Raw genomic sequence first — 144,179 nt, forward strand, 5'->3', positions numbered from 1 at the left:
TGAGGCTGCACCTCTCAGAACACCATAATGTTTCCCAGTGCTTAAAAACTCAGATGTTCTCCCAGGTATTATCTGGGTGAGCAGCAGCTGTCCCATGCCAAAATTGCACCAAGAACTGTATTAAGAAAACTATCTGTAGGGATGATTGCATGTGCCTTTGTCCCCAACTCGGTTTAGGTTTAAATACATATTTTTTTGAAACTTAGATATAATTTGCATTAATGTGCTGACAGCTTAGCAGGTGCCTGGAGGAACAGGGAGGAAGAAGGAAGAATGGCTCAGAAACAAAGTACTACTCAGCCAGCTCTAGGAAGCTGCTGAGACAATGACACATCTGTTGGCTTCTGTATCACTAGTTAATGTTTGGGTTTTTTTCTTTTACAACCTTATGTTCAAAATCAGGGAGCACAGCTTCATATAGAGGGAGTTATGTTCCACCCAGGTGAGGGTGAGAGCCAGCGTTCAACTGAGGACTCTGGCAAAACCAAATCTACCCGGGTGTCCCAGCAGGGTAAGGTGAGTACAGGAGTAAGATGGACATGGCTTTTAACTATAGTATCCAGCATCTGTTTCTACAGAATATTTTGCTTCAGCTGGTAAATTAGCATATCTTAAGAAGTATTTTTGATCAGTGTGTGGCTTTGGTCACCAGGGAAGAAATGCAAATACCTGAATACAGTGAATCTACAAGTTCCCTTGCATGCTGAGGGGTGTGCAGCTGTGGATCAGGGCTTTTCTTTGACAAGCCAGTGCTTGCTTTGGGTAATGCTTGTCACTATTGTCTTGGAATGAGGCACTCTGCCTTGTTCAGTGTCTGCCTTCTCTGTGCCTTCTGGTACCATAACACAGCTCATCCGTTTGTCACTCAGTTTGCTCAGGCAGAAATATTTTGGCTAATGAGATATTTTCCTCACTGAGGAAAGCAAATTAAGCAAGGTATAGACCCAAGAATTTTGACTGTCAACTGCTGGCATTTTTAGAATATTAAAACAGTCCCTAATACCTACTATCGTCCAACTACCAGAACTTATTCCTAATGGCTTACTGGATCTATTTTTTCTGCCCACAATATATCTGAAAAACATCAAATATATAATAATTTAGGTTATAATTAGTTGCACTAAATTCTAACCATCAAAACTATACGTTTAACTCCTTTAAATTGTCTAAAAGTCTTTATGACCAGCATAATTGGCAATTCTAGACCAGGGGTTTCCAAATAGCTAAAATCAGGTGATATGGATTGTCTTATCCCTCCCCTGCATTGTTTATCTAAGTCATTTCAGCCTTTATAAGATGCCATATAGGACTATTTATACATGATAGGTTGCCCTATATTCCAAAGTAGTTCATCATCCTTTTAAGGAGCATGAAATTGGAAAAGTGTTCAGTGTAATTTTCACCTTCTAATAATTTTTGGGGATTGCATTAGAAATTAAATTTAATTTCTCTACACAAATGGTCTTTCTTTCTTATTTCAGAATAGCTAGTTTCTTTCATAACCATGGGGAAAATATGACCAAAACCAGGTTCACCAGGCATGTAACAGATGTTGCACACTGTTTTCTGTCTTGCTGTCTGTGTGGAGGGATCCTTGTGCACAAACCTGTCTGCAAAGCTTATAGCATTGTTTGGTGCCTTCCTGATGACACAACTGTGTGAAGGAAGCTGTGCCATGCCTGGCACATGATGCCATGTGCCCTGGCATCAAGTGGACCCCTCTGAAGCCATGTGAAAAAATATGTATTGTGTACATCAAGTACACTGGGCTGCAGATTCGACAGACATTTCTGCATACAAAGTCTTCTGGAATTGCAGTTTTCACTGCCCAGGTCCTCAGAACACACCAGAGAGGTCGGCAACTTTTGTAGCAGTTCATGGGTACTGAGGCCAATATTGCAGTTGATCTAAATATGAAAATATATCACCTTCTTCATAATAGCCTTTCTCTCTACCATCAGCTTAAGTATGTCTGGTCTTTTCTTTGTTGTGCTCGAGTTATTTCTTGTTCCAGTACCATATAGAGGTTTGCAAATAGCCACAGGGCAAGTTCCATTATAAATTTTAATTCAAATATTTGCTTGTGTAGAAATATGAGATACCAAATAATAGAAGCAAGTAGTAATTTCATACATTAATATTCTGAAATATATTTTCAAAGTACCTTTTTTGTATGTCTAGTAATAATAGCACTGGCTCATTAAATGGAGAAAATGCTAAATTCATATGCTACTTAGTATTCAAAACAAGGTTTACAACCTATTACCATTAGAAGGTATCTTTTCAAATTATACCCCAAAAAAAGCATTTTAATATTAATTTTCATTATTAATTATTTCCATGAAGAAAAGTCCTTGGCAAAGATAAATTCCTTGCCAATTGAAATGACTGTGCTGTAGTTGATTCACTAACTCTTTCCATAGATTAACTAAATTAATCATTCTCCCTATAGCAATACTTCATATTTATTTTATCAAAAACTTTAATCCAGTTTTCATTATATATAAACCTGTGGGTACTGTCCTGTGGGAAAATAAGCTATTCCTACCACAAGGGCTGCATATTTTAAAAGGAATAAATTTGAGAAAGTATCCTGTTGGTTAATTTAACTACCTTATTTCAGTCTTAAACTTTTCTGTTAAAAGCCATGGCTTAAACTAACTGAAATTAAAGGAAAATTTTGAACAGCCAAGAATACCCAGGTCTATGATGAATTTTATTATTTAAAAACTATATTAATTTCTGAAGAATTGAGAATTTATTGTTTTTCAAAGACATGATGATAATATGGAGCTAGGTAGAACAAATATAAACACCCTTTTTCTTCATTTTTAAAAATTTATCTTGTCAGCTTAAGTGCTTTTTTATGTTGGAAATGGTTTGTTGTAGAAATCCCTCAGACAAGAGCAGAAATTGGCAACTGCTGAATGTAAGTTAAACATATACCACAAAATTTGTGTTCCTGCAATTGCTTGTGTCTGTACACTTGGAACAAGTTTGTGATGCTCTATTAGTTCAGTGCTGGGAAGTATGAAGTGGTTTTGAAATTTAATAAACAGAGAAATAGGTTTTAAAGTCATGAAGAAAAAAGTTACAAAGATTTTCTCATAGCAAGATTGGAACTTCTTTTAAATTCCCCATGTGATGTTACATTAGCGTCTCTTGAGAAAACAACCTTTCAAAATCAGCCTTGAAAACATTGTTATGGTTGTCATATCCCAAGGTAAACAACAGGTTTGTTGGTGGTATCATCTTGGAGTGCAGGTTTTACCTGTTTGTTCAGCTAGAACTCCCAGTCCTTGCATTATTTAGAGAATTCTTCCAAATGAAGAAAACTCCTATAATGATCTTATGTTTGCAAGGAAGTGGATAGACCATGAGAAATGGGAGCCAAGGCTACCAAACTAGCTTGCAGTGAATTGACTGGCAAGGAGAGAAATAATAACACGAAAGCCAAGAGAATCCCAAATAAGTAAATTTCTTGTCTTTCCTTTTTAATCTCATGTAGGTGAAATTATTGTAATTTTTATTTGCAGCAGGAAATCTCAAATTAGAAATACATAGACAGGTACGTGAGTTATGGAAGATAAATATTACTTCTTTAAGAAATGCCTTAAATACTAAAGGGAGAAACAGATACTTCCTGGACAAGTAAATGGTTCATAAATACTTTATCATGCATTAAAGCAAAAAATATAGGAAAATAACATGGAAGGGTGTTTCTTAACTTTGTGTCAGAAGAGAACAAAATTCCTTCTGTAGGAAAAATATGGCATTCTCTTATCCCACTGGAGTACTCTAATTGATTTCAGGGAGTGAGACACCAGAGATGTTCTGTCCCACGGCAACCAGTGTTTTATAACAACAATTTGGGAAACTCAGGTTTCTCACTCCCAGAGTCTCCATTTGTTAAAATACCTTCCCAGAACATGCAAATTCTTTACAAACAAAAGTATTTCCCAAATGTTACATACCTGATAAAAAAAAAAAAAAAAACACAAACAAATAAAAAAGCCTTTCTCTTAAGAAAAAAATCCAAAAATCTATTTTTTCCAAAAAAATTGTATCTAGCTGTACCCTACATCTCAACCAATGATCTTTTTTTGCTTGTGGGAAATGGTAAGTAACATCAAAAACCATCAGAAATCTAAGTAAAGGCAATAACTTTACTCACCTTGTCCATGCTCTGAAGGTTAAGATTTATCACCTGCTTGCTTACCCTCCAGTTCAGGGAAGCCAGACACTTGCAAAACCTCAGATCATAAGATAAACTGAAATGATCTGTATCTCCTACACAAGTAGTTGGCAGATTACAACCAACTTTTCTTCTACCATGAAGAAACTTCTCCTTGGACCTCAGCCACTGCCTTTGAGCAGTTGCCTCATAAGCCATAAAATCTAACCAAGTGAAAAGGTGGCCACACATTTCAAACTAAGCATCTCATGTGAAAAATGGACCTCTGAGCAAGTATGTGATGAGTGATAATGTGCTGTGATTCAATATTAACCATGCTGCAAAGATCTGTGTGAATTCTGCTCTCAAAGGGCAGAAACGTTCTTTTAGAAAATCAGATTTTCAGAGCTGGCAGACATAATATTTTAAGTCATGTCGTCTGCCCTCTACTGACATTCTACTCAAACCAATATGTGGCCTTTCACGTAAAGTCGCCATTCCATATGTATTTTAGATTTTAACAACTGTGTGATTTGCTTTGACAAGATGACAGATGGCTTTGCCATTAGGTAAGGTAGGACAGTGACCTTCTCAAAAACACACAAAAACAAGCTCAGAAGAGAATACATTAACCAGCCTCTAACCCACAAGCAAATGAAATGTACTTAGAGAATAATTCTTTGCTGAAACCTTTGGAAGAGCAGCTGCCACAGGGCTCCATATTTTTTATGTTCAGAGAAAGATAGAAGAGACCGTCAGAGCTCACTGGAGAGCAGGCAGCCCCTCAGTTAGATATCACAGTTGTTGCTAACATTAATTATTGCAAAACATCCTATTGAAAGTGTCATCCTACTGTTGCAGGTAGTTCAATGGCTATTTTCAAGATATGTACTATCTCAAGCCAGTATGTTACACTAAAGATTGTCCTGCAAGTCCCAGACCCCACAGTGGGCCAGCAATTTTCCTGCTCTCTGCTGGGGCTTTTTTGTCTCTAACTTCATTCAAAGTAAAAATCATGAATATCATGATTTGGTTTCATAAGGGAATACTCTATGGAAAATATTGGAATGGTGGTTGAAAATGAAGAAAGCAGCTTCCCACAGAACTTCCCAGAAATAAAGTGCAGGCAATAAGAAGAAAAAAATGCCACAGTTTCTTCCCCTAGAAGTTTGCAAGATCTCTAAGAAAATCTGAAAAGGGACAAGAGGAAAAGAAGGAGAAGAATGAGGGACATTATAATAAAATCAAACATATGCTCAGCACAAGTGAAGTGTGCATAGTGCTGTCTAGTCTGTGAAGATTTCTTCACTTTCTTGCTAACAACTGGTGTTGTGAAGGACACACCAATAATCAATGCAGCCAGCTGCCTTGCACTAAAGGAGCTGAATACAATTCACCTGGCTTGATAAAATTATCAGTGAATTGCACCAAATTTCATCATTGCCCTTTTTGACTTGTCATTTACTCTTACCATTAAATACCAGTTCAGCACTGCTACAGTCAGTGGCTTGGTCAGGTCAGCCACCTGAACCTATCATTCCAATGATAAAGCATCTTCTAGGCACAGAAGAAAGGGCTTGCTTTTGTCCTGTTCTTATTTCAAGCACATAACCAAGACCTCGATAACCAGACTCATTAGGAACCTACTTGCCCACCTTGGAAAATTTCCACCAGATTTTAATAAAAATATGTGCTGCAGTTGAGATTTTTATGTTTTATATTTTAAAGTACAGAGTGATGGGTGTTTCTCTTTTCCTTTTAAAGGATGCATTTCAGTTTATTATCATAAAACAGAGGTTGTTGAACATATTTGAGCAATTTTAAAAGCACAGTACAACATTTTGTTGCTAAAAGTGTTCTGGCAGACGTGAAGAAATGTGGGTGGTGATGTTGGGAAGAAAACAGTTAGGTTCAAATAGCACAAATCATGAATATGGGGTTTATAAAAATATATATTTAATCCAAGTGAGTTTTAATTAAATTTCCAAATAATAGCATTCTCCAGGGTAATTGCATTACTATAATGTACTTTACAGTACTTTCATATGAAGTGTTTCAAGATCACTTTCAGCCATCTTAACTTTCTACTTCCAGCAAAATTTTCAGAGTTAAGGCCTGCTAGGGGAGAATAATACTACCTGAAAGGAGGGTGGAGTGAGAAAGGGTCAGTCCTTACTCTTAAGGAACAGGAAACAGGACAAGATTAAACATCATCAAGTTGCACCAGGGGAGGATTGCATTGGATATTAAAAAAAAAATTTCATGCAAAATGTCATCAAGTACTGGAACAGGGTGCCCAGGGAAGTGGTGGAGTCACTGCCCTTGGAGGTATTTAAAAGAAATGTAGATGTGGCACTTAAGAACATGTTTTTGTGGTGGACTTGGCAATTCTGGGTTGAGTGTTGGACTTGATCTTAGAGGTGTTTACCAACCCAAACATTTCCATGATTCTAGGTATAAAGTACAGGAGTGCCCAGCTCCCTGTGTTGTTCTATCAGTCTTGCAAATAGTGCTCCACTCAGAAAATTCTCAAATATCTGAGAATTTTCCTGAGCAAATTAAAACTGACAAATGTGCTTCCATCTCCTAAGTGCAGAAATGCAATGTATTTCTTGGAATCTCACGTCCTCACTCTCTATAGCATCCTAAATATTCACATGGACATTTCAAAGCCATATAAACATTTAACAAAAATACTGGTATTTTAACAAAAGCTGAATGGAATATTTTGTTCCAGTCCCCTCTGTATAACCATGACACTTAAACATTTTAAATAATTTCTGTGCTTCTGAAGATAAAGATCAGAGATTACAGGACAATGAAGTCTGACCTTCTGTATCTCAAAAGACATTACATTTCACCCAGATAACCACAAACCAAATAGAAGAACATTTAGCCACTTAAACACTATACTCTGATTTCTTTGAGCCTTTGCAGACGTACAGATATTCATACAACTCAGCAGTTCTCTTCTGGGGAGTTTGCTCTCACTGCCAGATCTTGTCACAGCTGTTCTTTATTCCTAATTCAGTTCTGTCTGACTGATGCTTCCTACCCCTGGTTATCATGTGCCTTTCAGCAACCAGCTAAAGTGACCACTAACATTCAGCTGCTCTCCCTCAGTGATATTGTTGAGTATGATAAAAAAAGTCTTCTTCAAGGGGTGGATTGCACTTGTGGGTCTTCTCCAGAATGCATCCAGACTTACATTGCTAATATCCTCAATACGTCTGACCAGTACACTCATCTATCCACAAAAAAAATCCCAACAGCTTGCTGTGAAACTAAAAATATCTGCTGAAGAGTTTATTTTCCTCTCTTGATCATTAAGAGAAACCGGAGTCATTTGAGGAGATGTCTAATGTCAAAAGCAAATGTCTCTGAAACATTCACCCCCCACCCCTCACCCCGTTAAAATGCGCAGAGAAGTCCCTGACTTCTGCATGTTAAAAAGCAGCAGAATTGTGTTGGGTTCAGATACTTTATCATGTTACTTCATTTTGTATTATGGTCATTTTTTAATTGAACTAAAGTTTCCAATAAGATATGTTGGCATAGATTTTCCCATGCCACTTGTTTTCCTGTGAAATTCTATAAATTCTTGGTTTACTTATTTCACTTTCAGGTTGCTCCAGAAATACTGTATTGCTAGATAGTTTTATCTGGCAATAACTGAAGGATTATTACATATTTGTACTGGAAAGCCAATAAATATAGTGCATGGAAATGCAGGTACAAATATTTTTAGGCAGAAAGCCAGACTTTGAAATATACTTTCCATGACAATATTAAGAGGAGCAACTTAAGTTTTAGACCATTTTGTATCAGGCTATTTTGCAAACAAAACAAGGCAACTCTACTGTGACAATCTCTTGAGTCCATGTTAGGTCTGTTTTGCACTTTGAAAGGAAAGTAATGTGTTTTTTTTAAAATTAAAATATAGCCTTGACAGTACAGTTTTGCTTGAGGATGTGAATTTGACAGCAAATCCCCTGGCTGTGAGAAGCTTTACTTGTAGTAAGTCACCTCCTGACAACCTCTAAATCACAGGTTGAAATGAATATGAATAAATTATATTTAATGCCTTTGTCCTAAAGTTGGATGCATTTTGCCTTTTATTCCTTCAGTTTCCCTTCTTTGTTTTGGTTCCTTTCTCTTTTGTCCTCTTCCACTTTTCTTAAGTCTTTTACTTTGTTTCCTTGCAGAAAAACCTGCAGTTCTTAGAATAGAAAGGTAGAGGATTTTTTTTTCCATTTTACCATTTAAATACTTCTTTGTTTCCAAAAATATTTAAGATGTGACCAAGAACTTGGACTAGTTAGTTTCTAACTTATTTTAATTCAGCTCTGCTTACTCCCATCTGTCTTTTCTGCTCCTTTTAATCACACTCTTTTTTTAAGCTTCTGTCACAATCATGTCTGCTACCTATTCCTTTTCTTGAATAAGTCTTTACTTTTGTTATTGTTTGCTATCTCTTCTTTTCTACTGCATATTTTAATTTATTCTCCTTTTTCAGGCTTTTTTTTTTTTCCCCTCAAAGGTTGTGTTCTCTGCCTCAACTGTACTGGCAAGACATCAGTCATGGCCTCAAGGGCTTGTCTCCAAAATCCTCTGGGGCAGAATACTTCCTGGCTGAAAGATGGGTTAGGAAGTCTCCAAACCCTGTTCACTTGAACCCACTCAGAAGAATCAGTGAGAATGATATCAAGGGACAAAGGACAAGGGTCAAGGGACTGTTGCTCGGGCACTGGGAGACTGAAAAGCACATATCACCCCAGTGTCTCTTTCCTTCTCAACATCCCCTCTGGTCTCCAAAACTGCTACTCAGTTTTCTGTAGTGCCGACAGAGAATTATTTACTGCTCTGTATCCTAACTCCTGAAGAATACTGCATTATTCCTCAATCTTAGCAATTTAGCAAGTTTAGAATTTTGAATGTGTATCAAAAATTTCATGCCAATGGCTCTGTTGTATTTTCTCAACCTTAGCTTTTAATTAAGAGAGAGTAGTAGCCTAATTTAGCTGACTGGTAGGCTGAGCAGGTAGGAAAGATTGGAATTGCAAGATTGCAATTGCAAGGTTGTTTCTCAGTATTCTTAAATTCACATGTCAAGGTTTTAATCAGTTCTGTTGAGGATTTTTCCAGATACGGTGATTCCACTTCATTCAAATGAATTTACAGTTAAAAAATTATTGTCATTTTTAAGCTTTCTAATACAATACCACTTAGCTGAGAAGTATCTCTTGATTTGAAAGAGATTCCAACATTAATCTAAAGCAACAGAAATTAAAATATTGAAACAATTCTTATTAAATCTCAAAAATGTCTACAGTAGCAGATGAAACCTTGCTCTTTTGATGAGTTTTTTATATATGGTACTTCCGGTGCCAATTCTGTTGTTATAACTATACAGCTACTTTTGTATCCACTTGATTCCACACCATAACAATCCTTATTAATTTGCTTTCCATGCTTGTCATCCTCATAATCATTTACCTTACCTTTATCCTGGTTTATTGCACAAAAGTAATTTAATACCTCAATAATGGAATAAATTATATACTACAACTCCAGTTTTAAATACCTATTTCATTAACACTTTATAATTTTATTTTCTGCATAAGATCTTCCATATAACTTCCTGTGCCTCCAATAAATCATTTTACAACTTGATTCAGTATTTGACGATTATATTAAATTTATTCCATGGCTCACATGTGGAATCGTATTAAATATGCCTCAGATAGGTGTTTCAGATTTCATTTACTTAGCTATTAAAAGCCCACAGATGAACATATATGAAAAATTTGCCTTCTAAAATTGATTTATTAATATTTTGTGTCTATAACTATAACAATCTGCCACAAATTGAAAGGGCACAGATGAGTAGGTAGCATTCCTATTCCTCACACACAGCTTTTACTACTAACTACTTAAAACAGAGAAGGGCTTTCACAATGACAGAATACCTCATATATTTAATCACATACTCTTTTTCAAGATTTTTCTAATTGCATTCATATTCTGTATGGGGATTATTAGTATATTTCCTTTTCCATTTTTTTTTCTTAGATAACAGCCAAAATCTCTGAAGCCATTCAGACTCCTGCCTGAAAAGTTTAGCCTTTCCTTCCTGACCTGTGCTGTTTACCTGCCTTAGGTTTGCTGTCTCCAGGGGCAGTAATGCACTAAAGGCCAGACACATGCATAGGCACCCACAAACGATGTAGGCATCTGAACCCCAGCACAACCACCCACAGAAACTCTGGAGACTGCTTTGGTACCCACAGCAGCTGGGCTGGGCTGAGGTGGTGCAGCTGCCTGGGAAATGTCACATCAGCCCAGCTGGGATCACTGCTTCTCATCAGTGGAGCAAGAGGGACAATGGCTCCTGGTGATGAGTAAAACTGTTCAGATGGAAGCATGCAGGCTTAGGGTCAAAAACCCAAAAACCTTCCCAAAAACCCAAAAACACCTCTTTCTGCTCCCACTGGCTTCTAGGCCTCCTCTAGTTTTCCCCTGCCTCCCTCTCACCAACCCCAGTAATCTTGCCTGTGGCCAGGCTTCAGAAGAAGAAGAATCTCTTATTCCTGGCAGGTGTTTCCTAGCAGAAGGTGGTGTGGAAGCAGTGACCTTTCAAGATGTACAGCTGGAGGAATGTCTGTCTCTGGACATACTGTGTCACCAAATCCCATTATCCCTTCCAACAGAGCTCAGTCTTCTACCCCAGCTTGGCACATCTCCATAGTACTAACATGTCTTCCTAGGATCTGGACAAACCTACAGGACAGAGGGAAGCAATCACATGATCACAGAACCACAGAATGGTTTGGGTAGAAAAGGGCCTTTAAAGATCCTCTAGTCTAACGCCCCTGCTGTGGGCAGGGAACCTTCCACTGGATGAAGTTGCTCAGAGCCCCATTCAACCTGGCATTGAACACTTCCAGGGATGGAGTATTCACAAATACTCTGGGCAATCTGTTACAGTGTCTGACCACCTTCATTGTAAAACAAAATTCTTCCATATATCCAATTAAACTCTTTGAGTTTAAAACTATTGTCCCTTGTTCTATCACTGCAGGATTTGGTAAAAAGTCTGTCTTATAAACATCTTTCTGTAGTGAAAAGCCACAAGTGATCTTAAATGCTTCTGAGATTACCAGAATAGGAAAAAACTGTTCTCACATATTTAGGCACCAAGACAAGATCTATCTGCCCAGTGTAGATTTTTTCCACACAGACATCTCCATATAGACATTGTTATCCATTCATAGCCAATGAAGAAAAATTGGACTTTCTAAAAAACACAGCATCACCAAAACACAGAATATCAAAGCCAGAAGATATATTCAAGATCATCTAGTCCAACCACGAACCTGGCACCTCTGTAATCAACCCTCAATCATACCTCAAGTGCCACATCCAGACACCTCTTGAACACATCCAGAGACAGGAATCAACCATTTCCCTGGGTAACTTATTCTAATGCCTAACCATTCTTTCATTGAAAACAAAAAATTCTAACCTCTGATCTGAGACTGGCACAACTTAAGACCATTTCCTCTTGAACTTGAGACATGGCACAAGAGACTGACCCGACCCTCACCACACCCTCTTTCAGGTAGTTGTAAAGAGCAGCAAAAGTTCCCCTGAGCCTCCTTTTCTCCAGGTTAAACACCCCCAGCTCCCTCAGCTGCTTCTCACAGGACTTGTGCTCCAGACCCTTCCCCAGCTCTGCTGCCCTTCTCTGGACTCACTCCAGCCCTTCAATGTCCTTCCTGAATAGAGGGACCCAGCACAGGGCACAGCACTCAAGGTGCAGCCTCACCAGTGTTGAGTACAGAGGGACAATCCCTGCCCTGGTCCTGCTGGCCACACTGTTCCTGATACAGACCACGATGTTTTTGGCCTTCTGGTCACCCGAGCACATGCTGTACTGAAGTCTAAATAGACAACATTCACAGATTTTCCCTCATCTACTCACAGCTGAGTTCATAAGGCAAAATATTTTATTAAATAGGTAAACATGGTCACTGTAGTTTTCTTCCCAGCACTGTGAAGGTTAAGTAGCTTCAAGTGAATGTATATACTCTGTCCTAGAAGTTGATCAAACATGTTACAGGAGAATGTGTTACTAGGAGAAAATTTAGTTTTGCAGTATGAAATTCCAAGTAAGAATTGGCATCTATTAATCTAACCCACAGTCTAAAGTAAACTAATCAATTTTTCATATACATCAGAGAAGACATGGAAGAAACTGAAAGTGACTCACTGAAATAGAGGTATTCACTTCTTTGAAAAGACAGTAAGATGAGCTTCTGAACAAATGTACAGTGAGTTGAAAGAAAGGACACAGGCTATGTTCTAGGCATAAAGATATGATTGTCTAAACGGCATTTTTCCATTGCAAAGTTTCTACTGGTCTTAAAAAAAAATATAGCACTTTATTCTCAAAAGACATGTGAAAATTGGGAGGAAATAAGAGCTGAGAAATAGCTACTGCCCTGTGTTTGAAGGGTATTTTAGCTCATCAAATGTAACCTTTGAGAGAAAGGTAAAGACACCTTTTATGCTTATTAAGGAAAAAGCTTACATGACATTTCCCAAATCTCCTACTTATCCAGCTGTCCAGTCAGCAGCAGCAGCAAGTGCCCAGGACCAGCAGAGAGCCAGGATGGCTGCTGTGTCTTGTCTCCCAGAATGTCACATTTTCAGGTCTCATCACAACTGTTTCTTTTTCCTATTTTTTTTATATCCATTTGACAGAGCTGGAATAGATTCATTTTCTATCAGGAAAGAAAGGCCATATCTAGGTATTTTTTGTGTTTCATCATAGATTTAAAGGCATGGTGAATAGATTAATAGGTGGAAGAAAATATGAGGTCTTTTCCTGAAGAATGAAAAGTCTCAAGGGCTGGGCCAGCAAGGTGCTTCTGGGAAGAGTATGGAAAAGGAAGAAAGAGGGGGCTGCTCTGAGTCTCTCTCCCCCTTTTGTAGACCTGTTTGTCACCCTTTAGGCCACTGCAGTGAAGCACATCTTTCCTCAAGCCATGTAAGGAAAGTCTGAGGTTGAAGTTCCTGAAATGAAGGTTGGTCATTGCAGTTCCTCTGCCTCTGTCCCTATTTTCAAATGGTTGTTGAGTGTTATTTTTGATCACAAGACCACGCAGAGAACAAGAGCCTCCATAGTTCTGGAAAAGAGATATTTTATGGGTGCATTCATATGGAAATAAATGATAATTTAAAAAATATTATTAGTCTTAGCCAGTAAATCCCACAACTTGCACAATCCAGAATTAGAAATTATGGTTCTTCGCAAGCTTTTATCTTGTTATCATTATTTCTCATTTATTACTTAACAAACTGGACTTGACATGCTTCCTCTTACCATTTATAATGCCAACTTCCATGTACCCTTATATTTGTTTCAAAATCATCTACTGAGGTTTTCTTTACCTGGTTTTCCTCTTCTTATCAAGTTTCCTCATGAAAACTTTATCCCATTGCCTGTTTTCTCTAATTTAAATGTTCCTATTCATTTGAGACTGCTATCTCTAGAGCACTATGACAGTGTTTGCACACTATTAGTGGCCACATTTTTGGTTTTCTTTCCCATTTTATAAATACAGTCCTGATTCAGAAGTCAGGACTTCTGCTCCTTCAGTTGTAAAAATTATCAGCTTAAATACAAAAAGCACTTATCTTCCAGTGCTGATGGCAGCAGCTGAATGCCAGCAATTCTGAGTACAGCTATGAATATATATTGCTGTTGTCCTCTACTAGTGAAAGCAGGAGCACTTGGCTCTGTGAACGAATATTTCCCAAACAGTGCTATATTCTGTATACCCAGTAATGCTATATTATTTGCATACCACTCTTTTCATTAGAATGAGAACATGCCACTTTTCTATAGCTCTGCAATAAACCATTTGTACACTACTAGAAATTATTACCTTACGGTACAAAAAATATTTCATTATAGGGGAGTTGATGATTTATTAAATGGGAGGTACTCCACCTGAAAAGCAGGTGTTAGTACAGACTCCTCAACATCCCTGGGATATTGTTTCATATACACTTGAAAAGACCAACAGTAATAATAGGCAACAGAGGCAGAGATATGAAGCAGAGGAGAAAGGTGACTTATCTATATCTACAAGTATTAAATACTAATTTACATTTAATATATATTCCATATTCTGACAAAGTGAGATAGCATGGTTTAGAAACACATCTTCTAGATACAATTTATGCTGTAAATAAAAGAAGCTTAAAAATTTATGCATCACATAAAATAATCAACAGCACTCGCTCATTTACACCAACAGAAAATTTGTCCTTCATCATTCAGGTATAACATTTCCGAGTATGCCATCTCTTTTATGTGATTTCCAAGTGTCTATTGAAGTTTGGAGGTCAGAGAATAGTTTAATAACTCATTTATAGTTACCTCAAGATACTTTCTTCTGACCTTTAGGTAACTGACGAGTATTTTAAGAAGCACATGGGTTTTGAGCCATTCCCATGGCATTTATTCAGGAAATAATTACTCCTGATGTTCAGCATTTCTGCATTTCAGACTGCCAGCACTTCAGCTATCATCATTACTCCAGCTCACTGCTCAGACAGAGTTGGATGAGGTCTGGGCCATCCATTGCTCTTGACTGGTTAAGTTTATGAATTCTCGTGATCATAGGCTTTAACTTTTTTCAGCAATGTCCTCAATTTCCCAGTATCTGTTCTTTAACTTCAGGCTTGCTGATCTACCTCGGTGACAAATGTGTCCATTAGAACAGATTCATTTTATTTTCTCAGTCTCACTCCACATGTTTAAAAAGGTCTTAGAGATTTAGGAACTAATAGAGCTAGGCAAATACAGCAAGAAATGTCTGTGAATTATTGGTTCAATATTTTTTAATGATTTCTCTTAATCTGCGTCCAGCAATAGTCCAATGTGTGGGTTTCACAAGTTGGTAGAGCTAAAGAATCAGCAATTTTTAAATAAGTACTGGAGTCTAACATCAAGACTCACTTTCCATAAAATACTTACACCAGAAATCAGATTTTAGGAGCTCTGAGAATTTAATAGGGAATTGGAGTACTCCTGTTGGTGTGAATAAGCTAAGAAAGCATTGCAGCTGTATTTTAGTGAGGTGGAAGTCGCCACTATTGAGATAAGAATAATTGCCTAAAATTCAATAATGTATGCTGAGCTAATGGCCTGCACTGGCCTTACAAATGCTACTTTCACTCTGCAATTGCCTGTGGCAGAGTTTATTTCTTTTCCTGCCAGCTCCCAGGAACAGCAGGCTCAGACATATCAGAAGATGCAGTGCTGACTGGTGCCATGCGCTCTGCATGCCTGGCAGTGGCCAGCATGGTGGCACTCCACTTCTCCAAGCTTCCTGCAAAAGATTCCTTATGGGCTGGGATCACGGGACCGTGGGACTTGTAGAAATGAATGGTAATGGTGAATAGGTCCCTCCTGCACCCTTCAGAGATGGCAGGACCATGCTGGCTCCACAAGGCAGTTGACCACACAAACCTCTTTCTCATTTCCGTTTCTGCTTAAGCCACTTCAAGCAGTGCTAAAGAATGCACTTTTTTTTAATAGCAAACATCTAACTAGTCTTAAAATCTGCAAGCTACACAAAAGCCACGTAGCAGCTTGAGAAGTCCATCAGTTTACTGCAAAAAATTATTTACCTATTGACAAATAAGAAATAGCCATGCGTCAGTAAGCCCTGCAGTTATCTGATCTGCAAGGACATGTTGCTTAAAGATTTCATAATTAGTTCATTATCTGTGAATGGGCTATGGGCTATTTTCCAATTAATCTACTCATTTTATTCAGGGACTACATACTAACAATAATAGATCAAAAGAAAATTTATTCTTCTTGCTTCAAGAACTTTTGTATTGTGCTGGTAATTTCCTCTGCTCTAGAGTGATTTATTTCTCTCCTCTTTCTTTGCTTCTGCCCTGGCCTGAAATATCTGTTTGGTTAGGGAATCTGAGGATTCAAGTTTCCCCATTGGAAGTGCAATACTGAAAGGACTTTTCTTCTCCAAACCAGAAACATTGTCTGAGGCTAAAGATAGATTAAAGGAAATCTGAGGAGTCAAGCTCAAATTCTAAGAGCAGTGAAATAAAGCACCTCTTTATTGGCAACCTTGATCAATATTAGAAGGGAAGAGAAATCAGCATTCTTTGCTTTTGCCAACAGTTTTTTCATGAGTAGCATCTCTTTTCTTCTTGACAAGGTGGCATATCAGATGTAAATTCAAACCTCAAGAAAATATTCACTTTAACAATCAACTTAACCATCAATTTAACCTGTCACTGTCCAGATGAAATATAAGCAACGGAATAACTGATTTCCAGTTAAATATTTTTTTTTAAAGTCTAGGGAATTAAATAACGTCAGCTTTTAAAAATTAACAAATTTAAACAGGAAGAATTCTGCACTAATGACCATGCTAATTCCCAGCATATTAGTATCACCATCATTTCTTCTACTTATGACTAGACATCCAGTGTTTCATCATGGTTTAAACACATTTCTTCTAGTCAGTCTCAATCAGCTAAAGGAATAAGTCACAGCACTTTGACATGAACACTTTCCTGGGGCTTCACCTTTAAAAAAATGGTTCTTGAATTATTCTGACACTAAGTAGTGACAAACAAAGAAAGTGAAATACATGATAGTGGAATACTATTTTTATGCAGTTTGGAAAACTTCTTTGGAACACCTATTATTTTTTCATTTTTTTGCCCCCTTAGCCATTAGATGGGGAATGTGCCCTGTGCTAGAAACGCAGGAGGTTTTTAGCTACACTTACACGGCATAGAAAAATTATTTTCATACTAAAAACTGGATATTCAAACTTTGGAGAATTTAGCTATATCCGGATGAAACACCAAAGAATTAAAATATACAATTAAATATAACATCTTGCATTTGCTGTGTGTTGCCTGAATGGATTAGGGGAGCTTTTTCCTTCAACCTTTCTCCTTATCCATACATATAGGCAAAGAAGTTTTGCTCAGGAAGATCTGTGGCAGAATGTAAGACCATAGGCATTCATGTGAGCAGGAATATTTGCTGGTTTTGACTAATTGGCATTCGTTACTCATTTCAGCTAGATGCACAAAATAAGAGCCGAGTACCACATGGTTCTCTGTGTAAGTGCCAAAGTCTGAGATGTAGGTCTGCACAAAGTCACTGCCAAATCTGTCCATTCCCAGAGTTGCCATCAATGGGTTGATTTCTCAGTTTATCGGCAGAGCTCCCATATATATAAACAGTAGTCACATTAAACCATATTTGATTTTTTTCTAAAAATAAACAGCTTTTTGTTTGCTTGATTTGACAAATAGAATGGGATCCACCTGAGAGTAAGACATGTAAATTTATGCATCTATGTACAGGGACTCAAGTATGACCATGTGAGACCCTACTAAAGTTTGTGGACACAAGCTATCAACCAGATATTGAAATTGTAAAGTTATTTAGTTGACTAGTTGCTACAGTAAGATTCAATATCCTAAACAGAGGTGTCCAGTGTATTTTTAGATGCTGTGAATTATCTTTCATGTCTTCAGTTCCTGCCACAAAAGAATGAAGGTTTGTTGTGCATGCCCTATCTGCCTGTCCTGGGCAGATCTCCTGGGCATCACAAGCACCACAGGAAGCCTCTGCTCAGGAAACTGAGTTCCACCCCAAGCACTTGCTCCTAGGATGAGGTGAGCTGCTCTACAGGTATGAATGACAGCATCGACTGTCACAGGAGCCTAAACTCCTGGCTGATGCCAAGTAGGCTGATGCCTTTTTGTAGAAACTGCAGTTCAGATATCTTGGTTTTGAACTGAATCCCAACCACAAGCTTCCCTTTCTTCTGATACAAGACATGTAATTCCAAGAAAGTCTAGGAAAATACAAAGCTGTATCCCCAGAAATGCCAAAAAGAAGGAAAAGGCTATATTTTCTATGTTATTTTTTGATTTACAGCATTACAGATTTGTTTGCTGCTGCTGCTTCTTTTGAGGATTGGACTACATATTTCCCATTTGCAGATGTGATGTATAGGGAGTACTCTCTGTCTTTTCAACCAGCAGTTCCAATCATTGTAAATCAAGCCTGTAAATCCATAATCATCTAGGGTGCCTCTAAAACTGTAGACAATAATATCATTTTCATGTGCTTTTATACTGCTTGTCAATCTGAACTTAGTTTATGCCAAGAAGAGCAACTTTAATAAGAAACACCTGAGCTAAGATTTCACAAGATGAAACATCCAGGAATTTTAAGGTATTCACATGCTACAGCTCACTCCTACCTGGTGCTGTGTGCCATTGCTCTTTTGCAGGATCAGAATAGCTGTTTGTGTGGCTTGTGAGTCAGGAAATTACCCAGCTCAAAAATAAGCCAGAAATTAAAGAAATGCATTAAAGGAAAGACAGGTTCTTTCAAATCAAAATCAATAGATCTAGTTTGCAGTGTAGCCACAGGAAGCAGAGTTGGAAAGCGAATATATAGGGATGAGGGCAGGGAGAGGGTGTGGGGGAGAGATGAGAGATGGAAGAATAGGGCAAGAATATTTCTAAAGAGTTTTGCAACACAGTGCTTTGTCCTGAGAAACTGCAGTCTGAAATAACCTCATTTCTAAATATGCTGTAGCCTGGTGGTTGGTACATGCACCTGACAGCTAAGACACACTCATTCAACTCCACTCTGCAATTTCCATCAGTGAAAGTTCTGCCCTCTCCTCCTTTAATGGAGTGAAATTAGATTGGGAACCTACTGCATTTACAGAGATTTCTGTCTCTCAGTCGTCTCAAGGATTGCTGGACTTACTGAGTTCCTCTGCTGAGGAAGTAAATTCCCTTCCTTCTCTGCAGGAGATAAAAAGCCAAAACTTGCTCAGCTTGGTTTTAAAATCTTCGGGGAAGGTTGGGCTGGGCAAGCCCCTGGCTTCTGTCAGCCATGCCTTGACATGTGGGCAAGCCACATGCCTTGCCAGAGGTTGAGTCAGCTCTGGTACACATGTGATGGTGTGAGGTGATGGAGGAGCACCCTGCCTTACACAAAGTCTCTCCTGTGTCTGGGACTGCAGCCAGGCTGCATCACTGCATGCACAGAGAAACTGCTGGGGCCAGACTGCCAGTCATCGAACTAGCTGGGTATGCAGTCAAATCCTGCTTTCTCAGTCTGGAGAATACCTCCAGGTAGTCATAAAGGAATAAAAAAAAAACTCGTATGTATACCCAGCTTTTGAGTTTGCTTGATGTTGGTGTGACCTAAAGGGTCACTGCTGGGTGATGTGGTCACACCTCAAGCTGCAGTTCTTTGTTTACCTATGTTCTCTTCTGTTAATTTGATGCTGTTACCTGAGATAAATTTGACATTTCCGGAAGAAAAGCAGATTTGCCTCTAAAATCATCATCTGTTCCTAATTTCCTTGTCAATTAGAGAACAGCTCCCAGGCTCAAAGGGGAACAATAGTCTCCCTCTGAGGTGATGTCTTTATGACATGTTACACTGTTCAACTGCTTGCTTTGCTGTCATGGTGTGCATTTTATCTTGCCATGAGCTGGAAACCTTAATTACAATCTTGTGTCTTCCATTGTTTGAGACAAATGACTGAGTGACTTATAAAGACAATTAGATTTGAATCTGCTCTAACTAATCTCTTTTCAAGTGTGATATCCTATTAGACACACCAGACCTTTTTCTGAAGGGAATAAGGGAGGATGGGGAGGGGAGAGCTGCCTTTGAAATTCTGCTTAAGGGACTAAAAACCTGAGTAAGCAATTGTCATTGCTGAGTCTTCTTTGGTTGTCACTAGCTACATTTCTATTCCTGCTGCACTTAAATACATCCAGTTGAAACCAGATCTACAAGGATCATAGAAAGTGGACAAGAACAATAACTCCAAGGCACTGTTTAGTGAAAAATGCATTTCTAAGTTTCTTTGCAGGAGCCAGAAGTCAAATTCTGTGGTGGTGTGCTCTGATTGTTCTTGTATTTGGGGAGAGGGGAGAGATGAGAGTGTCAGAGTGCCGAGATTCCCATTCACTTTGAGCTTGTTTTATTGTCTTTAGGCTATCATGTCTTATTGATGCTGAGTAACATTAACATACATATCACATCTCCTTTACTCTGAAGAGATCATTAACCAGCCCATTACACCAAAATGGTATAATACCTTTAAAAACAGAAGAACACTTCTTACTTTTTTTCCTGAGTCATTTCTTCAAATTCATGTTCTTCTTTCTTAACTCACACCTTAGCGCTGGATTTCTTGACTCTTTTGATTTTCTTTGTGGACAATTCTTCTCCAGGTTGACTGGATAAAGGATAAAGCATAATAGGTTTACACCGGAAATTCAGAAGATGAGGCAAGAAAAGCACAAGAGGTCCACCACTGGAACAGATCATGGGGGGAGATTATGAGGTATTCTTTAGAAGTATTTGGGCAAATTTCTATTAGATCTGGTTTTGATGGAATATTTTCTGTTAGGCAATGTCAGAGGACAACTGGGGAGATATCCCAGGCAGGCAGAACTAAACCTTGGCCTGCTCCAGCATCATAACCAATGCAGTAAATAATTGCTAGACTCTTCCTCCTCCCAGTGATGCTGGGGAAGCTCTCATGTCCCATCAGGAGAAGCCTCCCCTTTCTGTAAACTACTGTGTAGGGCTCTGCTCTCCACCAAGTGTGCTTGAAAAATATTAGTCAGATAGATTTAGCTGCTGAAATTTGAAATACTTCTCCCTCTTCCGCCCAAAAATGAAAGATACCTAATGAAATATGAAAATAAGTAAAAATCAATTTTCTATACACTGATACTCAGTTACTGTTGCATTAAGTTATTGCTTTCCATTTTTAATTATTTATATTAATTAAATATGATAATTAGCCTTCCTTATGTTGTCTATTCTGATGTCTATTTGGATATTTGTCTATGTCAAAAAATGCCACATCTGGTTATCCTAGTGTTATTAAATCACAATAACGAGATCTGAAAGACTGACAGCCTACCTCTTTCAATGAACCATTCCAAGATGGTGGTACATACAATTTTCCTAAAGTTTGAAAAATAATTCCACCTCAGATTAGAACTTATTTTAGTTCCCATGTGTTAGCTATAAGGACTGCACACAGCAAAGAACCAAAGATTTTCTCATATGTGTCTCTAGAATAAACATTTTTCAAAAATACCTTGTATGAATTTTATATATCATAATGAATCTTATAGACCATAAACCAATATTTTAAGTGCTTTTCTGAGTCTCACAAAAAAACAACCCAGATCTTAGACTATCTTTACAAACTAGATCTATATTTATAGGGCCCATAGTATGTGTTTGCCATACTCAAATACAGTAACAGTAACACATTTTAATTTTTTTACTTATATGTATAAACCTTGCAATATGTAAATGTTTTTTGACTTCAAGAAGCATCTTTGCAAATTTAAATTGATTGAAATCTTAGATTGGTTCTGAATATAACCTAATGTAACATAGCATAACATAACACAGTGTCTGGAAATTTGTAACTTACATAAAACTTACTTTATGAACTTTAATGTACCAATGACAAGGTTTAATAGAGCCAATTTTCATTTCTAGTTGAGCAACCAAAAATGCACTTTAAACTTAGAAAAATAACCATTCACTTTATACTACTCTGATCCCATTTTTTTACAAATCCTTTTACAGAGGCAGGTGAACATCTTCAGAATGAGGACCCTTGGGAGTTTTAAAACAACTTCATGAAAGACTTTTGCTTGCAACAAAACGTGTTTAAGTTTCAAGGCTGGATCTCTTGTTCTGCCAAATGTTCCTGGAATTTAGAAAGACATTTCAAGCACAGAAAACAGAAGGGTGTTCTCCTAAACATAGGATTTGATTAATTTCAGAGAACAAGGGATTTATGTTCCCTTTCTATCGGGAACTACTTGAAGGCATCTCACATACCTAGTGATGCTTTGCATCACTTGGAGATGAAACTAAAACTATTTGCCAACAAAGTATGTTGGGTTGACTTTGGTTGGCCACCAGGTCACCTACAAGCCACTTTATCACCTTCCCCTCTCAGCTGGACAGGGAAAAATAAGATAAAAATCTTCTGGGTCAATGTAAAGTTTAATAACAGAAATCAAAGGCCTCACACAGAAGCAAAGGAAAACAAAAGGATTTACTCTGTACCTCAAATCAGCAAGTGATATCCAGGCAGTTCCTAGGATACAATGCCCCAGCACACAGAGCAGGTGCACTAGAAGACAAATCTTGTAACACCAAGTGTGCCACTCCTCCTCCTTTCTCAGCTTTTATTGCAAAGAGGACCTCACATGGAATGGGATATTGCATCCACTGGTTCAGCTGCCTCGGCTGTGTCCTGTCCCAACCTGTCACACTCTGCCGCCCACTGTCCTGTGGATGGCATTGGAGATGCAGCCTTGATGCCATATGAACACTGTTCAGCAGTGACCAAATGCTGCCATCCAATTGATTCAGCCACAAAAGCAAAGCACAGCTAGGAAGGCTTCTGTGAGAAACAATAGCTCCACCCCAGACAGACCCAATATGCATATTCAAAATACTCACAGGAATTCCCACTTCAAAAATGGCTGGAATTTCATCTGTGACTAGAGCATGACTACTGAAACATTTCCTTAGTACCCCAAACATAGCAAGCATCTACTCCAAACTAGGAACTTAGTGTTTCATTCATTCTTTTCCTGTTGTTGGAGTTTGACCTATTATTTCAATAAATCCTTAGTTATAATTTTGTCTTTTTCCTCTTCACTTACAGTCAGAGAAAACTGCAACCTGGGGATATCTAGAAGGGATTATACATACCCATGATTACCTTCCTCTCTATAGCAGCAATTGGAAATTCCCAAAATGAACAGCTAATCTTATGTAGAAATAATGTTTCCTTATCTCTGGGAATTGGCTTAGCTCAAGTTCTATAAGGGTGATGAAATGAAATAAAAAATGCCCCAGGAACACAGGACATCTTTAAGCATCTTTAAAGTACATCATAAGAATGTGAAGTAAAAAAAGCCTTGGAGAAACTTTAGAAGATTACTTGGGATCGTTGATTATTTACTGAAATATAAAATACAGCCTGGTATAAATTTATCTCTTCTCAAAAAAAAATTCCAGGGCTGGAGAGGTATGACCAGACTTTTTTGATTTAAGGGTCTTTAACACTCAGAGAATGGAATTGCTATAAATCAGTTTCTTATCTTCAGTGACTTTTTAGCTGATCTGAGACCTATATCTTCCTTTGCTGCCACTTCCATGTTTCTTCCCAGAAACATGAGTTGCACATAAACTGTGACCTATAAAGTTTTTCTATTCAATAAAAGCAGCAAAACATACTTTTTGTAGCCTATTTTCTTTGTGTAGACTTAAATGAAATCAGGTTTAGGCATCTGAACTGCATAAACACAGTGAATAGATGGTGATTTAGTGTGCATTTACTTAGAACCCAAACTCATTAACTCCACAAAACTAATTTGTCAACCCCCAAAAGGATATACATGCCATGAGGCAAAATCGGGGCTGCTGGATCTAAGCTTGCCAATTCTTCCATCCAGAAATGACCAAAGCACTTCCTTCTCAGCAATTGTGAGCATTCAACTTCCCAAAAGTATACAGAAATGCAAGTTACGAGATGCTATGTTGGCATCTCTAACAAACTCTGCTCCTAACATGACATTTCAGCAGCAACCGAAGAGATAGACAGAAGAATTGCAATTTTACATTAATTTATTCTGAGTAAGGAGTCTGAAAAACTTCACAGGGCTTTAATTTCCAAGTTTTTTTCTGAAAAACTTTCCTTCTTTGTGCAAACTAGCTGATTGAAAACATCAGGTGATATTATAAATAGTGCTGTTAAATAGATCATAATTTCTCCAAGCTGAAGCACACCAGCTTGGCATTACATGAAAATAAGTTGAGTGTAATTTTAACCAAACCAAACTAAACCAGAATCCTCAGAAATCAACAAAACAAAAACAAAACCAAAACAAAACAAAACAAAAAAATACCACCTTTAGACTGAAACTAGATCCCCAAATGCAAGCCTTGACAATTTTCTTTCCCATTATGTCAAGTCACAGCACAGGCCAGCTGGTAGTTCCTCAGTTTAAAAGCATCTCCCATGGGAAGCAGGGTCTGCCCAGGATGGACCATTCCCATTATACCATCTGGGAGTCTGACTCAAAGTTCATCAAAGGAAGGGGCTGCCCTTGGCCACACTACCTCCGAGCTGTCACCCAAACTTCCAGGAGAGAGGGACACTCTTGGGGCCCTGATGCTGTGCTTCATATACACCATCAGGCAGTGCCAGGGAGAGACTGCACACAGTCAGGCAGAAGGTCTTTCCACCCAAAACACAGAAGCCAAAACAGAACTTCTGCTGCTCAACTCTTTTCTCTTTCTTCACTGTTTTATTGCATAGGTACTCATCTGTTAAGCTAACTGCTGTATTCCATCTATGCTTTGTCTTGACAACTGTCACCTCCATGAACAGTATCCATACTTCATGAGTGGAGAGATTTTACAACATTTTATTTTCTGTCTTTGGTCCTGCTTCTGAAAAGAACCTTTCACAGGCCCGGGGTTGTAATTTCTCTTGTGAGGACAAGCAACAAGAAAAATTGAGTAGTGAGTTTATCATACAAGACACAAATGCAGCCACAATCAGTGCAAGACAACTTTCCAGGTCAAAGCAAAGTGCTCCATGTTAAGGATGGTGGGTAGCCTTTTCTGAAATGCCCATGGAAGGGTGTCTATAAACGAGCAGTAGGGAAAGGAACCATAGCAGGGTTTGGAATTGGCAGCAACCCCTTCACACCAGCTTCTCACGTGCAAGTTTCACTCCATGCTCAGAATGCTGTGAAGTGGCCTAGGACTCAGAATGCTGCTCTCATCAATCTTGAGATGGTGAAGCATAAGATAATTTTGTCAACATGTGAGCAAGGACAATACTGTGATCAGAGAACAGCAAGTATTAAGCAAAGAATTGAATTTTGACACCATCAAAGCAGCGTCAGTCACAGGGCAACTGCTCAGTCAGTCTGATTCAATTGCAAATGTCCTGGCATACAGCAGGATGCTAAATGCAGAGAACCGTGAGCCATTCAGTTCTTTGTAAATGGTCCATTTGCTGCAATAAAGAAATGAGGATCAATAGGGAAGTGCCTTCCCTATTTATTTATTTCATTTTTCATAAGGGCAATTCATACGGTACCATTAGGGTGCATATCCAACCAACCCTAGAATCATATCAGTTTCTTAGAATGCCCTCCATTTTTTGCATTGCTTTTAACAAGTCTTCTTCTCTTGTACTACATATAACTGAAAAACCCTCACAAGAGAATTTCTTCCTTCTCAATTTCTTTCTTCTGAAGCACAAATAACTGTAACAATAAACCAGATTTCTTGCTTCTGTAACTTCATTGATTTAGAAGTGTTCAGATGCAGATAATCTGGGATAATAACTTCCTTCAAGTGTGAGCAGATAAAACCACTAAACCAAAAGCTGCCATAATAGCAGCAGAATAACCATCACAATACATAGGACTAAAACTGTTCTTATTTATACCAACAGAGTGATCCACCTTGAATCATTAGGTGAGCTGCTGTTTGGAAACCAGCCACGGATTTTTTGATAACGTGGTACTTTTTGAGCTAACCTAAACAAGATGATGCTCAGTGGAACTCCTTAATTAAAACTAACAGAAGGCATACCAGAGAAAGGTCATGATCTCCACCTCAGATGTGTTTATGTTGGGTGTGGGGTTGTTTTTATTTGGGCTCTAGAAACCAGTGGAGTAAGTAGCAGGAGTGAAAGGTAATATATGTTTTATATTTTACCAAATTCTTCTTTGGATACATCCTCTCCAGTTGCATTCAGGAATTTATCAAAAAACAGATTGCATGATCAGCCTCACCACAAGTCATGCCACCTTGTGTTTAAGTTGGATTTGGCCTATGATTTTGTTGGTGTTGCCTTTGGATTCTGCTTACTTTTTTTTAACTACTTACTACTTACTTCTGCTTACTTTGGTATGCTCAGAAACCCGATTTATGTTGTCCTTACTAAACAGATGCACAACAATCCAGGCTCAGGAGCAATTTTTGATGTGCTTCACTTTGCCGGTGATGGCTCAGTGTGAAGACACAGGCTGCTCCCGGAGAAGTTGTCAAAATTTCTTTGGCTAACATAGAGACCTGGGCGATAAGACTTTAATTCACGTTGTTTGTTCTGATGAAAAATCATTACTTCTGGGCAATTTTTTGGGCAAATTTGAAGGCACTTTGTATACGGCTATGCACAACTACCATTGTTCACATTTTTGTACTGGTGTTGCAAATATTTTAATTAAAATTTTGTATGGGAAAACTGTCTCATGAAAACATCTTTTTGTGGGGTTAATTTTGCTCTACCACAAACCCACTGACTAAAGTATGTTTATGCCAAAAATGTTTATGTGCATTTTTCTGCTCTAAATTAAATACAGATGAAAATTGCAATGAATCACTGAAAAATGGCTGTATAATTTGTAATTGTAATTAAGTGAAAAGTGTATTAACCTCCAAAAAAACCATTTGGATGGGTCTAAGTGTGCTGCCATGGCTTAGCTTATTGCATTCTTGTGACCATGACTGATACTAAGGACCACATTTTAGTGACGTTGTAATGATTCATCATTGAGCATATTCTGATGACTCGATATTCTGGCAAAGTGGACTTACAGAAATATGTTATCTGGGGGAAAAGCCTTCAATAAATCTGAATAAAACTGCAAAATTTTCAGAAAGATAGATGACTGTCATAATTTTTATATGTGTTGCACAATGTAATTGCTTTTTCATTGGTGTTGCAAGTTTAAATCTGTGAAAATAGGATTCAATTTCACATGGGGAATCAAAGCTTAGGGAGTGAAATGCCCTGTACCCAAATATGCAAACTGAATCATATTCTGTGTCTGCTGACAGGGATTTCAAAGAGGCATGCCCGTGTCTTTTCTCAAAGCTCCATGTGCCTTGTACTCATCCACTACAGCCAGAAGGCTGAGGGGCAACTTGGAAATGAGAAAAAGAGAAAAGAGAAGCAGAATTGTTCACCTAGGCAGGAGGAGCGTGATCAGAGCCCTCTAGGGAGATCTAATACTCAGTGGCACTGAGACAAGGATGTCATAAGACTTAGTCCCTGCCATGCTGCTTGTGGGCATCTGGGTTGATCAGCCACTGCTCTGTCCCCCACCTGCACTCACGGGGGTTTCGCTGGCCAAGAGTGCAAACTACAAACCAGCTAGGATGCAGGGAGCCTAATTTTGGGAATAGTCTGTACTCCAAGAGAGTGAATGGGAAAAGAGACATCATATCTCATCATCCTCAGCTTTGGACAGATGTGTGCAGTAATTAAACGCACTGTTAGACACATTACCCAAAGTTCCTCGGAGATTAAATGAAGAAGTAAAGGTGCACAACTACAGTGGTAGAGAAAATTGTCATCTAACTATCTGTGCTAAAATAATCATAATATCATAGAATTGCTTAGGTTGGAAAATACATTTAAGATCCCTGAGTCTAATCGTTAACCCATCACTACCAAGTCTGCCATTAAACCACATCCCTCCATGGTACTGGGACTTCACCACTTCCCTAGACAGCCTGTTCCAATGCCTGACAATGCTTCCTGTGAAGAAACTTTTCTCAATGTCCAACCTAAATCTCCTCTAGCACAACTTGAGGTCATTTCCTCTTGTCCTGTCTCTTATTACCTGTGAGAAGAGACCAACCCAACCTCACCACACCCTCTTTCAGATAGTTGTAAAAAGCAACAAGAGTCCCTCGAGCATCCTTTTCTGCAGGCTATGCACCACCAGTGCCCTCAGCCACTCCTCATTAGACTGTTTCCCAGCTTCGCCAGCCTTGTTGCCCTTGTCTGAACACACTCCAGGACCTCAAAGTCCTTTTCAAAATGAGGGGCCCAAAATTGAACTCAGCATTCAAGGTGCACCCTCAGTGCTGAATACAGGGAGAAAGTGTGGTACAACATAGGAACCATGCAGTAGGCATTGATGTAGCTTCACAGAGCAATGGACCACATTAAATGGATTGTCAAATGAAATGGAGCACATTACATACAATTAATATTACTGCTGCTTATTCTACACATGCATTCAATGGTACAGACAATGCCTTACACATGCTGCAACAAATGCACACCCCAAAGCTCACTATGTTATCTCTCCACAGTCACATCTACACTTTGCTCTCTTCTCCTTGCTGTTGAAAAGGTGCTGAGAACATCCAACCTCTCAGGCTTCAGCTGCCAGGGCTCAGGGACAGCACCCCACCAGCACAGCCAGGAGGAACCTCTCCACCCCCACCCCCATCCTCATAAGACACAGGGAGCCAACAGGGTTGCTGTGGCTGCAGCCCCCACTGCTTCCAGTGCACATCCATGTGTTGGACCTCCCAGTGCCACCATGGCAGGCTGTCCTGGGGAACAACGGGGCCTGGGATGACCCCATTACTGACTTTGTCCAGTCCTCCTCACATTCTCAGCCCCCACAAGGCAGCCAGGGCCCTGACGGCTGTATTACAATAGCCTGTGAAATTTCCTCTGATATTTTTCTACTACTATACTACAGAAGAAAAGAAAAGAAAAGAAAAGAAAAGAAAAGAAAAGAAAAGAAAAGAAAAGAAAAGAAAAGAAAAGAAAAGAAAAGAAAAGAAAAGAAAAGAAAAGAAAAGAAAAGAAAAGAAAAGAAAAGAAAAGAAAAGAAAAGAAAAGAAAAGAAAAGAAAAGAAAAGAAAAGAAAAGAAAAGAAAAGAAAAGAAAAGAAAAGAAAAGAAAAGAGAAAAGAAAAGAGAAAAGAAAAGAAAAGAAAAGAAAAGAAAAGAAAAGAAAAGAAAAGAAAAGAAAAGAAAAGAAAAGAAAAGAAAAGAAAAGAAAAGACTGAGAATGTTACTATCAAACTGCATTAACTTCAGTTGAAATGGTTGTAAATCTTGCTATCTTTTAACTCCATATAGTAGGCATAACATTAAATAAAATTAATATGGTTACTGCTTGTCCTATTCATATATTCAATAATGCAAACCTGCACTTTATTTGAAGCTATGTATAAATTTAATATACATACTATTATAACAAGGTCACTTTGGAGTAATCTATTTGATTGATTCCAGGGAGGCGGCATGCAGAGGGAAAAAAGTAATCTTGTATGGAAAACACACAATATCAACCTGAAAACAGCCTGTTTTCAAGTCAGAGTATATAAATGGAAACTATTATAATTGTACTTACACCACACAGCCAAGCATTGTTTCAGCTTTGCCAGTTGTTTTCCATAATAAATTAAATTCTCTTTAGGGCTGGCCTTCTTGCTGTGTTTGTCACTCCACTATCAGAGTACTTTACACGCAAAAAGTCATCTCTTGCTTTTTGTCTTCAGATGAATTCTTGTACCAGCTCCTCCACTTTGTGCTCTCAAAACAATAAGCTATCAATCAGGATGAAAACATCTTATGAAAAGAAGAAAGGACAAAGTAATATTCTCTAGAACATTTCTCCTCAGCAAATATTGCAAACAAACACTGTGAGGCAACAGACAGCAAAGAAAGAGAAATTTCCACTATAGCATGAGTGTGAGCAAGAGATCCAAGCAGGAAGCACAGGCTCCTTTGCTCTGAGCCCTGTGCCATGCCAATATTTAGCTGGTTCTGATGATCAGTATTTAGGCCAGACAGAACAGGTTGATATTTAAATATTAGTATGCTTGTGTTACAACCTTTGTATATTTTAAATCTGAAATGGCCATGAAATTTTAGCAGAATCCAAGGCATCAATATATCTTCTGCCTAGGAAGCAGAGGCTGCTGGATGCTGGCTCAAACTCAGAAGCAGTGGAGCATCTCCTCAGCCAACTACCTTATTTCAAAAACATTCCAAGGGAAAATTACAGCATGCCATAAACTGCACCAGCAGATATTTGATCCAACTATGAAGAAAAATACATGCTCAATGTCCGGACTTCTAATTTGGTTAACTGTCAGCTAGCAGATGTTAGTGTAAGTGTTGAGACTCTTTCTGCCTCTTTACTCTTTAATTTATCCCATAAGAGAACTGTGAGGCCAGCAGTAGTTCCTCAGGACCCTGATGAGATCTGTAAGGTGGACAGTGAGATAACAGTGGGTGAGGACTGGGAAAACTGAACGAGGATTTGCTCCCTTCATTGTTTATCACTTATGTTGTACAGTGTGCTCATATATTCTGTCTTAGCACCGGAAGGGGAAGCAAAATTTCTTAAATTATCAGAAAATCCTTTTTCATCACTGATCAAAAAATGCAGTCATATTTTCTACAGAAAAGGAGTACAATGGGATCTGAGAGTACCATAGGATGAAACAGAAAAGACAGACTTGGTGTTTGCATTCTCTGTTATGCGAGTACAACAAGCTGCTCTGTGTAGGTAAATTTTCTGAAGAGATCATGCACAAAAGCACATGCATCAGGTCTGGACTGCAGGTGGCAGATCATCTTGGGCTACTTTCAGGCTTGCACCTAGATCTACATTTTATAACCGCAAGTTGTCATATTGGATACCTCTATGAGGAGCTCTCATAGCTTTCCTCAGTCCTTGTTTCCTGGCTCAACACCTTCCACAAATTAGAGAAAACTGACCTTTTTTCTTTGTTGCTTGCATAAAGTAGAAGATATCATGTGTGTTCATGTTCCATCCACCTTGTCTCTTTTCTTCATTACTAAATTGTACCTTACATTCAAAATCCCGGATTGTTTAGGGCTCAGCTCTCCATCAGCTTTTGCCATGATATTGATCTTCCTGTACTATCTGTAATGTATGGAGGTTCTGCAGATGAATGATGCTACTAGAAGTCTCTTCTTATATTGTTGGCATCAACATTTTTTAAATTTATGCCTTTTGGTTTCACATGTCACTGCTTTGTTAATAGCAATTCTCCATCCGTAACAATATTTTCCTGAAGAGCCCTTCTAGTGTGGACATCTTTAACTGCTTTAAAAAGCTTTTTAGACTCTTCAGGAAAGTCCTAAAGCACTCAAAATAATCTCCCTTCTCCTTTTAAAAAGCATTTGTGGTGGACTAATATATTGCTTCAGACATGCTAATTACATCTGATAACAGTTGAGTATTGCCTTACAGGACAGGTGCAACAAACTCAACAGCAGCACTCTACTTTTTATGTTCCACCATGTTAATAAAAGCAATAAATCAATGACCTGTTCCAAACCTTGACTTGTCCCAGAATAGGGGAATGTTAACAAAATTTAGTACATCCAGCTTAGAATTTCTCCCAGTTGGATAGGTCCCTGTTCACTCTGGAAAGGTCTGAATTCTCCTTTCAGCATAAAGGCAATCTTCCAAAATGCTGAGCATGCAATGGATCTAAAAAGTACAATTTTTTGGGAGACTGTATTAACTAAGAATCAGGTACACTATTCAGATTAATGACAGGGGAAACAAGAGTCCTGAGATGAATGATACAAGGAACAGAGTGTTCCAGACGATGATTTTGCAGACATAATAGGAAAAAAGAAAACTTCAATTAAGAAAGCCAGGAAAGACTGTTTTCTCTTTTGTGGTATAAACATGCAGAAAATTTCAGTCTCCAGAGAAAAAAAAAAAGTAATCTGAAAGGACTTTAAAACATTGACATCTCATAGTCTTGAGACTGAAGGCAAAACTAAGGCTAGCTTTAAAAAGTCGAAGGCCTAAATGACAGGAATTGGAGCTATACCTCCTTTAAGAGTATTGTGCAATTAAAGTCACTGATGATACATAACCCTATCAGGTTCTCTGTAAGGTATGTACACCATAGTCTGCAGGTATTGAACAGATATTTCTCATCTGAAGTTTTGGTATCATTCCCTAATTGCTGTAGCATATACAGACATTAATTTGATAATGCTAAAGGCAATCAGAAATACCTACTAGTAATATCCAAACATCACTAAAAACTGAAATTGCCAATATATGGCCCACCTAGATTTTTAGTGTAAAATCTGGTGAGTATGCTGGATGACAAGGGAATAACCCATAAAAGGGCTGCAGGCATTAATCTAGCATGGGCTGCCATGGAAAGCAATGAGAGTAAGCGAGGATTCAATTTCAATTGAACAAGGATCTGAACACCTCTTACAGTCAACAGAGGAGTGATATTCCAGTTCTCTGATCAGAGTCATTTTCATTTCAATGGACTCTCTGCAAGGAACTTATTTATGCAGAATTTAAGGAAATGAAGTAGATTCTTTGCTAAGGTCTACAGAGGTGTAATGTGCCACATCACAGAAAAACCTTTGGTTGGCTCTGTTAAACTTTTCCGCTAACTGATCATGGTATCCCTAATTACTTGTTCTGACATCATGGTACCTGGCTCCTACACATCTTCAACTCTGAAGAGGAGCTTTGAAGCAGGCCAGCTCACAGCATCAAATGGCAACATTTGAGATAAGGTCATTCAGTGACTGTGAGGTCTTGAATGAATGTACATGACTTACAGGTATAGCAGACATTGCCAGTTGCAATACCTGAATTTCAGTTCCTGTTATCATAGCACAACAATACTTTAGAGTATTTATGATGCCTCTTTATTGTTTTTTGTTGTTTGGGTGCTAAAACTGTGCAACACACATATCAAGAAAAAACACGGATTTTTCTTAGAGAACCTGATATGACTGTATTGTAAATTTTCTTCATCGTTCGCACAGAGAAGTTCCTACAATGTGTTTCCCTTGATTTTTATTAAAATGACCTCTTCTTTGTGGCATCCTTTAACCTGGAGGAAATCTGTCTAAGCATTTATTAAGGAATCTTTCTGTCTGTCATGCCTTGCGCAAAGTTATTCTGTAAACAATTTGTTTTGATGGATGTGTACTGAGTATGGAGAAGCTTAACAGGAAATGGGTTGGACAACTCTTACCAAGTGAGTAAATGTAAGCAAAGTATAAAACAGACTTTTTGGTCTGGAAGACCATACAAAATTCTAATAATATTAATCACTTAATTTGTTCAGAACCTGAATATATGAGTTTAAAGGAATTTAGAGAAAGAAAACTCCCCTGGTTTACTATGACAGTAATATCTACTGTAGCAATTACCAGCTACAGTCCTCGCTATTTTGAAATGAGAGGTAACTGAAATTTTTACTTTTCCATTTGCTTTTTTAAAGGGTCCCTAAAATACAGAGGTAAAACCTGTCATCTTTGGTGTTATTATGCAGCTTGGAGAAGTAAATCAGATGTTTTATTAAACCTTAGCCAACACAAGTATACCATTGCTGAGGAATTCTGTGAATACATATATTAAAATTTCTATAAATTGTGTGACATTTTAAGAACATTCTGGCAAGATTTTTAAAGAGAGTTTATTGAGATGGTCTGGAAATTAACTGTGACCTGTTTCTTGAAGACAAACAAGTAAAGCATGTACAACAGAGGTAAAGAAAACATGGTAAAAATCAAAAGCCTGACTTTCAGTTTTGAGTTTTATTTGTAGTTTCATTGTTAGAAAAACTTAGGCACAGCACTTGTTTCTGTCAGCCACCTAAAAAACTGCCAATCTAATGCTGGTGGTAATCAGTGTAAGATATTACTTTTAGCTATCATTTTGGAGATAATCAGAAGACTTGGACTCAAAAGTTATTTAAGTAAAGCTAAACCAAAGACTCCTTAAATAGAGGGTAAAAGGAAAGGGAGAAAGGAAAAGAGGATAGGAAAGTCTGATTTATAGAGAAGAAAAAAAAAAAAGCAGCAGATTAGGTGAGCTGTAGAACTTCCAACTTTCAAAAAGCATCTGGCAGCCAGACCAACCTGACACTGATCCTGGTGTCATCTGCTCACTCCCTTTAGGACTGTCAGGCCATGACATCTCTGAGAGTCAGAATGATAATGGCACAGTGGTATTAATATAGTGGGCCCTAGAGTCCCAGGCACATCTGTGAAACTCATTTGTCCTAGCTTCATATCTTACTTGTATCCAAATCAAATTGTGATCATTCAGAATAGCCATCTGCTCATTATTTTGTCCACTAATTGACCCTCGTTTTAAGTTGGCCAAAAAAGTTCATGAGTTTCTGTGTTCACATCCCCTACTTACAACTGCAACTCTGCATTGCCATTCTCCTGACAAATGCAAAAGTGTTTGATTTATTAGATTAATTCAATTTTTCTGCCTTTGGTAACTTTTTATAAACATTTCTCTGTGAAGGGATCAACTGCATTTCTGTTACTGGAACAACTCCTCTGAGCTGTGTTCTAAATATCTCTCCACTTTGCTGTACTTGGTATGCAGAAGTGAACTGACTGGGACACAGTTCCAGGATGTTTGTGTCTGGGAAGCTGAGGAGTAATTAGACACATTCTTCTGAACAGCTTATGCTACACCTCCATCTTACCTTTTCCTTGTGACTATCATCATGACAACTGAGATTTACTTTCCAAGACACAGCCCTACTTGGGATGGGAGGTTTTTTATCACCCTAACTGGGAAAGTGACTTTACTGGTTAGCAGGACAATTCATGAGCATTTCCACATTGGCCCTGTCTCTTTCCCCCAAAGAGACAGGATTAGTGCAAAACTTTTCTCCAAACTGATTTGTAGGTTTTGGCACATAGCAATAAAATCAACTTGGTGAAGATGACTTGTAAACTGCAGTAACCAAGAGTCTTAATGTATTGTATCCCTTGTCAGTGCATTGCTGTTTTAAAACTCTTGATTTGTCATACGCATTCCAGCTAATAATATACAGATTCATATTAGCTACCTTAGAAATATATGTGGCAATTTGACACATTTGTAATAATGGCTTCCACTGCACAAAAATTCTCCCTACCTAGGAGGTAGAAACAGAGACATTCAGATAACCACAGACAAAAGTTGACCATTTTTTAGAGATGACAACTGTAGTGCATCCAGACAAATAAAGACAATCCTGGAGACTGAGCATGAGATGAGCCAAAAAGGGCAAAGACTTACTCTGCACCAAAGCTCAGTCCAATCTGCTTTCTGGAATGGTTCAGGCAGTTGGCCAGTTATCCCAGGCATGATGGGGGTAGTGTTGTGCAACAATGATATATGGGTCCACCCAGCCAAGTACCATGCTCATAGGAGACCTTGCAGGGCCTGAGAGTTTATCTTCAGGTAGTTTCTCTAGAAACAACAACAGTACAGTAACTTTACCTTGGTCTTTCTGCTTTAGTTAAGTTCAGAATAGGTGAAGCCAATTTGTTTCAGTCAACCCACAACCAATCCCAGCAGATAGGTAGCACTGTTCCCTCAATACCAAATTACTTTCCTCCCTCTAGACTACTTACCAGTTTCCTTCCATACTCCTTCTAGTGTTTGTCTAAATATAAATATCCCAGTTTCCATTATAGAATTTCTGGAATCATAGGATATGCTGGGTTGAAAGGGACCCATCAAGGTCATCAAGCACTTCTTGACCTCAGACAGGCTTGGTTCTCTGATCAATTCCCTGGGGAGCCTGTTGCAGTTCCAAGGAGAGAGATTCTGTACTTGATTATGCTTCTTCTATTCTTGCTCGTGCACCCAGTCTGTCTCTAAAAAGCATGAGAATTTTGCAGATTATCATATCATTATCATATCACTGAAAAATGCCCCTGATTTCCTACTGAGCTGCTACTGTTGCTTGCCCTGAGCATTTGATCTCTACATGCCCAAGTATGGGCTTGAACTCAATGACATGAATGTTGTAACAAATTATAAAGGACAATGACAGTGTTTTTAATGCATAAAGGGCATTTTGGCAGGAAAACTTAGTGCTGTGCATTGTTATATGAGCTTTGGGCCTTCAGGAATACTCAGTGATTTGGAGATCATGAGGAAAGAGACAAACAATGCAGCAGCCAGAAAGCTGGCTCAATGTTTCTTATTGAGGGTGCTTCTGAAACAATGGCAGTTCACAGAGGACATCAGTGATATGGAGGAAAGGGGAAGAAGGGTGGGGTGAAAGAAGAGAGAGAGGAAAGAAGGGAGAAAGGGGAGGGAAGAAAGGAAGAAGAAATATCAATCTTTTCAGTGCTTGGTCTTGCTTCTCTTGGACTGAGACTTTTGTGATTGTCTTAAGAAGTAACAGGGGAAAAACATTTTGTACATTCATCTGCAGGTAATAATATCCCTCTCATTAAAAACAAAAAACAGTAAAAATTAGTCCAGATATCTTTAAGGTGCCAGTATTTGGGCTGTTTTCCTGTGCTTCCTCAAGCACTGCCTATCTCTTCGCTCCTGCCTGTAGCAGAGAGCAGTGTGTAGGCTGCAGAGCCCTTAATTCACACTGGGACCCATAATCACAGACCTCTTTCACTTCAAGATCCTCCATGCCCAGTCCCAGGTGTCCCAGGTCTCTAGAGCATGTAACCACAGTCTTACTTTGGGTTCGTGCTCTTGTTTGGTGGCCTAGAGGGGCTGATGCCATGCCCAACAAAGCAGCTAAGCATTGAAAGGTGGGTCACTAATCAGAGCACCGCAGTCAAGAAGGACTTACAAGGTGGCAATTTCACAGCAGGTCACAGCTTCTTGTTCTGCTCATCATTGTCTACGTGGTTCAATGCTCCATCACCTGCCCTGTATATGCCTACTCTCAGGAGGATGGGTTACGTAGCTTCATTTTGGCATCAAGACATACTTGCCATTTTGCTGGCTTTTTCTAAATAAATTAATGTGCTCCTTTTCTTTCTATTCAGCTTTTTCCTCTTATTAGGGCTATTGTATGGTAGGCAAAGGTAAAGACTTGAGCTAGTGTGCCCCAGAAGTCCAGCTTCAGCAGTCTCAGCTATAATATTTGGACTGTCTTCAGACTCATCCAGTGAATTAACGCTCCAACTTGTCTCCCTTCAAACACACTTTAGCTACCAGATTTTTCCAGCTGTATGTAAGGTCACTGTAATTTATTTATTTCAGTCTCTGAATACTGCAGTACACTTTTTTTTGTTTATGTCACACTACTGCTCTCTGCTGCCCAAGTCTATTGCAGATCCACAGATCCATTTTACAACACCTAAACATGAGACAGATCATAGAGTGACTCAGGGTAACTGGCTCCTCAGAAGCAGGGGGGCTGTCAATGAGATGTTTGTCTCACCATGATTAATTGCTATGAAATGCCGACAGAGATTTAAAATCATGATTAATTACCAGAAAATGCACAGTGACCTTAAAGACTAAGTTCTAGTACTTGCTAAGTTTACCCAAGAGTTCCTGTACATCCTGCATCTGGGACACTTGTGCAACATGCAATCAGTTGATAAGACTCCCACAGAACATATGGTGAATTGTCAGCAAAAGGCTCGATAAAAATAGTTTGTAGTAAGCTCTGTGTCAATATGTGTAGATAGTCAATGTCTGACAGTCTATTTAATAGTCTAGTCTATAGTCTATTTAATAGTCTATTTCTTTAACAGCTGTTTTCTTTTACCTAGAAGGTACTAATTTTTTTGCAATTATGTTGTTGGTGCTTTTTTCATTTGGCCTGCTCAAAGACTTAACAGTTACCACAAGATTAATGTTCCTTCTGAGTAAAAAAAATGCTAGATCCTATCTGTATAATGCATTTATTTTCTATTTTATTCAGCACGGAGACTGAGGAGATTAATAAGTTTCAGTATTTTACATTAAGCATATTAAAGATCCAGATGGTAATCGGTTTTAAATCATCTTCTGAAATCCCACATTAAAAGAAAAGCTAAGAGCAACTTACTCAATTTCCTGGGAACTTTCCCAAATACTTTTATCATTCACATAAAATCCAGAAACCAGATCACACTGTATCATGTGGCAGGGAAGAGGTTGGTCAATCCACCCAGACATCTGCCACATTTGGCTCTTGCTGGATTCATGACAGCCTCCTCCCAACTTGCAGGGTGCTCATAAGAACACTCACACATCACCAGGTAGAAACAATCTGGTATTGTGCTGGGAAAGAGATAGGTGAGGAAGAAGATGTAGCAGTCAGGCTGCCTGCACAAAGTAACCAGAGAGCACCACAGACTGTGCTAACCCCTTCAGCTGATAAAACCCCATCAAGAGCACAGTCTCTTTGAATGAGGAAAATGTATTATACTAATCACTTCAATCCCTCTTCAGTTTTCCATGCAAAACTTCACCACATTTTGAATATATGCCAGTCCAGTGCAGTGAATTAAGTAATTTTAAAAAATTTTTTTCTGTAACATTGAAAATTATTTGTGAATTTTGTCACTGGGCTTTGTGCGAGTGAATCCCTTTCTCCATTTCCACATTTCCTTCTGCTAATTACGATACATTTAACAAGGCTTTACAGTGCTGCTGTCCAGCATGTTGCAGTCAAAATCACAGGGAAAAATGAGTGCTCTGAGAAGTATCCCTGAGAAGGACCCCTTCTCAAGATAATTTTCCCAACTTTACACCAATTTATATAAAACCAAGAACTGCAGAGATCTCTGGGTACACACACACTAGGTCTAGGTTCTAGCACCGAGTAATGGTATCCTTTCATAGCACATACATTATGTACAGGGATTTCATCCTACACCAGAGGTTTGGTAGATACAGCAACTGTTTTCTTGTAGCAGACCTGTAAGAGAAAGATCTAACAATTAGACCTGCTAAAGCTGTAAAAAAATCCCTCTTTCCCTTGACTCCTCAGAGCTTTTCACTTCCTACAGTTTACAAACCTGGCTGAAGACAAGCTACTGAGAGAACACTGTGAGCATCAAATCTTTATTCCTTTGGGATTTCTTTAAAGAAGAAAAGAATTTAAAGAGTTTAATGAATTTTAATGAAGACTAAAATAGAGTATTATTCAAGTGTGAAAAATTTGACCTGGGAACATCCCACCCTCCACTGTTCAGACATTTTCACCTATATAATGTTTTCATTTCAGGAACAGCCATCAAAAAGGTTCCATCCTAAGCCTAGGGATGAAATAACTCACCAGAGGGGTAGCTGTAAACAATGTTGTATATCTAAGAAGTGAGTCAAAGACCAGGTACCCTCTCTCAATAAACTAACTACAAGATGACAACACAGAGCTGAGCTAGGAGTAGAGAATTAGATAGAATATTGGAATATTCTAAGACACAGAGAAAAATCTGAAAATAATTACAATCTATAATTGCAAAGAAGTGATGCACTGGCACATTAACTGGGTAGAAATTAGATGTGCTTCTGAGAACTTGCTCCAGACTGTGCCAGCCTGTAAAAACTCAGTCTTAGTCATAGTAGCTGGAAAACTGGCCTTACTTCTTCACACCTAGTACAAGCCAGATGTTTAAGTTGCAAATGTCCCTTTAACAAATTCAAGCTGTGACAAAATTAAAACCAACACATTGGCATAATGAAGTGCAACTATGAGGAACAGCTTTTTAATGGGAGAGCACAGATGTTCTGCTATGGTTGAAATTGAAAAGTGCCATTGTTTGGCCATCATTTCAAATCACGATACTCTAAAGGAGAGTTTTCAGGACATACACACTTGAGGAGCACAAAGCTAAGGTAGAGATAAATTGTTATAACTTCTCTGCTCTGTCTGAGTGAAAAGAGAATGGCTTTCATGTGCAAGAAAAACAAAAAGTGGAAAACCATAGTTGGCATTTAAGGGAGACCAGGAGTGAAAGGCAAAGAGCATGGACAGCAGCAGCCTTCCATCAGCTGATGGGAACAAAAAAGAAGAAAATATTTCTTTTTTTCCCCAAAGTTGGCACTACCACAATGGGTAGGAAGACAGTGCCATTTCCCTGGAGCCTACAGCCTGGATGTGCACTAGCACTGGAACAGGAGGAAGAGGAAAATGAATACATACACCGAATGCTAGTTCTACTCGGCAGAGGCACCCAAGTCAGCTATGCTATGCAATTGCACAGATCCCCTCCTTTGCCACACCCCCACAGGGATCTTGAACAACACTTAAGATTCTGCCATAAGGGACCAAAGCCTGCCTTCCTGACAGTCATGTCACCAGCAACCACTTACTGTGAGCGCTCCCACTACTTTTAATTGTCCTGAACTTCAGAGGAGTTAGGTAAGGATGATAGATTGGACCTCCCAGGTATGGTAGTGATAGAAGTAATACCTTATATTTTATACTGATTTCAGATCAGCTGTATATGGTAAATACTCTCTCTCCCTTGGAGAAATAATCACAGAATCATAGAATGTGAAGGGATTGGAAGGGATTAAAGATCATCTCTTCCCAAACTCCACTGCAATGGGCAGGGGCACCTCCCACTAGACCAGGTTATTTAAACCTGACCTTGAACATTACCAGTGTTGGGGCACCCTCCACTTCTCAGGGCAACCTGTCCCAGTGTCTCACCACTCTAACAGTGAAAAATTTCTTAATATCTAACCAAATTTCCCCTCTTTTATTTTGTACTGATTACTCCTTGTCCTATCACTGCAGATCCTGACAAGGAGTCCCTCTCTGGCTTCCCTGCAGGCCCCCTCCAGACACTGGAAGGTTGCTATGAAGTTTCCACACAATCTTCTCCAGGGGAACAATCCCTACTTTCACAACCTCTCTTCATAGGGGAGGTGCCCCACTCATCTGTTTCATGACCTTCCTCTGGACTGGCTCCAACCGTTTTGTGTCTTTTTTTATGTCGGGGGAACCAGAACTGGACACAGTAAAATCAGTTACATAGCAGATGATTGTGTCCAGAGTTGCAAACAGCCCAATAGGCTCCCCAAATCTGTTTCACCTGCATTTGCTCACACTAATTGTCCAACAGAAACAGGGCATTCCAATTAATGAGCAGTAAATATGTTTTTTCCATATACTTCATCACTATAGAAAAAAAATGGGTTAGAAAAATCTGAAGAGTCATGATAAGATGATAAGACAACTACAGTGAAAAGAAATCCAGATATATTCTGATTGTATAAAAACTGTCAGATTTATCCCCTGGCAAATCATAAGAAAAGAATTGCCAATCAAAAGCCACTTTCTTCTCCAGATAGCAGGGAAAAGGGGGATAATGTGGAGAACTGATAAGAATTTTCACTGGTCAGGAAAAATACAGAAAGCAGAAAAGCCCATTTAATTCATATTCTTCAGGATAATGCAGGTCTCTTCTATACCTTTCTTTTGCTTATCTCTTTCTGATCTCTTTTTCCCTTCTTTACACAGCTGTCAATTTGAGAGTGAAAGAGTCAAGATGCTCTTCAAAAAATTTGATCCCACAGAAGATATACAAAATAGTCAAAAAGCCTTAGCTAAATAAGCTGTGTCTCCCACTCTTCCTATGCATACTTTCACCACTAGATACTGTGGAAAAGATATGCTTTTGGAGGCAGAGGTATCTGCACCATTCAGGAAAACTCAAAGCCTGGCTTAAAATACAGTCACAGATTTTTTTGTTGGTTTTTAAAGTTGGCTCATAAAGCTGTGTTTTATAACATGCATTAAGTGAAGCAGAAAACAAATCATTGGTTCTTGTGGAAAAAAGAATGTTATCATTTGCCTATAACAGAATTTCACTTTTAAAATATTTTTCTGTGACTAACAGAAATCTCTTTCCATCTCAGATGTAATTCATATATTCACATTGCTGGGAAAGCCATTCTCCTGGCTGTAGAATAGTCAGGAGCTGTGTGAAAAGTAACTTTATGAGATTCATTAGCAGAGAGCAGGGACTGGGCAGAATACCAGCTAATATTGCTTGGGTTTTGGAGTGTGCATACACCATTGCATGTGTCCAGACAAATTGTTCTTAGAAACAAGTAGATGTAACACAATAAATAACACCATTATGTTCTGTCCTAAACTATCTACACCTGAACAGTCTGAGAAGTACAGACAGAAGGAACAGAGCTGACTATCTTCTGCCATTAAAGTAAACATACCACCATCCTCAATACTCAATACTTCCAAAATTTCGGCTTGGTTAACTGCAGTGGGGTTGCCTAAGCTACTCCACTGCACAGGACTTTGCATTTCTATTAACATTCCTCTGGCAGGCAGAGATCTTGTTAAGGTTCGTTAATCTTTAATTATGTTTTTAAAACCCTGTAGCTGCAGTAAATACCAGTAGTTTATAGTCAGCTGTGAAAAGTAATACTAACCTCCAATCTGCATACACCAGTCTGCTCCTGTATATTAAGCACCTAGCACTGTTCACCTTCTCTACCATTTTGCCTTGCACACAATTTACATCATCTGAATACTGTAAATTGGTATTTATACACAGGACTCACACCCTGCCTATGCACACAAAATCAGGGCTAGAGGTTAATAAACTAAGGAATAGTAAAGATTAGAATAAGAAATGGAGGCAAATGAGAAGGAAAACAGACAATATGATATTGAGGAGCCCTGGGGAACTAAGGGAAAAGAGATGATGCTTCAGCCGATTTCCTTTGTATAACCCATACTCTTTTATAACTCAAATGGGTGAATAAGAGAGTATTTTTCCTTCCAGCTATCCTGCTAACTGTAAGTCTGAAAATATGGTAAATATCCTCTCCAAAATGCCTTCCTTGTTTCTCATCCCCTATTGTGTACAGAAACTAGTTACACTCATTTCAAAATACTTCTTGGCCATGTCCTTTACCCTCCTCAGATATGGGAGCAGAGACTTAATTACTGTTTAACTTCCAAGCTGGTTTTGTCACTTGATTTAAATATAATTCTCAAAAAGCTTATTCACTGCAAGATCCAAATTTACCAGACGTTATCACTGTCTTTGAGCCTTAATGCCCTCAGCTGCCTTTGTCTTCTGAAGTGGCTTAGGATAAGGTCCTGAAAAGCAATCACCAAGATGTCATGCCTAAATACTCTTTCAATTAGGGCTTGATCCCACAGGTAGTTATGTGTTGAAGTGTGGGAACCAAGGGCTGGCACTGAATACTTAGTGTTTGTTTAGTGCCTGAGCAGTGTAGCTCGATAACAGAGTAAGCAAAGAAAAGAGAGGAGGGAAAAAAGCATCTGGCAATATAGCCAAATTTGTGCAGCTCATGCTGAGTCCTGCAGAGGAGGGGCATGTGGGCATTCTCAGCACGAGCTGCTCAGAATGAGACAGTCATGACACTGAACTCAAGTGAGGAATTTCACATGCTGCCTGTGTGACAGAACCAGCAGATCACTCAAACGTGACCCCATCAGACATTAATCCAGAGCAATGACACAGTAAAGACCAGAAAAAAATTGAGGGGCCATTTTTTTTTCCTAATATTCAGCCTTCTGCTGCACCCTATTCATGCACAAGGCAGCTTTTATTCTGCTCCAGGAGATCACAGCCTGAGCTGAGCTGCAGCAACAAAGTCTCCCCAGCAGCCCTGCAAGCAGCTCAGTTCTGCTCCCCCAGCAGTCAAGATCCTGTGTTGCTTCCTCACAGATTAACCTGGGAGGGTGAAACAAATACAAATACCATCAGAAAAAAATAGTTTTTATCCTCTTTGGTTATTTTTACTCTCATTTTACCTTCATTTTCTATGTCTGTTTAGCCTGCAGGTTTATGGAGGAGCATTTGCTGAAACAGCAAATTCTTGTGCAAGCTATAGACTAAGAACTTGTAGAAATTATTTAATACATAAGGAATAAATTAAAAGGAATCAGATAATTAGCAAACAGAAAACAGAACCAAATCACATTTGTCATCAGCTTTCCCTAGCAGTTCTGACCTTGCAATAGCTGGTGGCTGCTCCACACACATTGACTGAATCTCCCAGTAGTTACAGAGACCTCCCCACAGTCACTGTGATGTCCCTTGGGAGCTCTTTCACTGCCATCAGACCCCATTAGTTACCACAGACAGTCAGTGCAGGCCAGCTGCCCGACAAGGAGCAGTAGTGACAGTGGGACCAGCAGGGATTCAGTGGCAAGGTCCAACCCTATAAGATCATCAGAACCTCCATAAGGCATCAGACCCAAGCTGGGGTAGCAGCAAGGCTAGCCCCAACCCTATGGCCACCACATCAGTTAACAAACATGGGTTGAAAGCTCTCCATTTTGCAGATTTCTCACAAACTCATTGAGAAATACAGGTAAAATTCATTTGTGCTACTTAGCTCAGCTGGAGATTCAGTGAGCATGATCTTGATATTCTCATATAGACTATGGGAGCTACTAATTCCCCTACTTGTAGTCACATGACAAAAGCTGCCTTTGGTCAGATTAACCTCAATATTGAATAAAGAAAGCTTGTCTGTGATCCTTGTCTGAAAGTCAGCCTACAGTTAACCTCTTTTGGTGTCCCTAATAAAGTTGAATATAGCTATACCAATTTATACCTCTGGAAAGGGAGTTCAATTTCCCTTCACACTCCAACACCTCCCCTAAGAGTTAATTAATAATATGGTTCAACATCCTCTTTTTAAGCTGCATAATTACTCTTTTTTCCACACCTCATATCTCTTCTGCTTTCAGAGACAACTATTGTCTCTCAGAGCTGCCCTCGGTGGAACTCACACTATGCCTTCAGATGCCCTCTCTGTCAGCTGCCAAACTGCCCTTCTCTGCCTCTGAAATTTTCTCCAGGGGATTTAATTTGCAAAACACAACAAGAGAGGGAAAACTGCCATTGTGGTGCCAGCAGGAGAGAGAGACTTTGGTACCTGAAGATATCCAGGTACCCTGAAGATGTCCAGAGAGGGTATCCATGGACTTGACACACATCTTCAAACATCAGGTATGGAAAACAAAAAATATATGAATTTCAACTGGAATTTTTTTTCTCTTTGGGGGATTGTTCTAATCTATTCAAACTACTACTGGTGCCAGCAAGGACAGAGACCAGTAGGCATCTCCTGGTGGTCATCTTTATCCTGCATTGACTCCTAGCGCTTTCACCCTGTATGTATGTTGTACTACGTGAAAGCAACAATTCTCCTCCAAATGAGGTTAGATCTTCACTCCAACTGCCCTGGGAATCCATTTAGCCCACTGCAAATAGAATGGAAAATGAAAATAACATCTCCTGAGAAGATGGAGAACAGCAGTCAAAAAATACTTATTAGTCTGGTGGCTGTCAGTGTCATCTAGAAGGCCCTAAGACAGACTTTCACCTAAGCTTCTCATGAAAGGAAATTGGAGAAAGAACCATCAACTTTCAGAAAGCTCTCATTTGGGTGACCCACTCTGGCAAGAGTTTCAGGTTGCAAAACAGAGTAAGATGCAAATATTTCCCAACCACTGCACCCAGGGCTTTTTGTTGGCTGACCAAGGAGACCCTCAATTCTGCATGCTCATATCTGTTTTCAGATACCTTGCTTTGTCATGTGTTATGGCAAGGTGCCCAGGCACCCCACATGACAAAGAGAAGGCATCCCAATGGATGTCAGCACATCTAAAAGTCAGGAATTGCCCTGCCCTACACAGTACACCCTGGGGAAATTACATACCACAGAACATCATGCCCAGTGTATAAACTGGGGGAGTTTATATGCTTTGAGGAGCCAATTGCTGCTCAGGGACAGGCTGTGCATTAGTCAGCCGGTGGTGAGCAATTGTTTTGTGTACCACTTCCCTTTCTTGGGTTTTATCTCCTCTGTATTTTTGTCTTTACTTTCTTTATTATTAATTAATGTTATATTTGACATTATTTCAGCTATTAAACTGAAATAATCTTATTTCAAACTAAATAAACTTATCTCAACCCATAGGTTTTACTCTTTTTCCAATTCTCCTTCCCCTCCCACTTGGGGGGAGAGGCAGAGAGGAGTGTCTGTGTGGTACTTGGCTGCTGGCTGTTACTAAACCATGACAGAAGTCAGCATGCCTGCTGTGCCCTGGCACACAGCCTCAAAATGCTGGCACTCAGGAGCTGCTAGTGAGTTGTGGGTCTGCCTTTGTTTGCCTGAGCAGCACATATACACTGGAGCTGCACAAATACACTGCATTAGCCTGCACCTCACTGTGTGCTGATAAATATCAGGAAGAATTATTAAGTTCATATTGGCTCTGTGTAGAGCTATCAAGACTCTCAATATGCAAATGTATCTTGTTTATCATGTGATAGATACTGTGTAATGCAGCACCTAAATTACACTGAGTTTGCAATACCATCTGGTTTAATCTTTCATTACATTAGAGGATCACTGCATTGTATTTGACCTGAAAATTGGTGCAGGAATAAAGCAGGGCCATGGATTCCATTTGAAGTGGTAAGAAGCTCTGCTCACTCACATGAGGCAAGCAAGTTTCAGACAAAATTATCTTTTCTCCTCTTCAGATCTGGAAAACAGCAATTACCAAGTAGGCCACAGCAAAAATCTACCCATAGGTCTACCTGGAAGTAGAGTCAGATGACACTGCCACAGGAGCAGCCATTGAAATTTTCTCATGTGACAGAAAAAGACTGACATACGGTGGAAGGAAAGCCAGTGAGTGTTCAGAGGAACAGTCCATAAATATTGAGTTACTTTTGGTTTGATAGGATCTTAAGACAGAGTAAAGAAAATATTTACATTAACTTTTAGCAAACTCCAAGTCTTCCCGTTGATGCCAAACTGATTTTTGCTTTTAAATATTCTTCACAGATACTTGTAGATCTCTAGATTATTAGTATAATATGCCAATATTATATGGTATAATTATATAGATTTGTAGCTAGCATTTTACCCACTCTGTTAGACAGAAAGACAAACCAAATTCCTAAAGGCCCCTATCCCATGTTGTTTCCTCTGGGAACTAAGGACCAGCCACTCTCCCAATACACTTTCTCATAAACAGCTAGCAAAAGGGAGGCTCTGGAAAAGGGTTGAATGAGGGGAGGAAATTAGCTCATCACCTGTGCTTCTAGTTGGGAATTCTTGGCTATTATGCTAGTTTGCTAAACTTATAAAACTGTTCAGCCTATATCACGTGAGCATTTTTCCATACTCACCCCTTGTGGCCTACAATTAAAGAAAAGATTTAATGTTACTGCCTCCATTAATACTGACTTGAAAGTGTGTTGTTTTACATTCAGATCTTTAATGCACCACCATGACTTCAAAGAAATGATGGCATAATGTTTTTATTTTATTGGTGAAAAATGAAAAGACCGTTTCTCCTCATTGTCTACTTTTGACTCCAACAGTCAAAGCACTTTCTTGAGTGTAAACTCCTCTTGCAGACCAGTTCTCTGGCTGTCTGATTAAACTACAGAATAATAATTCATCATTGTCTGTCCATTCCCACTTTACTGACTGTCTAATTAAAATTATGGCCAAAGATAATTGCTTTCTTCTATTATTACTCTGAAATGTTAATATAATCTAGCTCACCAGTCTCTGTGTCTACCACTAGAGACAATAAATAAATTAGATACAGAAAAATGATGCTTAAATAATATTATGATTGAGTCATAAAACTATAATAGCACAGAGATTCCAGTTAAGGCCAGAGTATTGCCAAAGACATTTGCTGTACATATGGGTGGTTGTTTCTCAGAGTCCCAGAAAAGGCCATGCTATTCACCCTGGGTGCTTCATTATCAACACATTACTGGTCTTATATAATCAAGTGGAACAGAAGAACATTTTAGAATGGTCATTATTTTTAATGTCAGTACTTACTGACAGTCCTTATCCTGCAGCATCTGAAATATGTGGATCAGAAGATGTTGACCAATGTTGGTTCCTCAGTGGAATCTTCTTGCCTTAATTATCTTATTAGTTTATAAATTGATTGAAAATGTTTTTTGTTGTGGTCTTTTTCTAATGGCCTTTTGATAAAGGTAGATGCACCATATTAATGCTCTCAGAAGACAGAAGTAGCGATCAAAAATAAAATTGCCGCAAATGAGCTATTTCTGTAAAGAACAATCAAGTCAATATAAACATTGGATATTTTAATTTTAAATATCCAGAATAATTTTTCTCTTCCTTGTTGGTTTTTAGATACCATCACCACCAGCCCATACTCCACATGTCACTATTTCCTACCTTCAGCACTTTTCCTTCTGTGGTATCTGTTCATTCTGGTCCCTAATCAGTCCTAAGCACATGTGTGAGTACATACACACATGGGCACACACAATGCCACTTTGACTGTAAGTGCATTTGGGGCTGGTCAGATGCATCTCATTTAGCCTCAAAAGCTCCATTGTGCAGATCAGCAGGCCCAGTTGAACAGTCAAGTTCAAAAGTATTCATGCACTTTCTATTTTCCCCTAATCTGAAATTTATCCCTATGTTTTTTTAATGATATTTGCATTAGCTTCCTGATTTCAGCAGGCCTTTTCAGTGGAAAAAATGTAGAAAAGAAGGGCAACAAACACATTGGCCTTGCCAGAGATACATGAAAATTTTCCATCCTTGCAGACTGAACTGCAGAACATTGTCACAACCAATATTATTATCACCTGAATCCCTCACCTCCTTCCAGCCCTGATCCATGTTCTGGCGCTTGCTGCAAATTTCCATAACATCAAAAAAACTTCAGTCTTTGCTTCACATCTCATCCAAGCTGCTCCCACAAGAAGAATTTTTATTTTGGTAAGACCTCTTGAGATATCAGAATAAAACTTGAGAAGTTTTAGGTCTATAAGTTACTTGAGGTGATTTCCAGATATCTTTATGGCTTACTCTCAACACCCTGTAGTTAAATTCATACCATCTATGAGAAACTTGGTTTTAAAAAATAAAGGCAATGAAGAGTAATGGCATATTTACAGGAGATTTTAATACCTTGGTGTGAAGGTAATTTGCTGACGCAGGCTAACAAAGACCTTGGAACACAAAGCCATGCTGCTGTTTTCCCTTCCCAACCAGGGGTACTGTGGATGCAGCTGGCACTGAAACAGCCCTCATGCAATGCTGTCTGTCACAATCATTCCCACTGGTTTTCTGTCACATGGGGAGCATGATGAACTTCAAAAGTAATTTTGTTTCCTGAGAGACCTGGGTGTCCCATGCTTGTCTCTTGACTCCTTGTCCCTCATATGGCCACAGCAAGTTGTAGGCTCAGCCAACTCAAAATCATTTGACAGAAAAAATTTCAGGGGGTACTTAGACAGCATCAAGACACCAGTGAAAATGTAGGAAGCAGCAATTGTAATCTGTCTTTTACAATACAGACTGTTTTTCCCTAAGTAGGGCTATATTTAGCTTGCATAGGGGAAAGCACAGACCTCTTGGGGAATTTGTACCATATTTCTGTTTCATCCCAGCATTACCAGCCTCTAAATCTAAAGGCTTTTGGAAAAGGTTTCTGACTTTTTAAAAAAGGAAAGTCCCCTTAAGACTTACCTGACCTTTTTCCTCTCACACGGTATACATGTACCTTCCAGTGACTCCAGCTCATTTCCCACTGCTGGAATCATCCATGTGGACATACCACTTAGCCCATCTGCTCCTTAAATTAAGTCTGTGCTGCTTCATGAATGCACAAACTATAATAATCCTTAATTAGTATAGATTATAGATAGGTATTCCTGATACTACATATAGCCTAAAGTATATACACTATTTTATGCTCCCTGTAAGAACTAAGTTTCTGATGTGTTCGTTGCTAAAAACCTTCACAGGCAAAAAAAAAAAAAAAAAAAAAAAGAGCAAAACAAAAATACAGAAAAAAGAGCTGAGATAAAGCAATTGGTGTGAGAATTCAGATTCAAGTTTCCAACTCCCTGACCAAGACCTCCAGTAATAGTAACTGAAGACTAAAAAAAGATAGATCACATAGAAATTAATCTGTCTTCTTCCGCAATTGGAGAGGAAACCATTGCCTTAGTCTCAAAAAAAAAAAAAAAAAAAAAAAAAGCTCTACCGTTACAGCAGTTTGTAGTCTAAGGCTTGATTTTCATAGTAGACCAGATGCTAGCTAAGAGAGGATTATTATGTGATTTCATGTATATAGTATTTATCATGGAAGAGACTCTTACAATGTCTTTATTAAATCTTTACCATGATAGTATACAAAACAGTGAGTCATTCAAATGGTAATTGAGACACAAAGAAAGCAACTCTTGCAACACATAGAAAGTTTATCAGATTAAAACCTTTGAACTACAACCCAAACCAGTTCTTTCACTTCCTCCCTGATTTGCATGAATACCTGATTAAGACAACCTTTGAAACTGCCTTGAAAAATCATGAGAGACATGAAACCTCATGTTGAAATGGGATTTTAGTTTTTAGTTTTTTCAATTCTTATCTGCAGTTTGTTTGTTTATATTTTAAGTTTCTTTATTGCATAGGGCAGGTTATCCTTATTAGCCACAGACAGTAGAAGGTCTTGATGGAAGATGCATATATAGACAGCTAGGGTAGGTGGGATTATATTTCTTCTCAAACACTTTTCCTCAAATCTAGGATAAAGCATTCTACCATGACACCAGAGTAAAATCTGAAGCTTATACAAACAAATGCTGGACAGTTTGCAGAAAAGCAAATTCTGCTCCAAGTCAGTGGAATTCCTTCTAGCTTTAGCCTGTAAAATACTGCTACTTTGAGGTTATAGCACCTACTTTGTGTATTACTAAAAAAAAAAAAAAATCTGTAAGATTCCATTATCAAAAGCAGGACCATAAATGTGCAGAAAAGTAAATTTCAAGAAGCACAAATACTGCAGTTTGTCTTTTGAATTCTAGAGGAGCTGGCTGATGAGAGTGGGAGAAAAACAACCAATTTAACTTGACTCCTTGAGTATTCTTGCAACTGTTTTTTTATTCCTTCCTGTAAAAAAATCAGTTTTCTCCAAAATTAGAAATATTAAGACAAAATGCTCCAAGTCAAGCTTTCAGAATTTCCTAAGCATTCTGTTGTCTTTATTCAACACTGGTCAAAATGGAGTGCAGAACTACCTTCTACTGCAGGGCATAGCCACACTATAGTTTAGATTGCATTGGATTAGGTTGAGTTATAAGCTTCATTGACAGGTGGATGTGCTTCAGATTTACTGAATATTTGTTTTCATTCTTTTTATTTACTTTGATTTTTTATTCTTTTATTCAAAATCACAAAAGTAACAACATTTTCTCTAACAGCGGCAATTAATATCAACATCTGAATATTGAATGAATTAGCTGGGAAAGACTAAATTAATTTGTTCTTGTCACGGTCTGAGTTTTTTTCATTTGTCAAAAGTATTACCTGTATTCCTTTGGGGAATGGGGGGGGGGGGGGAACTGCTGGACACATCTCCTTCATGCAGAATTGAGTACACGTTGCTATTTTGCTTGCAGGAGGAGATAGCAGTCCAAAACAAAGCTACACAAGGCTGCTCAGAAATTGAGCTGCATGAGATGGGTCCTCTTATAGAGAGCAATGTGTGCATCTGCAAAGAGACAGCAACTGGAAAGCTTACAAAAAACAAAACAATACACCAAATAATAAGAAAAGGAAATTGTGTCCTCAAAGAAGAGAAGAATTTTGATACAGTGTTGCTTCTACAGAAGCTTGAAACTGTGAATGAATAAATTATTTCTTAAATTATTCTTATTTTATTTCTTCCCTCTTCAGGTGAGATGTAGTGAGTACTTTTTCTCAAGAAAGAGGGATGAGGAATTCCTCTTTCCAGGTAGAGCTGCCCACAGACCCTGGACGCTGGCTACCTGCAGGAGTCACAGGGAGCACCAATGCAACAGAAGATGAAAAACACTTATGTTCCTAGCAGGGCAATCCAAAGCAATGCATTTCACAACCAGCCAGCAAACGAGGATATAGATTGGCACTTGTGAGCCCTCTTGCTGGAAGTGCTTATATGGATCTCAAGAGAAGCAGAGAATGTTCCATTCAGTTCACTCACAGGTTGGAAGCCAATAGCATATCCCAGCTGCAGCCTCTCTGCCAGGCCTAAGCATAGATTCCAGGCAGATCAACAGAACTAAATTTACAATGGAACTGTTTGGAATAACAAATTAAAAGAAATCAGGATATGTTCAAAATTATATTCCATGTACGTAAAGGGAGGTCATGTGTTGCATATGTTATTTTTTGCAGAAAGTCATTCTATCCCAGCTCTAAATTAATCATGTTTCATCAGAATGGTTTTGCATATCAATAAAGCTGGATTGCTTAGGAATTCAGGTATTTCATAAGATTTTCATAAGAAAGTGCAAATTTTTAGCATCTAGGTTTCCACATCAGAATAAAATCTTCTTATTCTGTTTCATAAGGAAAGATTAAATTTATAATTGCAAGTTGCAATCACTGTGCTGAAAAGAATATCAAGCTTAAAGCCTACCTGCCCTGTAATATTGCAGGAAGGATTTCTTAGCCTGGAGCTGAAGTGATTGATCTGTTGTTTAAATGCCAGGGAGAGCTTTTAGGACTGGAGAGAGAACAATAATGCAGGGTGGTGTTTCTTTGAAATGGGGCTGCTCAACAGAGGTAATTCAAAATGCCTATCTTTTTGCCACTTTAGTTACCTCTCACTCTAAATTTTTATATTCCTGCTACAGTACAGCCTGAGAGGAAAATTTAAAAAAAGAAAGCATAAAGTTCCCATTTCATCCCTTAAAGTGTTTTTAGGGAATGCTCATAACCTTTTTACTGCTTGGGGTTTGCTTTCCTGCATTAATGCAAACATGAAACTGTAAGATCACAAATGAACAGCACCAGATGGAACATGTTAGTCAGATGTAACAAAACACCCTGATGCAAAGGTAGACCACATAGAAAAAGTAGACGAATTACTTGACTTGCTGTATCAATTGTCAAAAATATTGAGCTGTCCCAGCTCCCTTTCCTGAAAATACAAATGGAGTAGATTTTAGTCCTAAATAAGCTGTCTTAAACACCCCACTCTCCTTTGCAAGTTTCATTCCCAGCAGGTTTTTGGAGCATAGTGAGCTCAGACCAGGCACTTTCATATTTCATTCTGCTTTACTTTTTATTGAGGAGCTGTTTTTCCTCCCAAAAGAGAGTTATATAGTGAAGTGAGGAAAATGTTGGGTGCCTTTGGCCTCCTAAAGCCTGTTAATGATGTCCAAACATCCCTAGCTTTTGTAGTCCTGATCTAAAACAATAGGTCCCATAAGAGGGGCGCATGAGTTATAAGTTGAGACATGGGAGAATGGTGAGAATGCTGGCTGTGTGTATCCTGCACAGCATACAAAGGATGGACATTGAAGCTATTGGAGAGGCTGTCAGACAGAGTATGGGATGGTATGGGCATGGACACTGGGAACAACTAGGAGAGAGAGGCAGATAGCAAGGCTCAGAGGCCAGAAGAAAGCAAAGGTAAAGGGGGTTAGAGCAGGGAAGCCTGCAGGAGAAGGAGCAGAGAGCAGGAACCCCGACATATTAGCTCAGTTTAAATGAAGTCTTCCTATGGAGCAAGACTTTAAATGTAGAGTGCAGCTAAGAGATACTGCAGATGGGGGAAGAGCACCAGCTGGACAATCCCATGGAGGAAATCTCAGTTAATGTAACACCATCACAAATTTGCTGTCATCCTTTTTATCTATCAGTCAGATTAAAGTTTTCCATCCAATAACGAAAATATTGGTGGTGAAGGCATTTGACTTGTATTTACAAGGGAATACAATTATTTGACTCATCACCAGAGTATTAGTGTAATCTTCCTAGACCTCTGGTAAGCACTGAAATTCTACTTCTGTGGTGGAGCACTTCATCTGGAAGTTTTCCCTTCTTGCTTCCAAGAAAGTCCTGAGGAAAAACTTGCACATGTATGGCGTCCACTCTGCCAGGGTATAAGCAGAGCACCAGTAACACAAGGTTTCCAGTTAGAATATGGGTTTTCCTGGCCAGAGGACTGGGAACTGTGCATCACTTCTGTAGTGGCAGGCAGGCCAAAGAACACGTGCATGTTCTCTTTAGAGTCACAAATTACAAAGAGCAAACTCCTCTCCAAAAGCAGCCTACAGTGTTCAGTGAGAAACAGGGAAATGTCTTACACACTAGTGAGAACATGGAAGAGCCAGGGGAGGGGAATGGGGAGTCCCCAGAGAAGGAAAATACAGAGGATCACAGGGTAGACTGGGGTATCATGGCATGAATGAGAAATAACAGAGAAAAATACAGCAATTTTACAGGAAGACATTACAAGAGGAATTGGATCAAGGAGGACCTTCACTGGCATCAGTGATCTAGAAGTGTGATGGTAAAGGCTGCTGAAGACATGGCAGCATTGAAAGCATAGTGGTGACAGCAGTCTACATGGTGGGAACAAGAAGAGAGGTGGAAAAACAGGGGTAAAGAGAATCTGGTGGGAGAGCACAGGGAACTGAAGGCAGAAGAAAAGCAGGAGGAAGAGACTCTGTGATCCATTTTCATTTGAAACTCAAGCTCCTCTTTGCTTGACTTAATCAGTAAGATGTAAGCACTGGTCTCAACTAAAAATGAGCAATGCTGCTCGTTGCAGTGACATTCCTCACACTAACTACAGAGGGTGTTTCCAAACTAGCAAGCTCTGTCAAAAGAGAAGCTGTTTGTTTATGCCTGCAGCATCATCTGCTTTTGCAAAACAACAAAAAAGAAATGCCTAATTAATTATATTTGTTAGCTATTCCATGGAAAAGGGATAGAGTAGAGGAGAAATAGTACTTACCTTGAATGACCACCTTCTGTTTAGCTCAGCAAGAGGAACTTGTTTTAGTTTAACCAGGCCAGTCTTTAGTTGACAAAATGAATTAAATGTGCATCTCAGTAGCTGTTGCTCTGTTGCTCTGTAGCTCCACTAAACAAGGATATCAATTTAGACTCCAGGTACAACTCTAGACTCAATCCTCTATGGAACAATGGCACGGGGAAAGATGGTCTAGCCTGAAACCAACTTGCAAAATACATCTCTCACAAAGAGGAAGGAGTTCACCAAAAATTGCACTAAAAGTTAACTACATAAGAAATATAACACAAACAATCCAGAATATAAGCATTTAGAATTTAAAGAAAGCCTTGTTTCTAGTGTTATCTAATAATAAATTAATACACAAATGTCACTAGAAAATTAAAAATGAAGGATTAATCTGAAATCTTAGTTAAATCTGACCAGAATTTGAATATGGTGTCAAAACTATCCAAAAGCTGCTGAACAAGCATTTTATAATGCATATTGGTTTGATCAGTCCAAAACTAAAATTAATAGTATGATTATTTTAGTAGCACATTTTTGTCTAACAATTTCAAGCAAAATTTTGTGGCCATTATATTTACTGAAAAGCAATATAAATTGGTTTATTTAATGATCAGAGACAAGAAGAAGTTCCCTGTGGAGCAGGCATATCTAAATTAATGCTTCCCTGTGCAGCATCACTCCATGATAAACGTTTTCACTGAGGCTGGGACTGCAGAAACAAGAAGGCAGAGGTAGTTTAGCACTCATTACAGAAATGGTACTCAGCTGAAACAATACTCAACAGTTGCAAGCCTATAAAGTTTAGTTAAAATATTGTAAAAGAAAGTGTAACATTCCACATAGATAAAAATGTTTGGATGTTTATTAACAGCCCAAACAGATTTCTTAGATATGCATTCAGTTTATAAAACCTCAAGTGAAGTACTCAGCCCTTCGTGCCTCCAATACAGGGTCCTGGCAATGCAGTGACTCGGAATTAGTTCTCCAGTGCCCTCTACTGGGAATAAAACCAATATCCTGAATCATGTTTTGCCGGTGGGCACTTTACTGAAATTGTGTAAAATGTGTCATTTTCTTATGTAACAGTTTAACAAAAAACCTAAAGATATTTGCTTTATCGTCAATAAATTCATAATCAAGACATGGCCTTGGAATAGTTTAGGTTTTTCTTAGTGAAAATTGAAAACATTTTTTTACTTTTTCTTTGCACTTCTTTTTCTTCTTCCTTCTTCTCTCCTTTTCATTTTTTTTCTTTTTTGTTGCTTCTCTTTTCTGTTTAATTGCTGTAGAAATAATACACAGTTTCAACTCTAACAGAGAAGAAGATACTTAACAGATTGAGTCTTCATTCGTTCTTCTAATTCTTAAAACCAAAGGTGAATATTTATTGGTTCTGCTAGAGATAGAGATAATACTAACACCAATACTAATACTAATACTAATACCAATACCAATACCAATACCAATACCAATACCAATACCAATACCAATACTAATACTAATACTAATACTAATACTAATACTAATACTAATACTAATGCTAATGCTAATACTAATACTAATACTAATACTAAGGAGGACGAGGAGGAGGAGGAGGAGGAGGAGGAGGAGGAGGAGGACAGGTGGTTACTAACAGATGATTTAAAGTGTCTCCTGACAAGACAAACAATTCACTCTTCAGTGTAAAACAACATACGAAGGTAGGGTTTTGAAGGCAATTTCAACTTCTTCCTTAGTCTCAAAGCACAAATAAAATAGAGGAGATTCACTATGAGTTGTTGATCTTCTGTCTAAAATTTATTTTTAAAGGCTAAACCATTTTACAAAGGTCAACAAGTACTTTATATTACTTAGCAGACTTAAAGCTTAGATGATCTAGTCAATTTGTTATTGCCTAAATAGAATGAGTTTGGAGCCAACACAGAGGTGCAGTGAAGGGAAACTCTACCTCCAGCACTTGGTCTCACCTTCCTGGCAGTCTGGCCTAGCACAGTTTGGGTGCTTTTCATTCAAAATTGTCTTCTTAGTCATGGCTTCAGATTTTAGATGGTATTTTTCATTTCTTGGCCAGCTTCCTGGCTCCAGTGCCATTATTCCCAGGTACAAAGCAAAGTGGTGCCATGATAACAATCAAAACATGAATTATTAAAGAAAATTAACTGGACTGGACATGAAAAAAGATCAAAAACCACTAATGTGAATGCTATTAGGCACCAGTGGAACTAATATAATTACCTTTGTAATAATTCCAGAGAAATTGAGGCCAGCTTCTGCTTTGTTTGTTTGAGAAAATCAGTATTATTAATGAGAATCCAGAAACATTTTGCAAAACATTTTCTACTGAATAATAGAATTTCACAACTGCGTAGAGATGGAAAATTAATTACAGAACAATCCTTGGCTGTCAAAAACGTGGAAGTACTAATAGCCCAAGAAAGTGTGACATGCCAGCTTACTCAGATTCAGCAAACCTGATATATTTTCAAGGCCTCAATGGATAAAGCTGGAAAAACTTTTCCAAGCCAGCAACTGCCAGCAACAAACCTTCTGGAGCTGACAGTTTGGCTGCCTGTTGGCACTCTGCAAGACAAAGATGCAAAATACTAATGATGAATATTTGCATTTATTCTTTGTACTTTGCCAGTTTTCTGTCTTCCCTTAAATGCTCCTGAAATAAACCCCCAACTACCCCCCAAAATAAAATACTAAGAAAAAAAAAATAGAGAGAGAAAAGAAAACTCTGACTAGAGTTCAGTGGAACCCTTTCTGTTTCCCTGTAGTCCCTACAGCTTTCACAGACACCAGCTGTTTTCCGACCTCAGTGTGGACTTACCCACTGGGATATGATCCCAGTAACTTACACTTGTTTGTGTAGGTTACTGGAGTCCAGCACCCCCAGCATGGAGTGTACACAGATGGTTATGTACATCCTGCTCTCTTTTTATTTGCCTGCCCTCAGAGGCCATCTGCTGTTAATTTTAATCCCTCAGCTCCTGCCCAAGGCCAGGGGACACCTTAGAACCTGTGGGTTCTCTGGCTGCTCTTTGGGGACACAAGCAGAACTGAATCCCAAAATGGATAGCTTCTAATAACCCACCTTTGTCCATCAATGAACATTTTGCAGTTCCTAATAATTTGTTACCAGATAAAGAAACTGCTGGGCAGATCATGAGCTCCACCTTCACTGCAAGAGAACTGGTGTAAGTAGCTAATTTTGGGACAGTAGCTGCCAACACAAACCACAAGCAGAAGAGCATTGACTTGCAGTCCTCAGTGCCAACCAGAGGAATGTGGGGTTAAAACACAGCCTGTCCTATTTCTCACAGGTGAGACAAACTGGGTCTTCTAGGGCTTGTTGTATCAAAAAACTCAACAAAAAAAATGGTGCAAAATATTAATCCTCTGTTCTGAATTTCTAAAAAGAAGATACTGGTGGTGGGATGGTGAGGATCTCATAGCAGGTGTCTCAGAGTGGCAAACAATCAGCTTATAAAGGACTGCCATGCTTGTAGGGCACTGGCACATCAGGACTTGCAGGGGATGGATGGGCTGCCTCCAGGTGAGGCAGTAGGCAAAATACAGAGGTCATCTGTCAGTCTTGCTGAAATGGGATGAAAAAATTGAGATAAGCATTGGCAATGCACACATCCAACCACAGCATCATCCCTGCAGGGATGTACCATTCTCTTCCAAGGAAATGCCACACAAGAAACACCAGAAGTGTAAGACCAAAAGTCTCTGTTTCCCACAGCTCTACAAGGCAAAAACCTCACTTCTGCTCACCTCCAAGAGCAAACAAGTTCTTGCCCCCAGAGATTTCCCGCCTTCCTTTAGAGCTTTGAGCATCCATCCTTTGCAGAAACCAACATGACCTACAAGTAACAGCTCCTTTCCTGAGCTAAGGCCAGGCAGAGTATTTATAAGGATTTCCCACAACACAAAGAGCCACATCCAGAGGGAGAGTTATGTCCACAGCAGAGCATGAACTGTACAATGGTAAGAGAGAGGACACTGAATACAGAGATTGAAGCAGCTCTGGTTACAGTTTTCCCAGCTTAGACCAGACTCTTTAATATTTCAATGTGATTTTTTAAATGTATGAATAAATACTGCTTTAGTAAAAGAAGTAATATGTCTGTAACCATAGATTTTTTGTTTGTTTGTACAGCTTCTCTCATGCAATATTCATAAACCTGTTCCTATTTATTTTCTGATAATTTCACTAGTACATTGAAAGAGTGCCTGGCAAGTCATAAAATATAATTGCTGTTTTCACAGCACATTGTGCACTTGCTAAAGAAACTTTTAACTTCAATGAATGCTACTCATTGTTTTGTAACAAATTGCAATACGCTGGCAGCACACTGGGAAACCAAATGTCAGCCTCCAAAGTATCAGTCTTCTATTTAAAGGTCACATCTTAGCTTAATGGGATAACTGGAATGTCTGCTATGATTTCATAACCCTAAAACCACTCTACTTTGCTCCTGCAAATGTTCCCTTCTGATAGTCCCTTTCCAGTAATACAAACATAGAGACAAATGGTGCTGCTGGGTAAGGAGAGAGCGTCATTGATTTCAAGAAATCAACTGCTTTTTTCTGGTTTTGTCATTTTAGAAAGAAAACGATACTACAATATAAGGAAGAATACCTTATTAGTGATGGTTTGGGACACAATATTTCATTAGTGTAGTGTGGTGTAGTGTCTTGTAATGAACTGTGGTGGCTACAGCATAGGTAGCTATTTTTATAGGTATAAAATCCATATCGGTATAAGGTAAATTATTCCGATTATGTCCTGAAAGTTTTTCACAGCTTTCAGTACTTTAAAAATACAGCAGACACAATTCAGTTTAAAGGACAGCTGAGCCTTTGCTGAGTATGAAAAAGAAATTGTCATAATTTGGTTTTCTTCTGTTTGAAGACACAGAGTTTGTCTCATCCTGCCCATTTCTGTCCAATCAATATAGTCAATATGTTTTGAAATATGATCTGCTATTTGACTACTTACTTATTGTTTGGGGGGGGTTTAATTCACAGTTGTGGTAGCATGCCATTTAATCTGGCTTTTCAACAGAATTGATAATGTTTTGATAAAAATATTTCTCATTTGCATATAACATTTAAAACCTGTATAACTGAATCTCAGTCCCATGCAAGTAAATCACCAACAGTTTTATTACTAACTTAATGGCAATAGAACACAGCCTCAGGTAATATCTGCTTAGTACAGACTTCATCCATTGCCTCTGTACATGGAATTTCTAAAAGTTTTATGAACTGGGCCATAGAATAGGTCTGCCACAGAGCCCAGAGCCAACCCCAGAAGATTTTACTTCATAGTAGCACTGTCAAAAATATATAAAATCACAAGACGAAGTATATATTTAGCTGCACTGGAGTCCGGCAAGCTGCTACAGTGTTGTAGTTTTACCTGTCAAAACCACCACTAGTTTATGTTATGGTAGATTTTGGCTTCACTTCTGTATTCCATTTATGGTCTCAGGCAAAGATGTGGGTGTTGGCTCTATTGTCCTCTGGCAACTCTAAAAAGAAGCACTTTCCAGTGGACAATTATGTATTGACCGCAGAAGCCAGGCCAAGGCAAGGGAAGATGTATTGAAGATAGGTGGATCAACAGGTGGAACAAGTTCAGATCAATCTTTGTCAAAAACTGGGACATATCTTCATAACATTATGGAAATAAAAGAGGTTTTCCATTCTCTGTGTGTATGTACCACACAGCAGTTAGGTGCCAATATTTGATACAGAAATTCTTGCTAAAGACAGAATAACCAGTGCAGTCTGGAAGATAATCAATCCCAAAAAGTCCCCCAGGTCATCTTCAGACAACTAAGTTCTAATGCTTGCATAGAGATTCAGCTAACAGCTAAATTGCTTTTCCCTAAATCAATATTTCCTGTACCTGGGTTTTAATTCTCTTTTTCAGAAGTAATGTGATTTAATTGTAATTTAAATACCTTTTCAAAATTCAACAAAATACATAGGAAGCCTCTTAGCTCCAAGGAACATTCACAGAAACTCCAGTGTCCCAAGGCCTCTCTGACTGTATACATCCTCATACTCAACATCAACCATGATAAATAATATTTTTGATAGCCCTCCCTCTAGTGCCATACCAAACAGAGGAACTCCAGTTCTGGTACTGGAGCCACTACTACTCGCAGGAACTGAAACTAACAACTTCTGAGAGTGGACAGATAACTTTTTAGACTCCCCCCACTTCTCTTCCTGACTTCTCAAACAGAGCTCTAGATTAATTACTAGCAACACTAGTCCAGTGCAGCACTGAATGGGATGAAGAGCAGATCCATTAGTGCATTGCAGAAACACTTCCAAGTTTTCAGTTTGTTAGTGATGATGTGAGCTGGAAAGAAAATCAATCTCTAAGTAAACCTACAGATGAGTACAGTCAGCAATTTGTTTCTCTGTAGTGCTTTTGTAATGAGAGAGAGATTTGTAGGAACAAATTATTTTTAAACTGGACAAGAAATTAACAGATGGAGCAGATTAAACGGATCATTCACCAAGGGGCAACTGGGTGAAAACAATACATACCTTACCTCTGACCTGGTCATAAGCATGCAAAGCACACCACCTAAGAAGGTCTTAATACCTTTAACCTTGCAGCTTTAATGCAGGTGTTTCTGGGTGAAGACCAGGTTCAAGCAATACCCCTTGAGTTTATCTTTCAACGCTTCAGCCAGAGAAAGTACTCTTTTTCTTCTTGTAATGGCATCTTAAGAAACCACTGTTGGAAAACAACTTAATCATGAAAGACAACACAACAACCCATAAGGTTTGCTTGATTTCAGCAGCTGAGATTAGTGATATGTGTTCACTCTTTGAACTGGCTGCAACATGAATGGCAACGGGAGAAGTGGGAGAAACACTGTCGCATCACCTTGAAGAAGGTCCAGTTACTCAATTTATCCACGTGGGTGGGTGGCCCAGCTAACCAGGGAAAGGCAGGGCAGGGCGTGGGGAGAAACACTGTTCAGAGACAGCATCAGTCATACAGATGGGACTGTAACTCAGCCTGGGGAGATTAGTGAAGAAGCATGAATGATAAACGCTTCTTTTTTAGGATTCTCCTAGAGATTCATTTCTTCTTTGTGAGTGATTGTTTTCCTCCTTGATTCTCAGGTTATCTTAATAAGCATATGAAAAACTTTTATTCAGTAATAAAAGGAAATAAGACTTGAAGCTTCATATCATAAATCATATCTGACATTCAAAATATGCTGATGTATCAGGCTTGTTTTGCAGCAGCTTTTGGAAGAAAGTGTGTCCTATGGACCATGAAAACTCTGTTTACAGGCTCTTGGAGCTCATCTCAACAAAATATTTGAGGCTCTGTGGTGGCTCTCACAGACCTTATGGCCTTTTCTACACCTTATCCACTTCCTTCTCTTCTGCTGCTCTATCCACACCCCTGCCTTGTGACAGGCAAAGGAAGTGAATTCATTCTTCGGTCTTGCTTATTTGGCCACAAGTGTCAGTATCACAGACAGATTAAGCGTATTTGACCTATCCGCTATGCAAATTAAATACTGAAGAATTTGAATTTAATTACAACAATAATTCAAATTGTATAGAATTTGAACTCCTTTTTAATTAAGCCTAGGCCAGAGCTACAACCTAGTTCCCCCTACAGGCTAATGGAAAGAGAGTTACTCTAATCTATGCATGTTACAGCCCAGCCCACCCTATCCTCCCCTTTTGCAAGACAGTCATTCAAAAATAACTACATAATCTGACAAATATAACATAAGTAGGTATGGTCTGTACCAAAGCCCACTTTTGTTGTCCAGATGAGCCTCAGAAAATCCCAGAGAAAAATAAAATACCGCAGTAGCTGTTGTTTTAAATCCAGTCACACCACAACATCAACAGTATTTCCAGATAATCACTTCCTTTGGTGCAAGTTCCAACAGCAAAAATGAAATTTTAAAGAACTAGAAATATAGTTGTTATGATTCATCTACATGAATATTACTTGCTTGTTAAGAACGAAATACCCACATCTAAAGCTACTGTTTATACAAGGGCTGTGAGAACATTTCCAGCTGAGAAAGATCTCTCACAACCTCCACCTGCCCAAGACATTTCAAACCTCAGAAAACCCATACAGAATACATTGTTATATGCAATAATGTCAATATGGCATAGCAGGTGTTTGGGCTATTCCACCCACAACCCCTGTACTTCCCTGACCGCTTTGGTACCTTGAGGCATTCCTCCATCAACTTCTACTCATGACACTACACAGGCAGCATTTCTATCATCCATGATTAGGCATATGACCACACAAAATGATCAGTGGCAAGACAGGTTAACTGTGGGAGTTTTATAAGGCTGCAATTTCTGATAAATCCAATTACTCAGATGGAGCTGTCATCATTATAACCAAGTTCTGGAGTTCTTACATGATTTCCTGCCAGCGGTTAGTGGTAGGGGAGAGCTTAAACCTGCTAGCAGATATTTAGAAGGAGAAGAAGATGCCAATGAAAAGTTATACATGTCATCTTTCTTTAAATGAAAGCCCAGTTACCTGTGGAAGATATATTTTTCTTTATTTTTTCCTCCAAGAATTAATGTTTGATGGATAATCAAAAATTTGTTCTTTCAAGGACAAAATAAAAAATTATCATTAGCATTTCAGTTATATGAAAAGGTCCAATTGCAGTGAGCTGTGGTTTAGGGAGCCCATTTCTTCTGTGATAACCCAATAATGATGTTATACTCATGAACCAACAAAGAGAGGAAAATCTTGAGGTTGCAAGCACCAGGTCCAAGATCAGTCCAGCACCCACAATTGGTCCTGAAAGAGACAATGGGAAGGTTGAAAAATATTAATTAATCAATCTTTCACACAGCAAAACACAGGTCTTAGGATGTCCAGGAAAGCACTCATCTTCTGCAGAGGGACTGGAGTGCACACAGACTTGTTCACCTCCCATTTTCCCCCCTGTACTACAGCCCAGTCCAGTCATTTTGAACAGTTTAAAGTCTGGTAATTCCTGTTTTGGTCCAGGTAAAATCAATCTGAACTGGAACTTGTTACCAATGTTCTTTCAAAGAACTGCTTTGCATTAAGCAACAAAAATTGTCTTTTCGATCCATTTCTCTGGTAGTATGGTCTTACCAAGCCTATAAAATATAACTATTGTGATGCTACAACAACAATATCTTAATGTTCTGCACAGATGCTTCTGCCAATGGCCAAAATTCAGGAATTATTTCCTTGCTGGTAGTGAGAGATGCAAAAATAACACACAGAAAATATAGTTTCAGATATCTTAAACTATCCAAAGTGTACAACTGTACATATTTCTTCTGAGATTCCAACTGGAGGTATTTTAATCAGATAAATATGCATATGCCCTCATCCTTTTTTAGTAACTTTCTGGGAATATCCAGAGCTAGAAAAACCTTTGTTTTAATTCATCTTTTGAGATGAAGCTCCAAATAAACACTAATCAAGGAGAGGAAAAGGAGAACACACTTTGTCGGTCAGGGGTCTCCAAAGGAATGATCAAGACTGGTTGTGCCAACTCAGATTCATATTTGGGAAGTAACATCAAGTTCATCAGGCAGTCAACTATAATTTTAAGGTCTATGCCCACCGAAGCCCACCAGAGAGACTCCAAGTGCAAGAGAACACAAGCACCAATGGGAGAGAAAATAGGCTAATTTTTCTGGGGAAATTATTATCATACATAGGCCTCTTTAGTGAAATGAATATGTATGCAAAATATATTGTGTGTGTGTGTGTATGTATATATATAGGAGATTTTCTATATCCACATGCATTAAATTCTGGTGGAAATATCCCCTCACGTATCCAGCACTGTAATAAATAATACCTGCTTTCTAATATGAAAATGATAATGTTAGAGAGTTTACTTTCTTGCTATTTTCAGCAAGACTATGAACATAGAATATTAAACACCAAAATTCCCTGTGATGCTGCTTACTCAAAAAAAATAGAGGGTTGAAATTTACTTATTTTAGAAGAAGAATTGCATGGGGTTTTGTTTTTTAATAAATATCTGAAATTATTACCTTCCACAGGCCCTATAAATATTTTTCTTTATGGATTTGTGGTAGGAATTTAAAATGCATCCTGTATTGCAGGAGCCAGAAAAATGACTATGAAGCCATAGACAAGAGTAACTCTTCAGCAGCAAAGCCAGCGTCCACAATGACTTTGAGAATCCATAGGATTTCATGCTCTTTCCATTAGGTCATACTTGCATCACATTAATGATACCGATTAAAGTCAAGGAAAATGTAGTCTTTTCCTGGCTTGTTAATACATTGTGGTGGTAAGTTGCATTTTAATAGATGTGCTTTCAGACATCTGAGTTGCAGACCACATCCTGAGAACAATGCCAGCCTCCTCTCACCACAGACTCAGGATGAACAGGACTGAACTCTTAATGTTGAGGTATTTTAAGATAAAAAAATTTAACAGGGAATATAGTTAGATGAAGTTGCGATTTCGCAAAACTGGCCCTCCACTTCTCATGACAAAATTGGGACACAGCAACAGAGTGACAGAGGAGGGCCAGGTTGGAGGAGAGGGCTCAGTGCATTTTGTGGTAAGAAAAGTTGAGGGCAGAGATGTCTCTTCTCTCATCAGCTGGAAAATCTCACCTAGAGTACAGACTCCTTTTGCCTCCTTAGTCCTCATGTCTCCTTCAAGAGCAAGCCTTGTTCTCCAAGGCACCAGCCCTGGTAAAATCAGAGACAGGATCCTAGCTTTCCTTCACTATCACAATTTTAGCTGTGCTTACAGACTGTTACCACAGATGGCTGCCTCTCTGCCTACACTGAAATTGGTCCCACTATTTTTGTTTACTGTGTATATTGGAACTAGCAAATATCAGAGTGGTAATGGGTGGCCAGGGAATAAGAGGGAAAATAACAATATACCTTATTGTTAGCATGAATCACAGGTAAAAATAGTTCAGCATGTAGTTATCTGTGTTTATAAAAAGAAAATCCAGCCCCAAAGGTAGGCACCTGTGTGTGAGTATAAGCCAGGTTTGGCATCTAGTCAGTTTTTCTAATCAGCAATTAATTTCTCTGAAGTAACCACAATGAACTAAAAATGTTATAAGACAGCAGTGAGGGACTGGCACAGATTTTCTGAAGTAGCTCTGTATGCTCCATTCCTGGAAGTGTCCAAGACCGGGATGAATGGGGCTTTGAGCAACCTGGTCTAGCAGAATGAGTCCTTGGCAGGGAGGTTGGAACAAGATTATCTTTAAGGTCCCTTCCAACCCAAACCATTCTGTGATTCTGTGATCTTGAGTCAGCTGGACAAAACCAGTCAGGGAACATCCACCAGAAAGCCTGAGACACAGAAGCAAGAATGTAAACAGGCCTCCATGCTGACAGTGCCCAAGTAACAGCTGGCAGATCTTATTCCCTTCTGATGAGAGAAAAGTCATAAACATGAAACAGCCAATGCATGAAAAGTTGCATAAAAAGTTAAATTCATCAGTCAGCCACAATCCAAAATCCCAGGATACAAAATGGCACTGTTAGCATATAAAAACTGCAGAACAAAACCATGAGTTCTGTCCACCTCTTGCTGAAACAAGTTCTGTGTGAAGCCAGCCAAGCCCAAGAGTTTTCTGGCACTTTCAAATAGGTCAGATCTCCTGGCTACTGCTTCTGGGATCAGTTTTAGGGGCACCTGAACTTTGAACACCAGCTGGGCTGACACTTCTAGCCAGCCATTTGTTGTAGAGACAGTGCCAAGTCAGTTGGCTGTATGGTTTGCATCTCAATTACTCAAGTACTCTCTGTTTTGCTGTTGTTCACCCCAGTTTTCAGACCAAAAGCCTGTCACATAGGTCATATTCAGTCACCTCCCATTCTCTTATGCCATGAGACTTGCCAGTAAATTCTGTTTGTTAAATAAAGCTGAGTGACATTTCTGAAAACCTTTCTTAATGGACCAGACTCATCATCATAACCTCAGCAGCTGCATGTACAAAGCTCTGAGGGATTTGGGAGCAGTGATCAGCCACTCATTCTCTTCTGCAGAAATCCCTGCAGCCTTATCATTCCCAGAATGTCAATATCCCTTCTGCTACTGCATTAAGCAACACAGTCTTTGGTGTTTGCTCACTCTCACTTCAGACAAAAGGCAAAATTGTCTCCTTAATGCAATAATTAGCTGTGCTTGTAGGGCACATGATGGACCTTATAGGAGGATGGAAGAGGGTAGCAAAGGACATGTCACCTCCACAGATGCCATAATGCTAAAGGAACTGTGAAACCACCTTCTGTCTTTAATGTTCACACAATCTTTCAGATCAGCTTAAGTCCAAGCTTCAAAGTAGCATTTTAAAGATGAGACCCAAGATTTTAACCAAGATTCAGTACATGGAAGAAGACACTGTGAAGACATAGGACCTCCCCACTAGTCTTGCATTAAGCCAGCATGTTTGTTAAATCACTTGAATCTGGAATCTGCAGGAATAATAAAAATAAAAAAAATTAAAAGAAGTTTATTTTGGTCAATAGGAACGTTCTTCTGCTGTCAAGTTCAAATTTAGTTCCTCAAATGGGACAGATACCAGTATAATTTTGACTGAGATTAGACAATGAGAATATATATCTGAGACACTCTCTAGCCTTCCTGAAACTCTTCCAGTTTCACCCTAGTAAATAATTAATGCATGTTTTTCTCAATTTGATAACTCTGTGCTATAGCCATTTATGTTCCTCCAGGACCTGAATCTGCAGCCATAAGATGCACACCAGCATGAGGCACTCAAGACTATTGTCACCAAACTGAGAGCTATCCCACAGCCCTGATTGCTGAAATTCCTGGGAGTTTCAGCACTGCATTTAATGGGAAGCATTTTAAATATTGTAACACAGAAAACTTGTACCAGAACCAATACAAGTGGGTCACTGGCAAACCTCAATAAAAAAAAAAACACAAGTGAAATCAATAAACAATCATTACAAGAAGGAAAAAACACAGCCTCAGTCATTAAGAAAAATAGATAAAATTATGAGAACTTTTTCGTTTATATATTTTTTAATTAATCAGTTATTATATGAAGGCCAAGAAGGAAATAGCATGCTGGCTAAACTACTTTATCATTGATTTTTGAATAGGCTCTGGTTATGGCCTTCTTCCTCTTTGAATCATATATTGAAGTAACTTATGTGTCAAGTATGAGGACTTATCAGTCCAAGCTCAGAATTATGCCTGACTTAGCATTTAAATCATATTTTTTCTGGTTTTTAGATGCTTGATTTTACTCTGCACTTCACTTTAGACAGATGATACTGAATTTTCCTAGAGTGGCACCGAAAGGAGTAAAAGATGACATTGCACAGATACATCTCTTTATTACAACGTTTCTGAAATATATCAAAACATTAAGCACATGATTGAATAGAATACCACTGGGAAATGAACTATATAGCCCTGCTGACTTATGTTTGACTGTACTTAATACTTCAGGGCTGACTCTGCCAGAGACAACTGTCTGCACAAAGCTGCGTCGGCTTCTGCCTCTACAGAACTGAGGCAGCCTCAGGTCAGGGCTGCAAAGCAGAAAGATGTCTTTCCCCACTGTCTCTCCTCAAGGCATTTGGTCTTCCACCGTCCATCAAAGCCAACTGATGGCAATTTGGAGGCACTTTCTGGCGCCAAATACCTACTTCATCCTAGCTGAGGAGAAAAGTAATCGAATGAGCAGAATACCAGAGTGGAGGGAAGAATGAAGGTATGGATGTCAAAAGGTTAAGAGTTACTATGGTTTCTTGTGAAAAGAGCTCCCAGCAAGCTCCCGAACAATTTGGAAGTTTTAAAGACTCTTCAGAAGTAAAAGAGAAGCTTAGCTGAAGTTATGGGTGATTCTCACCAGGAAGTTTTGATGTGCATATGTCATAGATGTGGAAAAAAAATGTGGGATGATCAGACCTGAGTTAAAAACTGCAAGAGTTCATTCCATGAGCTTCAAAGGATGGAAGAATCAATCAGAAAATCTTCTGTTAATTCTTTCTGACTCTCAGGTCTTTTATCCTCCCTTCTTTGATAGGATGAGAGGCTGTGAATGTTACATTATTTGTGATCTCCAACCTTATGATTCAAACTGAAGCCTGTGAGAAAGAGTTTGTTCATCCCATACAGACATAGCTGTCACCACCTACCACCTGACTCAGCAGGTGAAACCACTTTGTTTCCAGCTTAGTCAGCTTCTGATTTTAGCTAATGTTTGCCGTTAGAAGAATTAACACCTAGCAAGGTTTGCTTGCCACTATTTGCTAAGTGCACAACTCACCTGCTTGTCTAGAATATTCACCACATTTTACTAAAGCTATGAAAAAGCTCCTGTTTTGTTAGGGATGTACAGGTCACAGCTGGGGTTCACAGACAGCATTACTCATTTCAGGACATTGGATAACAAGGCAGGGAGCTGCCATCTAAAAGGACCTGAAAGTACCTCTGAAATAAATGTACCAAATAATACTTCTGCATATTTACTGCAGCTATGTACATACAAGAGAATTCAGCTGTGTTTCCAGCCAGTATCTTGTGCTCCATCTTTTAAACAGAAAACCTCCCTTTCCACCTATGAGCACTTCTTTATTCCAAGGGGGGGGGGGGGGGGGGGGGGGGGAATCAGAGTCGATTATTTTGAATGATTCACTTTAATAAATCTGACATATTTTGCCATTAACCGCTTTGCAAACAATCCTGTCTTGTCAGTTATTCTTGAGAACAAGAGGAGAAATTTAATACATAAATGAATGCCATAATAGGCAGTTAATCTCTGTTTGACATGTGCCAGGCTACATTTCACATTATACTTTTGCTACTCCCCAGGCAAATCTCTTTAGAGATTCAAGCACAACTCTGGACAAATAACATCCATCTTAAACCAGCCAGCATTCTTCTTCCTCTGCAGCTATGACTATTTTGACATGAATATATTCAGACATGGAGAAGACATTACTTGGCAAGTACCCTTTCATTGAAATGCTTGGTAAAGAAACACTTTGCATGAGGAACCACTTCAAAATTTAAGAGATGTTCAGAGTATATTTTCCCTATGCTTCTAGTGTGGGCCATCTTTACTTGCTATCATATTTGCTTGTGCATTTTCATCTCTGTTTTTGTGTAATAACATAGGAAAGGGTGTCAGGTGTATTTTCAGTCTGGCCCATTACAGATTAATAGGCTACAAGTGCTGTCAAATGACAAGGGAGCAAATATGTGCAGTGTCTGAGGAGAATGCTGCACTCTCTAAACTCCTACACTCTTATCCAGATGAAGGGAATTAATCCCTATAGAAACATAGTTAGGATGCCCAAAACTCTTACATGTGGGGCTGTCTTTGCCAAGACTTCTCAGTGCATCCTGGTTTTGAAACACTACAGAAAACACACCTTGACCTCAAGAATGTAAGAGATTACTTAGCTTTTCCAGTACATTATTTTCTAGGCTCAATATCAACCTCCTAAAATTTTGGATGTTTAATTTAGGGTGCTATAAAAAACGTGCTGAACTGAATATTATCAGCCACTTACCAGCCTGAGTAATGTCAAATGACCTTTATTATGTTCTATTGCCCTCTATGTTCAGGCACTATGTTCTTTTATAGCCCTTCTATTACTCTATAAAGTAAAGGAAGACAACGTGTTTGCAGAACTTTTCCCAGAACACAAGAGTCAGGTGCATCTAATACAGTCCTACATTTTTTATCAACTGATTTTATAAAGTATAAGCAATTCTCCACTTTCTCCACTTTCTAAGTGATTTGACATTTTCAATTTCACTCAGATGCACATGGACTTTGATAAGCATTATGGTTTAAGAATAGTTTCCCACATTTCAGCAGCACTTTCCCTTGGGCATGAATGCAGCATAATTACAATAATTACACTGTAGCTAAAAGGTAAGCAGCATTAATACCTGATATAGCATTACTGCCGCCTGTTTTTGGACAGCTACTTAGCCACTGTTCTGTTTGACAACTATAGAGTGTAATTAGGTGTTACTATTAAATATTTCTTTTGGAAAGTGCCACTACAAAAATCAATTTTTTAAATTTTAGAAACACTAAAACACACCAAAAAAAAGTCTTGATGAGCTGAATGCTGTATTGCAATCAAAAGCAAATATGCACACTAACTGAATGAATATACAGGGATTGAACCTGGAAGAGACACCATGTCTTCATCATTTTCCAAGTGGATGTAGTGGGATGAAGAAAAGAGGAAATGAAGAAGAAAGCAGCATGCTCTTCAGGGCTGAACTCAGGGCTGAGGGCATAAAAGACAGGCTCTAATTCAAACCTTCTCACTAAATCCTCATGCATCTTTGGAGAAAGTGTAACCTCACTGCTGCAACTTCACAAGTTCTGGAGTGGAAATAATAGTTTCTCTTTCAGGAGGGTTTTAGGAGGAAGAGCTGGCTAATCCTGTACCTGTGCTAACATCCACTTTTCCCAGTTTCAGTCCCAAATGGCAATTTGGGAATCATCTGAGACAGGACTACCTGAAGGATCTACCCATAGCTTTGAGAACCAGCTTATGTGCATGAGCTTTTTCCCAGGGCCAAGCTTGGTCTGCCTCCCTTCCCCATGAGGGAAGTGGAGACCAGCTGTGAGCTGTGCCTCAAGGCACCGTGCTATCCTTCCTCTTAGCCTGAGCACAGCACCCTAGAGACAGAGCTCCTCTGCATTCAGCATTTGGTAATGGGCAACATGAACAGAAACAGAGGACACATTTCAGATGCAATGCAAACCCACCGGTAAAGGTCAGAAAAAGAGGTCTGAATATGGTTATTGTGAGTTTCCCTGATCTCTCACCCCTTGCCTCGGGGCTATTTGCAGTTTTTTCTTCACCATCTGGTACTAACTGCGGTGTCCACTGGCTTCCACAATCACAAGCTCTCACTGATTCTGAGCCTAGATGGTGACTGTGACAGAATGTTGGACTAAGTACCCTGGTCTGATCCAGAAAGAGAATTCTCGTGATCCATCCTAGAATTAAAATGATAGCACTAGCTAAATTCTAAAGTGAAAACACTGGATTGCCAGCTTGTTTACAATCACCTTTAAACTGGACCCCAAGAACTACACTACCTTGAACAAAGATTGCCAGTCTCATGTTTATTTGATTGGAAAGCCCTCTCCAAGAATTCGAGACAATAAACTTTGGGTCTTGGAAATCAAATGATTATGTGACAGCACCCCCTCTTATTGTATATCCTAACTGAATTTAACATCACACTGCATCTCTGTGAAGAAAGACAATGATAAATTTTATTTTGCTGCAGAATCCTCAGAAATACCTTTGCTAGATCACAACTAGATTACTCTCTTGACAGCAATGATAAATGGTTGTCATTTCCATGTGTTAAAGAACTTTTAAAGTAATAAACTACTGATTCTGGTGCTCCAGTAAATAAGTGCACATATTGTTAGTCCTCTGTCAAAGCTAACAAAACAGCCACACTGTGATTGCCTTTACCAGAGGCAAAGCCAAGTGGGAAACACATCTGCATTGTACACACCTATCCTAGGAAATTTAAAGTTGTATGATTTCTGGCTGCTTGAACACTGAGAACAACTTGTATGGAATGGCTTGTTAATATGCTTTAAAATTCTCTTTCCCTTATAAACAAGGTAGTATCACTTAAATTGTATTGGGAATGGCTTAGGCTAACTCCCAAGTGACATCTGGGCATGGTTCAGGACACTGATACTAGTCCCAGCCCAAACACATTCAAAAGACCATTACAATGATTTTAGAGCATGGACAATCACAAAAACATAGAAATATTGCTTAAAGATGGCTTAATTCAACTTCCTCCTTGAAACTGGACCATCACCCTCACTTGTTCAGGCCTGTCATTCCTTTGTCAAGCCACATCTTGAGATCTAAGGTAGAGGTCTGACAGCCCCTATGAGCTGCTTCACTATGCTTCCAGTGAAGTCTTTTTTCTTACAATTTTCCCTGAACCTCTGAACCCCAATCTACAGCTACTAACCTATGCTGCACTGCAGGGAACTACTGTGAACAGTTTTTTGGCAACTGAACACAATTTCACTTACCAATCTATTTACTTTAAGAGATGAGCAGAAGCTCTGGGCCTGGGCTCCAGAAGATGGATGAAGAGATGGAGTCATGGCAGAAATAAATTCAGTGTGGTTTCATGGCAGTTAGGCAGTGTCAGAGCACTAACCCTGCCAGGAGCAATATCAATGTCCACAGGAAGACACAAGTCAGGATGTGCAGGATTGCCAGGTTTAGGGTGTAGACAGCGCTCACAGCTCTTCCATCAGCCACAGGCCATGGCATTAACCCTCCTAGTTCAGGGATTTTTTTTCATTCACGTGAGCTATTGCAGCAAATTGACATTATGAAGAGAAGAGAGGTCAGAGCATGCAGCTGTGGGTACCCAGCCCTGCACCATGTGCCAGCACTGCTGAGAGCAAGGAATATATCACAGTGCTGTCTGGCATGGAGCCTGCTGCTGCAGAAGTTGTGCTGAGCTTTGAGACATGGGTCTCAAAGTTCCTGGTCTTCACACTCCACATTTGGGCTTGAAGCCATTGCAGACTGTGCATCTTCACACTAAGGACTCTCACATGTGCATGCATCCCTCCCCTATGCTGGCCAGGGAGTTCTCATAGCCTGCAGGGACCAGGTATGGCACCACTTCTCATCTCTGCAGCTATGACAAGCAAACCCAAAACACTTCAAACTGCACTCATCCCCTCTGAGCCCATTCAGGAACCGGGCATGATCTCCAACAAGATTTGGACACTTTAGAATAGAGAAACAGAAATCAGGGGGCTGGGAGGTAGGGGGTATGTGAATCTCATAGAAAATAAGGGGTCAGCAAGTCAGTGTTTTTAGGAACAGTGGTGTTGCTGATGTTTTCTGTGAGATGTTTCCACTACAAGATACCAGTTGTTACTGCTAGGCCATTAGGTAAATATATGTATGTACACACTCATGTACTGTATGAATGCCTTTCAATTTTGTGTAAATATTTCTAAGATTGTATGAGTCTGGATTTTTTTTAAAAAAAGCAATGCTTAACCTCATATCAATTTAAATTCCTTTAAAATATTCCTTATATCTGCACTTTGACAGCAGTGCTCTTGCCAAAAACATCAGTCTTTTACACATCCGTCAGTTGGGCATCAGAAATAATGCCACATGATCTGCAGAATTAAACACAATGGTACATTTCATTTTGACAATACTTTCAAAGCACTCAAATATTTCAGATTCACTGGACACACAAAAGTTATCTTTGACAAATACAGAGGGTATGTTCACAGTGATTTTTCCCAGCCCTTTGGGAACATAAGGAAGAAACAGCCATTAGCTGCTAGCCTGAAATCATTTATCCCATTCTGCCTGGCCACATGAATGGGCTGTATGATTTCAATACACTGCTAGTATGAATGAAGTGAACCTCAAATCTTGGACTAATCGTATTCACCCACAGAAAACTGAGCTCAGATGAAAACTACTCACAGCCATACTTTCATCTAAAGCTATTCATTTGGTTTCCTATCCTCTTATTCCTGGGAAATCTGTCTGTCAAATTTCAGTTGCTGCTCAGTTACATCTTCAGCAGGAGAACAGCAGCACAAAACAGGAGCTGTCATTTGTCTTTCATTTCTAGACTGTTTAACAGATGTGTGATTACAGGAGAACAAGTGGGTGAATTCCTGTTTCCTTTCCCTGGAGGATGCAGATCTTTATATAGGCTGTCACAGCTCCTCCTGCTGGCTTTCCTCCAACCCTGTAAATGCACCTCCCTTGTCTCCAGAATAAGGCTGCCCAGGGATATCCTGTGTGAGCATATGTCTCCTGCAGCCACAAAGCACAGGGGGAAGAATTCCCATTTTCTTCTCCTGACTCAGATTCTAGGTATCTTGCACAGGGCTTCCAGGATTGCACAAATTTTGATTATGAGGGGGGGTCTGTAAGCTTTGATTAAGCCTATTTTAAAAACACCTGTGAGTGATACAAATCTGAGCCAAGGGAAGACAGAAGCCAAATGAACAGAAAAACTCCTTCTTCCTTCATAAACTCTCATAGGGAGGAGCAGTTCAAGTGTCCATGAAGTTGTCCCACAAGGAAGACAGAGAAAACCAGGTTTTGGAGACTGGTCCAGCTCATCTGAAATCCAGATAGAGCTTGCCTGGCTCCTGGCCCTGCTCCTCAGCTCACTTTCTTCTTCCAGTTGCACGGTGCAAGCCAACAAGCAACTTAAATCAGGATAGCTGCAGATAGCAGACCGTGTCTCCCTTCAACACATGCACACATGGCTGTCACTGACTAACAAACCAACCTGTCCCACAGCAAGGAGCAGCACTGTGACCCTACTTTTGGGACAGTTCTGTTGTGAATGTGGTTTGGGAGGCTGACAGAATCACCATCAAAAACATTGGTAAAAAGCAGATTTTAATATAAATTAGTGAAAGTGCAACATAACAGTTCAATGGCAAGGTTCACTCTATTATTTACCACATGGATGAAGCACACAAAGGTAAATCAATTCAAAATTATTTGCACGGAGACTGGGAAGGGTGCAAATGATACGGATGAAAAAGCACAAGGGTACAAAAGGGTTTAGCAAGGACTTAATTATTGACTACTTTGACATTTATAAAGTGATTCAATAGGCTTTATTATAATTAAAACAGCAACTTAATTATAGATCCAAGGTAACTTCTGTGCCATAATCAATTCACCCACATGCACACAGAAGTGTGTACATCTATGTCTATGCATGCAAACGTGCCCGCTGCTGTACCTGTCCTGAGCCCAGTCAGCCCTGGGAGCAGCTTACGAGAACCCTTTGGGATGCTCCATCTGGGTCTAAGTCACTGCACACTAATGGCATCTGCCTGGTTTGAACTAACCAAGCACAGTTACACCTGTGCAAAAACAGTATGAAATCATTTCTGCAGGAATTATTTGAATTTGGGCCTGAAAGGCAACAGGACTGCCCTGCCAAGCAAAAACTTATGAAGAATGACTCTTTCCTTTTTGTACACACATAAATATGTATATTTAGTAGCTAGTGTAGGTAGTCTCAAGTAGAATGCAATTATTTTTTAATTCCTGGAGAAATTCCTTTCTGAGAAATATGAAGAAAACTTGGACCACGAAAAAACAAGGAAAATGAGCTCTCCATATTCCTTCACCAATAAATTACAGGGCAATACTGCCCATTCCCTTTATTATCTGTCTGTGGATCTGTAATTGCATTCCTTTTTGTCTAGTCCCTTTTTGAAGCTGCTGACACCTTCTGCCTCCATTCATTTCCAAGGCCATGAGTTCCAGGTAATACCCACTACACAGACATAATTTCTCTTGCATCCTCTAAAATAGTTTCTCACCAGTTTCAGTAACTTCCCTAAGTTTTTGTATTTAAGGAAAATAATAGTCCTGCAGTCACCTTAACCGCATCTCCACGATTTTGTAAGTTCTACCAAAGCAGTCCCAAGGTAGACTGCAGCTCGTTCATCCCCCTTACTCAGTTTAGTAATCTTCCCTGTACTGCCCCAGATCAAACAGCTAAGATTCGTAAATGAAGACTGTCTTCTTGTTCTGTGTTTTCACCATGTTTGTGGTCCTTTAGGCTAGTATGTTTGACTCTGCAAATTAGATGAAGTAAGAGATGTGGCTCAGCAGACAGGTGGTAGCTCAGCAGGCTTCCATAAAAAGCCAGTCCGAATGGCTCTGGCTCCAAATCTGTCCAGGTTTTGAAAGCTAGTCAGTGACAGAGAAAAAAAAATTAGCCTCTTGCTATGCTTTACATAGTATCCATTTCTACCAGAACCACAAACCTGTATTTTTGGGCTTTAAAATGTTCTTCTTTTCAGCAGAATCTAAGATCAACTGAGTAAATATTCATAGCTGATGCCTTTAGAATTTGTTGCCAGGAAGAAAAATTCAAGAAGAAACTTAAAAGTGTATCAAAAACTGATTTAGGGGTTTATATGCATATTGCAGTTACATCAAGACAGATATGGCTAGTTGTCCTAGTTTGAAAGGCAGATACTTGCTAAGAAAGGCAGAAGCCTCCCTTAGAACCGAAAAGTGTGATCCCTTGTCCCTACAAATTATTATAATTTTGAAATTAAGGGAGCTCTCAGGAAAAGATATGGGGATAGGAGTAACAGTTCTTTACTAGTATATCTAACAAGACAAACTAGAACAACAACAGCTATGAAATTACCCACAAACAGAACAGTAACTCAGTCCCAGTGTTTTTTGGCTGCAGGCACCTTTTCCCTGAGCTGCAGTTCCCGGTGCTGGGGGCGGGCAGGTCCTGCAGAGCCGCAGGAGGGCTGGGGGTGATGGCAGAGCTGTCCCAGGGGGAGAGAGAGATGGGGAGAGAGCTCTCCGCTCATGGTATGGGTCCCGGTGATCAGTAGAGTGCTGGATGATGGCAGGTTACAGCGAGAAGGCAGCCGGGCAGGGTCTGACAGCAGTGAGGATGGTTTCCTGACTCTGGGATGGCAGGGATGGGACAGAGGCAGCGATCGTCCTTCTCGTCCGAACTCCACAGGGGAAATGGGCCGAGCCAGAGCCTTCCGTCTGCTCTTCTGGATGTTTGGATATCGAGGGGTTTCCCTCTTCTCTCTCCTCCCCCTTGTCACCAGGGTCCAGTCAACAGGTATCTTAGGATGACAATGGGGAAAATTCCAGAGGGAAAAGGGAAAGGACCAACCCCCAACACTGGTATCACCTCCACCCCCTTAATTGGCATCCCCACCAGTCCTTTATTAAAAAACTGCATACCTTCTTTCACAGGTCTCTCTCCCTGATGCAACTCTGACTCCTTTTCTTATAGGCAACCTCACAGAGTCCTGATTCCTTGTCTTACAGGCAGTTCCAAATAGCTCTGACTCCTCCTTTAATTCTGTGTGACTGGCTAACCCCAAGCTGTCCCTTTCCCAGCCACAAAACCCTGACTCTCCCTCACACAGTATCTTCTCACCACAGCTATCCCTTACCCACAGCCAGCAGCATCTCATGCTTTAACTCCAACTGCTAGTACCTATATAGTGGACACTTAACCCACTCCTTTATATGCCCCAAACTGGTTGGCCAGACACAAAGGTTTTCACTCCTTGGTAATCAGTACAGCTGCAAGTCATTGGGGAAGATTCCTTCCTGCACTATCCTTTCAGCCCATACACCTATGCACAGATGCATGCATATACAAATTGAAGAGGGTGCAAAACTTTGAAAATTGGGATTGTAAAGATGTGGTTTATCTTGGCAGAGATATTTGTGTTTACTGGTCTTAAAGGACACACTTTGCTGAAAGTCACTGTGGTAATAGGAAACCTAAGAGCAACAAAGGATGAGCCTTACATGAAAATAAAATTGTTTTCAAGCAAGGGAAAGAATTAAGCTAACATTTCCTGTACAAAACTTTAACGGTGTTGAGCTTTTTTTCCTAAGATTGCACCATAATTGGAGAACTAGTCCCTAAGACCCACAATATACACTTCCATCTAATTTTTTGAGAAATAAGTTAGTCACGTTGGCTTTTCACTAGAGAGGGCTTCTCGAGTGATACATTAATTATTGACTACATGTAGGCATTGATCATTGCTCCCCATCCTAATCAATATTGCTATTGAATTGAGGTTTAAAAAAATTGTTAGTTTGTGACTTGTGTTTCATAAGCAAATGCACTGACACATACTTCAGGATTCACATTTTGCACTCCATGGCAGAAGGCCAGGTATAAGTAAATTAATCAGGTTATTAACTTGGCCTGCACTATGAATTACAGCTCTTCACATGAAGAGCAGAACACCTGAACTTGCCCTTCTGATCTGCACAACAGCTAGAGAACTGGCACAGGAACGTAGTGGCACAGGCACATTTTCCAAGAGCTTTGTAAGTCAGCCAGCACAGCAGCACAGAGCACGTGCCTGAATCCGGTCAAGTCAAAATACTTTATCAGAAACCCATCAGTAAAGGCCTTTTGACATTCTTCCCTCAGAAAAAAACTGTGTCCTATCACTGATCTCTCCAATCTATAAGAAAAAGCATAACTGAGCATTAATATTATCATATCAATAACAAAATTATTTTTGATGAAAGTTGAAGTTGATGGGGGACATCTGAGGCAATTATGCATTGTCAAAACATAATGAATATATTTGAAAAGCAGAGCTGAAAATAAGCTGCTTGAAAGAAACCTGCCAAAAGAGTCAAAGGTTTCACATTAATTAATATGGCATTCAGCACATTACATGGCACATTTGGCATTCCAGCAGCAAGGCCACTACATGGACTCACCCAGCCTGTTGCCCTGGTCCTGGTAATAATTCCTGATTAAAAGCCAGAAGAAGTCAGATTCTGATGCTGAGAGTGACTATTCTGCCATCAGGAGAGAAAATGCAGCAAGTGGTCTGAAAATTAGAGCAAAATGGTAAAACATCACTCATTTATCAGGTGGAGAAAATATAAAATGGAGATCTGGGAAGTGCAGAGCATTTCATCTTGGCACTTTGTCACTGACCAGCACTCAAGGGGACTTAGCTTTAGGGTCTTCTACATCCCCTCTCCTTCTTCCTTGCTGAAGGGAGAGTGCTTGAGGAAGTCACTGCACAGCAGGTGCTCAGGGCACAACTCACCACCTCCTTTGCCAGTGGACATGAAAGTTACAATTTGGTCCACACTGTGGAAGTATTTATTTGCAAAGAGGGGCAAGAGCTAAAACTGGGGTCCAGCAGCAGCTCATGGAGTCTACAGACACTGAAGTGAAAGAGAAAAGCTGTGACACATAACAGAACTTAACTACAGAATATTTCTGCTTATTTTTGCTTTTCTTTCTCTGTGAAAGTTCAGAAATACTTCCCACTCTATGCTAGTTGAAATCAAGAACCTTGAAACTCTGATTTACTGTGGGGCCAAAACACAATGACAACTTTTAATTAATTTGAAACTGAAGTAGGTGAGGCTCTAGCTTTAAATAGGCTGTCACATACAAGCAAATATATATGATTTACTGTGTATTGTTTTTATGATATAGTGCAAGAGTTGCACGCAGCATTTTGATATATTAAATGAATTGTTTCTGCCTTATAATTTCATGCTGTAAAATGAAATATGTGTATATATAAATAAATATATGTATGCATATACTTTTAAGCACATAGACTCCAGTGTTGACAGTATAGAAGCAATAACCTGATTTCAAACCTCTTTAAAACAGCTGTCAACTTTGGCTGGTTTTTAAAAAAATCAGGCGGGATGCTGAAAAAATAAGAAGCAAATTGATAAAAAATTGAAATCTATATTGGAGGAAAGCAAATGCGTCAACTGAAAAACATAGCTTCTGAATTCTTTAAATGAGTTATTAAATAAAACCATGGTTGATTAACAAGCCATTCTTCATTTGCACAAAGAGAGCTCAGCACGGTCACAGCTCACCTTGGCCCTCACACTACAGCACAGTCTGTGTCCCAAGACATTGCTTGTGCAAACACACGTGTCTCACCAGCTGCTTTCACTACATGAGTGCAAACAGACAAAAACTTTGTAAAGCCCAAAGGAATCACAAGAAATCATTAACTTACCTTCTATATTTCCATCCAAAGAGCAATACGGGAAATTTGTGTATTCCCTCTTAGAAGAATACCTACAACGGGAGAAATACATTGTGCCTTTTCTGATTCAGCATCAATGTGTCTCAGGTTTGGTTGATTACCTCCTAGCCAGACTCTCTTTGACTTACTGTGACCAACACCCAGTCCTGGCTCCTCCTCTATGGCCCTTTGCACCAGAAGAGGGTGGTGGGCTTTTTGCTCCATTAGGAGGCTTGGCAAACTCCCTGCATAGCTGCTCCTCCAGCACCATGAAATGGGCAGAAATACAATCAGTATTTCATCTGGGATGGGAACAACTTCAGTGATTCATGTCCTTCTTCCAATGCTACTTGCCCTGGCCAGTCCTTCAGGGAACAATTCAGGATTATAACAACTTGCTCCAGATTACAATATCTCATGATGTGACTGCAACTCCCTCCTGGCATGTTCCCAAGGAATTAGCTTCCCCAGCTCAGTGCAAAGGCAGAGGAGAGGGGGCTTCTCTTGGAAGCCTTCCAAGAGTTTTCAGGCCAGATGTAGGACCCTGTGCTGTTCACAACCTGATAAATGAGATGAGAGATCAAACTAAAGCAGATTCCCCCTCGATCAATTCCTTGATCTCCAAGCTATGCAGCAGCTGGACAGAAGTTTTCAGAAGGCTCTTTAGGATGCAAAATCTAATGATGATGAACAATTCTGAGCACTTCAGGTTTCTATCAGCTTACTTTCTTACCTTAGAGAGGCACATGCAAATGAACAAATAAACAAACTGATGTCTAGTTGGAATGTCTCTTTAAAATGACAAAATCACAAGAAAAGTACCTGGCATAAATAGTTTAGTACTAACAAAGACAAAAAGAGAATAAAAATCAAAAGCTCTTATAAGGTTCTTCTCATCCTTCTGCCGTACAAATATAAACATCAAGAAACTTGAATCAAAATTATTTCCAGACCTGTTGAAGACTAGTACCTAAGATTTCCTTGGAGGTGTTGTTTAGAGAGAAATGTAGTTTTGAGGAAGATTTAGGTTCCTCAAAGGAAGATTTCATCTCTCAACTAGCCCATCATTAATTTTACTTCGTTAATGAGATCATAGAACAGGGACACGTTGGGAAGGAGTTTTGCATTGCAGATTGGAAAACAAATGCAACTTCTGTGAGATGCCCTTATTGTGAATAAAAATAAATATCCTTTAAAAGACCAGAGGAATTATCTGTTCCTTGGATACCTAACTACAGAAGGTTTTTATTAATCAGTAATCTTGCCCTATTCTACTCAGCTGCATAATGATTCCTATGATTATCAGTACAAATGGACTATTTATACTACCTGAGACAGCACAAGCAGCAGGCTCATAAGCCCACAGGACTTGTAATGACTTCTACATCCCTATCATTATATAAGAAAAAGATCCTGAAGTGACCCTGCATACTGAGATTACTGCTTTGTCATAATTTCTTATTCAGCAATTATTGTGAGGTACATCACATTATTTCTAGTAACTCATTCCCCTCTGATTTTTGAGTTTTCAAACCAGCATTTTCAACAGGTTTTTATCAGCAGCAAATCTGGATGTAGTCTTAGAAAATTAATTTAGGCCCTGAATTAGGAATGCCAAGGCCAAGAATCACTGCATTATCAGCAGATCTAAAAGACAGTCTACATATGGAAAACCCTCTATGCTGGCATCAAAGGGACAAGAGAAACAGGCACAGCTTCACACTGAGGTTGAAGACCAGCCAGTGTAAGATTTGGGCTAAGTCTCTTCTACAGGTTATTCTGGGTGGTGATTCAGGAATTCAAATTAGGCTCCAGCTGTGAATTACCTTCAGAGGTTCCCCATGTCTCCACCACGCATAGCTGGAGGTCTGGGAGACTATCCTAAATCTCATACCTGGGCATGACTCATACCTTTGGTAGTTTCAGTCAGTCTCTACATGTGCTATCCTTAGGTCTGCACCCAACTTACAGGCAGTATTCCTTTCCCTAATTCGAGGAAGGAAACTACTCTTTGTCTCAGTGATTTGATCCTTTTTATTTCAACACTCTTCATCATCACTCCTGCAACCCAGGGAAATGTGGAATTCCAAAGTGAACTTCATTAATTAAACCAGAGATTTATTTTTTTCCCAGAGCTATCACTGGAGTGCATGCAATAAAAATTGCAAGTTATCTCTTACATATCAGGAGATCTTGCCAAATATATTCAAAAATAATCATTTCAAGATGCCTGATTAAGTAACACAGTTTGAACACCCCTTTCCAAGCACATGCTGTGCCTTTTTAGATATATTTTTTTCAGCTGAATTAACAGCTTCTTGGTCACAAGCTCCACAGTTCTTCTAAGAAAATTCTCTGCAAAAAAAATTATCTCATCTGTCTTCATTGGGCATGTATACTTATTAGGCATAAGTTAACTTAACCAATGTGTCTACTTGACAAAATGCAGTGCTGCACAGAGAATCCCAAAGCAGTTCCAAAGAAATCAGAGTGATACCTGGAGTTCCATCAGCTTGCTCTTTCCACAAGACTAAAGTATCCAGCCTTGCAAAGTCCTCACCACTCTGCACTAGGGCTGCTGCTCTGGCTCTGGCTCCCAAAGTAGGTCATTCATTAAACCATGCTGCACACATACCTTCTCCCACTTGATTTCAAAGCAAAGTGTCTTGTGTACAGAGGCAGGTGGGACCAACCATAATTCTCAATAAAACCAAAGCTACAATATAATTTAAAGAATGTGGTGAGTAGGAGACAGCAAATCCCATGGAAACAGCCTCCAGCATCCAGTGTTTTTGTGCCCTGAGATGGTAAAGGCTTCTTTCTCTTTCGTGTTAGAGGCTTGGATGAGGCAGACAGGTAGCAACATGATACTTGAAGCTGTGCTGCAAGAAGGAAATGTGACAATGAGGCATAAATTAACACTACAGCAAATAACATTAAATTATATTGAGAAACATTAACTTTAGCAGGCTGAAAGTTTAAGGCTGACTTTAAGTTAGGAAGCTTCTTCATTGGGAACAATTGGGTTCTTTAGAGACTAGTACTCATCCCAAGGTGAGTTTCTAAAGTAAATGGAATGAATCATCATTCCCTTATTTTTTCCCCTGTAAGGACTGCCACCACATCTTTCAGATCCTTAACATAAGAGTTTTCCTCTAAGACCAAGACCAAAAAGTCTGCCTAGAGGTTCCCTTCTACACCAGCAAGTATCACATACAAAAAAAATCACTTCTTATTCAAAAGCCTTTCACTGAAGCCTCCTTCAGTCTTCTCTCAGGATGTGAACTGAAGAAAGATTACCTTTTTTATTTCCATTTGCTGATTTCTATTCATCTGTGGTAAAAATTTACAGCAATCTCATTAATCAAAACTACATTTAAATAAAAATCCTATTTCATTATCTTTTATTGTTGGTACTACTGCTCTCATAATGCTGAATAATGTTAATTACATGCCTGTGTGGCACCAAATGATAAATCAAAAAGCATCTCATGAGTGGAACTTCTTATTTCACATTGAGTCCTGGAAATATTTTGCTGGATTAGGTATAGTATGGTCTATTTTATTGCAAAATACTTTAAATTTTCTTCTTTTTTGTTAGAAAAGCTCTTGACAAACAATTATTTTATGCAGAACACCAAAGAGCTGTAGCCATATACATACATATATAACCCAGTTATTAATATAGTCATAAGGCAGGTAGAATACTTATGCACATCAATCCTTTTGCAAGTAGCTTATACATTTTGAACAGCGGTGTTGCATTTTTTACAAAGCCTAATTATAAGAACTGCCATTCTTTTGTATTAGTGCAGGCCATTTTACCAATCTTGTTCTTTTTCCACTTTGCTTTTATCCACTTCTACATGTCTTTTGTATTTCTGTTTGATCCTATTAGCACTGAGATCAATCATAACATTCCTGCTGGGAGCAGAATGGGATGCTATCTTTGTGATGTCTAAATCCAATATTTGACATCATTTTTCTTCACACACCAGCTGCAAACTGGTATCTGCTCTTCTAACTCTTCACTTTAAGTCTTCTATTGTGAGCTCTTTTTACCATTTAAAACAAATAAGAATTTAAATATGCAAAGCATTTTGAATAAAAAAATACCTTTCCTTAATATCTTAGAATTTTTGTACCATTACTTTCCTAATCCAAATTCATACATACACAAGCACACTAATGGCTTATTTACAGAAACTCTGCTGGATAGAAAGTCAGTTTCTCAATGTTTTTCATAAAACCTGAGCTAGTTACCTACATGTTCCCTGGATGTCTGCAGGTTTTCAGAGGAAATAAAGTGCATTCACTTAGAAAAATGTATCAGTATGGATAGAAAAAAAATCCAAATTCAGCCCCTTAGATGAGGAAAAACAACTCAAAGATTTGCAGATTGTAAATAGGTTTTTCTTGAAAATTTCTTATTGACAAACAGCTCCTTTCTCACAATACTGTGAAATGTCTTGAGAAATGGAGTTATAGTCTTTACACAGGGCAGAAGAGAAAATGGTATTTTTTCCTTTTAATACCAGCTCACTATTAAAATTAAAGTAATTAACAACTAAGCATAGTCTCTTATCATTTTTGCTGTCAAAGAGGGCATGGTGCACAGACAGTTGCTCAACTCACTAAACATACTAGGAAAATTATTTTAATAATGAATACTTGCCACTGCATTGGTTTTAATCCAGTTAAGATTGAGAGTCAGTGGAAGAGCAGCAAGGTAAATGCCACTTTAATAAAAACAGCTGTTATAACTGATTTTTGCTATTTCACTACTGCAATCTCCTTCAGCAATACAGAATATGAAAGCTGTTTCTCTGTGTACTGGTTTGAACAGCAAAACCAGTGAGACTTCAAGTCAGTAATACAATTTTTAATAGTGAAGAGGAAAAAAAGAGAAAAAAAATTACATGCAATAATAAAAATAAAACCACTGACAGAGTCAGAATACAACCTGATACCCTGTCAGTCAGGGTGCTGGTGCAGTTTTCCTCCAAAGGGTCCAGCGATGATGTGGATAAAAACCTGGTTCTTCCTCTGGAATCCAGTGGAAAAAGGCTGCCTTTGGCGTTCTAAACCTCAGTTTTTATCTAGGTAGGAAAGGCTTGGCTCGTCCTCCTGGCTGGAGCATCTCCCAATGGGATGATGTAATCTTATCAGTTATACAGTAGGACTCAATGGCCCATTAACAGAAGATACTTCCCACAGAGATAAGGATGATCACCCTTATCAGATGGTAATAGAATATGTATCTTGTATTGTAAACCAGGACACTCTGGTACTGTCACACCCAGATTTCAAGACAATCACTTCTCTAAAACAAAACAGAAATATTTTCATTTGCTGTTTTCTGAAAAAGCAGTAACTTGTGTTGTAAAACAGCTGTCACAAGAAATTTTCAGCTGTCTTTTCTTTTGGACTGGTATATAAGCACACAATTCACTGAAATTTTAAGTTCCTATGTTATCACAGAAAGTAAGATATTTCTAACCATGGTATTTCATTTGTGTGCATACAAAGAACCTCATCTTTCAGGTATGCCATTTCACTTTTCCAAGAATTAAACTCAGGATTTCTACAGATTCCATTCGGTTTCCTTAGAACAAAGCTGTTTCATCCAAACAGTTAGAAAACAAGCCATTAAGCCTATCTGGGGATATAAATTTTATATTATTTGGATCACTGAAGGACTTTTCAGAAGATTGTAAAATCACTAATTGTACACCATTATCCCAAAGGGTAACCAGAAATACCGAAATAAAATGATGCTCAGCAAAGTGATAGGGTCATTGAGGAAGGTATGAAGCAATCAAAAACCAGATACAGAAGTAATGTCCATCAAGCTGGCTTTATGAAATACAACTTGCTTTCAAAATCAGTTTTACGTCTCTAATGCATGATTTGTAGTTTAAAGTAATGACACAGACATAATATGTAAAAATTTTATTACTTCTTTCGATTTAATGTAATCTTCAGAGGGAAAAAACCTCAGATTCAGAGGGTTCCTACAAAACTCATTCGCAAAAAGAAAATTCCAAAAAGAAAAAATAAAGAGAGAACTGAAAAAGGTATTAATTCATCACTTAGTCCATCCCTGCCCAAATGCTTCACTGTCCCAAAGTGTTTCCTGGAAGGGGTTTGCCAGAGTTCTTGTTAAAATCTTTCATGACGGGGATTCCTTCAGATCTTCCATGTAATTTCTATCCAAGTTTTTTTAATCTTTCTGCACGAGAACATATCACTACATTTAGCCTTGAGTATCTTTTCAGTCTATACATTTCTTTTTCTTGAATCTGGAGGTTCAGCACGATTAAATGAAACCACAGGATTCCCCAAGACACAGTGTGCTTCCCTAGGAGGGACAGAGAGATGAGGAGGTTAAAAATGAAGACCATCATCTACAATGAGTGTGTGGTGCTGTGTAGCACTATCCTATCAACATCAGCCTATCAATTACAAATATTCAGATCATGAGGGAGACAAAAGACCTATATATATAGATATATGTGTATGTGTGTATATATATATATATTTAATTCTGTTAGAATTTGGACTTGAAAAAAAAATAGTGAATAATTTTTTCTTACATTCTAATTTCCCATTGGGATAATCTGAGTCAGGACTTTTGGGTTTTTCGTTGCAACCACTAAAACTAATAACTCTTTGTGGTTTGTTTTGTTCTTAACAAAGTAAGTGAATAGTCTCCTGTAATGGCTTGGGTGCAGGAGCAAAGCCTTTGACTGAAAAACAAGCCACTGCATAATTTAAAAACTACTGTTCTTTATAAACGAGCTGGCAAATTTGAAATGCAGTGCAGCTTTCCAGAAATAAGTGGGAACTACACAGACATTTTATCAGACAAGACAGAAGAAAATAACAACCATCTCACACCTGTTAGCAGGCAGAGGAGAGCAGGCATCACTTGGCAGATGAGGGACTGAAGCAGCTTCCTGCATCTCAGGGATCTCCAGCATCTGGAACTGCACCAAGTGTCTCTGTTGGTCACCAGCAGTGCTGGACTTGAGCATGTTCTAACATAACCTGACCATCGGAAATTCAGGAACAAAGATGTGTGTAGAGAGAGTCATCATCCAGGAAATAAGAGTTTCTCCATGCCTGGGGATCATAGAAAGGGTCGGATTTAAAAGACAAGGGAAGGTGTCAGGAGCTCTACGGAACTGAATTTCATACAAAGTCACCCCCTGGGATGGTGGGGAAGTGGGTAGTCACAGAGATATCACACTGTGTCTGTGCATGGTTTAATTCAGTTTGACTGCCCCATCAGAAATGTAGCTTGTGTGAGATGCTAATGACAGCCTTCTGCAATGTAATGCTTTCAACAACAATTTACTAGCTTGGATAGGATCTAGAAGGGAATAAGGCATTATATTAATGAGAATAACTGAAATAAAGGCTAAATACTGTCAAAATGGAACCATGCTGTTCTGATAACAAATCTGTGGGGGCTTCCACCTATTTAAAATTTTAATACATTTTCAGAGCTCTCAGCAATGCTTGCAACTAAAATGTTGGGAAATGGCTTCTGGGAGGGTAAGGTAGACTGGTTAATATATTATTCCAGTGCTGTGGGCATTTAGCAGCCTCCTGAAGTAATCAGTTATGATAGGGAACTACTTCAGTGTTTCTGTGCTGTAAGGCTCGGGCAGAAAATCTTAAACATGTAAATGATTAACCAGGTCTTATCAGATCCCCTTGGAGTGCCAAGTTTCTCACAAGTTTTTTGATGAAGCTCCACTCTCCCAGTGTGCAAATACACACACACACACACACACATACTGTTAATGCAATGTGGTTGTCACAGAATTTATTTTAAAAAGCAACATGCAACACCACCCATTAGAAAATACTCTAAGAGATGGTGGGTAAAAAAATCAACCCTGGCTCAGTTCCATTCATGTTAGTAAGTTCTTGATGCAACACATTTGCTAAAACCGTCCACAATCAATTACTGAGACAGAAATAGCAGTGCAGAAGCAACTGCCTTTAAATAACTGACTGTTGATGCACTTAAAACAGTTCCTTATTTTATTTTCCATAGGACAGAACTTCCTATGGCTTTTCATATGAGGTCCTGGGAGCTTCTCTAAGAACAAGGATTGAACTCTTTTCACACTATGGCAGAGTCTTAATTAAATAAAAGGTGTAGGAAGGTTGTTATGGAACATGCCTAACATCTCTCCCCTTCAAGGAAAAGCTTGTGCAAACAAACTCAGACAATGCCAGGTTGCTCAGGCACTAACTCATGTTTGTTGCAGTCCTAGCCTCACGTAAAAGTTCTTGAGATTTAGAAGTGTTACTAAGATGTTTTGGAAATGCTGCGTTAGCCTTTCCTACCAGTCTATTTTCCCTAATCTCAATTTCTATAGCTAAAGCAGAAGAGGTAGTGAAGGAGCAGATCTATCCTGGCCATTGATGATGCTGCCTGCTTCCCACTTTTGCCTCCATGCAGGGGTGGCATCTGCCCCAGTCCCACATTTCAGCCCTCACCAGAGCTTTGCCTTGGGACTACTGAACTCTGCACAAACCAGACTGACACAGTTCACTTTCCTTCCCATCACACAGCTCCTGCTACACATCAGTTGAAACCAGTGTGCAAAACAAAGACCAACTATTGTAGAAGAAAAAAACCTATGGCTTAAATTTAAATCTGTAAACTATTTCAGATTTAAAGAAGAAATCAAGTTCACTATACAGGATGGATAACCTTAGAAATAACGATGCTCATGTTCACTTCTTTGAGTTACATATTGCTGTAATAAAAGGGTAAACCAAAGTATTAAATTGATACTGGCAAATTAACAGATTATTTAGTATGAAATTGACTGAATATTAGACTGAATATTGATATGATTACTGCTTGTTTTCAAGCACTACTTATTTTTGTAAGTGAGGTTTTAGAATTTTTAGAGTATATGATACTTCCAATCCTAAACAGTTCTCTTTCATCATTTAGCAGAAAGGCAAAGTGCCTTTCTGAGTGAGCACAAAAGCAGGAAACCAGCACTACAGAATCCCCTCTCAGAAGGCATTTAAATTTTATGTAGTAAGCCAGGTCTATGACAAAAGTATTCGTAATGTAATGTAATTGTATCATTTCTCAAAGTTTTACATAATGACTTTCTGTTTCTAAATAGTACTTCATTATTGGGAGCAGGAGAATGCAATTGTTCTCTGGGTGCTGCTGTTAGCTCCTAAGGGCACAATCAATCCTGCCAAGACATATAATTCATGCACTGTTTGCTTCTGATACAGCCACATTTACGAAAGCAATGCAGTGATTAGATTCCTCCAGAATAAATGTGTCTATAAATCCCTGTTGTAAATAATTTTAACAGTTACATCCAGTAAAGGACTTGAGCCACTGACATGAGGCTGAGGCAAAACTCACAGACCTCCAAACAAACCATAATTAAGAAAGAATTTTAAAATCCCCTCTCTGCTATGGCTTAACCCTGGACACATTTGCAGTCACAAGGCACCCTGTACTGTATTCTACTCAGTGCCTGAGGTGCTGCTCCAGCTTCTGCTCAGCAGGAGTTTCTCAAACCCTTTTCCCACATGAGGGAAACTTGAGTCATGGCATTGAGCATGCTTCTGCCTCTTTTTTTTTCTTTTTTTTTTCTTTTTTTCTTTTTTTTGTTTTTTTAAGACTCAGTCTAATAGATATTTAACACATCACATACGGTGGCTGTTTTATCAGCCAGTGAGTGCTCATGAAGGAAGATCACTCCCTGCAGCACCTCATGCCACAGGAGAATAGTGCCTTCAGCTGCATCAGGCTACATATGATTGTAAGTAATGATCCAGGTACTCACAGAAATTACACTATCTGAACAAAGGAGAAAATTCATGTCTACAAATTAAGACGTCTGCAAGAGATCTAGCTGGAAGAAGATGAGTGTTTTAGGGCATAGTTCATCTCATTTAAGCAATGAACCTAAAACTCATGATGTGAATCAGTCCTTGGGATTGCTTTTCCCCACACTGACTATAAAGGGAGCCCTAAAAATCTAAGTCAGATATAAATGTATGTACTGCAGACTGCTAAATTTAGCTGAAATCAGTTTCGCACCAAGTGTTTATTAATAATTTAACTAACAGGAAACATGGATGAAAGTGAGTCAGTGCATTGTTTTAATATTATTTATGTTACCACTGGACTGTGCAGAGCAGAAAAATGAAACAGGGACTGCATAAACATAAATCTTTCCTAATCATGGAGAAAGTCATATTTATATAAGTCTTTGTATCCAGAAATACCATATTGATTTTCCATTGTTTCCACTTATGCCATTAATATACAGAAATTAAATTCTGAAGGCAGTAATTTTTTAAAAAGCGAGAGAGAGAGAGAGAGAGAGAAGGACTTCAATACACCTATAGGATTCCTGTAATAGTCCAAGGAGATTTTCACACTCAGTTTTGTAACTACTCTTGTTATTGGGTTCCATGGACAGTGTCAAGGAATCTTCTCAGGACATCAATACAATCAGTTTGTTTCAGCACATTTCCAGATCAGTCTTGAAGAAGACTGGTACTACTTACAGTCTAGACAGGCTGATTCTTAGATCTTTCTTCCCATTTGCGACTAATGTGTATAGAGTTTACAACTGTACTGAGTTTTTGTTCCACAATGACCTGTTTCCAATGTATATAATTTAGGAAAAGACCACCTATATGAAGGCATATTTCCGGGGTTCATGTAGCATCTAGTAGCAGAGAACCTCAATCCCATCTTTGCAGAAATAAAACTTAAATTTCCTGCCAGATGTAAATGAGAACTACACATTTACTGCAGAAAAAAACCCCAATGTAATTGAACTATACAACCCCTCTTGTTGACACTGGTCTTTAATTTGGAATATTCATCCACCCTATGAATCTCACTTTTTTGCTTTCTTTGACTCAGCCTACACTTAAGAAGAGCATCACTTACTGTCTTCTGAGTGTTCAATTCACTGGTACTTCAGAGAGGCATGTATGGTAATTTTCCTGCAAATGGCCCATTCAAGGAGAGGCAAAGGTGTTAAGTATCACAATGCCATCCAGAATAAAAGTCAAGATAAACAACAAAAATCAAGGGAAACTGTTGGTAAATCCCCAAATCCCCCAGTCCTCATTAGAAAAAATAAAGATAAGAAATAATCCTTAACTGAAAGAAGGCAGGACTGAGAGTTTAGCGCTCACAGTTCATCTGTTTCACTTTTGCTTTCTCCCTGAGCAAAACCAGTTTTGGCATAAATAACGTTGACTGTGTTGCCTGTGGTCTTTTTTAATTACTCATGTTCTAACTTTCCTGGTTTTTTACCTATTTCCCATATTAATCACAGCTTGCTACCTTTCTGTCTTTTTTAGTTTCGGTTTTGTTCTTTGTCCGTTTTCATCTGCTATCTGCTCTTAAATTTAATTTTGTTAGTGCTTTCATTTTCCTGCTTCAGCTAAGCACCACCTCATTCTCTCGTTCTCATGCAAGCCCTCAGTCCAGGTGGTGTGTCCAGCTTGAGCAGAATTCAGCTTTACAGCAGAGGCACACCAGCATGCCTTTTACTGTGGAGGATGGACGGGATGTGTCAGCAACAAGGATGAGCCTGTGGATTCAGGGAAGAGCCTGACAACTCTCAAAAAGCAGAAGTGGATGACTGTCCACACAGGAGATGAGAATAAGGTGACAGAGGCAGTTCTACCTGGGAAGGCGCAGACAGAGCAGGCACCTTGGCTATCAGCCATCAGAAAAGATCTCTCTCTGCTGGTTCTCCCTTTGCCTTTCCAGCCACCCGAGTGTGCACTTCCAGCTGAATTGCAGAGGGCTGAACACATTTGATTCCCAGTTTGGCAGATTGGGCCTGCTCAAAGCTCTGAGCAGTTTGCAGGAGTTATGTAGACAGTGCCTGACCAGGAGCATAAATATAAACATAGGCACTTGCATGGTCCTCAGTTATCAAATGGAGATCATAACAATTTACCTCACCCTGTGGATTATCAACATCAATAAACTTCGGAGGAGTACATGCTACCCCACCCAAGTCATATTCAGTGGCGTACCCTCAACCCCTAGAAAATACATCCACGGGAAAGTTAATTATGCTGTGCTAGTCCAGCCAGATTCATTTGTTGCAACCCCAGGTAGCACTATGAAGATTCAGCCTCTGAGCTCTCAGGCAGTAATTTCCCTGAAGGAAATGGAGCAGTTGGGCCAGCTCCTGCAAGCCTTCCACTATCAGCAACACGCAGCAGCTCCAGTACCATGCCAGAAACAGTCGGGGTCTTTAATACAAGAAGGAACCCCAAGGGAACATAAAACCTTACCGACCTTCCCTTTCCCTCTGTACTGTGGGATGGCAGCCTGAAGGAAGCTGAGGGGTGACACGGTTTTACCAGAGATAGCCTGGCCTTGAAGGACACAGGGTAGGAGTTGTGCCAAGGTCTCTTCACCCCCTGTTCCCTTTGATTGCTGACTGGTCAAATCAGAGCATTCCTAAATGCATGTCTCATTTCAGACTCTAACCTCCAACCAATTTAAAATGCATAAGAAAATTGTCTTAGCCTTACTGCTAACTGAAGGATGTCTCTCACTTTAAAAAGATCTATTCACTTAGCACTTAGATGACATTTCTAAGTCAAGTTCAGACACTGTATGGATTGCTCTGTTTCCTTAAAAAAGTTCTCACTTTTCACTAAAAAATTGATATACTTTTCATTTTCAGAGGGAATTTTTTTCTGAATCTTGAGGCCCCTGGCAAAGGTAAATAACTGCAAGATAAACCTTTTGAAGAGCACAGTCCTAGCATCTATGTGCTCAATGAGAAATTGGCTATGAATGTATAATTTAGGGCTTCAAGGAAAATTTTAAAGCCAGGTATAAATTAAAGACCTAATACTGTACTCACTGAAGTCTGTTAGAACATGACTGGACTCTAAATGACCACTGGAGGTTAGTGTTTCCCCACAGAAATTCAATGAGTCAGGCATTATGCTAATTCTTTTCAATTATTAAATACAGGCATCCTTAATATCAGCGGCTGTAAATTGCTCCCACACATGGCAAGCTTTGTTAAGTATGTTCCAGGGTGGCAGAAATCAGGGGCAGGGGAAGGGTATTTGAGCGCGCAAGCATAGAGATGCAGTCAAAGAAAGATTTCTCAATGCTAATTGTTATTGCTGTTTGTTATTATTGTTTGTATTACTTTAGGACCTAGAAAACCAACATTTACTAGGTTTCTGTTGTGTGAAGAGCTCTACAGGTTGGAACTGCTGTCCTGACCACCCACAGCCTTAGAAAGAGACAAAAGGCCCCTACGGGCAGATGGGAACCCATCAGACAGCATGGGTCCATGAGACATCATCCACACACCAGTGGCACATCCTCATCAAGTCTTGGCAGAAATTACAGACACAGAGGGCTATTTTAAGGCAAGATCCAAGGGGGGACAATAAAGCTGTTTTGCACATATTTACAGAAGTTACTTTGCAGTGCAATGGGCAGCATGAGCTTTATTGGTGTACCCCTGAAAAGAGGTGAGCAAGTAATAGTGATTTTCAGGGACCAAGGGCAGCAACCAACATCTTAAGAAGGAATGAGAGCTGCCGAGCTAGTTCATATGACTGATGAACTGTTTGCACTTGTTAGCCCCTGTGGGTACCTTGTTTTATTGCCTTAACACATTATTTCACCTTAAAGGTTTTAAGAAGGTGTTTTTTTTAGGATAGATTATTCTCCTTCGCCCATATTACTTCTGTCTGGAGCTTATAATACAATTTTGTTTTTCTGTGCAGTAGTGTAAAACTTTCTGCTGTAAATTAGGGATAGTATTTCCCCTTTTTATGTCTCACTCATTCGAAGGCAAGTTCTGGGAGACAAGGGCCTGCCTTTAAATTTCCATTTGTGCAATTCTGGTACAATAGGTCTGGACAAGGGCACCTAGAAACTCCTTCAGTACAAGTAGTGGAAACAGTAACAAGGTAATCCTAATCTCTCAAAATATCTTCAAAGAGTCAACACAAACTTTAATGTTTTGTGTCAGGAAGAGCCTAATGGCAGTTTACCCACAAGAACCTGATGTTCCTCACTATTGGCAGCCAGAGGCACCTAACAGCATGTTAGAGGCAGCACAACAAGAGAAGATCAATGTGACACAAAAAGGAAAAAAAAAAAAACAGCCCAGTGGTGTGTGGAGAAAGCATTGTGAGGCTCAGGGGGAGCAGCTGCTTTGTCATCTGTAAGGCTCTATAAAATACCACAATCTGAAAAGAATAGAAGAATTTTAAAAATAGTACTCCATTTTCCCTCCGTTAAAGATTTGTCACCCCCATCATTTTCTCTTCTACAAAGTTCTTCTCTCTCTCAAAGCTTTTTAACTTTAATATTAAAGTGACATATCACTTTTTTCCTCTTTCTTTTTATTTGGGGGGTGTGGGGATTTGAATATTTTCCTTCATTGTTGGATTTATTTTTTCCAGTCAGTCCAAAGCCGATTTTGAAATTCTAAGCAGGGTTAGAAACTTCAACAACCTTCTGTTTATAAAAAAAATAAAATCTGTGATTTGAATCTCTGTCACACTGTGAAAGGGCATTAACATACCCTTTTCAACTGTTTTATTAGAAGTCTTTCAGCAGGTAAAGCAGGTACAAGAGAAACCTCACCTTCAAAGGTGTTTGGCCTGGTTGTCTCTCAGATATGATCCCCCAGCACAGGCTGCCATCCTCAGTTTGGTAGAAGGATACAGAGTCTTTCTCCTTCCAGCTGTCACTTGGAGTCTGGGTGAGTCTGGCAGTCAACATTAACCATCACCTCTTAAACAGCTACTGGATAAACACTGAGTGCCAGACTGTGGTTGATACGAGCCATTTTTTAACCATTCTACCAGGACCTGAGTGGAAATGCTAATAGGTGGGTTCACATTTAAAGTAAATCACTATTAGAGCAGCAGAAGTCCTCACCCAGAAACCAGGGGAAATTATCCTGGTGCAATGAGCAGAGCAAAGGACCCGGGAAGCAAACTGTCCCCACTGGCAAACAGGAAACAAATGGCCTACCAAGGAATACTTTCATTAATGGCAGAGAAACAAAATACCTTTAACAGGCTGAGAAACAGGGCAATAATAAGTCATTCTCAAAGCACAAGTGTCATTTATAGTTTTTTCTTCCAGAAAGAGAGTAGCCAGGGCAGCTAGAATGCCCTTCCCTTTCTCTGCCAGCTTTCACCATCTATGCAAGATTTTACAGCCTTTTAAGGCCCATCTCAGCTGAGCAGGTTGGCAGTGGGTGGCCCTGGGCTCTGCTCCATCACCCACCACCTCCCATCAGTCCTCCTCCACATCCATGCACATGTGTTGTCCACACAACCCAGGGACAGCTCCAGCCCTCCTGGAGTCAGCTCTGCCTGCTGCTTTCTGACCAGCCCATAAATGAAAGCAGATGTCACCCAGCTCTGAGAGCAAAGACAGATTGCAATTGCCCTGGAAGCATGGGGACAAAGCTCACAGCTTTCCCATTTCTCCAGGAAAGTGACTTCTGGGTGGGGGTAAGGAGGAAACAGGAGGGGGGAGGGAAGGAAAGGGCAAGTGAGAGTTCATCCCCTGGCAGAAATGCAGTCAGGTCCAGATGCTCAAGCCCAGTCACGATGCTGAAATCTGAAAGGAAACAAGAAAACTTAATTAGTACAGCGCTGTTTCTTTTTTTTGCAGATCTGGGTGCTCCCAGGGAGTTAAAATGTAGCCTACACAAAACCTAAAAAACATGTGCTCTATCAAGGGCAGAATGAAAAAAAAACTAATTTAAGTCTTCCTTGTTTCCAATGGGGAAATCATTCCTCTCTTGTACTGCAAGTACATCTTGACAAAAAATGATGCTACTGAAAAAAAGCTCATGCAAAATTTTGAAGGAATGATTCCCAAGATCCTTAAATATTTACTTTATAGGACTCAGTTAACATCTTTGATGCAGAGAAACATAAGGTTGATGGAGAAAAGACCAGCAAGTTCTGAGCCAGCTCTTGTAAAAGTAGAATTCTCTAGAGCAACAGCATCATTATCCATAAAAATAACATTTCATTTACTGTAGATTTTTACTCTGTTCACAGAAATCTGCTGTTAATTGGAAAAGCCACTTTTCAAAGGAGTGACAGAAATTACCTGCCCTTTTGTGTGTCTAGCATTTACTTTTCCCCCTTCATTTAGCTGCCTTGATAACAACACTAATTTAATTAAATTACTGCAACCTGCTCAGGAAAAGACAGTTATATCAATAAAGAAGTGTACATATATATATATATATATATATATATATATATATATATATATATATATATATGTGTGTGTGTGTTTGTGTGTTTGTGTGTGTGTGTATGGTATCAAGTAATACTCACATCAACATGGTGGTTTATACAGATTTAATATATTTTTATTTCTCCCCCAATCACTGAGTAAATTCTTCAGAATAGCTATAATAAGCACATACAATAGTTAATAAACTTTCATATCATTTTGATATGATTGATAAAATTGACATGAAAAATTTCCACTGGACTACTAACAGCCAGAAAAGTTTTTAAGGTGTAAGATGTTATTTTACTGGTGGATTTATTTCAGCTCTAAAGCTAGACAGATTTCAGACAGTGAAGGCTGACAAAATGACACATTCAGTGGTTCCGCTTTGACTGTGACCATTGCAATATTGCTTGATCCTGTCACTCCTATTCCAGAGATAATTACTTTTTCTTTTTCCAAGGAGAACAGAATAAAGTGTGAGCCTGCCTTTTTGTTTCATCTTTGGGCATCAGTAGGACAGGGGAAGTTGGCTCATGATGATATGAAATAACCAATAAGTAGATGGATGCATGACAGCAGAGCTGGCAAGTATCAGTTGACAACAGAACTGTCAAGGGGTTTGTAAGAATAAAACATGCCTGGCTATGCAGAGTCCTGAGTAATCCATAATATTTTATTGCCTCATCTCCAAACAGCTTAACTTGGGTTCAGTATCTTATAAAGCTAAGTTCATAATACACAGGTCAAAGCATTCTTCAAAAATGTGGTCTTGAAATTTTTATAATACCTTGATAAATTAGGCAGGTTATTTGGTTGTTTTTTTCTTAAAAGTGACAGCACTGGCTTTTTGAAGTTCTGAGCATGCAGTAGCCATTCTCACGAAGATGAAAGGAGGAGCAAAGAGCACAACTCTCTCATTTCAGAGAATGCTGTTCACAGATGCAATCAAAGTCATCTAAGACTTCTTTGTGGAGCAGGGGAGAAATTTTTCAATTAAAGATTCCCACCTCAACTTGCTAAAAATTTTTGTTAGGTTTTAATTGAGGAAAAAAAAATTACATTTCTGTGTTCAAAGTACTTTGTTTTAAAATTTAAGCAAAACCATTGTATGTTTTTATCTGAGTTGTGTGCTCTAAAGATTTTTAATCTGAAAAATTTTTGAAATTTTAATTTTGCACTGTAACCAGAAGAAACATTTTTAAGACTTGAATATACTCCCACTTACTGCTCAGGGTTTTTTTTCCTCTGAGGACTGAGTTTTGAATAATTTGGTTCAATGGACATAGTGGTCACAGGTGGAGACAACTTGCAATGTGATATTTCAACATGGTGCCATCTTTCTTCTCCAAAATGAGTTTTCTGCAAAATAAATAAAATACCAAAACTCAGGGAAAAATTTCCATCTATTTTTTTCTTACCAATTTTAACCATGTTATTCATCTCTCCTTCCACTAACATATTCCCTGTTTCCTACCTCTCTTTTGATTTCTTGAAGTTTGCTAAAAAAGCTTGTCTCCAAAATACTACATGAGAGAAGTCAAATATCTGAGAAAAAGATAAACTCAGCTCATTAATAAGTTGTTGTGCAGAAGTCACCCTTCCCTTGCTGAATCATTGTCATGTGCTACAAACTTACTGTGAATATCTCAAGACAGAAGTAACTACTGTAGCATTTTAAAGCCTCAAAACTTTATAAAAAATTTGGATATTAAATGTTATTGGTCCTACTGAGTCTGGCACCATGAAAGAGGAAAGTTTGTCCAGTGAGAACTAAAGAAATGTGTTCCCATAACTCTGATACAGTAAAGCTTTACTGCCACCTTTTTCCAAAACAAAAGTTAGGGACCCTATTAAAGTAAGCATGTAAATTCATAGCTGTCTTTGCTGACTTATGAAGGCATAAAACAAGTCTTACTCTTTAACAAATTCTTCCATGTGGAAGGCACTGGCAGACAGTGGATTTTAATCTGAGTTTTCCAGAAAGATGACATCTACTAGATCTCTTTTGCTAGAGCTCTCAGTGGAAATAGACATTATGTCAACAAAATCACTTATTTTTATCTTCAAATGATGTTTTGAAAAAGATGTGATGTTAAAGGTTTATTTCTTAGCTGAGAGAAAACATAAGAAGGAAGGGGACTATTATTCCATAGTCAATTTGAGTCTCTGTAATTTTACCATCCTCTCTGGGTTATGACTTTCATTTCTGCTGCCAATAAATTTCAGGTTTATTGTGGTTGGTGTTGGGTACCTCAGCCCTGTTATGGCTGGTTATCTCATTCTCACAATCCATTTGATACAAATGAATCCATTAGTAGTCATTTTCCCACTTAGGAGCACAAGCATTATTTCCTCTCTGATACATGAACAGACACAAAAATAGCAGAGAAAAATCAGGTGACAGACTCCACATTGTAGATGCCATAGTCAGAAGTTTTCTATGTAATAAGCAGCATCAACAAAACCTAAATTAATCATAATAGACACTTCAATAAATAAATTAATAAATAAATCAAATCAAATATTCAAATGCACCAGCGACACTCTGGGAGTAAAGAACAGTTCAGTGTTTTTCTCAGGAGAAACAAATTAAATCACTCACTCTATAAGCAGCAGAGATGATGAAACATGGTGTCCTGCACATATGCATACCAAGTCTCTGCTCTCTCTCTGGACCCTCTGGTGTCTAAGCAACATGATTTCACATCAGCTTCTCCCCAATGGGGCATGAACCCACTGCTTTCTCTACCTGACCAGCTATTTTCACATAGAGGTTTACTATTTTTGTAGGGGGGTTATTATTTTTCTTATCTTTACATTTCTGACAAACTTGGATGAAATCGGCTCGTGTCAAAATATTTGGGGCCAGTGTTAGCAGGACTGTGGACAACTGATCACCAGACAAATGCAGCATGTTTTCATATTTCATATTTGCTCAGGAAAAAAAAAAAGCAAGCTAAAATAAAACCTGTCTTTGAACTAAAAGTTGGATACACCTGTTGTTTTCAGGGATAAATGGGTAGGGGAAGCGGGGGGGAGGGGGCTTCACTGTTATCCCACAGTGAAGTGGGATAACACATTATGGGATGAAATTATTCAGAAAGGATTCAAAGAGATAGTGTTTTGATAGAGATTAGCAAAAAAGAGGGAAAAGACCTATACTTAATGGGGGAAAATACTACTGCCATGTTCTTTGAAAATGATAGCAGGATTCTGCTTTCCAGCAGCCTGAACACAAAATTCTCTGGTCTCCACCCCACAAATGGTTTGAAACACATTTGCTGAGAGTGAAAATAGGAGTCACAGGCACAATAGATGCCTTATGCATAAGTTCTCTTGTTACTCATCTGTTAGCACAATTTTCATCTAAGTGATTCTCAGGAAATTTCTGAAGCTCACAAAGTAGGAGGAAAACAAAAGAGAGACACTTGCCATTTAAATAAGATCTCTCAGCTGTTGCATGAAAGAAGACAGAGAGCTGTTGCTTTTATTACCAATAAACTAACATGAGTAAAGAAAGTAAAGAAAGTAACAAACAGATTTTATGAACATGCATTCAGCTGGGGTAATGGACTTTCTTATGCAGGATATGCACCAACCCTAAAAGTGTTCAAGGCCAGGTTGGATGGGGCTTTGAACATCCTGGTCTAGTGGAAGGTGTCCCTGCCCATGGCAGGGGGGGTGGAACCAGGTGATTTTTAACGTCCCTTCCAACCCAAACCATTCCATGATTCTATGACAAATGTGTGTTTGAATGCTACCACTGCTCACAGTGTGAGTAGGATCATTGCCTCATTGCCTCCCTGAGCTATGGTGCTCCAGAGTTTCTCTGGCTCTTGCACATTGCTTGACTGTGGTTGTTCTTGAATAAGAGCAAAGAGGAAGACTTTGGAGGACTGGGAAATGACTGACTCAAATCTGGTTTCTGTTAGTGCCAGTTTGCTGGCCTCTATGAAATTAATTTATCTACATAACAATTTATTATCGCTTTAATAATTATGATCAATCTCATCTAGCTGAGTCTTTGAATAATATGTGAATCAGAGTACCAACCTAGTTAAAAATCGGCCAAAGTAGTGCCAAGATCTGTATCACGTTAAGCTTTCAGCAAGCTCAATTTCAAGGCACAAATCTAGACTGGTCTCATTAATATTTTATAGCGGAGGAGCAATCCTCTTTCACAGTGAGTCTTGGTAGGCCAAGCCCCAGTGCAGGAGCCCCATTTCCACTGGGAAGTGTTGAATTCAGCCTCTCCTTCCATGTAGGTGGGGAGTGTAAGAAAAGGCCTCCACTTTCACTGCATGATTGCTGCGGTGACAAAAAAGGTCTCCATAAATCTTTCCTTCAGCAGCACGAGCAGACATAGGTTAGGGTATAAAAGGCTAGATGTGAGCCTAAGTGGATCTCCTGCCTTGTCCACAGAAAGGAAGGAATGTTTTACTTATAATCCATGTCCTCAGTGGTAGGTAGGCACCTGACTCGTACCATCCTCAGCAAGTTATGTAGATATTTACCTGTAAAACTCTGATCCCTAAAGCTGTAGAGATGAGTTCCTGTGAATGAGATTAAAAACACAAACCCTATTTAAAAGAAACAAACTAATTTTAAAAGAAACTTCTACCTGTTCCATCCATCTCTTAACTAAAATTTACTACTTTGACATAAAAGTCCAAGTTTTAACAAGGGTTTGAAGACTGAACTAAATCAACTTTTCTTCTTGAGATACAATCCTGTAAAAAAGTGCCATTGGGCTCTGTGCAGCATACATGTACTCTGAAAGGGTTTTTAGAGACCTAAGAAACCAGGCTTAGCAAAATGATGTTTTCCTTCCTGAAGCACTTAAAAGCTTTGCCATGGATCCAGACTTGGTGATTTACTGCAGGACTTGCACCAGTTCAGCCCTCTGCTTATCAGGACTGGCAGTACCAACCTCCGAAGGTCACTCCCATGACTGCAGCCTGCCTCACGTTATCCTGAAAAACACTCCAAGAACATGCTGAGCAGGGGAATTATACTGCATGGCCATAACTCATTTATGCATAACAGTTCTCCAGAAAACATGAGGCAACTATTGGAAAAGTGAGCCCTTGCGGGGTTGTGTACATGGCAAATCTCTCAAGCTTTACTTTCATCCTACTCTCAGTGCTGTGGGTTTCTGAACTTCGTCAGAAAAAAAATGCTTATTAATGATTCAACTCTGGGAACCCCAACTGATGTAAAGGAGAAAAGGTACTCTTTGAAAAAGATCTGATAGAAATCTTCTCTTTCAAATCTCTCCTCAAGATCTACCTCTGCTGTGACATCTATCAGCCAGGTAATGATCCTCTCGTGTTACCAGCAGTCAGGGACAGCCCACACCTCTTATTAAAGGTGTTATGCAATGACTCGTAAACACCATGCTGAGCCTACAGGTAATTTATATCACCTTGTGGTTTCATTCCCACCTTCTTTCCTCCTTTATTGTCTCCTTCTCTTTAAACTTATTTGTTACATTCTTTACAAGGCCCTGTCTTATATGTACGTGTGTGTATACACATATATATGTATACACACACATGCTCACATGCCTGCCTTGCAACACCACACATACCCTCTCCATTCTCAGAAAAATTACCTGGATCTTCCTACAAACAGAACTTCCACACACAAAATTATTCACATTTTATTTACATTTATAAGCCTTAGAAATCAAAAGTAAGCAAGGCAAAATTCTCCTAAGAAAATTTTTAGTATCTGATGAGGAGAATATTTTGGTTTTAAGTGATTTAAATTAGTTCCCTTAAATATATGGAATCACATTATTTGAAAAATGGAATAGCAGGATCAAATAAGAGTTTACATTTGTCAGAGAAACTCTCTTTGAGTAAAATGTTCAAACACAGAACTCTTAATGTTTTTTTCCCTCTTGGAAGTCACACAAAGTAAATCTTAGAATAATATGTCATCATTCTAAGTGAATTTTAGGAGTTACAGAATCACTGCTTGTTTTACTCCCTCTATATACATTGTAGACTTGCTTACAGTATGAAAGATATTTGATAATAAAGTGGTAGGTAAAGCATGACAAGTTAAGCTAAAAATGGTTTTAGTCTATTAGTGCTAGGGACAGGGGTAGTTTATTGCTATGGATGGAAGCCAGCCCTCTTTGAAATCAGATGGAATTTTGCCACCATTGCCACCAGAACTGTCCAGGCCTGGGACACAGACCAGGGTCTTGGGTCTCAGTTTCATTATGTGGCTTGATTACTTCAACCAGTAACACTGGTGCATGGAAAAAAAATTAATATAAACTATAATGAAATGTCAGCTCATTGTCACATTTGGGACAGAAATCTTTCACACAAGTGGCCCAATGTGGGACTCCAAGAAAGTCACCAGTACCTTTGAGAGCATTTTATTGATGACACAGCAAACTCCCAGTTCACTCACAGGTGAAATGCAGTATTCCACAGGCTACTCTCCACATGGTGCCTACTGCAGCCAAGACTACAGACTTCTCCTTTTGGATGTCCAGCATGCTTCCTTAGGAGCTGTCAGTGGCTTTTCTCCAGTGCATGAACACATCTCCTTTTGGACAGAGCAGCACAGCCACAGCCCCATTAAGATTTGAGGGTTGATAGACTCCTGCTAGCAGGTTTTTTTTCCCTCCCCACCAGAAAGCTCTTTAAAAGTGTCACATCCAGCTGAATGCTACATCAGTGGCAGGTTTTTAATAAAAGCAGCAAAGTGAAGCTGAAATGTGTATAGTCTAGGGGTTACAGTACACATTTAGAAAGTCTTTGGAACAGCCTTCTACCACCCCCACGCATGTCAGAGCAGCCTCCCTGCTCACCCCTTGAGAAGCCACCCTGCTATCCAGGGACTTCACCCACCTATGGGACTAAGGGCCACAAACCCACAACCAGGAGGCAAGTAAAACTGATGCAATGCTTTCATCCTATGCAGAGGTTCCCTGAACAAACCCAAATTCCATAATTCTGAAAAAAAAAATATATCCCATGAGAGTTTCATGCTGTCCAGACAGCAGGAAGCTGTGTCCTAGAGGAGACGCCTCTGTTCACTATGCCCTCAGATTCCCAAATAGCATTTCCCTTATCAGACACAAGAAGTACTCTTGAAATTCACCATTATCACAGTCTAGATGAGAGAGTATCAAGGTCAGAGACAGCCAATTTGTAAAGCTAAGTTATGCTAAAGGGAACACCGTACTGTATGTTAGCTTATGCTAAAACCTTTGCTGCTGGAAGGCCTCTCAACATCTCACCATGTCTCAGAACTGATCTGAAGGTGAAGATTACCTGTCACGTCCTGTAAATCAGGCAAATGAATCAGGTGTACACAGCAAAATGGCTTTTTTATTAGAAAAGATTTTAATTTATTATCAGTTGTCACTAAGACTGAGCAGCTGCTCAGAGGACAGTAGCAGCAGCTGTGGCTGAGACACTGTCATTCTCAGCTCCTGTTTCAAGCTATTTGTGGTATTCTGGAAACCATTATCAAAACTAGGTGGCAGAAATCATTGCAATATACTCAAAGAAAAATAAAAAAATTAACAGCTGCACCAAGCTGATGATCTAAAATATATAAAGAACTATACAAATCAGGTTATTCTAGTGGTCTACTTGCTTCTTGGACCATATGATGTACTTGCAGCCAAATCTCCTGGCTAAGTTGTGGATTTTCTTTAAAATGTGTCTCCCTGACTAAAATCTGAGTTGGTTCCTTGGACACCTGAACCATAAGCCATCCAAAAGCCCTTTGCTGTCCCTAGTGACACACAAAATTGAAACAAGTAAACTATTTACTGCTGTTGCTGAACTGCAGACCAGATCTAAGTTTTCACACACACACTAAATATTTTGCATAATAGAAGAGTTCAAATACTCTGTTATAATACAGGAGAAAAACTCCAGACCAGAATTTAAACAAGCTCATTAAACCATACTTGACTTTCCTCCAGAATAAATCAAATCAAGGAATATTCTAAAATATGTCCTAAAAAATCACTATAAACAACAGAAATTACTTCAAAATAACATTATCTGTGTATAAATCTATCAATACAGAGTGAATTAGGTCTCCATTGAGTATAATGGCATAGACACCACCTTCAACCTTTCTTTGCTGTCTCCTAGAGTCTGGGTTTATTTTTAATAATCTACAGAGAGAGACAGATGTTAATGTCCTTCTAACTAGCAGGCTTTCCATATATCCTTATTCCCATAATTCATCTTCAGCACATTTTAAGTATTGCTTTCACTGCTAAAAAAGAAATAAAATAAACTGCCTCTGATCTATGAACAAATTTACCTGAATGTGTCAGCTTTCACCTCTTTATACCATCAGAAGGCTGTCAGACCATTTCAGAGGTGGTAAATGGCAAGCCAGGGCTGAGTCCTCCAAAGCCCCTGAAAGTGGGACAGGGATGAACTCAAAGTGTCCCAGGAAAATCCCTGGTGTTCACCAGTCACCATTCTGGCTATCCTTTATGCAGCTTATTTCACAAAGTATTCATTTGAGGGGGGAAAGATACCTGTCAGCTTGCAAAAACTAATTAAAGAAATCTAAAGGAAACTGAAGCATCCACCTAGAATCCCTAAAAGAAAAAGAAAAAAGCAATAAATGCCTACCATTTGGTGCAATGCAGTGTATTCCAAGGGCAAGAACTTTTGTTCTTCAGAATTATTTTTATAATGTCACCTCTGCTGGGGATGATTTAAGAGTTTCTAGATAAGGGAATTAATTTCATCGGAGGCAGAGACATCACCTCAAGTCTCCCTTTAGTTTCTTGATGAAAAAAAACACCCTTCCCAGCCCTTTCTAGCACCTCACTGCTACATTCAAAAGTGTGACTTCAAAATAAAAGAAAATTCTTAGTGTCTCAGTGTAAAAGCCATCTTTAAGAACTTAAGAGAGCAAACACAAGTGCAATGAGTAAAGATGAGTTGACTGAGCTTTAAGGAGCTTTAAAACTACCTTAGACCAGGTATATCCAATCTACCTCTCTGAAGAGCCACTACTACATAGCAATGCTGTGCCTGCTGCAAGTGAGAACAAATGGTACCTCACATTTTCAGAAAGTGAAGGGTGACGTAGCATTTCAGGTGTCTTACATGTAGGAACTGCTATTTGCCATTATTACTTGCATGTAGGAATCCTCTCTCTTAATTTATAACACTTCCAATGATAGATACAGCAGGGTATCATGTAAAAATATAAATAAAACTTCAATACAAATTTCCCTCTCTGTACAGGGGAGATTTCTAATTAGTCTCACCCATCAGGCCCTTCCTTTTCCAGTATCTACCAGTCCTCCGCAGTGAATGCCAATGACCAGGCAAAGGAATACAGGAGCTGGAAAATCATTTGCAATTCACTCCTTCTGCCAAGAAAGAGGATGTCAAACTTTCCCCCTTGTAATCCTTCTTCACAGCTACAGTAAGGAAAAAGAATACTGCACATTCCCAGTCACGAGCCATCCAAAGCAGCACTGTGCTGGGTGGCTACAGTCTGGGCTTGCATAATTCCTTGGACAGGAGCAAAGATGAACCTGAATTGTCCTCTATAGGTTCCTTCAGTTCATCTCTGGATATTCTACATGTAGTTTATTTTGAATGTTGAGGTATTCTTTCCTATCCTATTTCCACCAGGATCTTTTCACTCGGAGATGCTTGATCTGGAAAGGTATTTTGTACAAGTCTTCATAATCTCCACAGGATTCACAGTCACCCTTTTTCTTTTGTACAGACAGTGGAGGAGCAGCATTGCTGGGTTAAGTTCTGATAAGAAAGGCCCCAGTTCACACAACACATAAATTTCCTAACAGATAATGTTAAATAAAGGAACTCAGACTGTCCCATGTTCAGAGAATAGTGGTTAGAATACCGGAAAAAATGGGGATTCATCTTATAATGGGACACTATTACCAAATCACTTATTCAGTTCAAAAAAAAAAAACAAAGGTGCCACACCCAGATAAAGGGTGCAGCTGCACTACAAATGCTTCAAGGAGAAAACACAAGAGAAGGCCTTTCCAAATTCATGGACAGTGTTGACATTTGAAGAAAATGGTTACTAATAAGTGAGATTTCCAGCCATCTGGAGACTGAAGTTCTAGAACAGATTTCCAGAAAAACCCTCAATCAGTTTTCAAGGTAGGGCTGGATTTGTTTTCAAAAGAGGGTTATTTGGAACGGTTTCTTACACAGAAATTCCACCTCAGCACTCTGCCTGCTGTTTCAAAGCTAGGAATAACTTAGAGAAATTTCTAGGGAATCAGAGCACACAAAGGGTGTCCCAGCAAATCTTTTGCCACATTGCCTTTCTTTGAGGTACAATAAAGCTGTATGTGCAAACAGTGCAACAAATTTAGGAAAAAATATCTGAAATCTTTAGGCATGAAGGAGCAGAAAAAATTAAAGCTTTATATGCTCATTTAGGGAAAAGAGCTATCTACAGTGCACAGCATATTGAAGGGCAAGGAATGCAATTAGTGCTTGCTGCTGTATTTCAGGAGTGCTTGATCATTTCTTCTTTGCATGTAATTTACATATTAATACTGGAAATGTCATTTGTTTGTTCCTTGCATTATCACTCTTTGATAAGCACATGTCATTATTGCATACAAATAAGGAGCTTACACCTGCCTGACAGAAAACACAGCCAGAAGTTATTTACAAAGGAGCCCTAGTCAGTCTGTTTCACGCCATAATGAATCACCTGTCTCATTAGTGGGCACCTTTCCTTCCTCCACAGCGAGCAGGCAGAGAAAGATCCTGACAGCAGAGCTTGTACTGCTCACTGCATGCCAGGAAGTAACACAAGGTATTTTGCTATGAGGCCAATACACAGATGTGCTGGAATCATGCTCATGTGCCTCCTCAAGGCACCACCTTGTCCTTATAGACCTTTTGGTCCTTAAAGACCAAAACTTAAAATTTATCTTTGAAGAAAATCAAAGCTTGGGAGGGAAAAAGAAAGTCCAGGACAGTGACAGAGCAGAAGTGCTGGGGGAGCCTGAAAGCAGGGCTCAGCTCAGCAGAGCCACAACCTCCTGCTAGTGGAAGGTTTTGAGTGACAGCAGCCACCTGAGTCCTCTGACACAGGCCAGCCTTTGATCGCTCAGTCAATAGTGAAGAACAGCATTAACTCCATATATCTGATGGAATGGCTATGAGCAGAAATATTTTAAGACACTTTGGTCAAACTAAAGGTCCATTCACTCCTGTAGCCAGGCTCCGGCTGTGGCTATCAGCAGATGCTCCTGCCAGGAAACATGGCTCTCAGAGAGCCCTGCTGACCATGGCTGATATTCCCAGCAAGCAGGTGTTTGAGGCTGCTCTTTGCCAGAGTTTGGTCCCAATGGCCTTGATTCTCCAGATCCATTCAATTTGCATTTCTACTTTTACATCTGACACATCATGCAATAAGCTCCTGAGCTGTATTGCAGGCTGTGTGGAAAAATATTTCCTCTTGTTTGTTTTAGCCAGATGTCTAATAGCACCAATACACTGTCCCTACTGCACAGGCTGGGAGACAGGGAATGACCAGCTGAATTGCACCACATACATCTCAGTAGTCTCTTTCCCAGGCTAAAAGCCATAACTCATTTAATCTCCCCATGTGCAGAAGCCACTTCAAATTTCTGGTTAACCTTATTGTCCTTCTCTATCTTTTCTACTTTTACTATATCTTGAGACTAAGGGATCAGAAATGAGCTCTCTACTCAACATTACGTATATGTAACAGTGACAAAGAGATATTTTTATCTTCTATTGCTTTCCTTATAACTTCTAACATCCCATTTGTTTTTCAGTTATTGATAATCATCATAATGATTTTTTTTCAGAAAATTATGTATAATAACTTCAAAGTCACACAGCTAATAGGGAAATTACAATTTCATACATATATTTGAGACTAGTTTTCCCAGGTGCATTATTTAAAATATCTGGGCCCTAGATTTCACCTGCCATTTCTATTTTACAGTCAGTTAATAGCAAGAAATCCTTCTAATGCTCTCTGCAATTGGTCTGACTTTTGGTTATTCTGAAATATTTTGTCTGATCAAGCAGCAGCTGTCACCATATCACTTACCTCCTTTCTCAGATCATTAATAAATACACTAAACAGAACAGAGTCTGGAGCTCTGCATGCTCCTCTCTACTGTGAAATAGAAATCATTTACTCCTACCCTGTGGTTTCTTTCATTTAACCAATTATTAATCTGTGATGTCTTAATATCATCAAGACACTATGGTTAAATATATCACTGCAAGTCTTTTCTATAAATTTTTTTTAACTGCATCACCCTTACACACATATTTTTCACAGAACTAGAATAGATTTGTGAAGGATAACTTCAGTCTATGAAATCTGTTTTGACCCTTCTCTTCTATGCTGTATTTCCCCACTCTACTCTTTTTTGTTATTTGTTACAGCTTCCACCAATTTGTCCAATACAAAAGCCAGATTTACTCTTCTGTAGTTCCTTGAATTCTCTCTGCAACCCTTTGATAAAACAGGTGTTATATTTGCCATTCCCAAACCGTTCAAAACAAAAAAAAAAACTGTTTTAAACAATAAGGTGGAACCTACAACTAATTGTTTAACAAACTCAGCCCAGAGTTCAACAGGTGTATGCTTGGCTCATACTGCCTGATACCATCAGTTTGATTCTTCCTTTTCCACTGAATTTTCTAAACTCTTCTGATGTCTTTTTATATTGAGACAGTTCCTCAGACTTCCCTCCTATAAAGGAAGGTTTTATGGTTGGGCATATTCCCCAATGAATGCCAATGAAAAGAATTTATTTTAAGTTCAGTTCCCTGCTTTCCCTGGGCTCCCTATAATTCTCTCCTGCTGAATTTGAGATGTCAATATCTTCATTCAAAATCAGTTACTCTAGTCCATACCTCTTCATTTTAGACTTTTATTACTGGTAGAAAAGTGTTCATATTCATATAAAATTTTACAGTACGTATGAACTTGATTGAGTTTTCTGTCTCATGCTTTATGAGATTTTTATTTTTAATACTGAGCAGTACGAAAGGGACCTTATTTGCCTACACAATCTCATGTTTTATAGCATCCTATGCCTAAGTGTAGGAATACTGCATCCCGTAAGATTTAACCACCTCAAAGATAAGAGCACAAATTAAAAATTCAATACAGTTAGCTCTTTTACTCTTCTGTAAATTAGTTGTTCCCTCTCCCTTCCCTCAAAAATAAAACCAAAAACAAATTCCCCTCCTGTACTTAACTTAGAAGATGAGACCACATTATTTAGGTATAGTCTTAAATGAAGAAGGAAGGTTTATGTTTCTGCTTTAGGTTTATTATGGGTCTCTGAACAACCAGTAAATGTTCAATGTCATATTTATACTGCCACATGCTGTGATTTTTCTTGCCTGAGAGACTCCATGGCATATGCCCTCTGCTCATCTGCGGTTGTGAAAGTATTTTAGCTGCCATTTGTAGAGTGAACCAATATAAAGGAATGAAAGCACTAATGAATTCTTTTAAAACTGCACAAAATACCCTGGCTGAATTTACCACCACCATTACAGTGCTTACTTACAAAAAAAGAAGTAAGCCTTATCTATCTCCATTGATACTTTTTGTTTCACCAGATATCAACATTGGATATTGCTTTGATAATGAAGCTAACAAATTATTTCTATTCACAATTCAGCATCCCCAAATATTTCTGTATAAAAAGCAGCATTTGCAACCATTTACTTTCAAGTACATACTTTCTAGCAGCATTATGTCTAGACCTATCAACTCTAATGGCCATTTTACCCAGGCCTCTTAAAAAATAAGAGGGTGATCATTTCAGACATATTTCTCTATATTTCTCTATTGACAAACTTCTAGCTTTAATGAGGCCCACACTGATATTTGTATTTGATATGTTGATGTATAAATTTTTTGCTGGGGACCCCCCTCAAGAAGTCCACTTGAAGTTGTGCTCGTCCTCAGCCATCTGAGGCACAAAACCACCAAGATGTTTAATCCCCTGGGTCAGCACTCAGGCATCTACAACTCAAAATTACAGCTCTTACTTCTTACCCTGAGCACACCCAAGTATCTGACAAATAGCAGTGGAGGGGAAAAGCATAGATAGACACACAAATATATACATAATATATGGGGAAACCAAAAAACAGAGCTCAGCAAGGAGCGCGTGTACTGGCTCTAGTTCACCAGGTACAAACTGCCTGCACACCTTAGAAGTAGAAACACTGAGGAAGGTGGGTGTATCACTCCAAGGGAGCCCTGAAACAAAGGACAGAGCGGCATGAAGGTGTTGCAGTCATGCTGTTGAAATCAATGCACATATGATGGAGCATCACAGCAGTTATGCTCTGTTGAAATCATTGCAGCTAAGAGGAGCTAAGCCAAAGGAATTATCCAGATGGTAATCAAAAGCTGAACTTCATTAACTCAAAAATACATATTACTTTTCATGCCCTGCATAAGCTAATGAGTAAAGTCGCTCAAACTCCACCTAAATGTGAAACCATAACTTTACATTTTCTCCTCCCGCAATAAAAATAATATAAATATGGATTAAGTAGGGGGAAGGTTAGAGAAGACTCCATTGTAACTTCTTTGGTCCATCAGTGGGCTGAACCTGTCCTGTCCCCATGGGGATGCCAATTGGGTAAGAACCTTATTTTATGTTCACCAAATTATTATCCTGGGCGAGCTTTCATTGGTGATTAGAGCTTATCTGGATATTGCTTCAGATTCATTTTTGCAGTCAATATACTACTGATGGCAATCTCTGAACCTTAATCTGTCACAGTCTTCTATTACCAGTGTGTTTGATAATAAAGTGTGCTATTCCATAAAGTGTCAGTTTGAGTTCTTCAAGGGTGCTGGCAGCTGCTGGCAGTGGATGACATGCTTGACAAAACTGATAATCAACCAACAAAGAGTTGGACACTGTCAGTGTGTGACCCTGGATTACTGGTCAAACCACCCTCTGACACAGTGGCTTTTCAGTGGGGCCCCCATAACAGAGCCCTGACAGACTAGTCATGCACAAGGGTCTCATCTTCCCTGGGGACACTGTTAGATTGCTCAAATATAAAGGGTTCAAGGAAACATCTCCCTTTCACTTGACAGTATGTCACTCTTACAACCCAACAGCTAGCATGCTGCTTGCAGGTTTGGTTTGAGGTAAAACCCTGAGGAAGATTTTCACAATTAATACAGAGAAAATCTATCTTGAAAGCAAGCAGAGTCTGGTCACCACTAATAAGTGTGTACCTGCAGGCTTTTCAGGCAGATCACAGGAAAACCACAAAACAAATGTGGATATCAGGGAATTCATAGAGAAAGCGTGCACATACTTGGCATCACAAGGAACACAAGTTTAAGTGCTCACTTCCCTTGAGGTGGGTCAGACGAATACCTCAGGCTGCATGCACTGAGAGTGTAGCTCTGCTGTCCAGCAGCTAATATTTGGGATGGGGAATCCCATTTCCTTAATGAAGAACATTGGGTGAGATAAGCCTTCAGAGAAAGTGCCCCCATTCTCAGTATCTCATCACTCATCAGCATGAACATACAACAAATGAGCTTGGGAAATTCTGGGAGTTCACAGAGTTACCAGCACTGGGAGAACAGCGCTGAGATGTCTCACCTAAGTAAATGCTCTTGCAGAAGTGGGCACCTTTTTGTGACTCACCTCAGCACAAAAGCCTGTAGCTGCCAAAATATATGATTCTATCACACTACTAACCTAACTGGCGTTACTCACACAATTAAGGACTAATTGCATGAGCAGAGATTGCTTGACGAGGTTCTTAGACTTCTGTGTTACTGGCCAAGTCCTCAATGGATGCAAATTAACACTTCAAAGAAATTAGTTAAGTGATTCTGAAGGTGTGGCTTCCACTATTTGTGTGTTTTAAAGGAAAGCCAATAGAGACAAAGCAATTCTGCATGAGAAGTTATGTCTCTACTAACATACTACATCTAACATCTATTAGTAGTTTATCTAATAGATAAAGCAGGTTGGTACAGTACAATTTATTTGGATTGCCATTATATTCTTTTTAAGACTGATAGGCAAACTAATTAGTCATGGGTTAAATGTCAAACCTCTGTAGTGAGATTTGAAACTGATTAAAATATAAAAATGTGGAGAATTTAAGCATATAAATGATAAGAATTTAAAGGTAGTTGTAGATGGCCATTGCTATTTAGTATATTTAAGTTATTACTAATCAGGAGATGATGTGTGGAAGTCTTTGGAGGACATAAAAGTGTTGAGATGCATCAAGTCTGAAAGAGGTTTGAGGAACTGAAAAGGATGTAAGTATATAAGCAGATAGTTATCATCTCTAAGAAAAAGTGATGTTTCACAGAAAAACTCAGTGCTAAAGCACAAGCCAACAATGGAGCATCTCTCCTATGAGTTGTTCAGTGTGGGCAAGAGAAGGGTCCAGAGAAACTTTCAGTACTTAAGGGGCTTATAAGACAAAAACTTTTCAATAGGGCCTGTAGTGAAAGAGCAATGGGAATTGGGTTTAAACTGAAAGAGGGCAGGTTTAGATTGGATGTTAGGAAGAAATTCTTTATGGTAAAGGCAGTGAGGCACTGGAACAGGTGGCCCAGAGAAGATGTGGATGTCCCATCCCTGGAAGCATTCAAGGCCAGGTTGGGTGGGACACTCTGAGAAACTTGGTCTAGTGAAAAGTTGCAACTCCATGGCAGGGGAGTTGGAACAAGGTGGTTTTTAAGGCCCATTCCAAACCAAGCTATTCTATGATTCCCTTCCTCTCTCTACTTCCCTCTACTAAAAAATCTCTGTGGGCTGAATCACAATCATTTTAAACCTGTTCACAGAAACCCTTTGCAGCTGCAAGTGTCACTCTGGGAGAAGCAGCTGAGTGTACAGGCAAACAGTGGTTATTTCAGCAAATTTTCTCATGGCCATTTCACACTTCAGGCACAACAGCTTCAGAAGATGAAGGACTTTTGCAGACCAGCATTTATACTAAAACTTTTGTTCCCCAATGACCTTGAGTATTGTATATCTGTGGGAGATGTATGGTATATAATAACAGCAGTGCTGGGGGAAGTTCAGTCAGTCACAGCTTACACACACAGGTAAATGCATTTTATTAAGTGAAAGCTTTCATGCTCTCTTGTGGGGTCATATGAGCCCCTTATGGCGTTCTTGTAAGGAGAAAATGGAACTGAATAATCTTTAAAAAAAAAAAGAAAACATAAAGCTTACAATTAATCCAGCTCTTTAAAATGCTGAATACAGGTTCAAAAGCCAATTTAAAATCTTCAACCTAAGATCAAAAAATACTACAAAAGGATGTAAGTATTTTTTAAACAGGAATACTCTCTTCAGAAGTCAAACCACTTCACAAGTTGGCAACTTTCTGTATTCATAACCAGCAGCTTTCTTTTGAAGCTGCTTTCACATTGAGATCTGATGGAATAACTCAACATTACAAAACAGGAAAGTACTATAAGTTATGCTTATTATTTTGAGTGCTATAAAAGTAAAGTCACAGATAAAAATCTCAAGATGTGCACAGCCTAAAAAATTTATTAGTCCCTGCTTTACAGAGATTCTAGCTGATATACAAGTGGACAAAAATATATAGGAAAGCAATGCAATAAAATAAGTGAAATCTATTAATTAGCAGGCTATTTTGTGGGGTTATATATAAAGAAACAACAGATCAAACAAGTATTTGTAACAGTTCCCCATTAAACCAGATTATGGTTACATTTGGGCATATTCGAAATAAAACACGTGCTATCAGCCCCTGCCAAATGCAACCATCATCATCTGAGAACAGCACAAGGAAGACAAGGAAGTAAAATTCCAAATTTAATCAGTGTTGTCCATGAAAAAAAAATTAAGTCAAATGGCTGAACCACATGGGTATAAAAATACATTCAGACAGAGATGGATATCAGCAGAAGAAAATACCCAGCATTTTAACATTCCTGTGATATAGCATGCACTAGTTATATTAATTTAGCTAAACTTAAAATTGCAAGCACACAGTAAACACAAAGTTCAAGTTCTCTGTAACATCAGACAAGAAGTGGCATTTAGGCTTCTCATTAGGCTTCTACACAGAAGTGAATTTTATATACAAAATTTGTATCATATCCATATATCCATATATCCATTTCTCTTGCAGGTCTATACCCACTGCAGAGAACATTGTTAATGATAGAGCTTCCCAAGCATAGTAACTTCTTTGCAAGCAACTCACAAAATACATTTGTAAGTTGGTACAGAATGTGTGCTGAAATCATGGTGTTATTTCTTTGTCATTAGTTAACAACTCTCTGGAGCAAAACACACAGTTATGGTTGTCATGACATCTGTTATCCCACTAAGCTCTGATCTGTGGATAAGTCAAAGGCATAAAGTTATCAAAGGAACTATAGCAGCTATTTAAACATTAAATAAGAAAAATTTCATACTAGTTCATTAAAAAGATAAAGACAAAAGTATAAAGTAATAAAAAAAATTAAAACAACTGCTACTACTTTTGTCTCTAGGACCTCTTTATTTTCACATTGGACTTGGCAAATTTTTTTTTTTTTATAAAAGAGTGCTGCTGTGTCAGGAAAAAAATTAATTATCTGGGGCTATTTCTGTGACTCCTAGAACTTGCCTTATGGGATTAGCTGCCCAGAAATGACACTGGAAATATGGATCCTGCAAAAGAGAGTATACTTTTATCTAGGTCCAACAGCATGAAATATTTTCTGCTTGGAAGGAAAGATTTGTTCAGTGAGGCTATTGCATCTGATTATGTGACACTGCGTGGTACCAGGAATAAACAGACATCAAAGACAGCACTGTGAATGGAAGAACAGCTAAAAGCTTCAGCAAAGACACTGAAAAAACAGAGAAAGGACATGGAAGAGACCTAAGCAGTATGTATCTCCAAGTAAGGTGTGCCACAAAAATGAAATGACTGTAAAAGAAGAGGTTTAAGTCTTACAATTTTTAACTGTGAGGAAGTCAATATGTTTCACAAGTTTCCACTTAATTTGGGCAGATGAAACTACAGTGTGAAAGAACTTTGCCTTTCATGCAAAAGTGGGACTCCTGGCTGACTGGCTCCAGGCTGGACAAGCTGTTTTGCTCTTTCCCTGGACCCTTACCCCACAGAAATATCTTAAAAATTCAGTCACTTCCATTCACTTTTAGGTAATGCTTAAAAAAATGTAACTAGCAGCCCTTTTCCTTCTGTTCTTCTCCCTTCTCTTTCCTTCAACATCTGCCAGAGCAGATGCAGAATAGATACCTTTCTGGCTGGGACATTCACCTAGGTGATGGGAGGTGGTTGGAATGCTTTCAGGTGGAGAAGGGAATGGAATTGTATCCCATATAGAGTATTCTGCCCAGAATTACTCAGAATTACATTATACATGTTACATGTAAATTAAGTCATTGGTACTTCCTCTGGTTATGTCTTACAGATGACTACTGTTCCACTTTTAAAGATAATTCTTGGGACAATCTACTTACTTCAGTGTGTCTGGAAGGAAGAACCTTTCAGGAAGCACAGGTAGGGTGACTTTGAGTCCAGGCAAGGATGAGGATGTGAGATGTAAGCTTATTCCCCATAGGCCCTCAAAGTGATTTGAGACAACTTTCCCATCCAAGTGCTGACTGTGAATTCCTCATGAGGCATAGAGTCCTTTGGAGGGTGCAGAAAGGGCAGGCATTGTAAGGCTGTCAATTCCTGTATGGCAGTAGGAACCTTAAAGCTGGACTATACACAGACACACACAGTTTTCCAGCACCCATATCTGTTGGTGGATCCAGGCCAATGCTCACTTCACTGTGTTGTGACTCCTGGAGACCCCCTGAGGTTTGCACTGACACACTATGAGTAGAATGCACAGAAATCTACATTGCTGCAGGTGCCAGATGGGAATTGAAAGGATTTCTGTCACCATGGGACCAGGAAGTTTAACATTCTTTATTAGCTCTGTGGGGTTTTTTCTTTAAAAATATTAGGATACTGACATTTAATGCTCCCTGATTTGCATACAACTAAGCTATATGGTATGGTAATTTTTGCTTTGTTTCTTTACACATTATTTCTATTGTTGCCATAGTCTTTTGACATTGGCCATTTATGCCCTGAGTCCTAAACAACGCACTAGGATGCCACTTACCTTAATCCCTTTTGGACATTTTTCATACACAACATTCCCTGCATAGTGACAGGTTCGGTACTGTTACAAAAACAGCAGGAGAAAAACCCAATTAAATTTGCAATTTTCCAACAAACAAGGGACATATGCAGTGTGCCCACCAGATGACCTGTTCTGTCCTTGCCTGTACAGGACATACCTACTGGAGGGTTTTCCCCTGGGGGCACAGGATGTCTCATTTCTCAAAGCTGCTACCTTTCTGCAGAAGATAAATATGAATAAAACATAACCATAATGTCTTTCTTCGCCTCAAATATATATATATATATATATATATACTGAATTTACATGAAGGGCTAACATTTCAAAAGGTTCTCCAGACCTCTGAAAGCTGCCTGGGCTTTTGGTTGCAGCTTCGTTGTATACACAAGAATTTCTTCCCACGTTGTTCAGGCTATTTCTATGTGTAACTCCTCCATACATGGGCAATCATTTAATTTTCATATATGCAGAAGGAAGACTGGACAGTTTTATGTTCACAGAACTGGACTCTTCCTTTGACATCCCCTCTACTCTTTAAAATCAATCACATTAAGGCACTCTTGGTGTGATTCACAGGGAACTCAAACCCTGATTTATAGCAAACTTAGGATGCAATTTGTCTCCCACCACTTCATCTGTCCTCAAGATAAACAATTTTAGCAAGCAAGTCTTCTCCATTTCCTCCATACTCAAAGGAACATTTTTTGATATAGGTATCTTTCTGCTCAGTGATTCATCAGCATTTCAGGATGGGCTGAGTAATTTTTTTCTCTGTCCAACACTTAAGAGCCTAGAAAACTTTATGACTCAACAATTAACTCCAAAGCAATTAACATTAAAAGATTTGAATCTTACCCATAATTGAATCACTGTTCTTCAGTTACTATTTTTATGTCAGGAATGATGACACTGTGACATAAAACCCAGGGTAAAGTAACACTCCTCTGAGAGTGTCCTGGTTTTGGCTGTGTAGAGTTCATTTTCTTGGTAGCTTATTCAGTGCTATGGTTTGGGATTTAGTATGAGAATAATATTGATAACACATTGATGTTTCGCTTGTTGCTAAGTAGTTCTTACCCTAGGTCAAGGACTTTTTGTAGAACCGATTTTCTGCACTTACACACAGTCAAAATATTGCGGGTGGCTATAAAGATGAAGAGACTTCTTGCCTGTGTAATGAAAGACATGGAAATTTGGGAATCTTCAGGACAATGGATAGTTTCATCTTATTCGCCAATGAAAGAAAAGCTGAATGTCTCAGGCTTCTCAGATTTCTTCCCAGAACAGTTCCATCTGGAGTATTATAACTGCAGAAGAAACAGTAACATTCAGAACTCTATATAAATTCTGTCCAACAGAATGGACAATGGAAAAATCAGCTGCCTCAGTTGAAAGCTTTAAAACACATCGACAAAAGCAGCTGTGCCATCTGAATTAAAGAACACAATCACTCAGCTGTTGCCTTCCTTTGGATCTGGAGGACTGCAAACATCAAGTTTTGGGCTGCCAAGCTTTCCCATGAACAGCAATAGTAACAGTGCTACCAGTTTCATCTTTACAATGACTACCAGTCTTGCCAGTGCATCAGCATCTGGTAACTCTGATGGTTTTGCGAGCATTTATGCTGGTTGTAATCCTCCTGCTTTTGAGGCTACATCCTTGTCTAGCAATTCTTCTGCTGTGAAATCTTCAAGCACCACTGTGCTTACAGCCCTTGGAACATTTAATGCAGCAGTAGCAACTTCTGCCTCACAGTCCAGCAGTATTTTGTTTGGATAGACTGACAGTGTCTCTCAACATCACATTAGAAGCTTCTGCACTCACAAACCAGAATATATGAAAAAAGTTATTTACACCAAAAAAGAACTGAAACAATTTGAAACAAACAAACAAAAAATGTGCAATGGGAAAAATTCCTCTTAAACCACCACTACTACAACTTTCAAAGTTCAGGACTTTCTAAGTTTATTTTTAAGTAATATATTTTCTCTGATAGCTCAACTACATATTTTTGTGGTTGAGTAATGAAACAAAATGTTTCCTTTTCAGTTAATGTCTGTTTTGTCTTTAAGTCTTCTGCAGTAATAATTTCCCAGGTTAAAAAAAAATTATCAACGCCAGGTTGAAAGAGGCTTTGAGTAACCTGGTGTAGTGGAAGGTGTCCATGCCCATGGCAGGGGAGTTGGAACAACATGATCTTTAAGGTCCCTTTCACCCCAAACTATTCTATGATTGTCTTTTCAGTTTCCCATGATCTGTCAGTGAACAGATGCACAAGAAGTCAGGAGGCAGCAAGGCCAGGATAGCTAATCTGACCTGATCTGATCTGATCTGTCCACAGGGATATTCCATGCCATAGAATGTCATACCCAGTATCTAAACTGGGGAGAATGGGCCAGCAGGGGGAGGTCACTGCCTGGGAATGGGATGGGCAGCAGTCAGTGGGTAGAGAGTAATTGTGTTCGGCATCACTTATTTCTCATGGGTTTTATTTAAAACTCTTTCTCCTTTTCAATAAAATTCCATTCTTATTATTTTTATTATTATCATCACTTTTATTATTAGTATTATTACTCTATTTTGCTGTATTTGAAGTCTTAAACTGTTCTTATCTCAACCCATGGGTTTTACCTGTTTTTCAGATTCTCCTCCCCACCACACCAGGAGTGCATGGGTGAGTGAGAAAGCACTTGTGTGGTTGATGCTTGGGGTTAACCAGAACAGAGTCTAAGAGTCCTAGGTAATAATCTCTATTCCAACACTATTTACACACATATAACAAGAAAGCAATTAGATAAAACTCATTAGTAGTGATGGAAGCGACACCTTTGCCGAACTGTGGCTCTACCATTACCCAGCTGTGTCAGGTCCCTTTTTCCCCTGTGTCCCTGGAAGCTTACACTCCTGGATATCCAGTGGTCTGTCTGCAATGGGACAACTACAGAGAGAGTTTGCTTAGAGTGGTTTCTGGCCCAGCAGAAGGGTGTTTTCCATTTTGCCTAGCTGAGAGCTGAATTTTGATAAAAAGGAAAAGCACCTCTATTCCTCCCCAGTAAGCACATATGTTTCTTATCCAATGGCTTATCCATCACCTGAGCTCATTAAATAGTTCTAGGATGCAAATCCCACTCTTACCCCAGCATCAAGAGGGCGGGGAGGTAATGAGACAGTTCAATTTCCACAGGCTGTTTCAATGTATCCCTGTGGGCTGTCTATTGCAAATACCAACCCTACACACCCAAGGGTCCACTTTAAATTCAGAACGAAATTAAGTACATAGCGTGAGCGTAAGAATTATATTTCCAGGACAGGTACTTAACACTGGGTCCATTGTAAAACATGATACAGGATTTGGTACTCAACCTGCTCATGAACTGTTGAATATCACTTCCCTGGGAGTCTGGAGACACCTTGTGTGGAGATCCCAGATAGGTACAGTGTCTTACAGACAGTAAGTGCAAAATCCATGAAAGAAGCCATAGCAACCACACTTTCAATGGACTGACTTTGATACTTAAGACAGAACATTTATTAAAATGCATTAGTGTGTGGACAACTTACTGCTGCTTGGATTTTTAAACAGGAATTTTCTTCAGCTGTTTTGAAAAGCAAAAGAATAAGCAAACAAATTAAGATAGATATGCTACCCAAATTATCAACCTAGCTTGGTCACTGGGAACAGTGAGATCATATTAGCATTACCATAGCTTAGATATTCCGCTCCTCATCAAGAATGGCTCCCACATCATCCCAACTTTCTCCCCAGAGAACTGCAGCCCTTCACCTGGGCTATCTGGCACAAGATGGCTTTGTGCCCTGTGCACAGACCCTCACCGTTGTGGGAAGTGCAGTCATAAGGACAGGGAAAACAATGCCATCCCAGACCAAGCTGTCAGCTTGACAAAGCCTCTCTTACCCAGTAGCAGAAAATAAGAGATCCTAAAAAAACATACACACAGGGGGAAATTTTCCTGGAGGTACCTCTTGGGTGAGCAAGGACAGAATCAGCCAGCATCTCGATGTAAAGGACAGTCCCTTACCAAGTTCTCCTTGCTTGAACTTCCTCTTGCTCCTGGAAACTTGATATAACATTACTTTTACTAACCCAGGGCACAACAAAGGAATAGCTGAAATTCAGCTGCTACATGGGCATCAAGAAATACCCACAGAGGAGCACTCCTCAACTTACAGTCTAAAGGCAAAATATACATTACCAACGACAAAGGGACACTTTTCCTGTTATGCATTCAAAAGATGAAAATTGCATTTCAAAGGCCTGAATGTGCTCCTAGAAGGGAACACAGAAGGGAGGGAACACAGGTCCTTTCACCTTCAGGAAGTGAAGCAGTTATTTATGCCAAAACCTTCCAGGTGGGAAGCTACTGCTGGAATTGTATCAAGCATTTAAGGACACAAAAGTACATAAAGCCCCATTCAATATTTGGGTGACAATGTTTGCTCACGCAAATTATGTCCACCATACTCACTCGCGGCTTTTGTAAATATCAAAAAAAATTGTGGTTCGTGAAGTTTACAACTTTAATATTCAGATGCCTTGTTTTGTGACTGTTACACCTAATTGTTATCTCTTACGACGCAGGGTTATTCGTATCAGTATGAAATCCAAAGCCAAGCTAGCAGAGTCATCTTCTATCCCCCTCACCAGAATATTGGACTTGCATTAAAATAATGGCTCAGCATGAGAGCCTAAAATTCTGAACAGATCAAAATACATGTATAATAAGGGGTTTTTTAATATATTCCTGTTTCATAGCTTAGTTCATCTACTAAGACTAATGAACAGAACAATTTATCTAACATTTGCTCAGTTAATGGAGTTTACAAAGCCATCTGGAAACAGTTTTACTTTGTGTGTTCACATTATTAATAAACTATTCAATTGTATTTTACTCTGTGCAGGAGATATGTGCCAGGTTTATGTTTGAATCAAATGCTTGTATTTGTGGTCCAAATCCATCAAGACAGAGACAACCACAGTCTGCAAACTCTTTAAATTTTTTCATTGAACACATGGACTACATGCTCCAGCTTTACCAGAAATAAAGTGTGGCAAATCAACACAGGAATGGCTATAACTGTTTTACATAAAAATATTTCCATCTTCCAGTTCAAACCCAAGGAGGAAAATGTGTATATAATTTTCAGAGTTAAATTCATAAATTATGCTCTTCCTTGCTCTGTATTTCTCAGTTTCAGAAACTGCATAGATTACAGAGAAGAGTGTGCTTGCCAGGGAGAATTGTTAGCACTTTTTCAAGACGTAGCCTCAAAACCAGCTTCAGAGAGAAAGCAAAATATTGTTTCTTCTTGATAAAATATGAGAAAATATTTCAATTTTCCTCTGGGTTTGTTGCTTTTGGCTGATTCATTGTTGTCAACAGATAGATTCATAAGAAATGAAGAACAATGTTAAGTTTATTCAGAACTGAGTTTATTAGTCAAGCTAATCCTGAAGCTTTGGAGGAATTAACGCAGGGATTCAGAAAGGATATTAAAAGATTCTTTTGATGAGCACCAATCAAAATAATTCTGAACACCAGAAATCTAGGCATTTCCTTAAGACAATGAAACATATAAAGAAAAACTTACCTTCTTATATTTTAACACTGAAGCATTCCCATTAAAATTCTGGCTAACCCATAAGACAATTGCACTGAGAAGAAATTAACTTAATTTTATGTTTGGCAAATGTTATAAATTATTATAATATTCTAAAATCTTTTAAAATACAGAGTGGAGTGTTTTATAATTTTATATATTTTGCTTTCACGTTTTGAAGACCGCTCATTAACTTCAGGAAGAAGCATGAATTCACAGTCATACTAAATGTCTTACTCTATTTTTTGATGTATCCATAGGTTCAGAATCAAACAATGAACATGTAACTAAAAATAAAATTAATATTTATATTTGTTTCAGAGCTAGCATTTTCTTAAGAGATAGCATTGGTGGGATCCGACCCCACCTGCTACAAAAACAGTGACTTTAAGTTACATGTCTGATTCCAGAGAAGCTGGGTCCATATATATTTTAGCAATTGTCAAATTCAAACTACATATGGTCCCACCACAGTGTTCACAGTATTTCATGAGCAGATCAATTTTATTTGCAGCAATTTCTTCTCTTTTCTTGCCTTGCTGTAACAAACACTTTGTTCTCTCTCAGTGATTAAAAAGAAATGGAAAAAAAAGTAAAGAAACCAAAGTCTGTATCTCAAGTGATGATCATTCCAAAACAGCTCATGAGTGTCTTACAAGAAATGCCTCCATTTGCACTAATAATTTCCTGAAGATATTTGTTTGCAATGAACCAATATGTAACACTTGAATGAAGAATTATGGTCCACTTAAAAAAATAGTATTTCAAATCAAATAACTTTCAAAACAGAGTACATCATAAATTGATTCAATATACAAATCAAAATTTTCAAAAGCATCTGAAATTTAACTCCCTTAAAAGCCTAAATAGATTTTTAATTAAATTTAGAAGTTTAAATGTCATTGACTATCAATTACCAAATAATTTGGTCCATAAAAAGGCAGTATGAGATAAAAAATACCCATCGTGGAGAAACACATATTTTTTGAACCCAAGTATCTTCAAGAATCAAGCTACTTGTAAAACACCTCCTTTGAAAATGTGAAAAAAGTGAACTCAGCCCAACCCAGTAAACAAATGGTCTGAAGAAATTAGGTGTCAGTTTTTCGCCTCTATAGCATTAAACAGAAGGTACATTTTGTTTTGAAGTTCTTTTCTTCTCTGTGAAGGAGCTATACTCTGTTCTATATAACAATATGAGGAAAGAAACAACATTATTTCTGGATGTATTCTCCTGAACAAATGTTGGGTCAGATTTTTAAAGACACATATTAAATATAAAATCAATTTCTTGAGTCTGATTTCAACAATAATGTGTTACCTCTAGTGCAGTAGTTAGAGCAGCAGCTGGGATATAGGAAAACCTAATTTAAATTCATGCTAATGTATTGTTAGAAGGGATGGAAGGAATAATAGGGGATATTTATGTTATTTAGGAAGAGAACAGAGGTGCAGTTGAATTTTAAGCTCTATTCTCACTTTAAGTAATACAAGAAGTTCATTCAATTATAATTATTACTCTTGAATTGGAAAAATCCTGATTTTCAGAGTAAGGAAAACTTACTTCAGGTCAAATTATGAGATGTCTGTTTCCTAGCTGAGATTTTTCTAGAGAAAAGCATAGTCTCCAGACATATCAGAGGTTCAGGAGGGTGCCTTTTCAAGCCAGCAGACTTACCTATAATACTGTCTTAATGGCTAGGAGGAAGCAAAGAAGAGAGCAAAAGAGAGATACTTCCACAGATTCCTTTGACAGGAATTTTCTAACTTTATCACCTGAAAGTCAGCGCCCTAAATGTCAGCTAGTCCCCTGGGCTTCTTTATAGACAAAGGAGAGAAAAAGGCACCTCCAGAAGGCAGTTCATCTCAACCCAAAGTATATATCTAAGACAGGTTCGATGAATCACTAGCTCGTTCCTTTCTTATCCTGTGGCTATGAAGGAAATATGACAGGTAACTTTTCGATGTCTTTGTCAAGATGAATTGTGACTTGCTGTCATTTTTCACTCCACTCTGAAATGCAGCTTGTGGATTTTCTTTCCCTTTGTGGTCTCTGTGACCGGGTTCCCTTTCTTGCCAAGCTTTGTGATGCCTGACCTAACCTCACTCACTGACATGAGCCAAAGCCCACTGGAACATCCTCTCTTCTGTGAAATGATCTTTGGATCAGACCTTAAGGGAAAATCAATATGAGGGCAAAGACACTCATCAAGATTATGACAGAACAGCAAAATGGTTTAGTCCAGTCATTGCAGAAAAAGTTCTCTCTTGAATCTTTAAGGGCCAATGTATTGCTTATCCTGTTTCAGCCCAGAAGGTCTAGCAGTTTTTGACTTCATACCTTGGGCTGTCATGCATAACCTGATAAACTGCATCAGAATTGCTCCATATGTCTGTCATTCACTTCTGGCCAGTAGAAAGGCCAAAGAAATGTGCAAGACTCTCTCAGAAACTTGTATTGCAAGAGTTTCTCTGCAATAGTCTGATGAAAAGTGGACTTTCAACCTGAATTCTAGAATTCCTTCTATTCTGGAATTCATCAGAAGTTAATAGATTCGGGTAATACATAAAAATGTTGTTGGTGTTGTTAAAACATGTTCATGCTTGTCATTGAGGTAAAATCACGTGACTAATTTAGTGACTTTTGCCCTCTCCTGACAAGAGGACCAGTTCACCACAGTCAATTATTTCCAGTATCATACAGCAGTACACAAGAAAGCAATCATCATGAGGCTGCATTCAGTGACAATGTATGAAAACTCTCAAATTTCCCATGGCAAGAGCAATGGCAAGGACTTTTTACTGAAATCAGAAAAAGGTCTTGACTTGGAAGCATCCATCCTCTCTTCACATATGCTAAAAAAAGGTCACACAGACAATTTTCTGATTTCCATATATTAACAGAATTCTCACTGGAAGACAGTTCTTATTAGAATACAAACCTGAAATATGGAAAAATCTTCATGAATGTGTAAAGATAGGTAAAAAATTAAATCCTAAAAAGACATGGAGGTCTAACTGATAGCTTCCAATTCTGTGGATTCCAAAGCATAAGAATAAGAATAAGAATAAAAAGCACTATTGCACTTGAATTTTCAGAAACCTAACATATTAACAATAACAGCAATTTTGTGAAGAAAACCTATTCAGAATTTAAAATAATTTCTGAGCAGATAGAAGGAAAACAATTCACAGTTTTAGTTTAGGTATGTTTACCAATTTAAATGGCTCCTATGAATCCATGTGAGTTAAACACAAAAATGTGAAATTCAGTAACCTAAGCTTTGATGTTCTTTACACAGTTTAATCAAAACAGAGCAATCTTTACCACTTTCTCATTAGAATTAAGGGTGTAAAGATGTAGTAAAAGGTACCATTACTGTAATTTCAGTATTATGAATTTACTACTGTAATGAAGGAGGACTTTAACAAACAAAAATATTAAGTAAAGGAAAGAAAGAACTATATTACTTCTAAAGTTACTCTGTCTTTCTCACAAATTTGGAGTAAATGGATTATTTAAACCTCAAATTGTACTTCATTTTTCCTAATAGAACTTCCTAATTCTCTTTTAATGCACACATTGGTTTTAAATGGTGCACCCAGTAGTAAAGTGCAGAGAAGCTTCTATGCCATATCTGATCAAATGCTGTTCTGAAAAGACATATGATGGAATGTTCACTTCACCTTCCCAGGAACATCATTATTAAAAAAGAATGCTGAAGAAAATCAATTGAGTCTTGCATTTTATATCCTAAAATGTTGAAATCTTCATTGGAAGCAATCAGGTACATACAAACTACATGTAAAGATGAAAATATTAATACCTGTAATCCATCTCCTGGCTTACAGACCAAGGCCTTCAGGGAACACAACAAATCCACACCATCTTTCCAAATGTCAGTTTTGTGCTTTGATCTCTGGCTTAGCTATCAGATAAAAATCATTCATAACCACATAACTCCCCAGCAATTACATTAAAACAGATGCTGAAAAAGAATAATTTTGTTGATGGAAAGTCATAATGAACTTAGACAAACATAAAGGTTTCTTCCACATCTACCTTTCCCTCCTAAATCAAAGCTTAGGCAATACCTCACCAGTCACTGTAGAAGATATTTATTGCTCATTGTTGCTTGATGTAATTTTACTTTGTTTGACCACATACAGCCCTTTCTGGTCAGAGGTATGTACATTTATAAGTCACTTTAAGATCTAAGGACAAAAACCACTCATTAAAACTGCTATCACCATTGGCACTGGATAGGATTCAGAAAACTTGAATATTTTTGTTTGAGAGGAACTTAAAATATACACTGGGGCTGCAGAACATAGCTTTATATACTAATGTAAAGCCATTACTGAAAATTTCAATGCAGACGTAATGATGAAATCATTAGCCCTGAGAAATTACACGTGTATTTTGCAAATAATCCATGCATTTTCTTTCTTAGCATCTCTTAAATTGGACAAATCTTTCAGGAATCAGTGTCCAGAAATAAAGCTCTCCATTTTTCATATAGGTATCACTGACAGTAATTATTTGCATATTCAAAAGTCATTTCTCTAGTCAAGAAAAGGCAGTTTTGTGTCACAGGACATAGCCCTGGACTGGAAAGTTATGAGAAGACCGTAGAGCTTTGGTGTCATGACAGCACCTAACAAAACTTCCACAGGGCTCAGCAGCTCCACCCTCCTGGGGTCTGACTCCAGCTGCCAACACAAGTCTGGGCCCACAGCAGCCTGTCCTCCTCACTGAAGTTTAGCAGTGGATGAACTTAACAGCTCCTTGTCCATATTGCTTCACTAGCAAGGCTGTAAAGCTGCATGTGCATTACTGACATGGTTGTTTTTGCCCTATTTTGTTTCTGTCAGCACATGACACCAGTATTTAATATAATGCTAAATCTGGAGTGATTTTCATACAGCACAGATTTTAAAAGTATGAGCAGCGGATTTCAAGCACTTCCACACAGATGGCAATGCAGTGTGAAAAACTATTCCATTTTCCCACACTCAGATAAAAGAGTATAAATGCCAAATAAACTGAATATTTTCCTCTGAGGAGAAGAAAAATGCAAAAAGAAAGTTCAAAAACAATGTCCCGAAGGAGTCCAGAAATCCCCATTTATCACCTGTTATACAATCATCCTTATTGCAAGACAGTAGGTGGATTCACTGGAATATGTCACACCAAACCACTGTGTTTTGCAATCTCTTACTGCCACCTTATGTCATTTTTTGTCACTGCACAGTGCATGGCATACTAGAAATCTTCAAGAAAATGGTTTTTTTGCATATAGCATTGCCTTTCACAAGTGTTTGTGATTTTATCAACACATTAATGTCTGGCCCTCATCTCTGCATCCCCAGTTCTGCAAGAAAATATTGAACACAGAATTGTCTTTGAAGTTGATGAGAACTGAGAATCCCTAGCACCTTTCCAGATGGTGTAAAAAGGTTAATAAAAATGCTCTCTCCTTAAAAACTATTTCTTCAGTAGCTCATTGCTTTTCAGATATATGGTTTGACTCATTTGCACTGATTGACTCCATGGTTTCCATACTGCTCAGGGATTGAAAAAATAAATTAAGAAAGGACTGTAGTTTTCCTTCTGTTAAATTTAAATAAATAAATAAATAAAATAAAGATGCTTTATAAATGGTGAAACCAGATTAATGGTATACATCACTTGCACAAAAATAATTTACTGAAGTTGCTGATTTAAACAGCACTAAATGAGAGAATACCAAAATGAGTAAGGCACAAGGAAAAACAGTGGTCTATAATGAGCAATCATATTTTATGCCACATAAACTCCATTTTCATAACACGCATTGACTTCAACTGTTCCTACTTACTGCAATCCCATAGCACAATTTTGCAAGACTACTAACATTTATTTTTCAGTATATGCTCCTTTTTAACACATTTCAGGGAACACTTTCAAGGACAATACTGTCAAATGAGAGCTGCAAAATATTCCAATATTTGGCTTTCCCTAAAAATCTAGCAATTACCATATCTCAGTAATACATCCGCAGGAGAGTTATTTAATGTAGTAGGATCCTACTATTTAAAAGTAAAATTACCTTCTTCTGTGCTCAGTTTCCTGAGAGACTACTACCCAAAAAAAGGGACAAACTGATGTGATATTCTCCCTTCTGGATTACACATCCAGCTCTGCTGTCCCCAGCATAGGAAGGACACCGACCTGTTGGAGAAAGTCCAGAGGAGGGCCATAGGGATAATGAGAGGGACAGAACACCTTTCCTATGAAGAAAGCCTGAGAGAATTGGCATTGCTCAGCCTGGAAAAGACAAGGCTCCAGGAAGACCTAACATCATCATTCCAATATCTTAAGGGGGCCTATTGGAAAGCTGGAGAGGAACTTTTTACAAGGGTCTGTAAAGATAGGACAAGCGATAATGGCTTTAAACCAAGATGGGTTTTGGAGAATATTTTTTGAGACTATTCCATCTCTAGATGTGCTAAAGGCCAGGTTGGATGTGGCCTTGAGTAAGCTGGCCTAGTGAAAGGTGTCCCTACCCTTGGCAGGGGGTGTTGGACTACACAGTTTCTAAGGTCCCTTCAAACCCAGGCCATTCCATGATTCCATGACCGGTGCCCTGTTATGACCTTCCATTCTGGGGCATTCTACTGTGTGGTGAAATCAGATGTTACAGGTTGCTGCATTCTGCTTACCTGCAAGGAGAAAGAGTGAAGAATCTAATCTTAAAAATTCCCAAAACACGCCAGATTGGTATAAACAGAACCATATGGCCGATCTTGCAATTATCTGTTTTCCTTAGTATTTGTAAACCTCTCTGTGGTCTGTATTTTTAAAGTTCTAATTCATCATTTCAGGTGCAAAATAGAGTCCCTCCTGTAAAACACTGATGTTACAGGCATATATACTCAAGGTCATTCAAAATATTGGAAGTTTTATTTTTCCTCCATAGATCTAACCTAGTTAATTAAAGAATTTATTAATACAAAAAGAGGAAGAGTAAATATAGAGAAAAATGGCATGGATTAATTTTTCCGAGGGAATGGGTTTAGGGTTTCCAGGGAAACATTTTCTGAGGAAGGACATAAAGAAGAGGGTGGTAACACAGTGAATTTAGTCCTTGAGGGAATTCCAGAAAGGTAGGTAAAATCTGTAAAAGGTAGAGAAAATGGAAAATACATCAGTTGGGATAAGTAGAGTCAGTAGGGAAATGGAGGGAAGCAAAATCCAGAGGATATATAAAAAATTCAGAATTCCACATCATGGAAAATCTGAGGGGTAATTAATGAAAGCTTGCCAAAAGAAAAGAACTTTTGTAGCCTTTTCCAGTAATTTCTAATGTGTGGAGAAAAAAAAGTGTTGGCACAGAAGTTAAGAAGACATTTCTAACACCCTTGTATTTACTCTTTAAAGGCTGTCACTGTGTTGCTGCCTGTTCTTTCATCTCCCTGTGTACATAAAAACAATTGCAGCCTTTTGGTGTCAGCTGCCCTGGCCTGAGCCTCCCACCTCTGCTTCCACTTTGCATACAAATTCCTGCACACCATATTTCAACTAATTTCTGAATTGTCACACCTCCCAAAGCTATTCTCACATCTCTTTCTTTCATCATCTACAGCTTGATCTTTGGATGCATACGTTTGAAAGAAGCATCTGTCACATGCAACTTTACAGGCTTTTTGTTTATTAATTATTTCAGATCAATAGGCATAATTAACAGTAATCTTAAAGACACTACAAAGATCCATAGTAAAAACCAAAGTAACATCTTATTGCAAATATTTGAAAGATGCAATCCTATGCACTGAATTATTTTCTTTCAGCAAAGGTGAAGATCACCCAATAACTGGTCTAGATTTAAAACAATCAATTCTTTACCTTTTCCTCCACCAACTGTGCAATAGCAAGATCTCATCTGAATTGATAGTTTGGAAAATAAAGACTAAGGAATTAAACTCTTCAATCTGTGTGCAGTAAAAATACGGATTTCGTTGATTCAGGAGATTCAAATTTTGGAGTCAAATCTAATAATGAATGCCTAAGTAATTTAATGAAAGACATAATTTGTTGCATCCCATACTCAATTAATCTTGTGCTTCAAGACATGAAACTGTAACTTTCCTTGTGGAAAAAAAAGCTGTTTTTTCTCTGTGACATGGCAATGTGACAGTGGGATAGGTTCAGTAGAGTTAAATAAATGAACAATATATAAGGAAAGAATGATTTTTAAATTAAAAAAAAATCCTAAGTCAAGCTTGAAAAAACAAATTTAAGCATTGATTTTTAAAAGTTACCTATTTTCTATTTTGTCATTTGTATTACATTAAAAGACTTGTGAATGAGCAGACAAGTTCCACAAATAGGACTGATAAAAGCTGACCTGGGGAAAAAGCAGCCCTGGGCCCAGATCTTTCAGAATTTAAGGCTTGTTGACAAATCCGACTACACCTGGCAGCAAAGAGCAGGGTTTTGGAACTGAGTCCCAGAAAGAAATCTATTTGGGATAAAAACTCCTTTCCTTTGCACTTCAAAGCTCTCTGCAAGGTTGCAAGGTCTCTGCAACCAGTTGTGAGAGAGGAGAGTCACAGAAATGGTGCAGAGGGAATTTTGCTTGATATTAAGGATCTCTGCTTGTGGAGAGACTACCAACTACAGTGTCTCTTCCTTGACGCTGAATATAAGTAAGTGCTGAATCAGTGCATTCCTCGAATCAAAAGGACAAAAGGATGAGATATATGGTAAGGACATAAAAGAATGTGCAAAAGATTTGTAATATCAGAGGTCCTTTTTAGATGTGGATAGCCTAAAATCTGCCAAGGACTGCTAGGAAAAGAATAGATGTGTTAATTTCCAGCCTCTTCTAGTCTACATTTTCTGTTTATACAGGTGGCATATAAGTTAATCCTTTTTTATTCATCAGAATAATTAACAAATAATGATCTGCCCATGAACATCAAGAGGCATTCCATAATATGAAATCTTTCCATCAAAACTGAAGAGTCTTCAAAAGGTTTGGTGAACTCACTTCTAAACTTTTGAAAGGTGTGTGACCTTTTACAGAGGTCAGGACACAGGAATTACTTTTGCTTTTAAAATCCAACACTGCATAATTCTCCTCAATTGTATAGCTGTCTCCACAAAGCTTCTTTAAAGTGTTCCTGCTGAACATATAATTGCTGTAGCTGTCAGGTTCTTGGTGATGAAATTATTAAGACTTACTACCTTGCTAAAAAGGGGTATTTGTGGAAAATTAACACCAAGATATTTAGCAGTGCTTTTATATGAGAGACATACATGTCTGTTCCTTCACAGTTATCATGAGCTTCTAAGAAAATATAAAATTATAGACTGGAGAAAATACATGTCATTTCCCTTAGAACTTACAAAAGCTCAGGTAACATTTTAAATAAATTTTATTAAAATTATTAGGCATGTAAATTTTAATGAAGATTTTAAGATACTATAAGCCAGTATTTTAAATTACATTGTTCCGCAGGGCTATCTTCAAGTTACAATTTATTTATAATTTATTTTTAAAATATTACACACACATTTTTGGCAAAGATTTATTGCTTTCAGAGAATAATTCCTTGCAATTCTGAAGACCTCTTCAAGGAGCCACTTAGCTTTTCTGTAATGTTCAAACCCTTGAACAAAGACTGTGACTTTTTACAATTTTAGCTGCTGCTGAGCACAGAACTTAAGACATTTCAGTGATGTCTACCAGAAAGAACAAATTTAAACCTTAGTTCCACTAGACTTAAACCTAACTTTCTCTTTGACAGCATTATTAATATCAGTATTTTCCATGATTCAGGGCTTCATTCAGCCATGACTGAAGACAACTAGTCTCTTAACTGATTTCACTAGCAACTGTGTTCTTTACAGTTTTACAGAAATGGAGAAGAATGATGTAATTACTTCTTTTTTTTACTGTGCACTTTCAATCAGTAGATTAAATCAACACCAACAGCTAACTATAATCATAGAACGAGATAATTGCTCACATTATATGTTAAAGTTCACTTTGTAAAGCAGAGTAAAGAAATCTCCACTTGTATTAATAGAACAAATTTAAAACTAGAAAAAGTCAGATTACATCTGCACTCAGCCTGAGACAGTAGCTTTGCGTGAAGTTACATCCAAAACAAATTATCTTGTCAAATTACTACTTAGGAGGAAGCCTGTTTAAAGTAAAAATGTGATGAATCCATTCATATTTTCCAGCAATACTGGAAAATTTTAAAGCTACTTCCTCTACTCTGGCTGCAAATTTTGAAGTGTGTCTTCCAGCAAGTGACATCCAGAGCAGAGACTCATTGACTGACATCCTGAGCTACAGAAATCCTTAACAGCCCTTGGAAATTCTGGAGGTACAGCCAAAGTGAGAGGACTGGAGGCATTTCCCTTTCTCTGTAGACCTCTGTGTTGTAAAGGGAAAACTTTCTAACCAGCCTCAACTCCTTTGAGCCCTAGTATGTTCCTCTCAAGCCTTGGCAAGTCTGTTTTTCTCATTAGCCCATAAGGGGAAAAAAAGCCCTCTGAGGACACATATTTCCTTAATACAGGAGATTTTACAGAAATCATCTAAGTTCTACATTGGGTCCATCTTGTCCAGTAAATGTTGATCTTGAAAATAAAACACCAATAAATGGACAAAGCTACTAGTGTTGGCCTCTTTTTTCTTCCATGCTTCTTCTTAAAGGATAAAAGATACTTAAGTAAAAGTTTAGAGCTCCCTGGTGATTAATATTAAGAATTCAATAATTTAGAATTCTGACAAAATAATTTTATTTTTTGAAGGATTATTTTCCATTTGTTTGGACCTAACCTTCTCAGTTTTGAGTTTCATATGGTTCTGGAAAGGTAACAAACCAGGCTTACAGGGAATACGTATTTGCCTTACAGAGCAATTGTCGGTGTTATGTAAGAAGTGAGTGACAGAAACATTGCAAGGAATAACCAAGCATGCATAAGTATGGCACAGGGCCTCTGCTTATTAAATGTTTTGCAGCACACTAAGTCAGGAGTTGAGACATATGACAACAGAAATACATCAGTCAACATTGCTACTGCAAATTGTCTTTTCACAAAAATTGCATTCGGCAACAGCTGTAACAGAGATTTCCTCGTCACACACATTCCAAACCTTAAAAATCTTACCTCACTAAACAAATCCAGATCCATTACGAAAAGTCATAAGCAATGTAGCACTTCACTGCTACCATACCAAAATAGATCCAAACATAAAACCATCTGTTTCCTAAGGAAAAAACAAATCCCACACACCGTTTAACACTGTCTCTATTTCTTCACAGTCTGTAGTTAATTTCCAATTTCTTAATTCAACGATAAGTTAGCAGAATGATATTCACAATTAAATTAGCTCCTCCAACTCTAAAACAACAGGTTAATCCATCATATTCAAAGATGCCGCCTACTCAAAATGTAAGTCAGGAGAAGCTTATTATCTGTAGATTTGGCTCCATATTCAAATTCTGAGAGACAGACTCTCAATGCTCTTGAGCTTTGTCATGTATCTTTAAAGAGTGCAAAGCAGAAATGTGGCTATAGTAATTAAATTATCCCTGGTGTATGATGTTCTTACAGTGCATACTAACCACTCAGTCATATTTGACCTTGTTTCACAGAAAGGTCTTTTTCCGAAGATTAGCTTGCATTTCAGGTAATTTTATATCTGGCCTTAGAAAGATCTTCTGGGATTCAGCCAATTAAGCTCTTAAGTATGTTACCTTTATGTAATATTTCTACAAGACACACTGTGTTCCCCAAAATTTAAAGATCACACAGCACTGAATTCTGAAGTATGTAACACCTATGAGATTTCATTGTATATCTACATATTGAGTAAAAATACTGCAACTGATTTTGTTTGATATAGGCTGTCTCATAAAAAGGCAAATCACTCTTAATCAATGGTTAAATCGGAATGATCTTGAACACAAAAAAAAAAAAATGGAGAGTACACAATTTGGCCTCATTATATTATCCAAGAGTTCTTTAAAAGCTTTATTAATGATTTCTTGGTAAGCACTATTCAATACTTAGAGCATGTCAATTGATACTATTACATATTTAAGTAATTCTTCAACAAACATCTTGGCTAAGCAAAAAAAAGAAAACAACAAAAAAGTAAGCACAGGTGTGACAGACTACTTACAAAAGCATTTAACTCTGTTTAATGAAATAATTTATTTCTGAGGAATATACATTTATAATTTCCCCTGTATTCATTTTGCTTTTTGTATTTTGTTTCTTAAAGCCGGAAGTGCCCAGAATTTATCCATGCAAGCTCTCAAATTGATTTATTTTAAGTGACTAGCACTGATATTTTTGGATTCTGTTACAAGCATCTTCCTTGTCTCGTCATATAACTTTGATCAAAGTCAGCTACACTCAAAATTTTAGGAGTCTCTACTTCTGGTTGTTCCTGCTGAGAAACATGGAGTGTCATCTCCAGACATAATGAATACCTAAGAGGTTCAATCAGTTTCATTTGAAGTGTTAAGTGTTCAGCAAATATGGAGAGAAAACCAGATTCAAAGGCAGAAGACTCCAAAAGTCACAAAGCAGGCAGAAGTCACTGATACCTCTCAAGATGTGATATTAATGCTGAGAAAGGAAATTTGTACAGAAGCTGTCTAATGACAGGACATGAAGCACACACCACACCAAGCAGAGTAATGGAGCGGACTAATGACAGGGCTTCAACTCCCTCAACAATTCTGATTCCTGACACCTCCAAGGAATCTGAGTGTTAAAAACAGATCTTAATGTCTTTGGATGTCATGTTTTTATCAAGGAGGAGAGTACAGCAATATTTATCTGCATTATGTAACACAGACTTTCCAACATTTGCAATATGGATTCTGAAGGCTGCAAGACCTTGTATAAACCATACAGTATCATTCCAGCCTCTATGCCAGATTACAGATTTCAGGTAATCAAAACACAATGCACGACAAATGTAAGCAGTGATGACATACCCAGAGTCCTTCCCAAAAATCCTCATACAAATGAAACCTGACATACAGAGCTTGCCGGTGAGCTGGTCACTCTGACCAGCTGAAGAACTGTGTTGGGAAACATCTCATGAAATTCAGCAAGGGGAAACACCAAAACCTGCTCCTGAGGAGAAACAACACTGTGTACCAGTGCACATTGGTGCTTCATTGGCTGGAAATCAGAAAAGGACAAAAGGCAGATGGATCACGGACCCCCAGGCAAAGCAGGCCAGCTGCATCCTGGGCTGGATTAGGGGAGGCATTGCCAGCAGGTCAAGGGAGATGATCCTTCCCCTTTGCTCAGCACTGGTGAGGCACACCTGGAGTGTTTTCTGGATTTCCCAACACAAGGAAGATACGGACATACTGAAGAAAGTGCAGCAAAAGGCCGTGAACATGATGAAGGGACTGGAGCATCTCGCCTATGAGGAAGGGCTGACAGAGCTGGAACTACAGCCTAGAGAAAGATCAGGGAGATCTTACCAGTCTACATATAGCCTGATGGATGGAAAACAAGGAAGCCGGGCTGCCTTCAGTGTTACCCTGTGACAGAACACAGTGGACACAGATTAAAACGAACACATGACACTCCAGGTGAACATAAAACCCCTTTATTTTTTACTCTGAGTACGGTTGAACACTGACTTGGGTTGCTCAGAGCGGTTCTGGAGTCTCCATCCTTTGAAATATGAAAAATTCAATGGACATAAACCTAGGCAACCTGCTCTGCCTGACCGTGCTCGGGCCAGGGCGTGAGCCTTGTCCTCTTGCGCTGTGCTTAAGTCACTTTCACAGATGGGTATCACCCTTGGACACTGCCAAGGCCAGCGGCAGAGGGACTTCCCAGGCAGCCAGCGACGGGATAGCAGGACATAGTCTTAAACTGCACCAGGGTGGTTTAGGTTGGACATTAGGAAGAATTTCTTCACAGAAATGGGGATTATACATCAGAAGGGAGTGTCCGGGAAGATGGGACACCGTCCCGGGAGGTGTTTCAGGAAAGACTGGACGTTTAGTTGACACGGCGGTGTCCGGCACTCGACGATCCCTCCCGGCGGCCTTTTCCAACCTCAGCGCCGCCTCGGCGGTGCGGGAGCGGCGGGAGCGGCGGGAGCGGCGGGAGCGGCGGGCTCGGGGCCCGCGCGGCGGCGCTCGGGAGGGGGCGGGCGCTGTGACGTGACTCCCCAGGGTTGCCATGATGCCGTGAGGGGCCGCCATTACCCCGGCGATGGCGCCTCCCGAGCCGCCCCCCTCACGCGTCTTCGCCGAGCTCGACCTGGCCCCGTCTCCATCCCCGGATGGACGCGTCGGGCCCCCGGTGCTGCCCGGCCGGGAGGTGCACGTGAGCGGCAGCGCGGAGCTGAGCGCCCTCCCGGACCGGGCGCGGGTGTCGCTGCGGCTCGGCAGCCGCAAGGAGGCGGCCGCGGCGGCCCGGAGCAGCGTGTCCCGCCGGCTGCAGTACATCGCCCACAGCGCCCGCCAGCGAGGCGTCCCGGTGAGCTCCGCCGCCCGGGGCCCGCTGAGGCGCCGGGGCCTGCCCCGGGCGAAGGCGAGGGAGGCAGCGGGCGGGGCAGTTCCCGCTTCCCGGAGCAGTTCCCGGAGCAGTTCCCGTCCCGCCGGAGCGGCCCTGAGGGAAGGCGCCCGCGGAGTGCCTTGGTGCCGGCGGGAAGCAGGGAGCTTGGAGCTCTCGGTCCTCTGCCTCGGGAACCGCGGGGGCACTGCTAGGAGAGCCTGTTTGTCTTTGGAAGTGGAAGAGGTGCAGTGTCGCTACTCGGGCTTTCCAGCAGGTTGCTTGTTTAGCCCGTGAAAGTCGTCCTGCTTCGTCTCCCCCTGCGGCGGAGTCGCTGTCCCTGGAGGCGTTAAGGAAAGGCTGGACGTGGCTGTCAGTGCCATGGTTTAGTTGACGTGGTGTTGTTCGGTCAGAAGTTGCACTCTGTGATACCAGAGGTCTTTTTCAGCCTAATTCTGTGATTTGTTCGTGTAACACGGCATTCGCCCGTGCAGGAGGATGGAACTGATGAAGCTGTACACAGCAGCATAACTTGTACCTGTATGTGTCAGAGTAACTGTGTTATTACCAGAGCTTAGTGGCCAGTACATACAGAGCTCTTTCTTCTTTCTTGTTCCACTTAAGTAGAGAGGTTTTGAAAAACCTGGGATATGATCAAGATAGCGAAGTGACAGAAGCCCCATGTGGCCCCAAAAAAGTTCTTTTACCACACTAAGTTTTTTAGCCTCTGGAAGCAATTTCAAAACAATGAAAAAAGTATAGTCTTGCCTTTAAAGCTTTGTCCAAACAGTAAATGCTCCAAAAGGGTGATATTTGTCCTAACAGTTGGGCTGATGATATTTTTGGATTTCACAAAAGTGTTTTGGACACTGTTTCACACATAGGGCTCTTAAAAACAAAACCAAAAAAACCCTGATATTTTATGAAATAAGCTGTTGTTTTGGAAAGTTACTTATCGAAATTCCCTAGGAAGTTTGTGCCTTTTAAGTGTATTCACAGATAAGCTGGAGGAAAAGGGAGATGATAGACTTTGCTATGAACATCACAGTATTTGGTAGAATAAAAAGAATTGCAGAAGGGTTTCCTGATACTGCATGATGCTACAGTGCAAGTCAGTAAATGCAGAATAAGAGAGTAAGTTACTCAGCCTAACCTGAACAAAATAGAATTACCTGGATTTTGGGTTTTTTTAACTCTTATGTGGTCACTGTAGCATCTGTACAAATTGTTCAGGAATAAAGAAGGCAATAAAGCAATAAAGAAGATCACTTAGCCCCTGAAAAGGCTCATATTGCAGCTCTGGGACTAGATGGCAAGGGGATGTGGAGGCTGCTTTAGGCTTGGGTACATGTCTGAGTGCATGTCTGTCACAGGCAGCATTTGTCATGGGTTCTGTAGCCATCAGGATGACTCATTCAGACAAAATAGGTGCATCTTTACCAGGGATTATAGGTTAAATGCCTTCAGTGTCTATTAAGTGAGTTAAGAGGAGTTGAAAGTGGTGGATTTTAAGAGGAATGGGAGAAGACAAAGCAATTCAGCATGCATTCATTCTTATTAGTAGAGAAAATGTTAAGCTTTGTACCCAGCACCATAGTGAGCTGTCAGATTATGGGGCATTTTTGTCCTGACTGCAATGAAATAGCTCTTTAGAGCATGGCTAGATAGAAAAGATAGTTGCAGACAATTACCCTACAGTGAATCTGAATAACTGACTTCCAGTTTTGACTTGAGACCGACTGCATTGGGATAGCATTGATCATCCCACATGCGGTGGCTGGCACACAACAGGAGTAGGCAGGGTGTTAAATAGGTGAGTGTGCTTTAGAGGGTCTCTGTGCACCACTCCAGGCTAGAAGAAAGGATTGCAAACTGACGTATGACTTGGACAAACAAATGGTTTCATTTGGGTTTATAACAGGTTCAGAAAAGTAATGTGAGCAGGGTGGAGAGTGGGCTGTTTTTACAATGTGAGAGCATTCAGTGTCTTATTATAGTTACAATAATTTCACAGTTATCTTCTTCTGTTTCAGAGATGCTGTGTGTTGGAGAATGGAAATGTTTTTTCCACTTAGTTGAGAGACTGTGAAATTCTGCTTGAGTCGTGGGTTTCTCAGTGTTAGCAAAGTGTTAGCTCTAGGGAACTCTGAGAAAAACAACATGAAGTTATTTTTTTTTCAGAGTAGTTCCCCATAGTATAATTTTTAGTGCTTTGTTTCATGAAGTTTTAAATCACTCTACTGCTGGAGCTTTTATTTGCCTTGCAGCTTTTCCACTAACAACTCTCACTGCTGGCAATTTGTTCCTAACTGCATTTGCTAACTTCACTTGCAGCTAATACCATTCTAGACGACTGTAAAATTATAGTTCTCTCTTCACAATCTCCATATGGTTCTAGTTGTTGCAAGCTTATCTAAGGCCTCTTTAGAAATCATCTAACTATGCTATATATTTATTTTTAATTAATCCACAGAACAATTTCTTCAACCCTTGTTGTGGCTATAGTAGGAAGTCTGTGAGATCAGAAGTGCATAACCTTTGCAGCAGCAGGAGCTTGCATTAGTAGCTTGTCAGAATGCCTGGGGGCAGCACCTGATTTCCATATGCATTTACACTGGATTTTAATCAGAAATAGATGCACATAGTGGCATTTATTTATAGAGTGTTGTAACTATATGCAGCACTTCAGAGCACAGAATGTGGTTTCCCCATTGATTTTACATTCCCTGTAGCCTTCAAAGCAGTCTCCCTTAATCAGCCCAGCTGCTCAAAAGTAACATTTTATTCTCTTTCTCTAGAAGCCAACAGATTTTGTGTTTGCCACCTATGATTTATCTGGGGAGTGGTGTGGAGATGACACTTGTTTTCTTTAATGGCTATATCTAACAATTGGCATTGGCACCTTGTTTAAAATAACAGTGATAATATTTGTACCTGTCAGAGTGTTATTGAACAAAACAAACCATCTAGTAAACTATATCTGGTAGGCTCTGGGTTAGAGATTGTCTGAACTGGGATTTGTGCAATATTCTCCATATTTCAAAACTTATTCATGAGTCACAGTTATGGATGCACATCCATACAATCAGTTAAAAAAGGTTTTAAAGTTTGCTCACTCAGCAGCTCACTCAGAAAATCTTCAAATGTCAATATATCCCTGAATGAAGGTAAAAACCTGTGTTTTTAAAAGGCATCACCTTTTTTATATTACCACCTATTTAAAGAAATACATCCAGAGTACCCTGCATTTGCTGATTACAAATCTGCTTTTTGCCTTTCTGTTACATATACTTATATTATTTCTTCACTGAGCAGCAGAAACTTTGTCACCATAGGTTTTTGGGTTATCATTCTGTCATCTCATGCCAAGCAGACCAGACAGAGTGAGGGGATGAGAGGCTGGAGCACAGCTACCCAATCCCAGAAGGTGCTCACCATCCTTAACTATCTAGAGACACTGTGGATGACTGTCAGGAGACAGGAGCATACATCAAGGCTCTCATTAACCATTTCCATAGTGCCAAGAACAAAATTGCTGTGATCAGATGGAAGAAGCTAACTCTTTTTTTTTTTTTTTTTTTGATTGTTCAGATATCTTCATTTTTTGTAATGTAAAGTTGTGCTGGATATTTCAGTTTGAATGTACAAGTAGATTTTAAGAGACATTTTCAAGTGTCTCCAGATATTTTTTATTTTTAGTTACACATATCAGCATACATTCTAAATTATAAACGCTTTCCCTTGCTCAGGCTTGGTTTGTGTGTCATAAAAAGGTCTCATAGTTTTATAAAAGTCATTAGCCAGGAGCAGAACACGTAATTTTACGTGCAGATGGGCTGTCCTCTTAGTGTGTTGTTACATATTTGTCTCCTTGAAGTGTGTTTTTGCTAACTTACCCGTTTGTTTTTTTCCCTGTTCTCTTCTGAGGAAAAGAGCAGTCATTCCTATAAACAGCCAGTGTCATGAGGGTGAGCACAATAGTTCTGTGATGAAGACATTCTTCAGAAGTAGCAGATAGGTGCAAGGACTAAATAAGGTTGTGTTCAATTGAAAAGAGTGAAAATACAAAGCAAAGCATATTTCTAGACTTGGTATGCTCAATGGGATATTGACTATCTTTTTCATCTTTGTTTATTTTAGAGTGCCTGCAGCAGTGATGTGATGCCACATAAAAATAGGCTTTATAAGCAGAATTCAAGTGTGATTTTGTTAAAGAGTTGTCCAGTGGCTTCTGGGGTGATTGAGATGCCTGTATTGTTATATTAGTTTAATTTTTTTCTGTGACTCTTGGCCCACAGATCTAGAAAATGGAGGAAGTTATTCCAGATGTCCAGAACACCTAAAATGCAGCTTTCCCTAAGTCACAGTGAAAAGTATTTCTTCTGTGACTGTTGCAATCAAATGGGTATTTCTTCAGCCAAAATATGAATAGTAGACATAAGCAGTAGGGAAGAATTTTTTTTTTTCTTTTGAAGTAGTCTCAGTCTTGATTCCAATTTAAAATTCTGTTGTCTCCTACCTGTGTTTTGTATATCTTTGTGTGAACGCAGTCACAAACAGAAGTGAAATATCTATCAGAAAATGTATCACAGCAGGCTACCTTGTTATGACTTCAGCAATTGTTTCATCCATTTATCTTCAGTAGCACATACAGCTACCATCAAATTTGTTGGGATTAAAACTAACGGTGAAGGAAATTTTGTAATACATGGTGCAAAATGATCTTTCACTCCATAATATCGATCTTGCCGTAGCACTTGGTGCCACAGGATGGCAGTGTCCTTAAATACACAGGAACCTTGGGATGGCACAGCCAAATTCCAAGGCTTGGATCTGCTCAGCAGGAAGGAGATCCTGTTTTTAAAAAGGATTAAGGAGAGGGGAAGGGGGAAAACAAATGCATTTTTTTTCTATGTTTGCAGTTGTGCTACAGCAAAGTTATATCTGTAAGATACGAGTTGTAGAAGTTTTTGTTTTCTGTGTGCTAATTTCTGTAGGATATGTGAAGCCTCTGGGGAAAAGAATCTTTCTTGGCAATTTTAATTGGATTCTATCATAAATAGTAAGATTTGCCCCATTTTGTAAATTCAATGAGCTGTTGATGCTAGACTGTCTCAATCACTCTTGAGCAAACCCCAGCCAGCCACACAAAAGAAAAAATACAGCTTTTATGGACTACTAGCCCTTGCTAATCCTTGCCCTTACTAGAAGAGATTTTCTGAAAATATCTAAAAATAGGACTGTTGTTGTTAAATATGAGCACTACCAGTCAATTATTACACAAATTTTGAAATTTCAATTTTTTTTGTAGACTGCTATGCAATGGTAATAAAACCATATAATATTTTAAAAGGAAAATGCTTCTCATAGTTAATATTATTTGCATAAACTTATGCATGCATGCTACGTGATAAACTTGAAGACTTGAGCATCTATAGGAAATATTCTGACACAAAACATCTTTTGAAATGTGTCAAATATTTCCTATGCAAATAAATTTAGTAAATAAAACTTCTTTAGTAACTGGAAGGCTGGGTGTCTGCTTTACTACAGTTCATGGGTGCAAAGCTGCAATTAAACTGTAGGCTGTGCTTTTTTGCTATGTTAGAGTAATTTCACAATTGTTTGTTCAAACTGTTTACTGCTGAGCAAAGTGGGTGAAAGATACGTCACTGTTAGACCAGTAGCAAGCTGGTCAGATATTCACATGTAACTGCAGTTATTCTGTGTCTTCCTGAGTTCAGTATCTTATTTACATGTCCTACAGGATTTGCTGGTGCTCTGTGCAGCCATTATGTTGACCAGTGTAGCTGCTGTTGATGCCAAGATATCACTAGTGGAACAGCCTTTTCCAAGGGTTACCATTATGCCAGAATAATAGCTGTTAAGTCTTTGTTCATATGACCTTGCTACAAGCTGCTGCTTCTGCTAAAATGTCTTAAAATAGAAGCCTAAAAAGCACTTCTCACATACTTTCTAAAAGCAATTAAAGCTTCTAGAATTCTTGTACCTGGTGAATTTACAGTTACACACTAATATACACAGCTTCTACCTAGCATCCACTTTTATGACCTAGTTGTTGTCTTCAAGGGAATAGTAGCAAAATCACATTATAGAGCTACTGTATAATTGCCTTAGTATAATGCAAGAAGTCTTTAATATCCAGCTAGTTTTTAACTGAAGATATTTACATGGAAAATTCAAAATTTCTGAGGCAAAGTCATAAGTAATATGCCAAAACAGTTCAGCTTTTATAGGACATTGTGTACATACTGCAGATGCTTAATTTCTGTCTTTTAAGGTTATATCCCTCTACTTTGTTTTAGGAAGAAAATATGACTGTAACAGAAGATTTTAGTAGGGTAGAAAATGCTTACCAAATGGAAGCAGAGGTATGTATTCAACCTAACCAAAAATAAAATAAAATAAAGAATAAGAAGTGTGTCAAGGACCTATAAAAATTTGCAGATTATCTTTTCTCAGACCAAGAAGCATAATGGCAGGATTGTCCAAAAAAGCTATTTAAGGAATGAAGCTTATAGCAGAGTTCAGCTGCACTCTTCTATTTTGTGCAGGGCTTGTTTTCATCTCAGATGAATGTGTGCTTTTTAAATGTTACCTAATGCTACAGACCAGCCATATTTGGTTATGGGGCAGTGTGAGCAAACTAAGAACTCTGAACTCTCCTTCACCCATAACCCTTCCTGCCCTCTGCTTCTTGCAAGAAGTTGGTGAGTTCAGAAAGCTGCCCCAGTTAATAACACTTTTTTTTTTCCCCCAGCTCAACTTTCTTTTTTTTTTTTTTTTTTCATTATTTAAGCTCCTTGAACTGGGAGCAAATGCAAGATCTGCTTAGGCCACAGTTACACAGCACCTGGATTTTGGTCTGTTCTGTACAACTCTGCCATCAGCTTGCTCTAAATAAAGTAAAGCTTATTTTTTCCTGGGTAATTGGCTCAGAATTTTGTAGGTAAAAAGTGCTCTGTGAAATGCAGATATTATGGCAATAATCCCATTTACTTCAGTATCTGCTAAAAGGAAGTATATATTTGCACATTCATGCCATAGTAGGAAATAAACGCTGTGCTTGAAACATTCACTGAGGGAAATTATGTGTGTTCGGCTAATGAATTTTTT

General features: G+C 39.0%; 1 protein-coding gene and 1 pseudogene across 1 annotated transcript in view; both read left to right on the forward strand.

Annotated features, from left to right (window-relative positions):
* Nucleotides 1–429: 429 nt before the first annotated feature.
* Nucleotides 430–118,903, forward strand: LOC134041908 (nucleoporin NUP42-like; annotated as a pseudogene).
* A 17,857-nt stretch (nucleotides 118,904–136,760) lies between these two features.
* Nucleotides 136,761–144,179, forward strand: part of IRAK1BP1 (interleukin 1 receptor associated kinase 1 binding protein 1) — an 11,856-nt gene continuing 4,437 nt past the window's right edge. Inside the window, exons 1-2 of the mRNA XM_062488600.1 lie at nucleotides 136,761–137,027; nucleotides 143,369–143,434. Coding sequence (XP_062344584.1) covers nucleotides 136,761–137,027; nucleotides 143,369–143,434 — 333 coding nt within the window. The remainder of the gene's footprint in view (nucleotides 137,028–143,368; nucleotides 143,435–144,179) is intronic.

This window comes from Cinclus cinclus, chromosome 3 (genome assembly GCF_963662255.1).
Source record: "Cinclus cinclus chromosome 3, bCinCin1.1, whole genome shotgun sequence".
NCBI classification, from domain to species: Eukaryota; Metazoa; Chordata; class Aves; order Passeriformes; family Cinclidae; genus Cinclus; species Cinclus cinclus.